At 51.6% G+C, this 142,867-nt stretch overlaps 1 protein-coding gene across 1 annotated transcript; it reads right to left on the reverse strand.

Moving 5' to 3' along the window:
* Nucleotides 1-35,969: 35,969 nt before the first annotated feature.
* On the reverse strand, nucleotides 35,970-103,747 carry Mgat5b (alpha-1,6-mannosylglycoprotein 6-beta-N-acetylglucosaminyltransferase B). Its single transcript, XM_020162495.2, has 18 exons — nucleotides 103,069-103,747; nucleotides 99,120-99,232; nucleotides 89,885-90,032; nucleotides 76,345-76,448; nucleotides 75,721-75,794; nucleotides 74,673-74,843; nucleotides 73,718-73,882; nucleotides 72,890-73,059; nucleotides 56,487-56,618; nucleotides 55,083-55,216; nucleotides 50,781-50,911; nucleotides 50,166-50,171; nucleotides 46,757-46,912; nucleotides 45,113-45,259; nucleotides 44,875-44,991; nucleotides 39,722-39,796; nucleotides 38,002-38,258; nucleotides 35,970-37,590 (listed from the first exon to the last, which is right to left on the reverse strand). Exons 1-18 carry the CDS (start codon nucleotides 103,134-103,136, stop codon nucleotides 37,392-37,394), a joined length of 2,367 nt encoding a protein of 788 aa, XP_020018084.1. The 5' UTR covers nucleotides 103,137-103,747; the 3' UTR covers nucleotides 35,970-37,391.
* Between the last annotated feature and the right edge of the window lie 39,120 nt (nucleotides 103,748-142,867).

Genomic DNA, 142,867 nt, shown 5'->3' on the forward strand with positions numbered 1-142,867 from the left:
AATTTACATGTGGAAGCCCTAACTCTCAAGGTGATGATATTTGGTGATGTAGACTTGGGGAAGGAATTTGGGTTAGATGAAGTCTGGAGGGGGGGCCCTTGTGATGGGATGAGTGCCCTGATAAGAAGAGACACCAGAGAGAACTCAGTCGTCCTCTCTCCACACCTGTGAGCACACAGTAAGAAGGGGGCTGGCTGTCTGCAGGGCAGGAAGAGAGCCCTCACCAGAGCTCAAGGGCTGACTCCCCCATCTTAGACTTGCAGCCTCAGCACTGTGTCTGGTGTTTCAGCTGGTCAATCTATGGTGTTTTGTTATGGCAACCCATGCTGTCTCATACACACACCCCCATCTGTGGTAAGCAGGTGTTGTGGGCTGAATTCTGTCATCCGGAACTCACATGGTGAAGTCCTAATTCCAGTACCTCAGGACTGTGACTATATCAGAGATAGGGTCTCAACAGAGGTGACCGAGTTAAACAGAGGTAGGTCATCATGGCGAGCTCTAGTCCAACATGACTGGTGTCCTTACAAGAGGAAGAAATGAGGACACAGACACATGCTGAGGGTGACCATATGAGGACGCAAGGGAGGAGGTAGCCATCTATAAGCCAATGACAGAGAGGCCTTGGAAAGAACCAGAACTGCACACAGCTTGACCTCAGACTGTGTTCCAGAACCGTCAGAAAATACAGCTTGATGTGTAAGCGGCCAGTCTGTGGACTTTGCTATGGCTGCCCCAGGAAGCTGGGCAGCAGGATGGCCTCCAGGACCCCTGCCCCGTCCCTGGATGGGAACATATGTCCCAGTGAGCTCCAGAGAAGCAGAAGTCACAGCATCTCTGGCTGTCAATATTATATTAACATAATTTTAAGTCTGGAATGTTCAGGGTGGTGGCTGATTGAGGAAGAATTCTTTCTCAGGGACACCTCTGCTTAATTCTTAAGGCATTTGCATTTTGTGTCAGGGGCTGCGAATGACATAACTGTTTTTTGTGCCTTCCACATTGGATGGCCATTTCCTGACTCCTGGACGGCAGGCTGCTGAGCACAGGGATTTTTTTTTACTTATGCCTGGGACCTCAAAAAGTGCTCTGTGTGACCAGGACTGACAAACAAGGTCCAGTGACCAGTGTTTGCAAGTAGGAGAGGCTGGGAATTAAGTGGGACCAGGCCTGGCCAGGTAGAGTACTTTGGGGTGGTGGCCTCCCTGATTTGAAGCCCAGGACAAATCACCTGCAGGCCCAGGTCAGCTCCTCACACAGTGGCGCGCACAGCACTAGTCTGGACACTGCACATCTTGAGCTGCTAGAGTGAGTGTCTGGTTCTGGAGGCCATCCCCAGTGGAGAACTAACAATGCTAGGTTGGCTGGCATTTGACTATCCTAAGCCCAGCACATAATCCCCATTACTCTGGAGGCAGGGATGGGGAGGATCACAGTTCAAGGCCACTGGGAGAGAGGAGGAGGCAGCAAGACTCCTGCCTCCTCCTGTCTCCCAGTGCAGGTTCAAGGCCTGCACCAAACAAGCCAAGTGTGGTGGCAACGTGGGTGACAACCCCGCTGTTTGGGAGACATAGATAGGAAAAGCATGGTGCAGGGGCAAAAAGTGAGACCCTCTTTCAAAAATAACCTAAATCAAAAAGGGCCGGAGGTATGACACATCAAGTCCCTGAGCTCAAACTCCTGTCCAAAAAAAAACCCTACATTAGTCTGTGGGGCTGGGCGTGTGACTCAGTGCTTCAGCGCTTGCCTAGCATGTGTTCGAGGCTGGGGTTCATCCCCAGCCCTACAGTCTAGGACAGGTTTTCACTCACCCAAATGAAACATTTCTTGGCACGGGCAGAGTGCTCGGCAGAAAAATATTTGGCAACAAACCAGGTTCATCCAATGAGGAGTGTGGCAAGCACCAGGGCCCATCCACATTAGAGGGCCCGGCTGGGTGAGGGGCCCACACCACGTGTCGCCCTCCTTCAGCTTTGTCCTTCCACCAGGCAGAACAGGCGAAAGGAAGGATCCGGTGCTCCCAGTGGCTCTACTGGGCCTTGGGTGCTAGGAGCCAAAAATCAGGCACACACAAAAATAAATTCTTGCCTTTGGTACTTTAATTTCATCCCTGCCTCCCAAGGCTGCAGACGGAGCAGCTGTTTACCAGGAAAGAGTAATTACAGAGACCGAGGGAGGGGAGTGGGCACTGCGTGTGTGACCTGATCCACCGTGATTCCAGGTTCTGCAAATTTCCTGTTCTGACATCTCCCTTGCGCCTGCACACACCAGACACTCCTTGTTTTGGAGAACTCTGTGATTTGCGCAGGTCACCTCGTTATGGTTCCTGCCTCCCTCATCACCTCCCCAGCTCACCACTCTTGGGGAAAGTTCTACTCCTGAGATGTGATCCCTGCCAACTACCTCCTTTACAGGGTTCGCAGCAGGGCCACCATCCACACTGCTCTCATCACCCCAGGGCCAGGTACCAGACAATTGAGGACAGACCCTGTGTTCCAGAGCAGAGGACATTGCTCAAGCTAGGCAATATATGCCTGCTCCCCTGCCTTGCCAGTTCCTTTGTGCCAGAATCTACCGAGCACCTACCTACAATTCCGTCCACTCAAAGGTGGAGTAGAGAAAGTTAGACAAATTTTACCTGTGGGACCAGGGACTTAGGGACTAGCATAGGAAAAAGAAAGAAAGGATGACTGTGATGTGCAGCTGTAATCCCAGCACTCAGGAGGCTGAGGCAGCAGGAGGAGGATCCACCCATGGCTGGCGGGGAGGGGGGAGGGGAGTTGACAGGGGTGTGGTGTTAGTGTCTTCTGTTCTGATGGCCCTTAACACCCATCCATTCTCACTCTCTCTGTCTCTCCCCGTCTCCTGAGCCATGTAACCCAGGCTGGCCTTGAACTCTCTCTCTCTCTTCTGTCTCTTCTGAGTTATGTAGCCCAAGCTGGCCTTGAACCTGCACTTCAGCCTCGAGTCTCCTAAATGCTGGGATTGCAGTCATGTCCCACCAAGCCCAGCCCCCTTTCTTTCTTTTGAGCATGAATATTTGGTGGTGGTGGTGGTGAATTTTCATCGGCTCATTTCTGTGCTTGAAGAGAGAAAAGCAAAGCCTGGGTTAATTAGCAGCTAAATAAGGCAGGCACCCTTAGGGGCCAAATCCTGTGTTAACACAGCTTTACAGTGTCCTTTCCTTTGGTGGCTGCCAAAACTTTTTGGGGAAAAGGAACTAAGCATGCCCAGAAGTGTTCCTGTCTGCCATTTTAACCTTTCAAATATGTGCTCCCTAATGAGCTAAGCAGGCCCAGGAAGGTCTCCACCATCTTTCCTTCTTGAGCTATGACCTTAAATTGCACATACTCAGGAATGTGCTCCCTTGCCAGCCACCAAAGTGCTTGCCTATATGACTCTGTACAATCCCCTTTATTTGAGGAAGGCACTGCTTTGGAAATTACTTTTGTGCTCTCTTTGCCTATTGTAGGTAATAAATCTTTCTTCACCCTTTTATTTCTTGACGGTGCTTGTTTGGGCTGTGCAGTCAAACAAACTGTGAACCCAGTTTGCTTTCAGGTTCCCTTAGTCTAACATCCTGCTGGAACTCTTCTCTCCTTCCATTCACCTGGCTTTCCTGTTTAACGAAAACACAGACAGGTTTCAAAGGGCCCATATCAGGAGCAGACCAAGAGTGAAGCATGACCTGCAGGGGAGGGGCAGGCTGCGTAGTGATGGATGGTCTTACCCTTGAGAGGTCAGGGGCAGTCTCTAGGGTGGATTTGGGCAGATCTGGTTTGGGGTGAGATGAGGCATATGGGGAGGTGTGGTTTGAGAGGCATCTCCAAACGCGGTGTCTGATACTTACCTATCTCCAACTGTAGCATGACCTCCTGGGACTGCAAACTGTGGGTGTCATAGGTCTGCACCAAGAGAGCCACCTGCCTCCTGCAGGGGTCCAGTCTGCAGACCTTCTGAACCCCCAGAGGCGATTCCCAAACCACAGCATTGAAGGTTAGGAACGGAAGGGGATGCAGGAGGCAGTAGCTTCACAGAAAACCCAAAGAAGGGCTGGGGGGAAGGCATCAGTCTCTCATAAAATGGCAACCTGCCCGCTTCCAAGCTCCAATCAACCAGAGGAGACGGAAGGGGCGGCTGTCACAGCTGCCACCGCTCTGGAATCACTGCTGAGTAATAGCTTAGTTCTTCAAGCCGGGGACTGGGGACTCTTCAAGCCGTATTTCATGTGAAAGATATGGAGCCCTCATCCCGAGGAAGAAATACGATTGTTAAACAGGCAGCTAATGGCACATCATTTATCTGAAAGCAAATCGGGAGGCTCATCACACTGGCCAGCCCAGCAGCCTCAGAAGAGAAATGCAGAGGTAGCCGAGGAGGGCAGAAGAAGGAAGGAAATGAAAGCGAGGCTGCTCGAGGTGCATCTGAAGCATCGAAGGGAAGGGACTGGAAGATCGCCTTCTTCCCTGCTCCTGTTAGGAATTTTGACTCCACGGGCATGTACTTTTGAAAGGGATCCCCAAGATGTACATCTGAACAGCCCCCAAAGACCAGTAACTTGTACCGTTCAACTCCCACGTTCAGCCATCAGAAAGCTGCAGTGACATCTGTCTAATCGAGTTGACCTCTGGGTAATCAGAAAATCAGGACCGGCCTCCCCAGAGCAGGGGAGAGCTAGGCAATCTCCCTGGGAAATCTCTGTGTAAATTCTGACAGATTTGCAGGCATCCCCTGGGCCTCCCTGTTGCTCTCCAGCCGCAGCGCCAAGATAAGGCAGGGCTGGCTCAGAACTGCAAGGATGAGGGGTTTCTGCTGGGTGGGGGACAGGGAGGGGGCCATGCTGCTCCCCAAAGTCATAAAATGTCAAATGGTCTTTGCTTTGTCCTAGAGAACCCCACCATATACCTCCCCTTTTAATTCTTCCCTTTTTTTTTTGTTTTTTTTTTGGTGGGACTAGAGTTTGAACTCAGGGCTTCACGCTTGCAAAGCAGGCACCCTTCAGCTAGAGCCACACCTCCAATCCATCTTGCTCTGGGTATTTTGGAGAGGAGGAGGGGAGTCTCACAAATTATTTGTATTTTCCTGGGCTGGCCTCAAACCATCATCCTCCTGATTTGAGCCTCCCGAGTAGCTGGGATTATAGACATGAGCCACTGGTGCTCATCTCCTTTTAATTCTTAAAAATTGTAATTGGCCCACTTGGGAAGAAATAAAAGGAGTCTGCTGGTAGGGGGCTCAAATTGTTTCAATCACTGCTTACTTGTGCTCCTCTGCCTCCTGTCACTGTCTTAAGTTGATCTGGTCACTGTCCACACCTGCCTTGTTCACTGTGAGGCAGACAGCAGCCACTCTTGGGTGTAACTTCATGTTTAACCCAGGAACAGGCTATACAGGATATGGAGCAGATGATCCCAAGTCCCTGTGACTCCATAATGAATATCCATCACCAGCAGTTACAGCCCTGTCCCCTGTGACCATGAAAGCAGAGATGAGAGGATGCTGCCATGAGCCAAAGGACACCAAGCGCTGATTTCAGCAACCATCAGAAAACAGAAGGGAAGGACGGATTCTTGCTGGGGGTGGGATGGGGCCTGGCCATGTCTTGATTTGTAGCGTCTGGCCTCCAGAAGCAGAAGAGTGTGCATTTCTGTTGTCTAAAGCCACCCAGTCAGTGGTCCCCTGTTGTGGAATTCCTGGGAAACTGATGCAGATTTTGTGTTCTTCCCTCTGGGACCCAGACAGATAGAACAAGCCTTGCCTTAGACCACCAGTGCTCTTCCCAGAAGGAGAAACAAAGCCCACCTGGCCTCTCCACCTGTCACTGGAAGGTCACACACCCACCCACACACTCACACACCACTCACCTTCCACTGGTCCCAGACGTTAAAAACTAGACACTCCAGTAAATAGTTTAGGCTTTGTGGAATCTGTGGCTCCCATCACAGCCACTCAGCGCTGCTGTTTTAGTGAGAACACAGCTATCGATTTACAAGCAAATGAAGTATTCCAATAAAACTTTATTCACAAAGCCCGACAGCAGGCACACTGCCACCCCTTGCTCTGTGCCCCGTGTGGTGGCGGGTGGACTGGCGCACACCGTCAGCGCTCCTCCCCTCCTCTCCCAGGACTGCATAGCAAATCACACCGGAGCTCAGTGGACTGAAACAACAGCCATAGTCAGCGCTGTGCCTCCTGGGGTTGACGAGGCTCTCAGCTAGGTGGCTTTTATGGGGTCTTTCACAAAGTTGCCATCTGACAGTGGCTGGGGCCGGAAGCATCTGGAGATGGCTGAGGGCCTGGCCCATAATCTTGTGTCTGGAACCTTGACTGACAACCACCAAACCAGAGAACTAGAAACTGCTGCTCTCTGGGCCCCCTGTCTTTATGTGGTTGCTCACATGGTGTCTGCAGCACAGGATCTGTTACTTGTTGGCTCATGGCCCCACAGGTGAATGGAAGGTGGCGGGGGTGGGGCGGTGAGCCAGAGCCATTGAAGGCCATAGCTGTCCCCCTTTGTCTATGGGGGACAAGTTCCAAGATGTTCTGCAGGAGTCTGAAACTCCATATGCACTATGTTTTTTCCTGGTACATACACATCTATGGTAAAGTTTAATTTATAATTAGTCATAGAAGAGACTAATAATGAAAGCTAATAATAAAATAGAATAATTATAGCTATAATGTAAGTAATTTTAAATTTATGAATTATTTATTTCCAGAATTTTCCATTTAATAATTCTGAACCACAGTTGACTACAGATAACTAAAACCATGGAAAGGGAAACCCCCAGATAAGGAAGGGATTACCATATTTCAGCTTTGTGAGAATTAACTTAAATTAAATTTAAAGTTCAGTTGCTTGATGGCACTAGCCACTTAGAGCACGAGATGGCTACATACTGTTAGTGGCTACCATATTGGAAAGAGAGAGAGGCAGAGACAGAGAGAGAGACAGACAGACAGCCAAGTGGAAACCTGGGTCATTTCTATATCATTCTGTTGGTCCAAACAGTCACAAACCTACCCAGGTTTAAGGGGAGGGAAAATAAAATCCACCTTCTAATGGGAGAGCCATGGTTCTGTAAGGGTGTGTAGGTTCAGAAATATCACTCTGATTATTTTTGGAAGCTGGTGACCCTCTGTCTGTGCATCTCGCCACCTTCCACACCCCTTGAACATGGTGACAGAGAAATTAGGAAACGTCTGGAAATAAATCAGAGTCAAGAACTAAGAAAGCACTAAAAGACTTAAATATTTCATCTACAAATAAACTGTCACACATAACCATGGCCACTCCTTTGGGAGTTGTCTTTGGCAGAGGGACTTTTGTGCCCCCTCCCTTTGTGGACTGGTAAGTATCTTTCTTTTAGAGCAGTAAAAGTTACATTAACCCTTTTAAGAAAGTACACCCCTTTCTTATGATGTCTAGGGATTTACAATTCCCTTAGAAGAATCCTGGTTCAGTAGTCCTCTGACCAGAAAGGAATCCTCAGGGTCACAAGACACAAACACCCTTTGATTGTAAAGCCACACTAGACCAACCCACTGTCTCCAGGTTTGGGTGGTAACATCAAAATAGGGACTTAGGAAAATGATTGGAGGTTGCCATGTGACCACTTTTCTAGGGAAAGTTTAAACTGATACCTAGCTTAAAATGTATAAACACTCTTGGGATGCAAATCGCCATTGAGCCCATAGTTCACCCTCTGCATGTCAGAGCATGTCACTCTTTCCTCTTTTGTTTCTCTTTGTTTTGTTCTACTAATAAATCTTTGCTAGCCCCTAACCCATAAGCCTCCTTTTGGAATCTCTGCAAAATTCTTTTTGTCACTGAATTCAACAGCCTAGAAACCAGAGGATAGTTGGGAAGCTGAACAGAGCCTCTCCTTTTCTTACTGGGGATACTTCCTCTCCCAAACCCTTCCCCGGTGACACTCTCCACATCCCTGTCCCAGGGTGAATTCTGGTGGCCGGAAATTTGCAGGTCACTGGCAAATGTGTGGAGTGCTGGACCCTGGGGCTGAGGACCATTTTAGTTATGGCTCCTAGGTAAACCAAACTTGAGCTTTTCTTTGCGAAGGCCAGTGTCACAGGTGAGGGGCCAGCCTCTTGTCCTGCACCTGACACTAGCCTCATATGAAGACTAGGGAGTTCCATCCTCCGGGGCTCTGACCATGAAAAGTGCTCTGCCTCTGCCTCCCAGCACACACACCCAGTGACAAGGTTCTAATTCACTGTCTCAAGTGCCCGACCTGTCTGTCGAGGGTCATGGGACCCATGCACAGCCCTGCTAGGTCAGCTTTGGGGATAGAACTGGAGATTCCTCAGCTTTGGGTCCTGGACAGAGATGCCCAAATTCAGCCTGGTCCTGGCTCCCCTGTGCTCCAGGGGCTCTGTGCAGAGTCAGCTGCTATGGAATTTGGCCCTTGGCTCTGCAGCCAGCTCCTGGTTCTCGCCTCCATGAGCCTCAGTTTCCTCATCTGTGAAGTGAACAGCAGCACTCACAGAGAGCACGTTGTGTCCAATCTCCCTACTTCAGCCTCCAGGGTGGCACTCCTGGTGCAGCCTGAGGAAGCCTCCTAACCTCCTCCTGCCAGACCAAACCCTCTGGGGACCTCCTCTTCACTCAAAAAGCCAAGTCCCTCAGTGGCTTTGAAGCGGCAGTGTCTGTCCAGCCCAATCTCATCTCACCTCAAGTGCTCTTTCTTCTCTGTCTCAATCCAGCTGCTCCAGGCTCTGTGCTGTGCTCTGAAATACAGACACCCTCCTTCCTCTGCACCTCTTTTCCCCTGCCTGGCACACTTTCCCCCCAAACAGCCACATGCATACCAACTCTAAGTCACAGCTTAGTGTCTGCCTGGACCATCCTGGTCCCCTTCCCCAGCACTCTCCATCCCCCAATCTGGCCTAATTTTTTTTATCCCTGGCACTTAAATCACCTTTTTACATATGATTTGTTCACTATGCTCATTGTAAATTTTCTTCACTTGAATGTCAGCTTCCAGCAGCAGAGATTTTTTTTTTTTTAAATCTGGTCACTGCTTTGTCCCCAGGGCTGAGAACAGGATCAGGCACATCGTAAGTACTGGATCCGTATTTGTTGAACAAAAGAATGACTCTGTAACAGCACCTGCCATCTTGGAGGTACTTCAGTGCAGTTGTGACGTTTTGGGCACCATGTTCTTCTTTGTTCTCTTACAAAGAGAGGAAGAGGACAAAGTCTAAGTCGCTTCTATACTGAAGTACAGATGGGGGGAGTGAGGAGACTGCTGGTCCAGGGGAATGGGCTCATGTGGGACTCTGGCGGTGGAGGGAACTCAGTGAGGAAAAGTCTCTTGGGTCATGTGGTCTGGCCCTCAGGAAGCACTGAGGTCCTGTGCTACTCACAGAGTAGGGTCAGCCTGAAGGCCAGAGGGTGAACCTGGTGTGGTATGGGAGTGGAAAGAGCACCATGCCATCTGCTCATGTCACCTCATAGGGCAGGAGCTGTCGAGCATTACTGTATACCTCTTCCCTACAAGGATCTAGCCCATCTCTGAACTGATGCTAATCTGTGGAAGTGCAGTGTGTGGACCAGCGGTCACCCCAGGAAGACCTGTAAGAGTCCTCACATTCCTCCGTGGAAAAGGCTCTGCTTGTAGCTCCAGAGCCCTCCAGATCCCCGCTCTCCCCCAGTTAGGTCTAGACTTGTAGGAAAGGGTACTTGTGATCACCGGCTGTGGATATAGGTGGAGGGCTGCTGTTTCTTTGTTTCTGTGGTGGAGGGCGGGGTGGGGGGGGGGATGGAACACAAGGCCTTGAGCCTGCCAGGCAAGCCCTCTACCACTATGCTTCATCCTTACCCCAGGCTTAACTTTTTTTTTTTTTTAATTACGGATTAGTTAAGCCTTTGTGCAGAATCTTTTCATCTGGCCTGGGGCAAGTCACTGAGCCTCCACTTCCCCACCTGTAAAGCAGAGATAATGAACTGTACGATCAGAGGACACGGTCCCTGCCAGACTGCCCTTGCTTTAGACTCCTGCTCCAAGTTTGAGGGTCCCCAGGGTCCCCCATATTTGAAGTACTCTTGCATTTGATAATTCTCTGGAATAACTCACAGAACTCAGGAAGGTCTGTACTTAGAACTTTATTATAGGAAAAGGACACAAATTAGAACAAGCCAAGCGACAAGGGGCTTAGAGTGAGGTCTGGGGGGCCCCCAAACATGGAGCTTCTGCTCATCCTCTCCCCAGGGAGTCCTGGATGCCTTTCCTCCTCCTCGCTGTGACATGCGGCAATACTCAGATGCACGTCCAGCCAGAGAAGCTCGCCTGGACCCTGGCAGCCAGAGTTTTTGCTGGCGCTTCATCACAAGCTGCCTGTGTGGTCAGCCTTAGTGTCCAGTCGCTCTGGGGGTTGGAGCTGATGTGGCATGTCCCAAAGCCACCACCATAAGTCACTTTGCTGAGTTGTTCAGGGCCCGAAGGCTCTTTCAGACAGGACATTGCACAGGGGCCTGGAGGTCACCTCCAGTAGCCAAGGACCAATGCCTGATATCTCTTAGGGTGAGATTCTTTCTTCTCTATACAGGTGCCTGGGACTTGCCATGGAGTTTTTTCCCAACAAACCCATCATAAGGTGAAAATACTGTGAGATGAAGATGCATTTAATCCCCTAACTTACTGAACTCAGCAACGCCACGCACTGTGGAGTGTCCGTCGCTTTCCACACGGCTGACCTGGGGCTGCGGGTCACTGCCACTGTACATAATCACGAGAGAGAATCAAACTGCACATCGTTAGCCCCAGAAAAGACTCACGTTCAAATTGTGAAGTACGTTTGCTGCTGAATGCTCATTTAAGCCTTCACATCATTGTAAAGTTGAAAAATTACACTGAGGCCATCTGAAGTTGGGCCACCTGGATGTCTCTCCTGGGATGGTGAGAAAAGTGCTCACTGCAGTGCCTGGCACACAGTGAGCACTCGGAGAACATGAGCCACCCTCAGTTCTCCATTTCACGTTCGGAAAGTGTGAGAAACAAAGTCAGCAGTGGTCTATTTTCAAAGCAAGGCATTTTAACCCTGGCCGCTTTCTTGCAAGTCAGCTTGCGGATGTTGGAGGGTCAGCTGATGCGGGAACTTAAACTGGGAGGGATAAATCACAATAGAATGAGGAAATGGGTAAAACCTGTGTATTGTCAGAAAGTACATGTCACAGGGAGACCTTCCCGCCACAAAGCGGGGGAGGTACCACTTAAAGCCCATTTCTAGAATTTGACCAGTCCCAAGACAGGCGTATTTTAAAATAACCCCATAGGAAATCTAGGTGACAGGGGAAGAAAAATGTGTACCCCATAGTCCTCAGCCAATGAGGAACCAGAGGAGGGACTTGCACACTAGAGAATATAATGCTTCTTGTAATCGCTTTGGGTGTGTCTGCTTCCCAGGTACCCAATCTTGCAAGATCACCATTAAAGTCTCACTTTCACTATACTTGGCTGTGAGAGAAATCTCCTGGGGTCATAGGAACCCCAGAGACCCTAAGGAACTGTGGAGGAACCCATGAAAGCCAGGACAGAAAAGTGACACCCATCCTTGCAGGTGCTTCTCCTCTTCCCTCTTGGCCATAGGTGGAGCAGGTCATCAACCTTCTCTTCCCTCTCCTCCCCACCCTCCTGCCAGCCTCTACACTGGGGCAGGAGAAGACCCACCCCAAAGGCCATTTAGACGATGTGCAGGTAGAAAAATAACTTCCTTTCCCTTCTACCCTAAGTTCTTAGGACGGACAGCCCCTGTCACAAAAGACAGATGAACAAGAAAAACAAAGTTTATCAACATGTGTATTTTGTATGTACATGGGAGACACCAGAACACAGTGCCAGAGGTGGCTTTGAATTCCAGCTGCAAGGCAGAACCAAGGAGCCTGGGAAGCCCCTTCCCCTGGGCATGGCGGGGGGTCAGTGTTTCCTTCACCAGGTGCCTACAGATTTGCTTTTTTGGGTTGGTAGAGATATATTTGTCTAAATGTACACTGTCTCCCAGGAGAGTGAGGAGCATCATGAAAACATATTTGGAAAGGAGCCCAAACAGGGCCCCCAGAGGTCCTGGGCAATTTCCTTATTCTGTGCTTACGCTGACCATGGATTCTGGAGACAATGGTCTCCAAGTGGAAATGCAAGAGACAACGGTCATTCCAACCTTAGGCTTCCTGCTGAGGGTTAGTGACATCCCTCATTGTTCCTGTACAAATTAATAGCCATGTCCCATCCCTGGTTGCTATGGCAGCCACCCCCCCACCCAGTGCTTTTGTGATTCTGGTAAGTAGAATTTATCAGAAGTGCTTCCCAGTGAACTCCTCCAACAAACCAAACCCTAATGAAGGAGGAAATTAGCAGAGGCCCCAGCACCTCCAAAGGGGCTCTGTTTCCAGAATCAGTCAGCTGGCCTGATGAGAGAGACCCAGAAGCCACTGCAGAAGGGATAAATGTTAATTAAGGAGTATTGTGGAAGTCGCCCTGGTCCAGCAGAGGAGCCGGCTCTGTGGATCCCACGCACAGCCCACTGACACTGTGAACAACCCAGAGTCTTTCAGAAATTGCAAACACCATGAGGTTCTGTTTTTCTTTGGCTTTTACCACTCTCTGGGGCTTCCCACTTCAAACTGCCTCTTCCTAAACTCCCTTCTCCGAGAGAAGCAGGGGAACAAATCCAGTTCAAAAGCAGAAAATCTAGGGGGTCCCACAAGAGGCTGCTTGAAGGACACATGGAGAGATGGCCCCTGAGCAGAAGGATGGGGCCCCTGAAAAGGAAAGCGCCCTATGTCACATGCATTCCTATTTCCAATCACAAAAGAGACTCAAATCTACAGTAGAAAAACTTTAAAAAAGAAAAACACAAGGAAAAAGATAAAGCCAATTATAATCCCATCCTCACACCAAATAACTACCACAACCATCCGGGTGCTGTGCTGGTCAGTTTTGTGTTACTGTAACAGTGTACCTGTGACAGGTTAAAAAAAAAAAAGTTTCGGAGACTGAAAGTTCAAACAGCATGGCACTGGCTCTGGTGAGGGCCCGGTGGCAGGTAGCCATGGCAGAGCACATAAGGGAGGGGGGACACCACCTCAGAAGAGTGATCTTAATCCCTTCCAGGACAGCATTCTCCACTAACCTGAAGGTCTCCCAGTAGGCCCCGCCTCTCAAAGACTCCACACCACCTCCCAACACAGCCACCCTGGGGACCAAGCTTCCCAAACAGGGAACTTTGGAGGACATGCTGAAACCACAGCTGAACTGCAGCAGGTGTGGGCCTCCTGGCCCTTCTTTTGCATGCGACTATTGACTCATGGCATCAAGAAAGAAAGCACCGCTGTACTTCAGTCTCCTCTGCCTTTGCTTATTTTTGTGGAACCCAGAGCCTGGCAAGTGCTGTACCACTACCTTCCCACCCCCCCCCACTGCCCCGCTCCCCCCTCCCCCTGCCTTTAATCTGTGGGAGGGAGGAGCCCTGGATGGAAGCACTAGCAAGTGCCATGTCTTCTTAGTGCCTGTTAGGCACGAGCTCCATGGCTGCTTCAGGTGTCAAACAGTCTTTATTTGGACCTCAGTTAGTCTGTGGGAGAGCAGAAATACGCCACCCCAAATATGAATCTTTTTGCATAAACGCTGCTGAGCTGAAGGCAAAAAAGAAGAAGGGGCAGGAATGTTCTGCCCTTGCTCTGGACGTAGATTCACAAAGACCAAAGGTCTCCTGCCCTGCCCTCTCCCAGGGAGAAGGAAGCTTAGCAAGGAAGGCGGCTTTGGATTTTACACAGCAGAACCACCGCAGGACACTCTGGACTCACCAGCCTGCGTCTGCCGGGCACCCCTCATCCAGCTGCTGCCCCAAGAGCCTCACAGCCCCTTTCCTTGTTTAAAAACTCCCTACAGAAGCTTTGCAGGGGTGTCGGGGAGGAGGGGACAACTGCAACTGCTGAAGTGTTTTCTCGTGGCTGGGGATGGAACCCCGGACCTCGTGCATGCTAGGTAAGCATTGTGCCACAGAGCACCCCCAGCCTTTAGCTGTTGACTTTGTATTGAACCAAAAATGGGCTCCTGTGGAAGGTTTCGTAGAAGAAGGACAACTTCCTCCAGCCCCACTGCTTTCCTCTGCTGCAAGAAAACATCAACAGTTGTCCCCCCACCTGCAAAGCTGGGGCTCAGAGAGGGGAGGAGGCAGTGGCAGGGTCACCTCCTAAACCTCAGTTCTGGCTTGTTCTCTCTTTTTTGTGGCTCTTTCCCAGACACAACAGAGCCATGCGCTGAATTAGCTCTCAATGCCAGAGAAACTGGTTTTAAGCTAGAAAAATAAAAACAGCCACTGATACCTGAGTGGCCACTCAACCTGGTACCCTACCAAGAACCATCCACTGTCTCTCTTAAGGTTCACAACAGTCCCCTGGGCCAAATGCTATTGTACCCATTTCCCAGGTCAGAAAACTGAGGCTTATGAAGGTGAATTATCTGCTCAAGTTACAAAGTGAAGAAGTGACCAAGCAAGGATTTAGACCTTTGTCTTTGATTTCAAATCTTGGTTTTCCAGTGTGTTATGTGTCTGCCGCTCCACAGCCCTGGGTCCCTTGTGTCCAGATGTCACGTTGTAGGCATGGAATCTGTTGGAGTGTCCGATTCTGAGATGCCACAGAAGGGAAAGTTCTGGTTTGAGAACTGGTTATCATTGATCTTGAACTTACAACTTAACCTTTCTGGGTTTCCTCATTTCTAAAATGGAGGTTGTCGGGTGGCGCTCTACTCAGATGGTCCCTTTAGCAGATTCGAAAGGCAGCCCCTGTAGATGACTGCAGCACCCAGGTAGTCTGGTGGATGGAGCCCAGACTAGATTTGACCACTGCTCATCATTTTGGTTTTCATTCTTGTGCAGCAAAAACCTGCACAACTGCACATGGCGACCTGGGTGCTGCCCAGGGCCTTGGATACAGTGGAGAACACAAACTTTGAGATCAAAGATGAGGGTCTGAATCCTTGGTGGGTCACGCGTGCATCAGCAGTGCACAGCCAATGGTGACAAGAAAGAGAGCCTATGGTCTTCACTGAAGCAGCTTTGCCACCAGAGTTTGGGTTCCACGTTTCCAGTCCTGTCAGGTGGACAGGGACAGGAGAAGACTTGGGGGCAGGTAGGGCTTCCCCAGGATGGGGATCCCTTCCCAGCCACCCCAGTGCCAAGCTGCTTACACTGACCTGTCATTCACAGCCAGCCCTGTTGGCCACCTCTGCCCACCTCTGGGATTCCGGGGCAGTACTGTGGTCACAGGGCCCAAAGGCCTTAAGCTCCCTTTTAGCCTCCCCGTGCCACGTCCTGGGGTCTGCCAGCCAGTGCACAGGACCGGCAAATCCTGAATCAAATTCACTCCAGATTGAGGAAAGGCCTCGGTGTCAGTCTCAGGGGGTGTGGGCAGAAAAATGGTTTCTAAGGATGCCCAAGTCCTAGTCCCTGGACACTGTGACTACCTTACCTTATGTGACAGAAAGTACTTTGGACAGGTGAGATCAGTAAAGACCTGGAGATGTGGAGTGCCCTGTGTTATCTGATCACATGGTTCCCAAGGTGGGGAAGAAGGAGGAAAGCAGGTGGTGTTCTGTGTGCAGCCACACACCCTGGTGCACATGGACACTTTAGCCTTGGCTCTTTAGCACTCTCCTGAAAGTCTGTGAGTTCTCCTAGGGAATGACAGAGCCTAAGGGGGTATTCCCATAGCCAAATGAGCAGAAGGGAAAGTGGTATGGGGACCCCTAATCTTGCAGTTGTCTTGTGTCTTCAGTCTATGGAGCCTAGGGCACACATCCCTCGGGTCTGGTCTAGGGTAGTCCTGAGTTTGAAGTGACGGCTGGATTTGGGGTGTCCACTCTGGGACAGGGCAAGGGAGGAACAGGTAGGAGCAAGTTGGTCCAGGTGGCAGAAAAGAGGCTGGACATGGATAGGGGACAGGAAGGACACAGAAGAGGGAACCCATCTCCCAGGGTGAGCTGGGGTCACCAGGCACAGGTCACTTTCATATAGCCAGCTGGTTCTTGTGACCTGAGGGCTCAGGTCTCAAAACCTTTTTGGCCTTTTCCCTGCAGAGTGCAAAGAGGACCCGACTCTCTGAGTCCTGTGGCCCTGGGAGCTATCCCATTAGTGACCAAGATGGAGGTTGCTCACTGGAGCCTTCCGTGATGTCCCTCCTGCCTGGATCATAAGTGACAGACAGGCATCCAGGACTTAAGCATGAGAATTAGTGAAAATCAGATTTACCAAAAAAGGAGAGTGAGAGAGAGAGAAAATTTGCATTACAATGATTTTTTTTTTGCAACGCCTGAAGTTTCCTTTTTAAATAGCAAACATTGGAAATAGAATTTATCTTTAAAAAAAACCATGAGCCCCTTCTCCTGCACCAAGTGAGGCCCCCTGAACTCCAAAGACAAGGGAAGCTGCTTGCATCTCACCCTTCAGGGCAGCCACCCCCAGGCAGAGTCCCCAGAATGACAGGCATCATTCTTCCCGGGTTTTCTAAAACCTTGCGACTCCAACTACCACATTGATGGACATATATTTTTGCAGGATTCTCTGTTTCTGCTTATGAGATTTTACTCTTTTCAATAAAGCAGAGTTGATGGATGGGAAAGAGAGCAGGACTTCATGCTCATGGCTGCTTGGGTGATGTCCCCAGAGGGGCGCACTGGTTAGCTAGAGTCATGGGGTGGTTACAGGGGGGACTGCACTCGTCATGCACAAAGGACTGGGTACCTCCAGGGTGGGTGGAGCTGGAATGAGGTAGGGCCCCATGGGACAGGCTTGGCTCTTGTCATCTCTTTTTTTTTCTTTTTTTACCTACATGTCTTCTCAGGTTGAAAGAGGGAGTCCAAGTCCATCATTTTGAATTCAGAAAATATGGGGATTTTTTTTGTTGTTGTTTAGGTTTATACTGGGGGGCAGGGAGTGGTTCCTTTGCCCTGCCTTCCCCAAGATGGACTTGTCTTGACATCTCTTTATAACTGACCCAGCAGGGACCAAATGGCTCCTTTACAACTCGGTACCCGATTTACTGTTGTCCCCCAGGATACTGCTGATGCTGGCACTAACCCTTCAGTTATCTGGTCACTGCAGGGTCCCCACTGTGCCTCCCACAGCAAGGCAGGCTATGGCCTCTGTCCCTGTCCCCCTAGGAAGATGCTGGCAGCCTTCACTACCCGACCTGGGCTGCTTTACCAAGAACTGTTGAAGAAAAACCCTTCTCTGACCCCTGTGTGGGGAGCATATGCCCAATTTCAGCATGGCCCAGTTGGGAATGTCTCTTGAGGAGGAGTCATGTGTCTCGGCTGTCCCTCAAGCCTCAGATGAAGGTAAGGACAAATGAGGTCATAAGGGTGGGCCCTGATCCCATAGGACTGTGGCTTTATAGGCAGAGGATGACGCCTCTCTCCTCTCTCCTCCCCTCCCCTCCCCTCTCCTATCTCTCTCTGTCTCTCTTTCTCTCTCCTCCCTCCCATTTCTCTCCCTCTCCCCTCTCCCCTCTCCCATCTTTCTTCTCTCTGTCTCTCTCTGTCTCTCTCCCTCTCTCCCCTTTCTGGTCTCTCTCCCATCTCTCTCCTCCCTCTCCAGTCTTCTTTCTCCCATCTCTCTCTCATCTTTCTTTTCCCCCCATCCCATGTCTCTCCCAGCTCCTTCCCTGACTCTCTGGCTGCCCTGCCCTATGAGGGAGTCCTCACCAGAATCTGACATGCATCTTCCCGACCTTGCATTTCCAGCCTCCAGAAGTGTGAGAAGACACATTTCCTTTGTTTAAGCCCCTGGTCACATCATTTTATCACGCACACGCACACAAGGACACAGCGAGAAACTGGACTATGATCACACTCTCTGCAGGGTCCCATCTTCCTCTCCCAGTGGCCTCCAGCTGCAGGACAGGCCAGCTAAATGCAGCCATTACCTCAGCAGGGTTCCCTAGCAGGAGCTAGCCCGAGGGTGGCACGATGTTTGCTTTGTGTTTCAGCCTTTATGAAGACGACATCCACTGTGGTGAAAATCGAAAGGTACAGAGAGCTTATAATGAAAAGTGGGTCTCCCGGGTGTCCTTCCCCACTCCCAGCTCACCCCCTACGGCACACCTTTAACCATGTCTGGTTTTTTATCTTCCTGGTGGTTATCTCGGAAACTGTAGGTAATGCTCTGTATTACCAGTTCTTGCTTTTTCAATTTTATCCAAAAGCTATTGGAGTCCCACTGGGAATCCTAAGCACTTAGCTGCCTTCCTCCTTCTTCCCCCTTGGAGCTCCAACATAGGAAAAACCTTTATTTCGTTGTTGCATCGGACTTCTGACAATGTAACAAGGATATAGCAAAATTGCCACTCCTTCTGACACCGTCAAGTTCTTGACACTTATAATCTTCCCCGAACTTCAACCAAGACTCTGCTTTCTCCTCCTAAAAGTTAAAAGGCATATGTGATATTCAGCTGGGTGCTGCACACCTGTAATCCCAGTTACTAGGGAGGGAAAGATAGAAGGATTGTGGCCCAGGGTCAGCCCAAGAAAAAGTATGAGACCCTTTGAAAATCAAAGTAAACCAAAAAGGGCTGGGGACATGACTCAAGTGGTAGAGCACTTGCCTAGCAAGGGTGAGGCTCTGAGTTCAAACCTCAGTACCACCAAAGAAAGAGGAATACACGATAGTTATTGCTATGACTGTGCAAAGCTTTTTGCAGAACACACAATGTCTAACAGCCCTCAGCCACGCATAGGAGACTGTTTCTAATATCAAGAACAAATATAGGGGGAGAAATGACCCAAACATTGCATGCACATATGAATAAAAGAAAAAAAAAAGAACAAATAGATTTCCTTTTCTTATACTGAATCAATAGCTTAAAGTCATACTACATCTCATTCTTTTTTGGTACTAGGGTTTTGAACTCAGGGCCTCACACTTGCTAGGCGGGCACTGTACCATTTGAGCTACTCAGCCAGTCCTTTTGTGTGGGTGGTATTTTTGAGATAGGGTTTCTCAAACTATTTGCCCCTGGGCTGTCTTCAAATCCCGATCCTCCTGATATATGTACCGCCTGAGTAGCTAGGATTACAGGCATGAGCCGTGGGCACCCGGCTCAATCAATCTCTTTAGAGTTGGGGGTCATAATTTTCTTACATAATTATATACTTTTCCTGGAGCTCCTAATTATCTTTTTTTCATTACATGCTTTAGCCAATCTCCTTTATACTATAAATTCTATAGGATACCTGTTCCTCAAGGAAGGCTCCCTCTTAGAATCCATACTCTACTTGTTCCAGTTCTGACCAGTTGGTCTATACACCCGGAGTGACCAACCAGCCCAGTTTGTCCAGGACTGAGGGATTCCCCCATGAAACAAGCTTTTCAGTCTTTCAGAAAATGAAACACCCAGGCCAACATCCCAGGCTGAGATGATCTACCTAGGCCTGAGACAAGTCACCTTGGAGCCTCCCTTGTCGCCTCTTCTGGGTTGGGTTGTTCCCTGGGTCTGTCTCTTACTTCATCCATTCCCTGATTTCTCTGGACAACACACTCAAGAAAGGGGGTGTTTGTGCACATACAGCCACTCATCACACCGCACACAATTTTTATTTGTCGATTATACCTCAGTAAAAATTTTTTTAAAGAGCGTGTTGAAGATTAACTGTGTTCTCATGTTAACGGCAACAGTGCAGTCTGTGATCAGATTTCCAAATTCTTTGTGTCCCACGTGGAAGAATCCATGGCAGGACTTTCCCCAATTTTAGCCTGCCTCACCATCACCTGCTCCCATTCAGGAGTGGCATTAACCCGTTCAGGAGGGCAGCCTAACTACGCCTTAAAGGTCCTACTTACCGACACTGTTACGCTGGTAATCCACTTCAGACATGCGTTGGTAGCACTCTGAGCACAGCCCTCAGAGGGAAGCTTCACCCCAATGGTAGTGAGCTTGGCAGGAAAGGGAGGCTCCCATAATAAAAATCAGACACTGATGCTTGTAACCTGGCAGGCTCTGTATCTCACCTGCCTTTTCTCATTTGTTTCTTAGTGCTATTCTCCTCCATTTTACCATTTAAAATGCAGATGTATAAAAATTAAGAAACTTGCTCCAAACCACATGGCTAGTGAAAAAAAAAATGGAAGCAGAATTCTAACACCACTCGTTATGAGGCAGGCTAGAGTTAGGGAAAGTTCAGGACTCATAGAAAAGTATTGTATTTCAGACTGACCATTCTCTGGCTCAGGGACACCCCCCTCCTTGCCTGGTGCCTGGCCCCCACCCATCAATTATTGGATGGAATCACCTTGTTCCTCCCTTCCCCTAAGTTAGTGTGAGTTTTAAAAGCACCTGGAGGAGAGAAGCACTCTGTCCGCAGATTCCACCTGTGCCCACTCTGCTCCCTTTTGTAATTCTCTTCCCTAACTTTTAATAAAGTCCATTTACTCCCAAGTGTCCTGCCATGGATTCTTTCCTGAGGTACACAAAGAATTTGGAAGTCTTCTGAGCACAGATTCCACCCCGCCAGCAATGATTAGTTAGAAGGCCTAGATGCAAACCATTCTGTGGTCTCCCCATGGCTCTATAGAACTGCCCTCCATGGGGCACTACAGCTGGCCCTAGCCTTCAGAAATCAGAAAAGTTACCAGGTGTATTTGGCTCATTCCTGTGGTCCTAGCTGTCAAGGAGGCAGAGATCAGAAGGACTATGGTTCAAAGTCAGCTTGGACAAAAAGTTAGTGAGACCCTGTTACTGGAGGGTGGTCTAACGATACCCTGGTAGAGAAGATGTTAGATCCTTCTGTCTCTCAAACAAAGAAATGGACAGAGACACAGATTGCAAAGCAGTAGTGAGGTAGGCTAAGTTAGAGAAAGTTCAGGACATGCAGGTTGCTCAGGGATGGCCCAGACCACCGCACCTGGCTGGAACTGCTCATGCCCCTCCCCACTCATTGATTATTGGATGGGAAGCTCTGTTCTCTCTTTCCCTTAGGTTATCGTAGGTTTTAAAGGCACCTGAAGAGCAGAAACATGCTGTCTTGGCTTCCAGCTTCTGCCTGGGCTCTGTCATGCTCCCCTTTATGTTTCCCTTCTCTAACTTTTAATAAATTCCATTTACAACCACATGTTCTGCCATGGGACACAGTGGGACACAGAGAATTTGGAAGTCTTCTGATCACAGACTCCACCAGCACCATTAACAGCAGAACTTTACTGCAAGGTCAAAGAAAGAGTGGTGGGCTCTGGTCAGGTTCACAGAAGACCAGGTCTTTGTTTAACGGGTAATTTACAGGTGGTAAGGGCAAATGGAGGGGGTCTCTGCGGAAGGGGCTAGGGTGATTGACAGGTTTGATTGACAAGGTCTGGTTACATAGCATGGGACGTTCCGTGCATGGCTTACACTGATTCCCAGGCCTTTAGTTGTATGTGTGAGATGTGACCAGTATTCACGAGGTCTTAAGTAGAGGGCTTCACCTGAGAGGTCAGATTGAGGACAGAGCCCCCTTTACTGGGCATGTGCCATTTTCCAGTCTGAACTGGCCAAGAGACTTCCTTGTCTTTTGGGGCATTTAGAACTGCAGAGGAATTTACAATTGAGGGGATGTCCAAGGGTGGTATTGGGTGGGAACAAGGAGGAATTCAGCAGGAAGTGACATTTTGCTGAGGAGGGCGAAGTCCCATGGGAGGTTTCTCCTTTCCCTGCTACTAGCCTGCCTCAACCTTATCTTAACCATAAGCTGGGTGTGGTGGTGACCACCAGTGGTCCCAGCTACTCAGGAGACATAACTAGGAAGATTTCAGTCCAGGCCCACCTGGGCAGAACTCAACACCCTATTAGAAATATAGCTAAAGGCAAAAAGGGCTGCGGGTGCCATTCAAGTGGTAGAGTCCCTGCCTAGCAAGCATGAGGCCTGAGTTCAAATTCCAGTACCACAAAAAAAAGGTCAGCCAAGTCCATGCTAGTTCTCCCTGCCGACACAGAGAGGCACAGCCCAGCCCCAAAGCCTGAGTGGGGTCTCAAGGGGCCTGTAGCCTGGGCATTCAAGGCCACTGGGTTATAACCCCTGGAAATTGTAGGGGGTGCGCTCTGGGCACTGCCAACACTCTGTCTGGGGAAAATGGCCACATAGCTGTAGGTGGAGCCTGGATTCTTCCTCCTCACCTTCCTGCCCCCACAGCGGGGGACCCCAGCCAGGACAGGACAGCTCCCTGCAGGGAGCTGGCTTCATGGCTCCATTCCCATTAGTAACACTGCCTCCAAAAGCAAATGCAGTCAGAGAAAGATGGAAAACCGCAGGGAGTCCAAGGAAGGGGAGGAGGGAGAGAAAAAGAATGTGGTCTCTGACTTTGGAGGGGATTATCACCGAAATGCAAAAGCATCCAGCTCAGGGTCTCCCCTACTTTCCCAGGGGAAGTCTGTGCCAGACAGATGGGGCCTTGGATTGGAGTGGCCGCAAGGAGGGGTGCCAGGATGCAGTTTTTTTGGAGGGTGGAAAGGTGGTGCACAGAGCTCCTGCACAGGGGGCTGGGGCAGAAAGGACCCCTGCTGCAGGCCAGGTGCCTGGCACACGGGTGTATTCAGTTCACAGGATGGGGGTCTCATAGGCTCTACTTTATAGCTGGGGAGGGGGTCCATTTTCAGCAGGAGGGGGAGTAGCTCAGTGGTAGGGTGCTGGCCCAGCATGCAGCAGGCCCGATCCAGCCCCAAAACTGCATAAAGAGAAAAAGAAATATGGTGGAAATACATTATAGACATAAATGTATGGCTGTAGCATCATGAAACCTACTAAAAACAGAGAAAAATGTCGGGGGAAAGGGACAGTGACAGTGGTTAAGAAGGTAATAGAGGGGGTGTAGCCCAATGAAACAAATCCCTTCGTACAATTTATGCTAATAAAAATAAAAAGAGGGAAGGAAAGAAAGAGAAAGAAGAGAGAGAGACAGAGAGCCAGGCACTGGTGGCTCACACCTATAATCCTAGCTACTCAGGAGGCAGAGATCAGGAGGATCGTGGTTCAAAACCAGCCAGAGCAAATAGTTCTTGCGACCCTATCTTGAAAAAAAAAAAAAACCCTCACAAAAAATGGCTGGTGGAGTGGCTCAAGGTGTAGGCCCTGAGTTCAAACCCCAATATCGAAAAAAAAAAATGCACACACACAAGGAAGGAAGGGAAATTTCCATTTCACCACCAAAAGGTGGCTTTGGGCTTTGGTGACAAGCCCTGTCCCTGTCCTCTGGGGACCCTCCCCGGACCGTGTCCACCTTCCCACCTGGGAGGAGGAGCAAGCAGGGTGGGGCAGAGCGGCTGGGGGACCCCAGGTGCAGCACCTCATGCATAAACCAGAGGACCTTTTCCTCTGCAGCTAATCAAAACCGCCAGCCCCACGAATGCAAATGAGGCCCCGCCAGCTCATTTCCCTTGCAAATGAGGCAGCGGCTCCTCTAATACCTCATCCGCACAGCAGTTGGCCGGGAGTCTGGCCGCCAGTCGGGCAGCCACTGGGCACATTTCAATTAGCTTGATGGGTCCCTGGGAAGCAGATGAGGCTGGCGGCAGGCACCTCACTTCCAAGCCCCGATTTCCTGGCCTTTTCTGAGGCCCAGAGGACAGAACTCCGCCCCCAACATAATTAGATTCTCCAGCCCCTGCACCAAAGCCCACCTGCTGGAGAGATCCATCCTGCAGAGCAGGCCACACCTGTCACTGTCAAAGTGACCGACCTTGGGATATGTGTGGGATCAGGGAGGCCCCCATAAGCCAGGAGATGAAGGACAACCCAGTCTCCCTATGTGTGACATGGGATAATAACAGCACCCTCCCCGAGGGCTGCCATAGGGAGTGACTGACATGATAAGGTATAAACTTTGCAACATTTTCTGGTACTTGTAAAGTGCCTGCTAAAACTCAGCTCTTCCTTTCCCCCAGTGACTTCAGGCCACCAGTGCTGGCTCAGGCTTCCTTAGCTGCCTGCCTGACTCCTGTCAGCAGCATCCAAGATGCTGTTGGTCCATCCAGAGCTCCCTCCCTGGTGCTGATCTGGGGTGTGAAGACCCCTTTCCCTGGGATCTGCCTGGTATCCAGGAGGAGACTCATAGGATTCCTCCTGAGAAGCAACTGCCAGGGTAGCTACTCTCTCTGTCTCTGAGCCCCCGAGCTGCCCCCACCCCACAGACTCCACCTTCTGGGCACAAAGCTCCCTGCTCTCTCCCCACCCCAGCTCTCTGGGATGAAGAGTCCATTTGATTCTTTTGGTGAGTTCAAACCCCACATTGACAAAGTAACTGATCCTGTTCTGTCCCTGCTGCCTCTGTCTCTCCCAAGGGAGTTTCCTGAGCCTCCCAGGAGGGAAGCCCTCCAATTCTGCCAAGAGTCATCCCCTGGGGCAGCCTTCCTTTTCCCACCTCTCAGCCCCTCCCCAGCTGACTATTCCCTCTGTCTTGTGTTGCCAGATCACCCTCTGTGGATGTCCATTCGGTGACCTCGAGCTCCCTGAGGGTAGGGCTGGGTCTCAACACCTCCCAGGCATCTGGTCTAATTCCTGGCACACACGGCAGGCACTCCCGTCTGTCACCCCCAAATGACTACATCAACCCGGGCCTTGGCTGGTGCAGGAGGGTCACTGCCCAGGGAAAGCTCCCAGAGTAGGGGGCCGGGGCTGGGCCATCAGGATCCTTCTCTGCCTACTCCACATGGCTGGTTAGAGTAGCTACTTGGAGATTTCCCTCCCATTTTCATTAACTTCTATTGAATAATTAAAACTAGGAAATTAATACTTTCATCCTAAACCTGAGTTGCAGTAAACATGGGAATTGTGGTCCCGCTGAGCATTCAACATTCAAACAAGGCCCCCTGGCGGGGGAGGGGCAGAGCCACATTCGGGCTTAGGAAATGTCTTCAAGGAATTGCTTTTTCACAGATGGGTGGATAGAAATAAGTACCTCAAAGGTCAAGTCAGCTATTTGGAAGGTTTTTTTGTTTGTTTGTTTGTTTGTTTTGTGGTACTGGGGCTTGATCTCAGGGCCTACACCTTGAGCCACTCCACCAGCCCTTTTTTGTGAAGGATTTTTCGAGATAGGGTCTCACACACTATTTGCCCAGGCTGGCTTTGAACTGTGATCCTCCTGATCTCTGCCTCCTGAGTAGCTAGGATTACAGGCATGAACCACGGTGGCTGGTTGGAAGTTTCCAAAATGAAGGGTTTGCTTTTCCTTTGTTTCCTACGCAGCTCTAGGCAACCTCACACCCACCTGTCCTCTGTCCTGCTTCCAGCCTTCTCCGAAAGCCATCAAAGTCACTGGAGCCCTGGACCCAGCTAACCAATGACGAGGGGAAGTAGAATGCTGTCTTTTGGGGGCAGTGTGAACACCCCCTTGTAGGCTGGACACCCATCCTCTGCACTTCTCCAGCTCATGGCAGGAATGGGGACCCCTGTCATCCTCGTGCAGCTTCATTTGCCTCATTCAGGCCCAGCTGACAAGTAGCAGTTAGGCGTGAGCGCTGAGCTATGGAGACTCTTGGTTTGAAGCCTGCGGGCTGGGCTTGTTCTCACGCCCTCGTGACCTATTTGCTTGCCTGTGTCAGTTAGACTTTTCTAGCCTGGGCTTTTGGTTGGCATCCTTGTAAAACACCTGGAAAGCATAGAAGGAATCCAGATATGACTGCCAGGGAAAAGGCCTGGTGTAAGCTGATAAGGACAAGGCCTGGGCAGTTCATCCTGGCCCTCGAATCTGTTCCAAAGGAAAAACAGATTCTTGTGATGTAATTCTTTCACAACTTTCACGTCAATCACTCCCTGGAGGGCGGATCCTACAGAGCCGCATGGCTGTGTCCAGGTTCGTCCTCTGCCTCCTGGAGCTGGGTCCTGTTCAGCCCATCCTTTCCCCTGGAGAAGGGGGAGGACCTCTTCTCTACCCAGAGCCCATGGTGACTCGGTGACTCGTAGCCTCCTGCAGGGGTTCCAAGGGGCCCGAAGTGATACAGCAGGAAGCAGGAGAGAGGGGAAGCTGAGGCAGCCCCCACTGCGCCTCCTAGGCCCATCTTGAGGATTCCAGGAGAAGTGACATATCACGTGCTTTCAAACTACTTTTGCTAAAAAGCACCGACTCCTCACTTAGACCCACGAGGGAACTAGAAGCAGGAGAACAGCCTGGCATCTCTGCCTCCATGTTGCATCTGTCTCCTTTGCTCTGAGTCTCCCTCCTGCACTCACCTGGGGTTCCAGGAAGGACAGGACTGATGATGACATCTGTATGACAAGGGACAGAAACTACCCCCCAAGGGAAAAGACAGAAATGCCTTCACAGGACACCTCCCCCTGACCAAATGAGGACAGTTACCTATAATGAGGCTGCAACCCAGACCAGGAGGAAGCATCCCCTGGGGACCAGAGTGCTCCCCTCACGTGGTGAGAACGTCCCCCGAACCCCCACAGAATCAGAACTAAGATAATGACCAAGCAGGCCACGCTTTGTCTGGTCTGGGACTGTTCAACTCATGACCAGCCCCTCCCACCACCCCACCCCACCTGCAGGGCTGCGATCAGAGCGAGGCTGGAGGAGCCCATGCCACACCGGGCAGCAGAGCCAGGCTTCCATGTCAAATCGGTTTCAAAGATGCCACTTCTCATCACGACTGAGTGCAGTGTGCCCTGAGGCCTTTTGTGGTAAATGACTCTCAAAGCACAGTTATTCATTAATTATTATTAATTATTTTCCTAAGCAGTGGAAAAGGGGAGGCAGGTCCTGTTCAGCCTACAGCTGTCATGTCGCTGTGAAACCCTCAGACAGACTCAGGTGATGCCATGTGGCTTTGACCAGGTTGGCCTGGGCCCAGCTGGGAGTAGGGGGCAGAGCAGGGACTTCCAGACCTGGGGAGGACACCTTCTTTCTGCAGGGTCTTGCACACACTAAGCATGAGTTCTACCAGTAAGCCACACCCCAGCCCCATTTTCATTTTAATGGTTATATAATAGTCCATTGTCTGGGCATGGCAGTACCTTCATTTTACCAATTCTTATGACTGGACATTTAGGCTGTGTCCTTTTCTTTTCCTTTTTTTTGTGTAGAGGCAGAACTGAGATTTGAACTCAGGGCCTTATGCTTGCTAGGCAGGTGCTCTACCACTTCAACCATTCTGCCAGCCCTTTTTCATGTTGAGTATTTTCAAGTTAGGGTCTCTCGTTCTAGTTGCCCAGGCTGGCTTCAAACCTTGATCCTCCTGATCTCTGCCTCCCGTGTAGCTAAGATTACAGGTGTGAGCACTGGCGCCTGGCCCTTTCTTTCCTTCATTATTATTATTATTTGGAGACAGAGATCATGATGGCCTGAAACTCACGACCTCCTGCCTCTGCCTCCAGAGAGCTGGGATTACAGATGTGTACCTCCATGCTTGGCCCCCAACTTTCATTACTCTGAAAAACTGTAATAAGAAGCCTTTCCCATGCATATTTGCTTGCTTCTCCATTCTCTAAAGGTGGGGTTACCTGATGGAAGGGCCTGGTTCACATTGCTTAACTCACCTTAGGAAAGGTAGTGGGAAATTACACCCCAGGGGTGGATATTTACTTATTCATTTATTTGGCAGTACTGGGGTTTGAACTCAAGGCCTTGTGCTTGCTAGGTAGGTGCTCTCCCACTTGAACTACATCCCCAGCCATTTTTAGCTTTATTTTTTCAGATAGGGCATTGCTTTTGTCAACAGCAGGCCTCAGACCATGACCCTCCTACCTCTACCTCACTCATAGCTGGAATTACAGGCGTGAGCCACCATGCCCAGCTGTAAGGGGTGGATCTTTGAAGGGACCGTGCTCAACTTTGTACACAGTATCTAGAACAGAGCAAAATGCAAACGAGGAATAAAAAGATCTGAGTTGTAGCAGTTTCCGTGGTGTAAATGTGCCCACTGGGGCCAGTTTGGAGAAAACTAACAATTTAACAACTGGATTGCAAACTTCCTGAAAATTTAAAAACCATTTCTGTGAGCCCCTGGGAACTGGCCCCCAGCACCTCAGTGTGTGTAATGGGGTTTCATAGTTCCTGGAAAGGTGTTGTGATGGGTAACTTTATGTCATCTTGGCATAAAGATATTTGGCCAGACACTATTTTAGGTGTGTCTGTAATGTGTTTCTGAATCAGACTGACATTTGACTCTGTAGGCTATGTAAAGCAGACCATGGACCACTGTTCCTAATGAGGGTGGGTCTTATCTAATCAGTTGAAAGCCTGACTAGAACAAAAGGGTGAACTCTCCTGTAGTAGAGGGGACTTCCTTCTGCCTGGCTGCCTGGAGCTGAGACATGGGTCTTTCCCAGCCTGAAGCTATGCCACCAACACTCTCGGTTCTAGAGCCTTTAGGCTTAGCATTAAAAGTCAGTATCTCTCTCTCTTTTTTTCCTCTCTCTCTCTCCCCCTCTCCCTCTCTCTCCTTCCTTGTACTTGCCAGGCAGGTGCTCTACCACTTAAGCCACATCTCAGCTTACAAATCTCTTTATATACCTACGAATACATCCTACTGATGCTGTGTCCCTAGAGAACCCTAAAACAGAGTTGGTTATTCCAGAACAACGGCCCCCAGACAGTATCCTAACCCCTGGGACTTGTGCCGATGCTATGTCACATGGAATGACAGTCAACTTAATGTGTCCACTTGGCTGGGCCGTGGTGCCCACATATGCCGTCAAACATTGGTCCGGATGTTCTGGTGAGGGTGTCTGGGCGAGATTAACCCTCACACAGGTGACCTTGAGCAAGCAGACAACCCTTCACAAGGTCAAAGAAAATTTGCCAGCAGGTGGCCTCTAGGCTTTGAAGGGCAGCACTGGCTTTTCTGGGGTTTCCAGACATGAACTTGCCAGACTCTGTGGTTGCATGAGCCAATTCCTCAAAACAAACCTTTCTCTGTACAAACGCACATCCTGTAAATACAGAGGTCTATATATACATATGTAGCTATAGAACTATATATGCACACATGTTGCTCTGGAGAAGCCTGATTAACAGGCACGGGAAGGGGGGGCGGATAAGGTTGCAGATGGAATGAGTTTGCTGATCAAACTGGTTTTTTTGGTGGGACTGGGATTGGAATTCAGGGCTTTACAATTGCAAAGCAGGTGCTCTTCTGATTTAGCCACACCTCCAGTCCATTTTGCTCTGGTTATTTCGTAGATGGGGTCTCATAAACCATATGACCAGGCTGGCCTTGAACCATGATCCACCTGATCTCAGCCTACCAAGTAGCCACCTGCACCAGGCTTAATCAACTGATCTGGAAATAAGGAGGTTATTCTGGATAATCCACATGGGTCCAGTGTAACCACATGGTCCTGCAGAGGCTTTGAGGACAGAGGACCAGGAGTCATGGAACGTGGTGGCCTCTAGAAGGTGAAAAAGGCCAGGAAGCGGACTTTCCCAAGGGGCTCCCAAGGGATCCCAGTTCTGCCAACAGCCCAGAGAGAACCATTTTGGATTTCTGAACCCCAGAGCTGTATGAAAATAAATTTGGGTTGATTTAGGCCACGAAGTTGTGGTCATTGTTAGGGAGTCCTCCTTTAACTAGGCAATGGGACACAGTAAGTGACAAGCCTCAAAAACAGTTTAACCCAGGTCTGTCCAATTTCATGGCCATTTCTTTGTCCCGTCCCAGTAGAGAAACTGCTTTTTAAATGCATGGCCCGGGGAGGCTGGTGATGGAGTCCTATTTCAGATGAGGTAACTGGAGAGCTTTTCTTTATGAAACTCCAGAAAGTGAGAGACACTGCCACAAACAACAGCGTCTGGCTGACTGCAGCCCTGGGCTCGCAGGCAGGAGGGAGCCCCAGGGGCCCAAAGAAAGTGGGAGGCAAGAACCAGATGGCAAGCCTGTGGGGCCCTGCCAGGCCTTGTGACTTGGAGGATCATTTTCTGACCCCTCCAGGGAGACAGGAAGTGTGGCTTTGGGGACGGAGGTGCAGGGCCTGTATAAAGCCAGGTCCGCCAGGACTGAGGTCACACTGAAAGGACCTGGAGTGTGGCAGGGCTAGCTCTGTGGGAGTGGCAAGACCCGGGCAGCTATTGGCCAAGTGGTGTGCTCATCAGGGTTCCCAGAGAGACAGAACCAACAGGAGAGAGAGATGTAGACAGTCAGATGAATTTGGGAATGGGCTGGTGTGCTTAAGGGGCTCACACGTCCTTAACTTTACAGGCCATCTACAAACTTTAGTGTGACTCAGCCTCTGACTGATGACCTCAGAATCAGGGATGCTGACGTGTGCCTCTCAGTCATGGGGACCAATGGGGCGAGTCCTGGAGTCCAAAGGCTGGAAAGCCTAGAGTTCTGATGTCCAAGGGCAAGAGAGGAGGCGCCCCAGCTCGTTGGATGGTGCCCACACACACCAGGATGGGTTTTCCCGACCCACCCTCCTGTCTCCTCTGCACAGCCTGCCCAGATGTACCAGCAGCCCTGCTCTGCTAGTGTCCTGGGCAGTCCCGAAGCCTGTCCAGCTATCATTCATCCTCGGATATGCTTCCAGAATTGTCGAAAGCCACACAGCATCAGATCCAGGAAGCCAGCGAGTCCCTGGCAGCCCCAGGTCCTGGTCACCAGTACGCAGGTCATGGTCACTAGGTAGGAGACTCTGCACTCACCAGCCCCCACATCACAAAGCACCTGTGCTGGAGAATGTTGAGTGAATGCATGATGGGGGAGAGAGAACAGATGGGACAGTGAGGATACCTGAAACCAGCTGAGGCGTCCACTCTTTACCTACTGTCCCCAATTTTCTGATGACTCCAGGGAGAGGTAGGGGCAGGAAGGGAAGCAAGGGGTCCAGAGCAGAGGGTAAGCATCTGGGGGCACCCAGCACAAACCAATCCCAGCACTCAGAGCCAAGTGCCCTGGCCCACTTTGCCCTGGGTCACCCCTCAGTACCATGTGCAAGGAAGACCCCCCCCCATATCACACAGGTCTTGGAGGAAGAGGTGGTTGGAGGCCACCTGGCAGCCAGGGCCATCTGTGGCAGCCAGAGTCACATGGGAGAATAGGTGCCTTTGCTTCACACCGAGTGTCCGGGCACCTGCTGCACCGAGTGCGTCCAGAGTCACGGGGCTCCTGAGTCCAGGTTCAAATAGATGCTGAAGCAGGCCTGGACTATTTGGCCGACTCAGAGGGGGGCCATGTGAGGGTCCTGAGGATTCGGGCGTTTGTGGGGGGTGGGGGGACTGGAGGGACCCATAGCCTGGAACTCTGGGGCTTTGGGGGCTTTTATTGACTCAGCAGCTTGCTTTTCTGAGAAAAGACAAACGGGACCTGGCCAGTGGACCCGGGGAAACTGGTTTCCTTGTTTTTTCTGTCTTCCCGTCATTGTCCTTGGTGTTGTTACTGTCCCTGTACTGTGTGCAATTAAGTATTTTCTAGCTTGTAATAATAACAATGGTAATATTGAGAATGGAAGAGTGAGCTGAGATGGAAAGCAAGAAGTTAAAGAAAAGGGGAAAACAAATATACAGACTAGAGGGAGAAAGCAGAACAAGGTATCAGACAAGAGAGTTTCAAAGGTATAAACAGGGAGTGTTAGTGTACTAATCGACAGTAAGCTGAACAGACAATAGAGAGACAGAGAGAGGATTGAAAATCAAAGATAAAAAAAATAAAAAATAAGTATATGAAAGTAATATCTATAAAAATGAATTAAAATAAAATGGAAAATAGAAAATTAAAAAAAAAAAACAAAAAACCAAAAACTTCCAAGTTTATATGCAATGCAGTTTCAGTCTTAATAATTTGGATGTCCGTCTCAATCTCCAGTCCTGGAGTTGGTGCCTCAGATGTTGTTCTGTAGTTGTCTCATCAAAGGGGATGCATAAAGTAGAACAAAACTACACTCACACACACACAGAAGAAAAAAAAAAAAAAAAACCCCACCAAGTGTCCCCAGTTCAAATGCAATACAGTTTCAGTAAGTTTTTCGGCTTGCAGGTGTAATTCGGTTGTTCTCTCATCAAAGGTAGGGAGAAAAAGAAAAAAAAGCGTCTGGAGGCAGTTCTGAGAGTGGTATCTGCAACTGTGGCTTGCCTGCCTGCTGCTCTCAGCCTGTAGCTGGCGGCGTTATTTATGCAGATCTCTGGGGTGAGCTTAGCACTCACCTGGTCCCACAGGCTTTGTTTGTTCAGAGTTCTCCTGTGCGGGGGCCTCTGCCACAGGCTTTCCCCTTTCCAAGCACTGGGAAAGGTGACACCGCCCCGCGTTGTCAGGCCTGGTCCGCGTCTTCCCAAGCCGTATGGGTGCCGGCCACTGGCGGCCCGGGGGCCTCCTCGGTTCTCCGTTTAACGTGAAGTGGAGATTCTCTGCGCCGGCTGGAGATGTGGAGTGGTCAAAGTTATGCCTTTTCTCAGTGATTATGCCTGCAAAGTGTGTCTCCAGCGTCTCTCCAAGATTTCACTATAGGGGGCTCGCTTTCTGCTTCCTCCCTCTAGCTGCCATCTTGGTAGTGTCCCTGGCCAGTGGACCCGGATGCTCAGCTCTGCCTCCTGGGCTGGTCATCCCCATTGTCTTTGAAGGCAGCGGAAACTTCACCCCTCTGCATTACCGTCCTGTCCCTTCTTGAGAAGTCACCACCACGTGCATGAAAACAACAGCTAGGGTTCTCTCTGGGGCTTGACATAGGAAGTCAAGATGTCAGCGGGCTACTCCCTCCCAAGGTCAAGATCAAGGACTGAGGTCAGGGCCTTTCCTGCCCCTCCCAGGCTGCTGGCTGACCCGGGATTTCGTGGTTTGCAGCTGCAACACTCCAAACTGTGTTGCCGCAGGATTTTTTCTGTGTGACTGCACTGGTGTCTCCTTTCTTCTCAGGACACCGGCCATTGGATTTAGGGTCATTCTAATCCAGTGGGAGTTCATCACAAATTCATGTTCTCTGCAAAGACCTGATTCCCACACAAGGTCACACTCACAGGCACAGGAGTCAGGGCTCCCATATAGTGTGGGGGACACAGCTCAACCCACAATATCTCATCTCTTCCCTATAGGTGGGGAGGTGAAATCGCGTCACAGGGGTGATGAGGCCACCCAGGCCTGTTCAGGGGTGGCCAGGGGCTAAAAAGGGACTGACCAGCTTTGATTTAGGCAGAAAGGGATAGGGGCCCACAGTTTCCCCAGGCACCAGCATCTGGTCCTGTGTCTGAGCAGCAAGTTCTTTGCAATGTTCAACTTCTTGCTCTTCTGCCACTGGTGAAGCCTGCAGCTTCACCCCCACCTGCCATTAACAGTGTCAGACAGGAGCCACAGGAACCTGCTAAACAGAGAACCCTAAGAACTCAACCATAAAACAAGCAGCCAGGCTGAGCACGGTGGCTCCTGTCTGTAATCCTACCCCCGTCAGGAGCCAGAGACTGGGAGGATCGTGGTTTGCAGCCAGTAAGGGTGAAATCCCAACTCAAGCAATGACTGAGCACAGTGGCTCACACCTGTCGTCCCAGCTACTCGGGGAAGCACAAATCCGAGGACCATGATCCAGGCTGGCCCCAGCCATAAAGTGAGACCCCATCTCAAAATTAACCAACACCAAAAGGGCTGGTAGAGTGTGGCTCAAGGGGTAGACCACCTGCCTAGCAAGCTCAAGGCCCAGAGTTCAACTTCAAATACTGCAAAAAACAAAACAAACAAAAAAAAAACCCAAACAAACGAAAAACCAAGCAGCCCAACTGCAAATGGAGAACAGACCTGTCCACCTCACTAAAGGTGATACGCAGATAGCAAATACAGGTGAGAAGTGATGCTCTCTGTCAGACATGGCATGTGAGGTCGTTATATCCATCCACAGGAAAGGGCAAAATCCGAGCACAGACCACACTGAGAGCTCACAGGGATGTGGCAGCAACAGAGATTCTCCTTCAATGCCAGTGGTGGTGGAAGCGGGGGCAGGGGACAGGATGGGATACAAAATGGTTCCACCACTTTGGACGACGACTCAGCAGCTTTGCACAAAACAAAACCCATGCTGACCATGGACTCCAACAACCGTGCTTCTGTGTACTCGAAAGTCTGCACACAGATGTTTCCAGCAGCTTTGGTCACCGTTGTCAAAACTTGGAAGCAACCGTGACACCCTTGAATAGGCAACTGGATAAACAAACTGTGTGACCCCTCCCCCAAACAATGGAATATTACTCAGCCCTAAAGAGGACTGAGCACTGAAGCTGCAAAAAGACAGGAGGAACCTCAAATGTGTGTTACTGAGTGAAAGAAGCCAGACTGGAAGGGTTTCCTGTGATGGTTCCAAATCTACAACATTCTAGGAAAGGCGGAACGGTAAAGAGACACAGGGAGGAGAGGAGGAGAAGGGTGAACACATGTCATTGAGCAGTTGTCTAACTCTTGGGGTTAGAATGCATAACCCTAAGAGTGAGCCCTAATGTAAACTAGACTTTGGGCCGTAACGATCGGTTGACTGTGGGTTCATAGACGGTAAGGAATGTGGTGGGGACTGTTGATGGGGGCACAGGGGTGTGTGAGAAATCTCTGTACCTTCCACTCAGTTTTACTGTGAACCTAAAATGTTCCAAAGAACAAAGCCTATTTTTAAAAACAGGTGCAGTTCCTAGAAGAAGGCGCTGGCCAGTTTCCAAGCCTCAGCCACTCCTGCTGGGTGTGACCTGCTTGGACCAATTCAGCTTTTCTCAGCTGCCATCTGGCAGCAGCCCAGCCCGGGGAGGAGGAGAGACAGACAGGAAGGGACCAAGGCCTGGCCTCCCTCCACCTGGGTCAGGCCCCCTGGGTCTTTGGGCCTCCTTACAGAGGGGCAGCTGGCTCTGGGGCCCATGGTTTAGATTGCTACAAGCAGATACGATTGTATGAATTCTCTCACCTGGCACTACTTGTACCAGAACGGAAACTTTACAATGCTAATAGTCCTGAGGCCTGGGAACTTCAAAGCAATTAAAAGCAGGTGGTGTCGTTATTTGCACTCTCCTCTTGGAAGTATCCTCTGGTGCCCACTTGATGTAGGCTGGGGGATTCCCTGGCCCCGCAGCGCAGCGCCGCTGCCCCTGGTAGCTTGTCAAAGACTCACGTTCCCCAGCTCCCATCCCAGACCCGCTAAATCAGATCCACTGGGCTTAGTAGGCTTAGACAGGAGACTCTGAGGCAGGCCCCAATTTGAGTACCTTGGCTCTGCAGGCATTTTGGACGGAACCATTTGGTGTAGTCGGGGCTGCTCAGTGCATAGTCAGACACTGACCAGCATCCCTGGTTGCCAGGGGCACACCGTCCCCCAACTTGTGACCAAAAACATGTCTGGACAGTACCAACCATTCTCTAGGGACCAAAAATGTAACCCCCCCCTCCTTGGTTAAGAACCCCTGGCTGGGAGGAAGCCCCCAATACAGGACCACGCAAAGCCACCAGCACGTGTTGTGCGTTGAGCCCCAAGTGGCTGTCACTCTCTTCTGTCATTTGCTTCTCAAGCAACTGAGAAATGGTCCCCATTTTATATCTTACAAGCTGTGTAACCTTGGGCAAGTCACTTCAGTAGTCTGTGCCTCTGCTTTCTCAACACTGGTGATAGGCTATTACCCACCTGATACGGCGTCTGAGCACATTCCCGTGTGTCAAATTCTCTACCCAGTGATCTAAGTGCAGTCAGCACTCAGCATGCATTAGCCAGGCTCTGGTCATTTGGCTTTGGCTCTGACCACAGTGGGTTTGTGCTCGCTGATGTCACATACAGCCCACTGGGTGCCAGCAGAGGATAGCTCCAGGGGAACAGGACAGGGCTTGTCAAGCAGAGAGTGCAATGACTAGGAAGAACCTGCACTCACAGTGCCAGGGCAGCCAGGAGGGACTCAGGAGTCTAGGCCTCCCCCCCACCCCCTCAGGGGCTTCCTCTGCACAGTCAGAAGCAGCAACACCCAGCTTGCTGAGCAAGCCCTGGGGCAGGGTGGGGGGGGAAGGGGGGGGTCCCAGGAAATGAAAAACAACATGGTTCCTCTTCTGCATCTCACATCCAATAAAATATTTATTATTTCAAGAAATAAATCTTTAAAAAAAGAGAGAGAAAAGAGTGTCTCTATTGCTTTCCCCCAAATAGGCCAAGTCCTTGGGAACTGTGAGTTTCTGTGGCTACAGGGCCCAGCCAGACTTTCCACCCCATAGCGGCCGGCCCAGACCTCTCCTTCAACTCTCAGGGCCCAGGGGCTGTCTCCCTGGAGAGGGAGACAGGTGCCTTGCAGGCCCAGCCTCTCCCAGGCAGGACGTGGGATCACAAAACAGGCAGGTGGCAGTGTTTCTGGAGGCTTGATTGGAATCAGATAGGCTCTGGGTGGGGAGCACCCTAGGGCTGGGGCGGGCATGCCACAGAGATGGGTGCTTGGGTCTAGATGAGGCTTGAGGCTGGGCTGAAGGAAGCTGGATGGAGCGGATGCAGCATGGATGGGACGGGAACTATTTGTCCTGGGAAACCAGAAACGGGGCTAGGTGTGCCATGGGCAAAATCTCCATCCCAAGCGCAGCCTGCAAATATGCTGAAGCGGGGGGTGGGGAAGCGTGGGGGGGGAAGGACTCGGTGCCTGCAGAGGTGTCTGGGCTCCAGAGCCCATTTTCAAAGGCTGGGGTGGAAACCTGCCACTGGAGCGGGTGGCGAGGCTCTGGGACAAGCCCACGTTTGGAATCACAGGTCATGCCAGGATGGGTTTTGGGAGAAGCCCAGATGAAGAGCTGGAACGAGCAGGAGAGGGAGAAAAGCCAGCCAGCCAGCCAAGATCTGCACGGTTTCTGCACCCCAAGTGGGGTCCCCCAGCACAGAGGAGAGGCGTATTTGAGAAACCAGGGGTGGTGAGGAAATTGGGAAGGTGGGGCTAAGAGGAGGTGTGGGCAGGGTCCCTCAGCCTCGCCTCCCTCAGTTCTGGGTCCTCTGTCCAGAACTCCCCCCAATATCCCTAGATGGATGCACTGGTCCTGTGCACATGGCTGCCCTCACCCACACCCCAGGTCCTCCTCAGAGCAAGTACGGCCAAGGCCTGCTCTCCACCCCCTGGCCCTTTCAGTGCACCAGGGGGCAGCATGTCCCTGCTCTGCATCTCTCAGATCAGGAGGCCCATCCTGGGCCCAATGGCCAGGGCCCTTGCTCCATCCAGACCAGATCTGGCCTTGCACAAAGCAACGGGCTTCCGACCTCCTGCCCCTGGGCCAATGGCCTCTGACTAACCCATCTGTTCCATCATGAGTCCCAGATGAGAACGAGGAGGCACCTAGGGTGGGTGCCAGAGGCTGGGCATTGCCTCAACCTATGCTGGGCTCTCCTCTGCCCACTACCTGGCCAAGGAAGGAAGCTCCAGCCCCAGGAGTCTTGGCTGGAGCTTGGAAGGTGCTGGTGCTTTTCCTGCCAGCCATGGGCGGGCACAGACAGAGTGGCCTTGGGGCCTCACAGGCAGCCCCGGCACAAGGCCACCTGGCCCTTGCGGAAGTCACGGCAGGGACAGAGCCTCTGGTACTTGGTGTTGGCACCTGCACAGCTGAAGAGCAGGGGCTCCTTCTGAAGGTAGCACTCCTGGCCAGGTTGGGCGAGGGCTGGGTACAAGTGGTGCATCTCCCACTCAGTGCTGTCACAGGGCACCTTCAGCCTGCATGGGTGCCACCAGAATGGTCATTAAGGGGCATGTAGGGGAGCACCGGCTGCCCATAGCCTGGCACTGCCCACCCCTTCCTGGCCTGCCCCACCCTGGATGGGGAGCTCAAAGAAGAGGGGACCTGTCTGGAGGGACTGGGGTCCTGGTGAGCCAGCGGGAGAGACACCTATGACAGCATTTGCAGTCTAGGCAAGGAACTTAACACATGGACTGGGCAGGAGGAGCAGGGGCAGAGGCGGGGTGGGAGGGATGTCCCTGGTGGTTTGGACTGTGTCAGGAGGATAGCAGTGTGACATGGATACCTATTTGGAAGACCAGGGGCCTTCCTGACTGACTGGTTGGGTGGAGGCTGGGAGGCACCTGGACGGGGTTGGGCTGGGGACCCGGCAGAGGGCTGGCACTCACTTGAGGAAGGCGTCCTGGCTGTTGAGGAAGGGGAAGAAGGAGGGCTCACAGATCAGCCCATGGTCCAAGCAGGCGTCCGTGCAGGCCCTCCCAGGGGCAGCCAGCCAGGCCCGAAGGGAATTGGTGGGGGGCCAGGCCCCTGGGACGGAGCTGGCATTCTGGGCCCACTCCAGGTGGGTGGCATTGGGAGCCAGGATGAAGGGGCTCTGCTTTGGATGGGTCCCTGGGGGGGCAGGGCTGGGGGCTGCACAGAAGTCCTGCCAGGAGGAGAGAGGTGTCAGGGAGGGAGAACCTGGCCTCAACGCTCCAGTAAGAGCCACTATTGGACACTTTACTGAATGTCAGGCAACTTCCTGCATTATTTCATTTATTCCTTGCCGTGGCCCATGGAGTGGGCTCTAGTTGGCTTCCAGATTATGTACGGAAGAGGAATGGAGGCTCAGAGGTCAAGTACCAGCCCATGGATCGTGGCTGGATAGCAGAGGCCTGATTTGAACTCACACCTGTCTGGGAGAAGTCTACCCTGCACTGCCTCACAGCCTGGGTCAGGCTCAGGGCTTCTACAGCGAGATCCACAAGCCCTGCCCACCATGGGGACAGGGTCCTAGGCTGGCCCACCAGAATCTTCCTGCAGGGCTCGGTCTCAGGGGCCACAGGTCCCAGCAAATACTTTTACTGTGAGCTTGGTGAAGGACATCCTCATAGGTGGCTAACATGGGAGCCCTGGGTTCTGGCCCTGCACCCCTCACTCTATGACTCCAAGGAGCTCTCCCTTCTGGGGCCTCCATATTCTCATTGTAAAGTGACAGGGCAGAACCAGACCCTCCCAGCCCTAGTAACTGTGAGGTCACAGCCAAGGTGCAAAGGGAACTCACCTGCAGCTCTGTAATCTCCAATGGCCAGAAGCAGCTTTCCCCAGGGATTCAAGGCCCTGCACCCCATAGGTCACTTCCAGGCTTTACCCCAGACCTGAAGCCTGACACAGCTGGCTCTCCAGGGCCACCTGGGCCCTGTGGCAGCTCAGACCCTGGAGAGTACTGGGCAGGGACAGGACTGGGATAGACCAGACAGGTCCCCTCATGTTCCCAGGCCCAGAGAACAATTGTCATATTCCAAGCGCTCTGACAGCCACAGGAAAGAAAGCAGTTTTGCACCTGCCACTTGTTCCTTGGGATTGGGGTGACATAACAACTGCCCTTTCCCCCCAGTTTCTCAGTGCAGAAACCTTATGCAATCTCACTAGCTTATCCTTATGGGGCAGGGGCCGAGGGAAGGGGGCCCCTGCTCAGTCTCCAAACATTTTTATTTTGGGACTGTCTGTCTATGTAGGCCAGGCTGGCCTGGGACTGGAGATCCTCCTGCCTTAACCTCTGAGTGCTGGGATTATGGTAGTGTGCCACCAAGCCGGGCTTGTTACCAAACTTCTAAACAACTTTTTAAAAGTTAAAAGTGCACATCTTTGTGTTTCTGGATCTGTGGGGTGGATCGGGAGCTCTGAAGGTGGGTCTGGTTCTGAGCCCTACCCCTGTCCACACCTGCCTGGTCCCAACCTGGCCATGGGGTGCAGAGCCAAATGGTTTGCGGGGTGCAGAGCCAAATGGTTTGCAGGGTGCAGCAGCCTGTGAAGACCCTGACACTGTCCAGGCCCCGACTCTGGTTTGATGAGGTTTTGGGGTGGGAGCCCCAAATCCCTGGGGCAAAAAAACAGAGGTCCACCTACCTGGTGCTGGATGTAAGCATGGATTCGCTCCAGCATCCCCTCACAGGTATACTCGTAGGGCAGGTAGGGGTCTACCTGTGAGAGAGACAGGCAGATATATTGGGTGGGAGGGACCTGGATTCTGGGGACCCTGCCACACTCAGCATTGGGGTGGAGTCCTGATCGGCTCTCAGCCCAAGGAGCCAGCCACCTCATCCACCTGGCCCTCCACTCAGCTGAGTACCTGTTCCTGGCTACACCTTCCAGTGGTGCTCAGGGACCCAGGCTCAGGACCAGGAAGTCCTGCCCTCAGACCCCACCTGTCTCCCACCCTCACCACCCCAGCCTCCCAGCTCCCCGTGCCAGCTGCATAGAGCTTCTCACTTCCCTGTGAAGCCCAGTACACTGTCCCTTCCTGGGCTGAGATGCCCTCTTCAGCATCACCAACAGTTCAGATCCAACCTCCTGGGACAGGGTCACGTTCCTGGGTGGGTGCCAGCACCTCAGCATCCTCCCGTGGCACAGATTGGTCCCTGTGCCATCCCTTCCCATTCACTCCTCGTGTCTCTTGTGAGCTTGTGGGCCTCGTGAGGGTGGGGACCATGGCTTGTGCACCATGGAGTCCCTGGTGCCTGGCACGCAGTAGGCTCTCAGGAAAGGATCATGGAATGACAACACCCCTAGAATCCTTCTCAAGACACTGGGGAGCTTACAAGATGCCTCTTGTAACTCGTGCTGCCCAGGCCAGGCATGTGGGCACATAGAGAGCACCCCCAAAAAGAGGCTACATGCCAGATATCTGAATGTCTCATAGTTACAAAGCAGCCTCCACTGGAGGCAGATGAATTAAGTTACTGCACACAAGAAGCCAAGAAAATAGAGAGGTGACAGGAGTTAAGTGGGTACCCCCCCCACACTTCCTTAACTGGCCAGCTCCTTCCTGCTACATCAGCCACTGTGAAGGTGACTGCTGGACCAGAAGGTCAGTCAGGCAGCAGAAGCAGCAGTGTTAGGGCACGGGGCTGACCGAGTCTGGACTTAGCAGAAGAGTGCTGGAGACTTGGTCTCCCATGTCCACACACTGTTAGCCCCACACCCAGCCTGGCTCCCAGCAATGCCATTTCCTGCTGGCGACTCAGAAATTGTTGATCTTCAGCCTCAGTGGTAAAATTGAACAGCTCTGACCAAGCCTGCTACCCCTCCTTCTTCTCACCAGGATGGGTGATGGCAGGGTGTCTAGTGGGGCTGTGCTGGAGACCCCACTTCCTAGGGCTATGTTCTCTGGCCAGGGAACATCCCCGACACTTGAAGGTCCCAGGGAGATAGTAGCCGCTGCTCCCTTTGACACTGGTCCTGGCCACCTTCTGACTCTTGGGACAAGATGCTGCAGCCTTCCCTCGTCCCAGGACTGGCTTACAGGCACTGTGAGTAGGCACTCTTCATCCAGGGGCAGTTCCAGAGTGCCAGGGAACCCCCAGGGCCTGCATCTGCCACCTTGCACATCAGTCCATCAACACAGCCATCTGACTGAGCCCTACTCTCTGCATAGCCTTATCCCAACCTGATCTCATTCCCAAGCCAACGGCCCAGGAAGACCCTGCTACCAACTGCTGCCTCAGCTGGCACCCTGACACTCAGGCAGAGGCCAGAGAGCTGCTGAATACTGCCCCCAGACATGACTGGGAACCCCATAGGGGCAAGGCTTCAAACCCAGGTTATAGATGACAAGCCCCAGGGAAGGGATTTTCCTCTTCAAACACCTCAGCAGCAAGTTGTCCCCTCCTCACTCAAAGCCCTTGTCACAAGGTCCCTATGTGAGAGACCCTCCCAGCCAACCACCCTGCCTGCCATGACTCTCCTGCCAAGGTAGCAGCTGCAGAAAATTACCCCCGCTAGGTCTAATTGTAGGTGTGTGCAGCCGTCAGTCACAACAGTGACAGGTGCTGGTCCTGCAGGAGTTGCTGGCCCGTCATGCTGATAGCGGAAGGGACATGTGGAGGTGGTATTCCCTTCTGTCCTCTCACCTTAAATGGCCTCCATCTGGACAGAGAGATGCCACAGGCAAGTACAGGAAAGGCACCTACCCCTGACTTCCCTCTGCTGGGCAGCTCAGACCTCCTCTGCTCACCTCTGCCCTGCTCCAGGCCTCTGCCACTCCCTCCTGTCTGAAAGGCCAAGTGACATGCAGAACAACCACTCCCTGATGGTACCTCTCCTTTGCTCTTTCAGACAGGCCAGCTGTTCCTAAATCAATTTTCTAAAATAGGACTGTCAGAATCACTCAGGGTGTGGCCAGGCATGGTGCGCATGCCTGTAATCCCAGCTACTTGGGAGACGGAGGCAGGAGAATCTCAAGTTTGAGGCCAGTCCCAGCAAAGTTAACAAGACCCTATCTCAAAACAAAATATAAACAAAAGGGTGGGAGGTGTGGCTCAAGTGATAGAGCACTTTAACTTGCAGGAGGTCCTGGGTTCAAGCTCCAGCACTGAAAAAAAAAATCACTCAGGGGGCTTATCTGAAAGGCAGATTCCGAGATTCCAAGGTCACACCTGGTCCCACAAATGAGGAGGCCTGGGGGATGGGCAGGGATACACCGTTAAGTCCCTCCCAGGTGATTCTAGGCATTTGGGTGATTGAGTATCTGGTGCCCAGGTGGCACTGTCAGAACAGGGCTGGGAAGGGGGGCTGGTTCAGACCCCTGCAAGTGTCATAGGTGTTGTCATAGGTGCAATACCTTGGTTTCTTGATCTTTTGCTATTGCTATTTTCTAACTAACAAAACTAAACAGACTTCAGTAAAAAGAAATTAAAGAGGAAAACAATGAGAAGGAAGCTTTCTCCCTTCTCCCCTGGCCCCCACCAGGGGTGTCACCCTGGTGACACATTACGCATTTCACTTCTTGTGTGCAAAAGGCGAGGGCACGCACAGCCCTGCCCCTGCACCCAGCTCTCAGGTCTGCAGAGGGGATCCAGAAGCCAGTCACCCACAGATACCCCTTTAGCTCGGAGTACCAGAGTATCATCGTGGAGCTCAGGTTGGCCCGAGCCCTGGGGATGGGGCAAAGCCCTTGCAGGTGGCCCCCTGCAAGGGAAGGAGGTGCAGACAGGATGGGTGTGGGGGGCAGAAGGGTGTGGCTGGTTGGTTTCCAGTGAAGGTGAGCCAGAAGTGACCCTGCTCTCCTTCCTTAGCCGGGGAAGAAGGACTAAGTCGAGCCTCAGTCTGGCACTGGGACTTCCAGTCCCGTTTAGACCTGCAAGCCAGTAACAAATACCCAGCCCTCTGCCCAGTGCAGTGCAAGGCTGTGAAGAACTTAAGCCCCACCAGGCCCCCAGAGCAGGGGCGACACCAGGCTGCGAGTGCTCTGTCTCCATTCAAACCCCATTGGAACAGACACCTTGCTAGGGTCCAGCTCCCAGTGCAGCTGTGGTCAGCACCTCCTTATGGCTCCTTGGGCTACCGTTGCTTCTGACTTTTCCCTTGCCTGGGCTGAGCAGGCCAGAGACAACCCTGAGGCGGAATCCCCAGGCATAACCCTCAGCCACAGGTGGGTGGGAGCTGGAGGACACAAAGCCCCCTGTTCCTGCACCAGCAGGACCAGGCTGAGATGTGACCACCCACCCTTTCAGATGCCTGACAGCACATCTGCTCCAGGAATGCACCTGCTGATAACATTCCACCTGCCTCCCTTCCTGGGATCAGCTCCCGAATAAACTGCTTGTGCTGAAATTCCTGTCCAGGGTCCCCCCACCCCAGGAGCCCAATCTCAGGCAGCCTGTGACCAGAAGGGACTTCGGTAGAGGAAGAGGTCACCTGAAGCAGACTCCTAAGAGGGGAGCAAGGTTTTCCCCACCACCATGGCTGTTCAGCGGTCCAGCCACTTTGCAGGTCCCATGGCTTTGCCTATTAAGCTACAGTCAGAGGGGCGCCATGCCCCATCAACTTTCTGCTCCCATGTACCCTACACAAACACACACAGCCCCAACAGAAGGATGGGAATGTTCCATCGGGAATGGAAGAAGGGCGGGCAGGGGGATTCCAGGGTATCAAGGGACTTTCTAAGGCATTTGTTGGGGCACGGGCTAAGACTTGGGGTCCTGCGTGGCTATGGCTGACACAAGAATGCTGGGGCTGTTTTAATGCAACCTGTCCCAGGATGAGAACCCCACGGAGGGACCTGTCCTGCAGCCTCTGCCCTTGAGCCAGCAGCAGTCTCGCTGGTGTGGCTCCACCTGCAGAAGAGACAGGCCACCACATTCCCCTCTTTGCAGGTGGCACTCTGCTGCAATGGCCTGCCTTGGACCCACAGGCTCCCAGGAAGAGTGCATTTGATGATGGGATTGTTGGGCAGGGAGGGGACACCACAGGTGGGGATTTCCGCTCAGCCTGGTGTCCGAGCTATAGAAGAGGAGGCTGGGAATAGTCACAGTGAGAGGAGACCGGTGCCCATCCCCGGGGCTGAGCCCTTCCCAGATGGAGGATTTGCTGAGCACAAGGTGTGAATGTAAGCCACCAAAGTGTCATCGAGGAGTGGGAGCCCAGCCCTAGCCCACCCCCGCCTGTGTGCACACACACCCCTAGGCTCCCACATTCACTGAGTGAGGCCCACTGTTCTCTCCTCTTGCGCTGAATGTGGGTCAGCACCGAGGGCACTTAGAAATACTGGGCTGAGCTCCACCCAGACCTGCTGACTCCGAGCTGCATTTGAACAGGCTCCCAGAAGAGCTGAGTGTGTGTTATAGTCTGAGGTGAGCCACTGAAAGGGAAGAGACCCCCCCTACAGCAGGCTCAAAGACCCTCCATGCATCCATCCTGAAAACATTTACCTAGCACCCAACTTGTGTTAGGAGTTCTCACCCATCCTGGCCCTCTAAGAGGCTCAATAAATGATTCCACCAGACCCATGGCTCCTATGTAAGGTTGTGCGGGTTGCTCACTGTGCAAAGGCCTTCTCTCTCCAATCCTCACGCCACATTTGGAAGTAGGGACCCATGCTCCAGTCTCCAACCCACGTGCCCTGACTCTGGGCTGTGTTTGACCAGTTCTGGGCTGGACTCCTCTGACATGCCAGACTTTCAAGTGTGGAGTTCCCCCAGAGGGGAACCTTTTTCAAAGTATAGTAAAGACCCAGGGGACAGGCCGTGGTGATCCTGGTCCTGACTGGGTCTGAGGCTCACCTGGGTTTTCATGATGGTCTTGATGGCTGCTTCAAACTCCTCCGAGTTGTTGTAGTCCACAGTCCACACGTGAGGCTTGCCAATAAAATTCTCCGCGTAGGGGTGCTGGGAGAACACCTGGCCAGGCAGACAGGTGGCTCCTCTCTGTCCCATAGCTGGGCTGGGCTAAGGGAAAGTGCCCCCACCCATGTGTCCCTTCTCCCCCTGCCCCCTGCCTCAGTCTCCCCCCTGCACTCACCTCCCTGGAGGTGGGCTTGCCTCGGAAGAACTCATGGTTGAGGGAGCTGTGTGGCGGGCTGAAGCGGGACTGCAGGAAGACACAGCCATTGGCAATGGCCTCCAGGGGGGCTGGGCCCTCGTAGGGGAAGCCGAACCCTATGAAGAGCTGAAGCAGCCAGGTGGCACAATGGTCAGGTGAGACTGAGCCACCAAGGCCCAGGAGTCCTGGGAAGCAGCAGGCAAGGCTAGATATGGGGCGTTCACAAGAGGCACAGGGCAGGGGCAGTAAAGATCATCCCAGGCATGGACAACCCCTCCCTGACTGGGCCTCAGTTTCCCTGTTGTGAAATGAAGGGGTGTGATTAGGAATTATCAGTGGCCTTTTCTTGCTCTATCAGACTGTGGTGTTGGAGGGGAAAGGGAAGAGCAAGACTTCTAAGCCCAGACCACAGACCCACACCTCAAAAGACCTCCACTCACTCATTCTAAAACATTTTTTTCAGTTCATGTCTGTGCTAGGAGGTCACTCACTCCTAGAAGGTACTTAATAAATGATTCATCTGGGGTGGCTGAGTGAAGCTGTTCAGGATGTACATTGCACAAGGCTACCTTCCCTTTTCCCTTCCTGCTTTCCTGCTCCCAACACACACACACACACACACACACACACACACACACACATCCAAGAGATCTGAGGAACGACGTCATGGTGAGACAAGGAGAGGGCCTGAACACTAGCTAGAGACTCTCCATCCTCAGCTGATACCCACAGCCTGCACCAGGGCTATGTCTGTTGTACCAGCTGCTGTCCCAGGGGTCCAGCTCAGGGGCTTGCGGAAGCAGCCAGTCAGGATGATGGCCCCAAAGGACTCTGGCTGGAACTCATTCAGCTGGTCCTACCACCCCTCTGAAAGCTTGGCCTGGCCTGAGAGCCTGTTGGGCAAGGCTGGTATGGAGAGGAACAGCCAGGCAGGCAGCTCCTCCTCCCCTCACTGAGCCAGGGCTCTGCTGGCCCTGTCTAGATCCCTTTCACTGTAGGGCCTCCTTGCCTAATGGGCACTCCATGTCTGCCCTGGGCTCTGGCTTTGGATGGCAAAGCATGCTGGAGTGTATCCACCCACCCACCTACCCGCCCGCCCATCCATCTGCCCATCCACCCACCCACCCATCCATCCACCCATCCATTTACCCATCCACCCATCCATCCATCCACCCATCCATCCATCCATCCATCCACCCACCCATCCACCCACCCATCTACCCACCCATCCATCCATCCATCCATCCACCCATCCATCCACCCATCCATCCATCCATCCATCCACCCATCCACCCACCCATCCATCCATCCATCCACCCATCCATCCACCCATCCATCCACCCATCCATCCATCCATCCATCCACCCATCCATCCACCCATCCATCCATCCATCCATCCACCCATCCATCCATCCATCCATCCATCCATCCATCCATCCACCCACCCATCTACCCACCCATCCATCCATCCATCCATCCACCCACCCATCCATCCATCCATCCATCCATCCATCCATCCACCCACCCATCCATCCATCCACCCATCCATCCACCATATGGAGGTGGCAGCTGGGCAGCCATGTGTGTGGCCCGTGAGATGGACGCAGTGTGGCAGAGGCTCACTTTGGCCTTGCGCAGCAGCTGCTGGAACTCTGGCTGCGGCAGGAGGCCATGGTTCTTCACGAAGGCAGGGACCTCAGGAGGCCGCTGGCTCTCGTAGTACACTGTGCCATGGATGTCCATGTACTTGTTGAGGATGCCCAGAAATTTCTCCTTCCCCTGGGGGGAAGAGGAAGAAGAGGAGATGGAGCCTTGGAAGTCAGAGCCAGCAGAGCAGATGCCCCTGATCTGGGGTCGGAAGACAGGGAGCTGGGCCATTAGCCCATTGTACAGCCCCTGGATGGGGCCTCTCTCCTCTTGTCCTTGAGTTTTTCATCTGCAAGTTGCAGAGCTTGGATTGAGACTAGAGGCTTCAAGATTATTTTTAAACATAATGGATACACACACAGCTGCATGGCCTCCCCTGAACCTGTAATGACCCAAAGTACCTCTGAGGAGCCACTGGGCTTTCAGGAGCCCAGATCACTGTGTTCCCTCCCTCATCTTTCTATCCATCCATCCAACCATCCACCCACCCACCCATCCATCCATCCATCCACCCACCCATCCATCCATCCACCCACCCACCCACCCAAGTCATCCAGCCAGCCAGCCAGCCTCCTATCTAACCATCCGTCTGTCCTCCTATCCACCCATACATGTTTCCACCCATGCATATATCCATCTGTCCATCCATCCATCCACCAATTATCTGTCTTTCCATCCAAGGAGGAGAACCCTAACGGAAATTCCATACTTTGCATGGAAATCTACAGAATTACCAGAAAGGGTGAATTACTGGAGCGCCCTTGTAGAGGCTGCATCTGTTAGAGTCGGTTCGGTTGCTATCAATGTTAAAGGTGACCTGGGGCTGTGAGAGCCCCAGCTACAAGCCAAGAGTGAGAGCAAATCCTTTTTGGAAGCAAACGCCATCATTTCTGATTGCAAATTATTTCTACAATTTCCATATTCATTTTCCAGAACCCTTTCAAAAGTAACTAGCAAGATGGCAGACTAGTAAAATGGTTAAAAAAAAAAAAAGCAAGATGGCAGACTACTAAAATGGTAAAACCAAATATACAGCCATCCCGCCAAATGTAAAAGCACTACTTACAAAACTGGATTATGTTCAGAGTAAAGAAAAAACATTAAACCAAGGAGTAAGGTTCGAGGAACATGTCACAGGAAGCTCTACTCATTCCTGACCCGTCCCCAGTGGCAGCACCTGTTCAGTTTCTTGTACCTTCTCCAGATCTCCTTATGTGTCATAGGCACATATATGTTTTATTTAAAATACCCACACCCTCACACACAAGTGGGCTTGTGTTATACACAGTTGTCCCTTGGCGTCCATTGGGGTCTAGTTCCAGGGCACGGAATAGACATGAAAATCCCCAGAAACTCGAGTTCCTTATACAGAACGGTGTAGTATGTGCATAGAACCTATACCCTCATACGTTCAGTCATCTCTAGGCTACTTAGATGCCAGTCCAACATGATAAATACTAGGTACACAGTTCTTATACTGTATGGTTGAGGGAATGGTAAGAAGACAATCTGTACATGTTCAGTACAGATGCAATTTTTTTTCAAATATTTCCAACCTGTGGTGGAAGTCACAGAGATGAAAGGCTGACTGTACCCTGCTCAACACCCCTGTCCTCATGGGAGCTGTTTCACAAACAACCTCTATCCTTAACACATCCGCAATCCTCTGACCATGCAGCTTGCCTTGGCTCACAGGCAACTCTGTGACCGTCTGCGGGCTCTGGAGAGGTTGGGTTGCACCGGCTGGCTGCCTCTCCCCTGCAGCCTCTGTCTCCTGGCCCCACTCCTGCTCCCGGATCTGCTAGCTAATAAAACAGCACCTAAGCTCTAGCCTCAGGCTCCATTTCCTGGGGAATCCAGAGAAGACAGGCCTGCTTGGCACAAAAAAAAAATCACAAACTCCTGACCTTGGATGCCTGCTCCTATCCCAGGAAGATGAACCACTTCTTAACCTCCCTCCTTTCCTCTCCTCTCCTTCTGGTCCCCAGACTTCTGGACGACATTTGTCCCAGCTTTCCTTTTTCTCTTCATCCAGCCACCTCTGACTCCTTCGGGAACAGACACAGGGCAAAGATTTCTTGTTTGGGAAGGTGGTTGTCTTGCTGAATATGACTGCTCAGGGCTATTACAGAAGCTACTGAGATGGAGATGGGACCTTTGTCTGTCCAGATGTTGGACACCTCTCTCTTTCTCTCTCTCTGTCTCTCTCTCTTTTTCTCTCCATAGTTCCTGGTTTCCCTGACAGCCTTGGTGATCAGCAAGGATCACTTGTCAGGTCTCTCCCCTTACCCCATGGTGGTCCAGGTACCTCAGTAGGGGCCTTGGCCCTTCACTGCTGCCTTCGAAGCTTCTCCCTGACACTCTCTGAGGCTCAGGGTGCTACACAGAGCCAGGGTTCAGCATCTGGGCTCTGGGCTTGGGTACAGGTAGGTTGCAATGCCACTTACTAGCTATGGGCTCACCCTCTAGCCTGCTGAGCCTCCATCACCTCATCTGTAAAATGGGCACAATAACACATCCTCCCTACCACATGGAGTGAAGTCAGTTGAGAAGACACAAGGGAGCACTCAGCACAGAGCCTGGCTCACAGTAGCACCATGGGTCACAGTCTCTCTGCAAGAACTCTCCAGCATCTCTCCTCTCCTCCTTCCTCAGTCAGAGCCCAGAATGCAGCATGTAGCTGCCTGGAATATGCCACATCTCAGAGTTCGCTGAGCTTGGCTATGACCTCGTGATAGAGATCTAGCTATCTGGCCAAATGGGAAGAAACTATCCCTGAGCAGTGCACTTTTCTCTGCCCCATCCTCCTTCTTGCTGGATGGAATGTGATGTAAAGACTCAAATGTTTGTGGCCGTCCTGAACCAGGGGTGAAGACTGAACATGAAGACTAACAAGAGACAATGAGCACAAGTCCCTTCCTGCCAGCCCCGGGCTGACACCTCCCAAATTCCTGAGCAGGAAAGACAAGAGAGTTTGATGTTGTTGAAATCACTACGAATGACTGAGGTTTCCCTGTGACAGCTGGGCCTATCCCTGACCAGTACCATAGAGGGGAATAGTAACTAAGATGATTGATCAGGTAACAGGCTTGACACAGGACACAGGTGCTGCTCAGTGTCACCCACCATCAGGACCTTTACAATTAACCTTTGCCTACGCCACCTGCCTTATCCCAACAATGCATCCTTCTCTGATCCTCCAATCCTCTAGCAGCTGTCCTGTGACCATGCAGGCAGACCTTGGCCAGCCTCTCCCCTCAAAGAGGGACCCAGGAAAGATTGCTCCTCGGACCTGTGTGACCCCCTCACCCTCCTCCCCACCTTGGTCCATTCACAGGAGCTACTGCTAGAGAGATCAAGGACATGCAACAAATAATTTTCATACCTGGAGCTGCCTCATTGCCATGGGAGCACAAGGAACAGAGGAGAGAGCAGGTTAGTGATGGGTTAGCAGGTGTCACACCACCCAGGCTTCTCCAGAGACCCCAGCCTAAACATGGGGATCTATCTCTAAGCTCTTCCTACATCTCATCCCACAGAATCCCTACCCTGACCTTGCCCCCTTTGCAGGGTTTCTATCATTTATCGTGGAGGTGGAGGATGACTTAGTCACAGTCCATAACGTAATCATTCGAATTTCCTGTGGACAGCCCAGGGACAGAGAGCAACAAGTCGTCAGCCTCCAGGCTTGGTGTCTTTAAAGGACAGTGGGAGACATTCCCCACCATCCAGAGCTGGGTGTGGAGGATGGGAGCTGCATTCTGGCAGGAGTTGGGCACAGGGAGAGAGACTGCAGTGGTGTGGGCGTGGCCAGCCCTGGCAGAGGCAGGGCCAGGACGGTGATGGGTGTGGCCTGCACCCATGTGGGTGTGGCCATTTGCAGTGGGTGTGGCCTACTGGCAAGGACGTGACTGGCACTTCCATTAATGGCCGCAGTGGTGTGGGCGTGGCCATCCATAGTGGGAGTGGCTAACACTGTGGCAGGTGTGGCCCTGCTCACCTTCCAGATACTCGCCTCCTTGCCGTACACCACGGCCATGTTGCTGGCCTTGCCGCCTTTGATGAGCTGCTTCTCAGTCTCGTTGAGCTCCTCGGACACGAAGCCCATGAAGGAGTTGTCCGGGGTGTGAGCTGCAGCCCGACCACATGGAAGGAAAAGGGGTTACCAAACAGCCAAGGGAACACCAGAGTCCCCCTGAACCCACCCTGTTCCTGCTGTCTCTGCTGGTCAGGGTGGAGAGGGGACGGGCACTAGGGACCTATGCTTTCCTCCTATCCAGAGACTGTCACAGAGCTCAGGGTAGGAGACAGATGAGGCCATCTAGGTCCCCCCTTGTTTTCAGATGAGGAAACTGAGGCCCAGGGCCCACGTGACCAGCCAGGACTCTGCTATACACTCAGTCCCTCTGCCCCAGGTGGAATTTCCTCCATCACCTCCATCCCTGCCACCCCAGTCCAGGCCACCTCCTCTCTTGCCTGAACATGGACAGCTACCTGCCGGTGTCTGCCGTTCTCTTGGCATAGTGGTTTCTCCAGAGTCATCCTTTCAGTGCTGGGTCCTGCCAGGTCCCTCCTGTGCCCAGCACCCAAGAGACCAAAGTCCCCCCACAATCTCCAGGCTCTGCCCATCCCCCTGCCCTCCCACACCTGTGGAAGCTGCTGTGCCACAGGGCTGTGCTCCAGTGGCCTTGCTGAGGGGTCCCTTCTGACCCTAGCTGCTCACTGTCCCCCTACCTTGCTTTATTTTTCATCACAACACTACTGACACAGACATTAAATTACACATTTATTATTGTCAGAAGAAAGCCCAAGATGGCAACAACTGTGTGCTTGCTTCTGTGTTCCCAGCCCCTGGCACCAGGCCTAGGCTGGATGAATGACAGCAATGACCCTGCTGGACCCCCTTCTCGCTTTTCTTGGGCAATAAAATCCTACTTGCCCTCAGGGCCTTACTCAGCCATCACCTTCCAAAAGCCTCTCTAGGATCCAGAAACCCTCTCTTGGGGGCCTCTGCTAAAACACAAACCACACAGGGCCCTCCTCATCCACCCCCAAAAACCCACACCCCAGGGACTCCCTGTGTCTTCTCTCCTGTTCTCCCACCCCTCCGGCCATGCCAGATCAGTCTGTCTGTCACAGCAGGGACAGATGAGGGCCAGCAGGTACAAAGCACGAGGTCCTTCCCCTCTGCACACCAGGACCTTGCATAAAGCGCTCACTGACTCCAACTGACTCTGATCGTATCTAACCGCCCTTCGCATGTGGCAGAGGGTGGGGTGGCTGGGGTGCGTGAGGGTGGGAGCAGAGGCATGTTCTCGCTTTCCCAAGATGGCCTGATTCCAGACACCCTGTTTCCCCATTGCAGGTGCACACCCTCCACATTCCACAGTGCTCACACTGGGCTTAGTGTGGGTCCCCCCATCAAGGCCCACGGAAAGTCCTAATTGGCACTGTAGAACAGGGCATGGATTCCTTTGAAGTGCCCCAGTCCCTCACCCCCCAGAGCTCACGATTCTTGGGTCTGAAAGTCCGACCAGTGTAGGAATGGCCTTTGCTGGTTGCAGAACAAACTACCTGTCCTCTAGAGCTTCAGGAAGGAAGGCTCTGTCCCCAAGGCCTGCAGCTGTCTGTGGATGGTCAAGCCAAAGATTGCTCTGCTGTCCCCAGAGGCTCTGCCCTACCTGGGAGAGGCCCCAGGAGGGCAGCCAGACCCTGTCTGCCCATTTGCAGGTATGCACCCTTGCTCTCCCCACTCTGGTCCCAGTTAGGGCTGCCTCCTGGGGCTCTCTGTCTCTTGCTGGAAGAATCCATCATGAAACCACCCTTCCTTCCAGCAACTCCACCAGAAGGGACAGATTTAGAACAGGATTAGCTAAACTAGTGGGAGTGGGACAGGGAAGGACTGTGACCAATTAAAATGACAGGGACCATTAAGCAATGAGCTGTTGGGGAAAGGTGAGGGCAAGGCCAGGAGAGGGAGAGGCAACCGGCCTCTCAGTTAGCTCACTGGGGAAATCAACCGGCGAGAGAGAACAGGTGTGCTTGCAAATTCCTTCCTGGGCTCTGAATCAGTTACGCTGGCAAGCCTCTCTCTTGTTTTTTGCCCCCCTTTCTTTAACGTATTCAATCAATTAACATTCTCTGAGGACCTATACACACTCCAGAGAGATGAAGATAAAGTGGTCCCCTTTTTAAGTGGTTCATAATTGCTTCATAGGAAATAAATACATAAGCAAATACACTTCAATATATGTCTTCTCAGAGTTCAGTTTAGGAATTATAAGAATAAAGGTAAAGAGGCAAAACATTCTTTCTGCAGTAGGAGTTGAAGGGACGAGTGTAAGTGATAATGAAAAGAAGACATATTTGACTCGGGGTTTTGAGGAATGAATATGAGTTTGCCAGGTCTGGAACTCTACATCCTGTGGACTCCACTCTGGAACAGGTCTTCATTTTCTTCATGCAGGTTCTTGCCTGAGCCTCTTAACCCACCTTCTGCTTTCTGCCCATCTACCATCACCCATTTTGCCATCTGTAGTTGGCCAAATATACTCCCATAAAATTATTTTCTGAAGTCAGGCATGGCAGCACACACCTGTAATCCCAGCACCTGGGAAGCTGAGGCAGCAGGATTGAAAGTTTGAGGCCAGCCTGGGCTCCAGAGTGAGACCCTGTCTCAAAATAATTTTTTCCGTTATGACATTCTCTAGCTTAAGAACCTACTGTGGATTCCAAGTGCAAATTCAGGAGCTTTTCCTAAAAGACCCCACTCCTCTGCTTCCCAACCTCCCAAGCTCACCAGCCTCACAGCTGAGCCTTTCCAAGTGGACTCATTACTCAAGACTTGTTTTCTTCCCCCTCCGTAAGCATCCCCTCCCCTCCCCTCCCCTAATATCCTCTCCTGCCTGAAGTCTGTTCCCTGTGGGCCACCCCACACAAATCATCCTTCCGCTCAGGACACTTTGAAATGAGCCCTGGGGAGGGAGTCTGGTGCCCACTGAGCTGTGTGACCTCAGGCAGCTCGCTCTGCCTCTCTGGGCCTCAGTGGTCTCATTTGGATTCCATGGGCTCAGTGAACCTTCTGACCTTTGCCACTCTGCTGAGGATCTAATCAAACCATTGCTCATTTATTTAGAAATCACATTTCCCCAGTGCAGCCTAGAACCCGGAGAAGAAGGAAAACAGTACTCTAGGCACTCCCAAAGAGAGGCAGTGAGTTGGACAGGACAAATAAAGATAATGTGCTTTCCTTCCCAGAGAGTCCCTGGGGACTTCGCTCAGCCTCCACTTTGCTCTTAATTTAGATATAGTCCTAACAAGAGTGCTTATCTAGCTTTCTGGCCCAGAGCCTTCAAAGAGCTGCAAATTAGACATATAAGATGCTGCCGGAGCAGATGAGCTGACAACCATTAAAAGTGACAGCTGCTAGACTCCCAGCGACGGCCACGCTAAACAACAGACTGGAGAAGGCGACGCAGCGCCGCACACCTCGGCCACACGCCAGAGAGAGAGCTGACCCGCGTTGCCAAGAAAAAGTTAAATTATTTTCAGTGTGCTGCACATAAGAGAGTTGGACAGGGCTGGGTACAGTGGCTTGTGCCTGTAATCCCAGCTACTTGGGAGGTAGAGATGAGGAAAATCATGGTTCGAGGCCAGCTTGGGCAAAAAGGTAGTGAGACCCCATCTCAACAAAAAAACTGGCCTTGGTGGTGTGTGTCTGTCATCCCAGCTATGGTGGAGGTATAAAGAGGAAGATTGTAGTCTGAGGCTGATCCTGGGTAAAAAGCAAGAGACCCTATCTGAAAATAATTAAAGTAAAAAGGGCTGGGGGGGGCATGACTCCAGTGGCAGAGCACCTGCCTAGCAAGCACAAGGCCCTGAGTTCAAATCCCAGTACTACCACAAAAAAAAAAAAAGCAGCAGTGATGTTAGTGTGCGTGTGTGTTTCAAAGTCATTAAAATCATCAAAACTGAGCTCTCAGCAACTTGCCGTGATGCCTGGGTCTGTGCCTTTCTGCTCAGGGCTCCGGCCCTCCTGCCATGGGTCTGACCTCTCCTTATTGAGCTCTTGCATTTCCGCAGCCTTCCAGCTGCTTCCGCGTGCATCGTTACCCGCTCTGTTCCTCCCTCCCCACCCAACGTGTTCTTGGCCCCGCTGCAGCCTCTCCAGGGGGCACTCGGCCCACCAGGTCACCCGGACTGACCTCACTCTCATGTGGAAGGGGGAAGGACGGGGCCTTCTCCCTGCACCAGCCTGGGAGGAAGGAGGAGGTCCCCGCCCCCCCACGGCCCTCGCACTCACGGAACATGGTCATGAACTGCTTGGGGTTCAGGTTCCAGTAGCCCCAGTTGGTCCGGTAACCGTGCAGCGTGGCGTACTCCTCGTGGTTGTATGCAGGTTCTGTCCCAAAGGTGTCGATGACTCGAATTCGGCACCTGTCCCCGGGGATTAGGAACTGGGTCACATCTATGTGTGTCCCTGAGCTGGGAGGGGTGAGGGCCCAGCCATGGGTGCCGTGACTAGCTGGTGGCCTGGTCAGAGTGGTGCAGGGCATGGCTAGAGCCAGAGCTGGGACTCATCCCCACTGTGTGACCACAGCAAGGGACTTAACCTCTCTGCGTCAGCATCCCGCAGGTGCCAGCCTCTCCGGGTGGTTTGGATGCCCAGGCCCTGGCCCCTGCCTGGTGCTCAAAAACTCTCAGCCGCCACCCAGGAAGGGAGGCGCTGCTTTAGGGAGGTCACTTCTGCTGCCCCTGAGGTCGCTGTAGGATTCCCGATTTTCTGGGCGGTAGGTGGCCATCCCTGGGGTGGGGGTGGGGGTCCTGGGAAGGTGGAGCCAAGTCAGGGGAGGCACTGCTCAAGTCTTCTCAGCTAGGTCACTACTGCTTAGGTGGACAGAGGCTCTGCTGGATGCCCAGCAGGGCTTCAAGTTCAAAGCCAAGAGGAACCCTGTCCTTTGCAGGGTCAGCCACCCCAGAGCCAGGTCAGCTTTGAGGCCACGGCCCCAGAACCTCTGTTTGTGTCCATCCCACCCCAGTGTGGCCCCTGCTGACCTCGAATGCCCCCACACAAAGCCACCTAGCACAGCGTCCTTCCTGATGACCCAGAATTGCCACTGCCGAGTGAGTGTTGAGGTCGGCGTGACTCCCCCAGAGGAGGCATGGTGTGGGGGACGGGGCGGGGGGAGAGTTCCGATTGCACAAAGAAGGTACATTAATAATAAAAGCAATAACACTGCCTGTCACTTTTTTCCCCAATAAAATCACGTGGGATCATAGATGGGGCTGAAGCAAATTCACAGCAGGGCTCTGCACTAAATTAAACCCCAATCCTGCTGTCTGCAGAGCGACAGGAAGTCATGACATTGGCCTTCCCCCCCCCCCACCGCAAGAGGGAATGCGCACAACAGAAGTCACCTCCTGAGGGTGCTGTCCCCTCCCTGTCCACCCCGCCCTGCCCCCACAAGTCCTCGGCCCCCTCCTCCCAGGCTGACTCTGACCCCGTCCCCAGCCTCACTGAGATGAAAGTGGTGGTGGTGGGGGGAAACAGAAGAAAAGCAGAGCAGGGCAAACAGGGACGACCCGACCCAGTTCTTCATCCTAGGGCCAGCTGGCAGGAGGACAGGTGCAAAGAATGGCTTCCTGCCAGCCCTGCAGGTCCAGGCCCCTATCTCCCCACATTGTCCTCCTGGGTCCTCCATCTCACCGGTACTTCTTGAAGGACAGTCCCATGTGCAGCTTCATCTGCTGTAGGCCGTGGTAGTCCGTGTAGATGAGGTCGAAAGGCAGCGATATGGTGAGTGGGCAGTTTCCCCGGCCTGGCGGCACCCCTAAGTTACTGAGAGAAGAGCCCATCAGAGTCTGAGCCCTAAGAAACGCACCTTCCCAACCAGCCCTGCACCTGGTAGGAGAGAGGGGCCCAAGCTCACCCCAGTTTCACCAGCTCAGGATGAAAAGGGAGGGCAAATATAAAAGGGCAGAGAAGTTAGTGAAGATCCAGGTTAAAAAAAGCACAATAGGGTGGCTGTGTACAGCTACACAGGTTTTTCACTGCACAAGGGAGTCTAACCATGGGCAAGAAGGGCTGAGAGGCAGCCCGGGCTAGCTTGCCAAGCCATACACCTGGCCTGGGCTACCTGCCAGGGGAAGGGGGGCTTTTGTAATTGTCAAAAATATACTCCTCTTTCAGGGATGTGATGCCAGGAGTGAGCAAGTGTAAACCTTTAACTTGCACAGAGCGAGCGAGCGCCATGAACGCAGGCCTTGGCCCTCAGGGCCCCTTCAGTGTTTGTTTGGAGCCCAGGATCCCAAACTTCGTGCTTCAGAAGAGTGAGGTCCTGCTCTGCTGACCTGGCTGCTGACACTCCAGGGCCAGTTTGTGGCAGTGAGTTCCTATAAGTCTCTGGGGACTTGCTCCCTGCACAGGCTCCAAGTCCTCCAAGGCCCTGCCTGTCCCCAACTGCCTCTTCATGTACACACAGGTTTTCATCTGGATGGGGGTGCCCCTCTGCTGCCTGGCAGGCGCCTGGGAGTCATGTCATCTCATTTCATGGGAGCCTGAAGGCTTCCCTTTAAGTCACCATCTGCTCAGTGGACCCCCTGGAGAAGGGCTCCAAGTGCCCTGTCACAACCATAGCTCCCAATTTAAGCTTTTGTCCCAACCCCCAACCCCATCCATAAAGCCAGCACCTCCCTGGCTGCGCTCAACTCCACAGCCCTGCCCTCTCCCCACCTCAGAAGAGGGGGAGGCACTGGGAGCCCCTGTGTGAGCTCCACCTTCTTCTTCCACCACTCACACACAGAAGCCCAGGGGCTCAAAACTGCTGAGGACTCAGCCCTGCACCTACTCCCAAGACCTATCCTGCCCACCCTCTCCCGTTCCTTCCCTTTCACAAGCATTTGTGGGGTGCAGGTGGGGTATCAGGCCCTGTGCCCCATGGAGAGTGAGCTCCTGCCTAGAGCACAAGACCCACAGGAGAGAGGAAGCCTGGGGAGCAGGCAGGGGATGAGCAGATTCACTGGGAACCTGGAGTGGGCACCCTCTATAGCAGCAAGGTGCTGATCCAGACAGAGAGGGAGAAGGAAGGGCATCCAAGGGGAGGGAGCTTTGTAGCGCCCACCCTTGTCTTCCCCTCTCAACAGTTCCTGGGGGGCAACAGACATCCCCTTATGGGGCTGGATGCCCACGTCCTCTGCCTCTGACCACGCCATCAGAGGCATTTGACTGCCTCCAAGCAATGCCCACCTCCCGTGGACTCTGCTTCAGGTGCTGGAGCAGGAGGAGGCTCAGGAGGCCTCCCTAGGAGCCTCTTCAGAAACTACACAATGAGCAAACTCAGGCCAAGGTGATGGTCTTTGACAAAGACACCGATTCATGAATGGCCAAGAGCCACAACTGATCATTTCCCTGGGCCATGGCTCCAGATCCCTGAAACAATTCAAGACAGGTGGAAAAGTACCAGCCTGTAAGGCTGCTTGCTCATGCCCCAAACAATGTTGGCAGAACCGGGGGAGGGGGCCGTGTACATTGTCCTCTGAGCACACTGTCCAGAGTGGGCCTTTCAATGGTGTGTATGGCCACCCACCCACGGGGCTAAGATGGAAAGACATGGGGTGGGGTGGGGTGGCAGAGGCTGCAGGTGATGGGATCACAGGGGTTGGCCTGTCCCTGCAGAGGGACAAGAAGGGCAGGGCCTTCTCTGTCCTGACCCACCTGCTAACACACCTGCCTCACCGAGCTGCAACCCACCTTTGCTGCTAAGTGTGGAGCAAGGAATGCAGAAACCCACTAACCTCTTTTCTTATCTGTAAACTTTAAAGTGGCCACGCTCCCACTGACCCACCCTCCTGTGTGTCCCCCTTACCACTGACCCCACTCAGGAGTCTCAGAACCAGGGCTGCTAAGCTGTGTCTTTGCAAACCCAGAAGACGAAGGAGAATGAATAGGGACCTGGGAGGCGAGGGGGCTGGAGCTGCAGCAGGAAGCAGCTCCCATAGTCTGGAGACTTCATGAAATATTTGGTGGTGTTTTAAGTGCCCAGCAAGTTCAGGTTCTGTATTTGGCTCTGCAACCTTTCACCCTCAAAACTTCTCCAGCAAAGCACATGCCCCAGGAAGAAGACTCACAGTTGCCTGGGCCTCAGAGGTGCCCGGAAAAGAGCAGGTCCCAGGCTCCCCATTGCTTCCTGGACCTTAGGATCCTTCCTCATTCCACCCCTGCCAGAGCTCCAGCCCCATACCCCACACTTTGTGTCCCCAGAGTTTTTGGTGGCCTCTCCTGGTGGCACAGAACCCTGGTAAGTGTGCATGGAGTGAGAAGGAAGGGAGGTAGGGGACAGGAGGACTGCATTCATTACCCAGTCCCATTCCTGTGCAGGGCCCACATGGGCAGGGAGGCCCCATCCCAGTGGGGCACCAATGGGGTGGGATGGGGGGGTTCTGCCAAGCAACGGCCTCCCACGTGCCTGTGCCTGCTTACAGTGAAGTCACAGTCTTGAAAAAAAGAGTATTAATGAATATTAACAGGGGAGAAGGAAGCTATGGAAAAAAAGCAAGTAGAACCAGCGTGCCTGTCACAACATCCAGCTAAAATAGTACAACAGACACTTCCTGTCCTATTACTCATGAGACCAGGTACAGCAGAAATTTCAAAGTCATGGTCACTAAACCTCCCTGTGATCCAACCAGTTTCCATGAAGTGGTGCCCTGTCTTGCGGGAACTGTTTGCTTACCTAGAAGGTTCTTCTCACCTGCCAGGCTTTACCTCACACACCGCCTCCTTTTCCAGGAAGCCTTCTGGGACTCCAGCATCCCTCCCCCTGTGTTCCTTCTCCTCCCTCCTCCCTTTGTCCATACCTGGGACACACCTAGTGACTGTCCTGAGTCACCTCCTCTCAACTAGGGGCTCCTTGAAAGCAGGGCCAGATCACCTTTGACATTTCAGGGCTGAGGACAGGCCTGATAAGTATCTGCTGTGCTCAAGGAGGAATAAATAACTCATGAGCAGGAGATCACTTGGAAGAAGTAGTTAAATGTACGAGGCCAAGGCCGAGGGCGGGGGAAATCAGCAGAGCCAGCCTGGAGGGCTGGGCTGGCTCTGAGGGCCAGAGACTGGGCTCCAGGGCTTCCTGGGGCCAGGGAGTGGGGGCGGGGGGGGGGGGAACCAGGGCCCTGCATGTGGCTGGAGACAACGCCACAGCAGGAACTCCTCTTCCCAGGAGGAGTTAATGAGCAGCCCAAGTCTCCTGGCTCTGGAGGACAAGGGTTTTCAATTTAAGGTGACTTCTCTGAGTTAGAGTCTGCAGAGTCTCATTGCTCTTGTCTCAAGGAACCTGAGTTTCACCCGTGGAGAGAAGAGAGGTCAGCTACCAGAGGGGGCTGGAGGTTTATCACCTGTAATTCAAGTTCACTTTTATAGGCAATTTTGTGCTAAGTGGTTGGCAGCAGCAGTGGTGTGAACTGAAAAGAAAGCCAGCCTGACAGCCAGCAGCCAAACGTGGCTGGGGAGGCCTGTGTGCTGGTCCCACCCTGTTGGACTCCTCCAGATCTTCCTTGTTTCCAGTACCAGCTCTCATTCCTGAGGAACTTTACTCAGGCCTGGGACAAAGGGAGGATCTCAGAGCACCCCAAGGACTGGTGAGTGAAGGAGAAGGTTGTCATTCCTCCCTGGCCCACTGGATGGAAGGGACATTCTGACAAGAATTGCCAAATCAGACCAGGCATGGTGGTGGATTACACCTGTAATCCCAGCCACAAAGGATGCAGAGGGTTGTGGTCTGAGGTTGGTCTGGGCAAAATGTAGGAGCCTATCTGAAAAATCACTAAAGCAAAAAGGGCCTGGGGGCGTGTTTCAAGTGGTAGAGTGCCTGCCTAGGGAATACAAGGAATAGCCAAATTGCATGGTCAGGATAGGGTATATTTCTAAATTTCCCCATGTCATGTGAGCAGGAGTCTAAACACCCAGATGTAGGGAGTGGGTGAGGAGTGACCCAAAGAAATGGAATGTTTCTACAGGCCACCAGGATCCATCTGGCCCCTGTGCCCAAGACAAATCAACCCACCCATAAAAGCCATGCCACGCAGGAAGGGAGGAGCACAGACCCCGTGTGTCTGATGGAGGCAGAGTCTGGGTCTTGCAGGAAGAGTTCTAGAGGTGGATGGTGGCAACGGCTGAGAGATGTAGTGAACATAGTGAAGCCACTTGGCTAAGATGGTAAATTTTGGGATGGGGGTGTGGCTTAAGTGGTAGAAAATACTTGCCTAGCATGCACAAAAGCCCTGGGTTCAATCTCTAGTACCAGAAAAAAGGAAAAGATGGCAAAGTTTATGTGATGTGCATTTTACCATAATTAAAGAGAAAAGGCACCACGTGCACACTGCTGGCCCCCGTGCCCAGCAGTGTCTCCCAGAGGCACCATGGTCCCCTCCTGCCTGGGACTCCCAGCTAGCCATGGACAATACAGGGACTCCACAAATACCCTGGCAGGGATTGTCTCTGTCACTTTCTGCTAAGAGATCAGAGTAGGATGGGGAAATAGGCTGCAGGAGGAGGGAGAAGCCTACGCCCTGTGGAAACACGCCTTCTGCTAGGAATCAACACACTGAATTCGGGTGCAATGCAAAATATTCCTGGGTAGGAGCACTGTGCGCAGCTGCCAGGTGGCCTTGCACAGACACTGGTGTCCGCCTCTACTTCTGTGACATGTTGCTCAAACGACTCTCCACCGTCTCTTCCAAGCTAAAAATTCCCTGGTTTTATTTCTCTCTGTGCCTTTGGTCTGTGGCTAGAAATAGTCTCTCCAGGTAGTGTTCAAATTCTGGAACAAACTATTCTCTCTCTCTCTTTCTCTGTTGCTCTCTCCCTCCCTGCCTCTTTGTGTGGGAAGAACCTACTTAAAACGAATTCCTACACTGAGCCAAAGATATTTGACTCTGGTGCTAACATGCACACAGGTATCTAGACCTGCCTCTCTCTCTCTCTCTCTCTGTCTCTCTCTCTCTCTCTGTCTGTCTCTCGCTGCATCTCGTCACTGGGAACACATGGCCGGGGCAGCCTCAGATGGTTCTATCTCCCCAGGGCGCTGCCATCCTTGACCCCATCCTGAGCATTCTGGACATTGCAGCCTCCCTCTCCCATGGTCCACCATCATGGACAAGCCACTGTCTCCTTCCCAGAGCACCAGGGGGCATAAAGAAGACACTCGGATATTTAACCAGGCATCTAACAAGCACTGCAGAAGCGCTGCGGTCAGGATGTAATGAGGATGAAATTCTACCCTCCTGCAGGGTTTACTTCTCCTGCTCAGGTGCCCCCGCCCCCCCATGCCCAACAGAAGCCTTAGGGTGCCACCATCAGCTCCCGACTCCTGGAAAGATGTTCTTGAACATCCCCAACACATACCATGGTGTCCCCGGTGGGTCCCGGACCACGGCTAAGGAGACCAGTCAGGTCCCCCAAGGAGTGAGTGGCTCAGAGGAAAGGTGGTGCAAAGGCATCCACCCTACTCTGCCCAGCTACGATGGCCATGGGCCTAGGTCTGCAAGGGAGACGGAGGGAGCACCACCTCTCCACACCAGGTGGCCGTGCGCCATTCGAGGCTGTGGCTCTCTTCCCATGTTCTTTACTAGCAAACAACTCAGGGCTAAGAATAGGCCTGTGCTCCCCAGAGAGCTCAGGAAGCACAGACTCATCCCTCTGCCTCCCGGAGCTGCTGCTGTGGGAAGGATGAACGACACTTTACATAACCCATGGCTGTTGATGCTGGGCACGACCAAGCCTCCTCAGCTCTCCCCACGCCATGCCTGGGGAGATTTCTCATCTCAGAGGCCCAGGTGCCTCTCTACTCTAGGAGGCAGTTTCCTCTTAGTTCCTCAGCTGAGGATCTGGTTCCACAAGCCTTTGTTCAAACCAGCCATGCAGAGGCCGTGGAAGACACAAAGGAGGATAGGACTTAGGACCCTGCTTTTGAACGCCTCAGAACACACCTCATGGGAGATTTGGGTTGAGAGAAAAGACACAGCCTCTGGTGTCCCCAAAGGGTCAGCGAGGGGCTCTGGGTGCCTTCCAATAGCCAAGGAAAGGGAACGCCCCTCCCCCCTCCTTGAGATGAGGGAAGTCACAAGGCATGCTAAGGGTTGTCACACTGTCTGATCTCTGCTTTTGCAGCTTCACTGGAGATAGAAAGGCCACAGGGAGCCCTATCCCTGTTCTAAGCCTAAGCAGCAGACTTGCACCCTAACTGTGGGTGACACTTTCCAGTCTCCCTGACTGTCTGTGTCAGTCCCCATCACCCAGCCACCATTTGACAATACCATCTCTTGCCTTGTTCTTTTTGGGGGAACATGGGACCCCACCTCCTTTTCTAGGAACTCACGGCCCCTGAGACCTCCTCCCCAGGAAGGTATCCCACCTTCCTCAAAAGCCCTTGTCCTCACATCTGTCTGACTGCTCTGTGGTCTCCCCCTCCACAGACACTTCACGACAGCCAGACTTGTTTAAATGTCTCTTCCTTCGTAGCTCTCCTGCCCCTGAGGACCAGGTCAGAGCTCAGGACGCCACGGTCATGTTCATGTTCACGGGCCGAGCCAAACACTTGGTCAAGGGTCTTGATGGAAAGCAACAGACTCCCCGTGGCTCCTGAGCAGTGGAAATAGTGAGGGAAGCTGCCCTCACGTGGAAGTGTCTCTCCTGTACCGCAAGGAAGGATGAGAGGCTGCGAGCAGGCAGCAGTCCTGGGGAAAGGCTCCAACCACCCAGCCAGCTGGGGTCCGGCGTCCTGTCAGATGTCCCAGCTGGTGCAGGTGACACATGCATATGGTCTCCCACAGCCAGACTTCCCTAGCAGGGAGAGTGGGGACAGGGCTATTCAGAGGCCCTACAACTCCATGGCCTCAGGTGCCTGTAACCAGAGGTCCAGGTGGGACAGGAGATTCAAATGACACCTTGGAACTAAAGGCAGGAGAGAGCAAAAGGAGGGGGGAGAGGGTCCGGAGGTTTTGTGTGCAATCGCTCACCTGCTGAGCCTCCTCTTGGAAGCAGAAGACTGTTTACAGGAGTCTGAGTGTCTGTTCATCCCCTCCCCTTTTCTGCTCTATGTACTTATCTATCAGAGAACATTCCAAGCACCCAGAAAACAATATGACAAGCAAATGAATACTGTGCTCCCACTTCTCAGCCTTGCTAGGTCTTCACACCTGCCATGTTTGGTTCACATTTTTTATTGTTATTTTAAAAGATAATGTATTATAAGTCTGGGTGTTTGATGTACCAGTCTTGTCTACCCTCCTCACATCGATCCCCTCCACCTCACTTCGGGCAAATGCTCTTCCCTTCCACGTCTAAATACATAGAAACTATGAGAGGTGAAGTCCAATCCCTGGCTCCCAGCCCAGCACCCATCTCTCTTCCCCATCTCTCCTGCCATGCATGGCAGAGGGCTGGGGCTCCCCTAGGCCACCGTCAACCACTGCTGTCTCCCTGCTCAGTCTGCAAGGTCTCCCCTGTCCTGGCTCCCTCACACCAGCATGCAAACGTGCTTAAAATTCTCCCACCTTGCAAAATAAACCTCATGCCTTGACTGTGACTAATTCTGCATGGGTGAGCCTAGTCAAGGTCAAAGTATGCTCCCAGACTCAGTGCTTGCCCCCTAAGCCCCCATCTTCATCAATTTTATGCTGCTATAACGTAATGCCACAGACTGGTATTCACAAAGAACAGAGGTTTATTTAGCTCAAGTTCTGGAGGCTGGAAATCCAAGAGCATAGCCACAGCACCTGACCTTTCTGCCACCCCATAACATGGTGGAGGGCATCACATGGCTACACAGCAAGCTGCTAGTCACTGATGTCATGAAGGTGACACCCTCACGACCTTGCCTAATCCTAATTACCTTCCAAAGCCCTCACCTCCAAACTCCGTTCTTATGACCTTGGAGACTAAGTAAGTCTTCTATACATGGATTCCAGAGACCCACTCAACTACAGCACCCCTCCAGGGATGGAAGCGCCTTCCCCCAGAGGCTGCTTTGAGCTGCCCACTTCAGTCTAGTTCTGGTCCGTTCCACCTTGTTTCAAGCACCTAAGCCCACACTGCATGGGCTCAGAACAGTCTGTACAGATCCAAACCCTGAAACCTGCCTCAACCAGGGCTACAGTTTGAATAGGAAATGTCCCCCAGAGGCTCCTGTATTGAAGGCTTGGTCTCCAGCTAGTGATGCTATTTTGGGAGGGAGGGCTTGGCTGGAGGAAGTGGGTCACTGGGGGTGTGCCTTGAGGAGTATCTTGTCCCATGGCCCTTTCCTGTCTTGCCCTCTGCTTCCTGGCACCATGAGGTGAGCAGCCTCTGCCACGCCCTCCTGCTGCCATGATGCTCTGCCTTGCTTCAAGCCCAAAGCAATGGATCCAGCCAACCTTGGAATGAAACCCTCTGGATCCATGAGCCAAAATTAATCTTTCCTCCTTTTAAATCATTTCTCTCAAGTATTTGTCACAGTAATGGACCAGAAGAGTGGTCCCTGTCTGTGTCATTCCCAGGGAACTCTCCTTTGAATGAACGCCCCCAGGTTGGAGACAGTTTCCCAGCCTGGCTGCACATTTGACAGCCAAGAGTTTTTCCTCCTCGTCCTCCTTATTTAAACATTCTCCTCTAAGCTTTCATCATTTGCCAGTTAAGTCAACTAATTTTCTACTAAACCCAATTTCACTCATGGATGGAGGGAGAACTCAGTCATTTTTCCTCATGCCATGTACTATTAATGATGCTTGAAATTATGCAAATAAAATTGATGAGCACAGCTGATTCTCAGCCAGAAGAAGGGAAAGGCTTCACTTTCAAATACCCATGGTGGATCCAGGCATTCAGGACGCAAAGGAGGGAGGACCGAGGGCTCTGGTTTTGCATCTCCTTCCCCACAGGCCGGCAGGGTGAGGGAGGAGATGTCTGACATAGTCTTATCACAAGGCATTGTTCCCAAATACCACCTGTCTGACCCAGAACATCTTACAGCAGCCAAGCCAGATGTGGATTCTGCACATCGCCCCAAACAGTCCTCCAGTGAGTTGGTTAATTAAAACAGCAAAACACGAGGAAAAAAAAGCCAGCTCAGCCATCCAGCTCTGTTGTTAGTCAGTGGCCATGACACCTGCCATGAACATCTGTGAGTGAACTACAACAAATGTACAAGCCTCATCTTTGTCCCACCGTCCTCATTCTGGTCCTGTCACAACCAAGAGAGACACTGTGTCACAGGAGTTGAGATGGAACTCAGATGCCCTTCAACCTCCCACAGACCTATTTCCAGCCTGCTGCTCCCAGGCTGAGAGGGGAGCCCTACGTTCCTGCCCCTTCCTGTAGGCACCACATGTACTCTGCAGCCTCACTCTGCCCAGTATTCCTGTCCAGGCCAAAATGGTCATCAATCTTGTTACAGGTTGCATTGTGTACCCTTGCAAATCCACACGTTGAATCCTAACACCCTTTCCTCAGCACAGGGCCTTATTTGGTTGGAGACAGGGTCTCTACAGAGGTGATGAAGTTAAGGTGAGTCATTAAGAGTGGGACCTGGCCCTTTGGCTGGTGTCCTAAACAGCTGACATGCACACAGTGAGAAGACAGGCAGAGAGAGACAAAGGTCAAAAGTCAAAGAGCAGCAAAGGATGTTAGGAGAGGCTGGGACAGTCCCTCCCTCACAACCTCCAGAGGAACCAGTTCAGTCCACACCTAGATTTCTGACCTCTGGCCTCCAGACCTTGAGAGGATAAATCTCTATTATTTTTTGGAGTCCTTTGTTACTGCAGCCCCCAAAAGCCCTTCACACCTCCTGTTGTGTTCAAATCTCCCCTTCCAGAAAAGACTTGTGTTTATGCAGTCAGGGTGGCCCCTGCAGAGAAGGTACTGAGAATTTGCAGCTCAGCCCCACCTGGCTTCACATCTGTCACCCTCTCCTCCAACTCTGGGGACTGATAACTCCATGTTACACGGAAGAAGGAAGAAAAATACTATAACCCAAGAAAGGGCAAGGTGCCTAGTACATTCTGGGCTGCAGGTCCCCTCCTGATGCCCTGGGCAGAACACTTGAGAAGCCTCCCCACATGGGCCACATCCAAAGTGTGCCTCCTGGTCCCATACCCTACACTGGGACTCATCTGTAATACTTGGCTAACTTCTGCAACCAAGGCCATCCTAGGGGCTGCCAGAAGTGCATAAGCCTCAAAAGCAATCCCCTCTCTTCTTCTAGTATTCTAGGGCTGAGCCCCCACTCCAGGTCCTAGCTCCATCCCTCAGGCCCTGCACAGTTCTTTTGCATAAGCCACACATGTCACATTCCACCAATTCCCAACCTCACAGACACCTAGACTGTGTATGGGGGAGCTTGCTGAGAAAGGCCGTGGCCTCAAGCTTTTCCACTTTTTACCCTTGGTGCTCATTCGTAAAAAGCTGATCCCTGGGCTCCCACTCCAGACCTATTAGATCACAGCTGTCCAAGACTTGGGGGAAGCAGGGCTCTGCTGCTGCCAGGGCTGAAGCCCCCACTCTTAGCATGCTCCCCCCTGCTGATGCTGTTAACTTTATAGACCTAACGGGCATACCCTGGGGGCCATGGTTTTGTTTTTATTTTCTCTTTCTGTTGTGTTTCAATTGTACCTGGTAACAGACTTAGAAAGCACCTTCCTGGCCATATCCCCAGAGGGGCTGAGCTGTTTACACTGTTCTGTCCTGTTCTGAGCACGATGAGCTCACACTTACACCCCGCAGGGGACCAAGGGCCAGAGATTCCGGAGCCCTGGGCCTGCCCACTTACCAGCTGCCAAATCAGACAGGGAGTGACTTCTCCCTGAAGTCCCTGCTGGGAATTTAGATCTGCAGGAACTTGACAGGACACGAAGCCTTGGGGGAAAGACGCTGATTCTCTGTGAGGTGTGTGGAAGGGGTGTGTACTCGCACATGTGAGTACATGGGGTGTGCATGTGTACATAGGTGCATTGCTCATGCAACTGTAGGCGCCTGCTTTTGCAGGAACATGTGTGTATGTATGTATGGCCAAGAGTGGGTGTGAGTATGCATGTATGTACCCTGTGTGTGTGCATGCAGACTGAATGAGCATGTGTGCACGTGCGTGTGAGTGGGGTGCAGTTTGTGTGTGCATGTGGGTTTGTGAATGTGCACGTGTGTGACTGAAGGCAATGGCAGCATCCCACCAGGAGATGGTAACTCCCTCTTGGTACTTTGCATCAGGGCCTCCCAAGAGCAGCAACCCCCATGGTCACTACTATGTCTTGAAGGGCAATGGCGGCCATGCTGACCCCAGGCTCAGCACAGGGCCTGGGGAGCAGCCACAGGAGTTGGCAGAGCTTGAGGGTAAGGACACAGGAGAGAGAGAGAGAGAGAAGCCGAGACACAGGCTGAGCAGCAGAACAACTGAGTCAAGTTCCCGCCTGTCAAAGAGACCCATCAGCTCCCTGCTCTCTGGAAGGATATCCTCTAAGTGAGTGGGTAGGGGCTGGAGGAGTGGCTCAAGCAATAGAGTACCCACCTTCCAAGCACAAAGCCCTGAGTTCAAACCCCAGTACCACCAAAACCAAACACGATTGCAACTAAGTGAGTGGGTAGGACTCATGGAAGGACATTCCTTGTCACCTCTCTTGCCCAGATCCTGCTGGTCAGAGGGGAGGAACTGGCTGAGTACACTGATAAAAGGGACTTCATCTGACCTGGAAGTGGATGTGGTGTGGGTGATTCTGACAGAGGGTACTCCCGACTCACAAGGGTCTCTGTGTGGCACAGCCTGGTCCCTAGACACTCTCAGGATTTGTTCCCCTGAACCTGGCATCTCTAGTGACCCACCAGACTGTCACTTGCAGCTCTGCCTGAGACAGGTCTAGCTTGAGGTCAGGCACAAGTCCCTGGTCTTATTCCTCCTCCTCCTCTTCCCCAGCCATGACTTTCCTGCAGGAACCCTCAGGCCAGAAAAAGACTGCCCTTTTACTATCTGTAAATCCTGACTGCTGCTGCAGACTGGGCTCACACCACCCCATCTCCTGAGCTCTGTTCAAAGGAGCCGGTCAGGAACAGCACAAGGCACAACAGTGGATGCTGGCAGGTGGCAAGGGGCACACCTCCGCTCTGAGGTGGCCTGCAAAACATGGACAGCTGGCTCTGCCAACAGGTGCCACTAGGGTGACAGAGTGAGGGACATGCTGTTTGCCTCTCCCAGATGTGGGAGCTTGTTGTGGTTTAGCACCAGCACTGGGGGACAGCGCCCACTCCGTTCTTTTCCGCTCTGGTGACTGACCAGCAGAGGCAGGCAGAGGGCCTATTTCTCCACACTGGGCTTTCCAACATTGCCGCAGCTGTGCCATCTGTCACTAGTCCCACCACCTTCCTGTCCCTGTCCCACACATGCTACTCCTCTCTGGAAATACCTCTTCACCCGGTCTAGCGGATCAACTGTGTTACCAACAAAGAATGATTCCAGTGGTGTGAATTTCAGGGGTCACTACTTCATTGAATAGTGTAACCCTGATGATGTAACCCAGACTTGTAGCAGGTATTTAGAAAGTGCTTTTGCTGAAAAGCGTTGACTCCTCACCTGGGCCCACGAATTAAATGAAAGCAGAAGAAAAGCTTGACATCCCTGCCTCCATGTTGTATCTGTCTTTGCTCTGAGCCATTTGCCTTGCAGTCATCTTGGAATCCAGGAAGAACAAGACTGATCCAATATCATGCTTGTGAGGAGAGATGGAGGAAACTGCTCCCAAGGACAGGACCAGCAGAGCCTCCACCAAACAGACCAGGCAACGATGACTTCCTTATCCTGACCAGATTGCTCCCCTCAAGTGATGACATCATAACAACCTCCCCAGAACCCCTCCAGATGACCAACGAGGCCACACTTTGACCAGGACTGGCTGTTTAATAATTACGTCTTCTTTCCCTCTCTGCCCCAAGTTCTTTGTCTGTTTAAGCCAAAAGCTCACGTCTATACCCCAAAGATGGCTGAAGATGGGCTGACGTGCTTACTCTGCCTCTTTCCATGGCTGCGTGCCCTGCTGTGGAATAAACCCCTTTCTCTGCCCTTTACCAGGTCACTTTATTTGCATACAGTGATGCATGGCCGAACACGACATGTGGAACCCCAGGAGTTTGGGCCAGGGGCCTAAAACTCCAGTTTCAGACCCAGCCTCCTCCTCTCCCTGCTCAACCCACTGGTCCATGGACACTCCGTCTGGTAGAGTCCAAGTGGCAGTAAGAAATATATCCGCCCAGGACTGGAACTCCCAGGCCCTCTCGACCGGGGATTGCCTGTGGCTCTGTCCCAATCACCACTCTCCTCTGGGCTGCAAAGTGCCAGGATGCAAGGCCTTTCAAAAAGAGAGAGACACTTAGAAAGGGCACACCACCAAGAGAGCAGCCAGGCTCCTGAGGAGAACCGAGTTTCCTCAGAAAACTACCTGAGAATAAGTTAATGGGTTGATGGGGAAAAGTGGATTACATGCACACAAGTTGGGGGGCCTTCCCCAGCTATGCCCCAGAAAAAGTTAGAGCAAGCCTGTCAAAAAGTCAGCAAAAAGGAAAACTAGAATTCCACTGAGCACAGAACCCTTATCCATAAAGAAAAAGATGGATAACTTTGACTAAGTTAAAATTAAGAGTTTCTATTCTTGGGGGTAAAAAACATTTAAAAAAATTGTAAAACCAAGCTGCAAATTATGCAATTTTTCACACAGAAGACTAACACAGGATTTATACCATAATATATAAAGAACCCCTACAGCTCAATAAGGAAAAGGTAACCTGGCAGAAAGGGGACGAAAAATATCAATAAGGAGTTCATCAGTAAGAAACTAGGCAAATAAACACGTGACCGGCTGGTGGGCCTGAAATGTAGTTGTCAGGAAATGCAAGTTAAGTCGGACGAGAGGCACCTTCAGAGGAAGTTGGGTGATGGGGGCGGGGACACACGTGGCCAGCGGGAGCTCACACACTGGTGGGACTGCAAATTGGTGCGATCCTGTTAGGAAACAATTTGTCATTGCCTTGGAAAGCTGAATGTTCACACACCCTAAACGCCAGCAATTACACACATAATTCTATACCCAAGAGAAACTGGATCAATTGAACCATTTGTCTCTGATGTATTCAATTGAAGAATGTATCCCTGGGCAGTTGGACTAAAACATACTGTGAGCTTAGCACCAGCTCTCTGAGATAGTTCCCAGCCCGGGGACCGTCTACCGCAGAATTCGGTCAGGTGCCGGTGGCTCACTCCTATAATCCTAGCTACTCAGAAGACAGAGATCAGAAGGATCGGGGTCAAAGTTAGCCCAGGCAAACAGTTTGAGAGACCCTATCTCAAAAATACCCAACGCCAAAACAGGGCTGGTGGAGTGGCTCAAGTGGTAGACCCTGAGTTCAAACCCCAGTACCATAAATTTTTAAAGCAGGAAAAACGTCCACAGATAGGAGACATTAATAAATAACTGCAGTACATTCAAATAATGGAATATTTTTTTCTGGTACTGGAAATTTAACTCAAGGTTAGGCAGGCTAGAACTCAGTGCTCTACCACTTGAGCCACTCCGCCAACACTGTTATGAGTTGAATATTTTTGAGATAGGGTCTCGTGAACTCTTTGCCCGAGCTGGCTTCAAAGCATGATCCTCCTAAGAGGCTAGGATTGCAGGTGTGGGCCACTGGCACCTGGCACAATGGAGTATTATACAGTAGTGAAATGAATGAAAAATATGACATGATGAATTTTTGAAACATAATGAGTGAAAAAAAAGCAAGTCTCAGAGATGTATACAGTAGGTACTTTTTTTCAGCAGTAGTGAGGTTTGAACTCAGGGCCTCAGGTTTGCTAGAGAGGTGCTCTATGCTTTGAGCCACACATCCAGCCCTGTTGCTTTTGGTTTGTTTTATGGATTGGGCTTTATGCTAACTTTGGGCTGATTTTGGACCACGATCCTCCTACCTCTGCCTTCCCCAGTAGCTGGGATTACAGGCGTGCGCCATGACTGAACTCAGTAGACGCCATTTGTACAGAGTTCCAAACCAAACTACAATGACACACAACTAAGCGATATGTTGTTTATGGGATACAAGTTTGGGAAAAACTAATAAAAAGCAAAAAATAAATACAAAGTTTACGTTGGAAGTTTCCTCTAGGGGGGTGTAAGTAGAGAAATGGGTGAGGGGAGGTCCTGGAAGGCACAGGGTCTTGGTAACACTCTCGGTCTTGAAGGGGGACAGTCATATCTTGGGAGATAATTCTAGTCAGGCAGTCTACTGCTTGAGCCATGCCTCCAACCCCAGGAGATCATTCCATATGCATACCGCATCATATCTTGTGCATCAACATATATTTCATATACTTTCATATGTGTCAAATATTCCATAATAAATATAAAAAGAAAGGAAGAAAGAGCTTCAGTATTACTACATCCCACAGATAAGAGCGGTTAAAATAAACCCAGTTTCTCACATTTACACACATAATCCTGCTTTCTCCATATCCTCCACACCCACAGCCTTTTGGTTGTACCCTCCCCCCAAGTGTCAGGTACAGTCTCCAGCTCTGACAGCATCAAAGGGACCCTGGACAGCCTAGCACTGAGGACAGCTGGCGTCCTCTGCCCGCCAAGCACTTCCAGCTCTTACTGGTCTCTGGTCCCCAGAATGGGTCTGTGAACCAGTCCACTTCCAGAACAGAAAACCCAGAGGCCACACCCAGCCCCCCAGGAGAGCAGGCAGAGGGACCCCTTCATCAGGAAGCAGCTCAATTCCTCAAGTCAGTGTTAGTCAAGGTCTGAGCCTAAACACACCCCCAAGTATCAGCCCAGAAATGGGGACCAGGAACCTGTTGGAACCACACTGTGCAAATAAGCTCCTTGGTGCATCTTAAATGCGTCTTGCAAGGCATTGGGAGGCAGACGGAGCCAGTGAGGAGGGAACCAGGGAGCCAACACCTGACAGAATAGCAGGAAGCCTCCAAGGGTCTGTGGGCTGTGCGATCTGCAGGTGGAGCGGCCACTCCTGGGATAGACTCTTCTTCATCTCCTTTCCCCCCACACCCCCGGCACCCCCAGCCCCAGCATGGCCCTGGCACTCACCTCTGCAGCTCCTTCAGGGACACTGTGACCCTCAGGCTGTGACCCAGGACATAGAGAGTAGCCAGAATGTCCGCCCACTGCACCATCTCCCCCAGCGGCCCGCCCTTCAGCACCCGTGGGCTGAACACATCCCCGGACTCCTCTGTCAAGAAGCCGATGTGGACGAGGATCTGGGTTGGTAGGACACAGGGGGTCAGCACGGAAGGACAAAGCCTGTCAGACCTGCCCCCAACCCTGGGGCCCTTCCAAGAGTACCAGCCTGGAGACCAACCACAGCAGACAGGGTCTCCAGGAGGAGCCTGGGTGACCATGCTGGGCCCTGGGGACACAGGTGTATAAGGCAGTTATGTGCCTGCCTCATGGATCTTACGTTCCAGATGGAAGAGGTGGAGAATAGTAAACACAGACAAGAGAGTTTCATGAAATGATAAGGGTTCTGAAAGAAATAAACATGTAATTTTCTATTACATGGATGGATGAATGGATGGATGGATGGATAGAAAGATGGCTAGGCCAATAAGCTAACCCTGATAGCTACATTATCCCAGACTTCCAGACAAAAATCATAAGTTCTCTGCCTGAGCAAACAGGATGTCCAAAGAGCACAGGACTCCTTGGGGGCTTGTCATTCTGCCCCCAACCTCAGAGAGAGCCAGGGCCCCACCTACATCCATCCTGACCCTGCCATCCCCACCCCGCCCCCAAATCAAATTTTAAAACGTTCAGTGCCACTTGTATGAGGGCCTTCTCCATGCCCACATGGAAGCTGTGTGCTCCAAGCACATTGCCTAAGCCCTGAGGGCTGCACTGTCCGAGAGGGTGCCGTACCTGCTTCTGGTCCCTCTGGACACCCCCCAGCTTCTGCTCCAGGCGTCGGGCAGCTGTGGTCCACTGGGCCATAAGCTGCTTGGTCCGCTTCTTCATGAAGATCAGAGACTCCTTCCCGCTGCCCATCATCTCCAAGAGGTGGGACAGATTGGTCCGGAAGACTGCCTGGGGGACATCCAGACCTCAGCATTCAGTGCCCACACTCCCACTATGCCACCACCATTTCCCGCCCCTGCTCCAGGGACAGGAGGCTGGGGCCAGCTCCAGCTTCTCTCACCATCCTAAGCCTCCCCCCCCAAGCCAAGGAGCTCTGCTCTCACTCTGCCACTCACCCCCAGTCAAGGTCAGGTGTTCTAGCCCAGCTCTGAGGAACCACCAGCCCAAGCCCTTCCAGGAAGGTGCTCAGTTTGAACAGTGCCCATGGGGGTCCCAGCTGCTGCAAGAGGCATCATGGACAGTGCTCAGAGCTAGCGACGGGCTGACCTTCAGCAATGACGCAATCCCTGCAGGCCTCCAGCCTGTTCACTCTCCCAGCCTCTGACCCATTATCTGTTAAATACGATCCCACAAGAAAAGCAAGCGATGCAATCACAAATAAAGTGCCTGGCACACACAGCCCTTAGTTCCCAACAGCTGTTACTACTGTAATCTAGTCCATGAAGGGGGCCCCTTTAGGGCTCCACCCTATCCTCAAGCAGGGCTCACTGTGCAGCACACCATGAAAGATGCAAGGGGCACTCTTGGGGTGGCCGCCTGCCTGTCATTCTGCCCCCAGCCTTTAAAAGAGCCAGGGGCCCCGCCTGCATCCATCCTGACCCTGACATCCTCACTTACCGCCAGATCAAAAGGGGCTGGCACCCCCATTCCACCTGGGAAGAGCCAAGGTCTCCTTCCTCTGTCCCTGAGCATGTCTGGCATGGGGAGGCCAGCTGGTCCTCCAACCTCCAAAGCCTACCTGGACTTTTGGAAGGGGCTTGGCGGCCATTCGGGCAGCTGTCTGGTTCCTCCAGGGCAGGGGTGGGCAGAACCACTCGACCTCACTGAGGTAGATGAGGAAGGAACACTCGGTACCATCCACCCCGAAGAAGGCATAGCAGGGGTCAGAGGTCCAGCGGGCACGCATCCACTGTGGAGAGGACCAGGCCTGGGCATGGAGCCAGCACCACCTCCCAGGTTCCCCCTGCATGCAATCCCTGGGGACCTGGAGGTTCCCAGAGCATCCCTCAATGTCATGCCCTGCCCTAAACACCCAGCAAGGAAGGGCAAAGAAGAGAAACTGAACCAGGAAGCCAGCCCCAGGACCCTCTGCCCTGGCCTCTAAGGGCCCCAGAGAAGGCGGGGGTAGGCCTACCAAGAGGATGAGGAAGACCTGGGAGGTCAAACCAGGTCAGGACACCCAAGGGCCAAGTTCTAGGGCGAAGAGCCTGGAGGAGCAGCGGGGCCAGGCTGCCTCCCTTGTCTTTTGTTCTTCATCTCCTTTTCACTGAGGTTCTGGGGCAGCCTCCCAGTTGGCCAGGGCTGGAGGCAGGGAAGCCCACTCCACAGTTGTCTCCATGTGATCCCCAAGAAAGGATCACACCCACTCCCTCCCCATAGCCATGGGGAGCTGGCCTCATGGATATGGACTGACTCCCCACATGTACAGACCTGGCCCTTGGATACAAGAGAGACCCTAAGTTCAGCTGTGGGCTAGACCAAGAGGGAACAGAGACGGAGTGCAGTGACCAAGGTCTTACTCAGGCTGCTGGTGGCAGCACACATAGAATTTAACAGCTCATTTGCTGTAAGAAAGGCTGAAGCCCCCAAAGATGACTCACCCCAGCACAGTGACCAGGGTGGGTAGCCAGGGAGACAAGCTTCTTAAGGCCTTAGTCAATAGTACCAGGACTGTCCAGGCTGAACAGAGAGGCCCTGACCAGTGGACAGCCCAGCCAGGATGGAAATCCAGAGCTGGCCTGGACACAGTCCCCAAGGAGAGGCCACCTCCCACCACCAAACCTCACCTCCACCTTTCCCGAGCAGTCAGGGAACTTGGGGTCACTGGGTGCCTCACACTGGTCCCTCCGGCCTTCAGACACTGTAGGGAGAGGTCAGCTTGCTCCAATCTGGGTCCAGGGAGGGGCCCGGGAGAGAGGGTGAGGGCAGAACGGCATAGGGCGATGGCAGCCTCCCAGCCCCCACCAAGTTTTCTCACCTGAAAGGCCACCAGCCGAACAGCCCACCCCAGGGGGCCCAGAGAGCTGCCTCTCTCTTCACCCCCAGCTTCTTCTGGGCTCAGAACCAGCAGAGCTGATGGAAGCAGTTACAGGAATGGCTCCCTGGTTGGGCAGACTTCGAACACCTACCAGAGAGCATCCCTACTTTTTCTGAGGAGGGCAGATATAGGCCTGTAGCCTCAAGCTGCTCCCCACATCAAGGGGAGTAGAAGGGGCCCTAGGACCCTTCCCCAGGTGGCCTTGCTCTTGGAACTGTTGACCCCGATGACCCAGTCTTCAGAGACAAAGCCAGGTGAGCTGCTGTCACGGGGAGTCTGGCCCCCTAAGGTGTTCTGCCCGCCCAAGGCTCCACCCTACCAAGCGCAAGGGCCTGCATGGGACTGGGGGGCAGGGGGCAGTGGTCATACGCACTCTTTAAGCTGTGATGCAGGATCTGATCCACCTTCACGGCAATGTCAGAGACATTCTGGGCAATGGCCTGGATCCGCTCAATGAGGCCCGCCCCAGGGGGCAGCCTGGAGGGAGAAGTCAGAGGTAAGCCAGGATCCCCCACGGGTGACCTTCCTGGAGCCTTGGCCAGTTAGGTCAGCAAAGGCACCAGGATCATCAGTTGTGACCCCAGGTCATGAGAGAGAAAGCCAGGCAAAGATGGAGATTGAGCCTTCCCATCCAGTGTACGTGATGCCCACACAGGGGAGAGCCCACAATTGCACAGCTCAGGCCTCTCTGTACGCGTGTCCCTTCTGCATGAGTGGGTGTGTTTGCAGGTGTGTCCACAGTTGCACGAGCCAGGTATGTCTGCACGTATGCCCGTGTATGTCAAAGGGCAGCGCCTGGAACTCCCACTCAGAACCATGTGACGGAGCCCTTTTCCCCAGGCACTGTCTCTCTCCAGCGTCACACCGGCCGGGACTTGCCAACTATTAAAACTCCAGTGAGTTCCCACTGGCTTCCTAAGAATGAATTCTTCCCAGGATCCTGAAGGTATTCACCTCCACCTCGCCATTAGCTCTGCTGCTGCCTTTCTGTGTGGAGAATGTGTTTCCTTATGCTGTTCAGTGTGTATTATTTTATTAGGTGACATGTGTGGTATTTACCCACTGAAGCCCCGCTACTGAGACAGCACCCGGCTGCTGGTGTGTCTTCCTGTGCAGGACAGCCCTGGGGCCATTCCCCAGGAAGCCACTGGCTTTCGACACAGTCATCCCACTTCCTCTGATTCTTACCTCACCCTCTGCCTTTCCAAGTTTGCACCCTCTGGTTTAAGCTCTGTGTTTCCCTGTCCAAGGGATTGGGTCTTTGGGGTCACACTTAACAGGAAGTATATGACCTGGGCTCTGCTCAGGTCTGTAAACCCCACCTCTTCTAGGTTGAGTGACTCACCCAGCCTAGAAGACACAGCGAGAAGGCATAGTGGCGACCCTCGGTGGCTAATTGTCTTGTTGGGCCACCTTCCCTTCTCCCCCCTCCACCTTCTGTAAGGAGAAACCCTGCAATGGCTCCATTCATAAAGAACAACAGCAGGGGGGAACAGGCCGGGGCAAGGCAGACAGGAAGGCAGGGGAAGGGGAAAGGCAGATGACAGGAAGAGGGAGAGAGGAGCCCCACAGACACGTGCACACATGCATGCACACACACACATACATACATAGAACAGGCCACCTTCTCACACTTCAGTTTAGTTTCTCAGTGCCAATTTTGGCAAAAGCAAACAAAAAACTCCTGAATGTAAAATACCACAGCTTTTGCAACAAAGTATCACAAAACTGAGTGGCTTAAAACAACCCTGCCACACACAGCCCTGGGATGCAAGTCAGAAGTGCAGCACTGAACCTGCCTGGTTCCTCCCGGAACCCCAGGAAGAACCCTTCCTCAGCTCTCTTCCAGCTTCTCAGGGCTCCTGGCAATCCTGGATGGTTCTTAGCTTGTGGCTACACCACCCCATCTCTGCTCAAATTTCCTCTTTTTACAAGGACACCAGTGATTGAACCAGGAGTCATCCTAATCCAGTATGATCTCGTCTTCTTAGCTTGATCACATCTGCAAAGCCCCAATCCCTATTTCCACATAAAGTCACAGTCGCCAGCCCCGTAGGCTAGGACCCCAGCTTATCTATTTTTTGGAGAACACAATTCAACTGCCAATCTATGAGATTATAAATAAGAATGAGCCAGGCACCGGTGGCTCACGCCTGTAATCCCAACTACTCAGGAAGCAGAGATCAAGAGGATTGCAGTTTGAAGCCAGCCCAGGTAAATAGTTCTCGAGACCCTATTTCCACAAAAAATAGGTGGGGGGGTTCGTGGAGTGACTCAAGGTGTGGACCTTGAGTTCAAACCCCAGTACCACCGGGAGGGAAAAAAAAGTAAGCATGAAAAGAGGTTTGAAAGACAGGTGCTTCCTATGTTTAAAAAGTCCTGGTTGCGGGGAGGCAGGTGTGGTGCGACACGCCTGTTATCCCAGGTACTCTGGAGACAGAGGTAGAAGAATCAAGAGTTTGAGTCAAGCAAAAGACACAAACTCTACTTAAAGGCAAACTAAAGCAAGACGAGCTGGTGGAGTGGCTCAAGTGGTAGAGTGCCTGCCTAGCAAGTGTGAGGCCCTGAGTTCAAACCCCAGTATGCAATAAATAAATAAAATAAAAATCCTTAGGCAAGAGGAAGCAGGAATATTTCTCTCTGGTCTCCAAACTGTCAAGGAATACTTGTTCACAATAAAACAAGAGAAATGGGATGAAGCTGTCTCTTGCCAGCTGTGTGATGCTGGGCAAGTCGCTTAACTTCTCTGCACTCTACATTCTCCTTGTTTAAGATGGAGCTATTAATGGTGATGGTGGCTACATCACAGAGTCCTTCGTGAGGACTGAATGAGGAAATCCAAGTGAAGTGCGTAGAAGAGCAGTGCCCTCGGGAATCAGCACCGAGGAATTAGTGATGTCACTGCTACTGTCACACTTGCCAAGCAGGCGCTCTACCACTTGAGCCACATCTCCAGCCCCCAACAAGCATTTTTGCATAAAGAACATCCTAGCACAGTCTTTAAATAGTAAAGGAGCATAGCAAAGATGCAGCAAAAGAGACCTGGGTTGGGTGGGGTGTCAGCCCTTTCTCGTTATACTTTCCTTAAGGAGGTAATTCTAGACATTTCCCCCAATTTCTTCCCAGTGCCATGCATGTGCATGCACCTTTTCACACACCCGGCCCTGACAGATGAGGGCCACAGTCCACTCGGGCAGCTAGGGTTGTCCCACCTCTGACCAATCCTCATCCTCAGGAGAGATGCACTCCTGCTGAGGGCACAAGTGACAGGAAGTCTCATGCCCAGTGGGGGGCTGAAAGCAGTTCCAGATGCAGCCTGGGGGATGCTTTCCAGCTGACCAAGGGACAAGACAGTGATCCTCTGATGGAACCAGTGTGGAGAGGACAGAAGGAGGCGGCCGTGCAGAAAGCCGAGAAGCCTCCACACCTGCTGGGTCAGGTCTCTGACCAGCAGGGACAGCCAAGCCAGGCTCAGGACCCCCGTCAGGACAGGAAGTGCTCAGTGTGGAGACAGACCAGGTACCTGTCCTAAATTCTAATCAGAGATCCCAGGACACAAACAGCCCATGCAGATGCCAGCCAGGGGGACAGACTGGAGATGTGAAACAGACCCCACCCCATTCATCAGGGCCTATGGTCCTTAAGCCACCTCTCCCCCAAGGTGCCACTTCATCCACCCTGCAAGAGCCTGATCCCTTCTCACACTACAGGATATGGATGTGAGTGGTGGCCTGAGACGCCGAACACAGTCCTGAGTCCTCAGGGACGTGGCCTGACTTTCACGCAGAGAGCGAGCCTGCACTGCCCAATATGGGCCACTGTAGGCCGAACAGTGTCCCCCCCACGTGGAACTTCAGAAAGTGACCTTATTTAAAAGAGTCTTTACAGATGTAATTTGTTAAGATGACGTCAGAGTGGAGTAGGGTGGCAAAATCAACGACTGAGGTCCTTAAAAGGAGGCCATGTAGCTGGACGTCGGTGGCTCATGCCTGTAATCCTAGCTGTTCAGGAGGCAGTGATCAGGAGGATCACAGGTCAAAGCCAGCCCAGACAAAATAGTTCACGAAACCCTATCTCAAAAAATCCTTCACAAGAAAGGGCTAGTGGAGTGGCTCAAGGTGTGGGCCCTGAGTTCAAATCCCAGTACTGAAAAAAAAAAAAGGAGGCGGGAAACCGCACTGATGGCAGCTACAAGCCAGGAAATGCCATGGTTGCTGGTGACCATTGGGGCCCTGTGGGTCCAGGCAGGAACGGCTCCAGAATCTTTGGGAGGAGCACAGCCCTGTGGCACCTTGGTTTCTGACTTCTGGTCTCCAGATGGTGAGAGAGTAAGCGCAGGTTGTTTTAAGAACCCTGTGGTCATCTTTTTCGACGATCTGCAGAAGTGAGAGGAAACGCTCTCCAGAGTCGGCTTCTGGTGCCGACTCCAACTACGCTTCTCTTGCTGAAGCCCAAGCCTCCTGCTGCTGCTGCTGCTCTAATGGGGGAGAGGGAGGAGAAAACGGGGGGGAGGGGGGAGGGTATGACAAGAAAATCAGGGGCTGTCCTTGACTTTCAAACCTGGACAGTTTCAGAGATTCAGTGGAAAGCATAAGGACCTGCAGATCAGAGGCCCCGGATTCAAGGCCATGCCACAGGTGTGTGACCTTGGGCAAGTCACCTAACCTCTCAGAACTCAGCTTTTAGCTCCTAGAAAGTCCGAAAAGCAAGAGTTACTTCAAGACTCAGGTATGAGGCTGAATGTCAAAAACCTCATTTACAGCAGGTGCTCAATAAATGTTTGCTGTGCATTTGCCCCCCACTTACAAAGGTCTTCTCATCCCCAAGAGGAAATATCATAGGCCCAACCACAGAGCAAAGCACTTAACTTTGGGGGGGGAGATTTGGCAATTTTCCTACAATCACCATTTTTGCATAAAGCATACCCGTCACACTGGCTTTAAATAGTGCAACAGCATCTGTCTGATTTAACAAGTTCTACTTGTTCAAAACAGAATTATTATTACTATGCTGGACGTAGCATTTGCACAGCAGTTTCTATTTTCAAACAGTATATGATTAAGGCCTCTCACCCTGAGAAGCCTTTCTACAAATGACAATAAAAGTAGATGTCTTGATGTCTCAGGCAGGGCATGGTGGTACACACCTGTAATCCCGGCTACTAGGGAGGCAAGGTAGGAGGATGCGGCCAGGGAACAACTGGGGCAAAAGTTTTCAAGAGACCCTATCTGAAAAACAAAAGCAAAAGTGTGGCGTGGCTCAAGCAGAGGAGCACCTGCTGAGCAAGCCTGAGGCCCTGAGTTCAAATCCCATACTGAAAAAAAAAAAAGGTAGATATCTCCAGGCCTCCAAGCCCAGCAGATCTCTGACCTGGGAGACGCATAGGTAGAAAAGAAAAAGGGGATGACCAGGAAGAGGGCACAGCTGCCTGCAGCTGATGGAGACGGAGGCTTGATGTCACCATCAGGGGTGGCCCCAAGGTTGACTTCTCCAGGAGCCCGTGCCAGGAATCACAAAGCTTTTAACAGCTCATGGAAATGTGTGAGTTCCTTTTGAAATCAGGAGATGAAACTTGCAGATCAAAGGATGTTTTAATATATAATATGAATATTCTGGCCTTCAAATGAATGTTGTCATAAAACACATTTTTTTTTTGACAGTCCTGGGGTTTGAACTCTGGGCCTTGAGCTTGCTAGGCAGCTGCTCTGCCACTTAACCCCGGACCCCCAGCTCACAAAATATTTGCTATGGGTCGGATTGTGTCTGCCCCCAACTCACAGGTTTCTGTCCTCACTCCCAGTAGGTCAGCATGTGAGTATTTGAAAACAGGCTCATTGCAGATGAAGTCATTCTGGAATAGAGGAGGTCCCTAATCCCATGTGAGTGGTGTCCTGATAAAAAGGGAGAACTGGGCCCCAGGGAGGCCACCATGTGAAGCTTGGGCTCCTGTTGGCACAAACCGAGCACTACAACAACACTAGGCACGGGGCCTGGGGCAGAGCCCTCCCTGACCTCGGACTTCTGGCCCAAGGACTCAGACTGTGAACTCCTGCTGTTTAAGCTGCCCTCTCTGTGGCACTTTGTGATGGCAGCCCTAGGAAACCAATGCTATTCTAAACATTATTCGTGGAGGAGGCCCTGGAAGCCCTGGGATAGCTCTCGGAGGCAGGGGTTTTCCTTGGCTGTTGGGGACATGAGAAGAACGGTCCACTGATGACAATGATGACAAAACAGCTGACAGGTGTGCAGCTCTTTACGCACACGGAGCTTACGAGGGTATCATGATTCCTGCATAGATGAGCCCCCCCCACACACACACCCCAGCCTCTTGCACTGAGAAAATCAGGTTCCAAAGCCAGGTTCTGCAACCAGGAAGCTGCAGAAATGGGCCACAGTGACTGCAGATCGGCTGCCTCCTGCAGGGGACGACAGGGAGCCTGGCCTCCCTGACGAATGCCTGGACTCATCATGGGGGGGTGGGCCCTCCAGTCCTTTGTCCTCAGGAAGGGAAGTGCCTGGAGCCCCGAGTGGAACAATGGGTTCGATAAGCCAGCATCTCACAGCTGGGTTGCATGAAGAAAATCCATTTCCATCCCTCACACCCCGGGCAGATGGTGCCAAGAAATGGCCTTTGAGACAGACAGGAATGCACCATGTCACCCAGAAGGATCCACGTGTGGGCAGTGGGCGGTGGGGAGAATGGGGCAGGACATCAGGACCAAAGCCCCTGTGGCAGATGGCAAAACCCAAACCTGGTTTGGCAGAAGGCATTTCCTTGGCAACGAAGCCTTGTGGCCCAGAAGCCTTTGATCCTTCAACTCACGATATTTTGTTCATTTCTTTCCCTTCTTGTCTTCTGCTGGGAGCAGAAAGGAAGTTGCTGACCCAGGCGAACCTAGGCTTGTGGGCTTCAGGCAGGGCAGTGTGAACAGTGAGGCCCCTGCCCACGGCCCAGAGAGGTGGGGACGGGGTGGGGACCTCAGAAGACCCATTCCTAGAAGATTCCTATCACCTGAATGCCTTCCTCACAGGTTACTGGAGCCTGCTCAGCCCGGCAGAGACACCACTCCAAATCAAGCACCTTCTTCACACCTCACACCTGTCCCCAACAAACATGGCAGGACCATGGCTGCCCTAGCTCTTGGTACCATAGGGCTGTGTGAGCAATACAGGACTGGCACAGTCACCCCAGCTCTGTGACCAGGGACAGTGTTTTCCTTGTTAGAGCCCAGGTTCCTGGGACAGGATCTTCCTCTTGGGCTGTTGGTGAGGATGGAAGTTCCCCAAAGTTCATAGGGGTCACTATTGCGACTATTGGTTATTACTTTAGTCAGCTCCATAGCAAAGTCCACCAGAACCCAGACCTGGCACTGGCTGGAACAGGCCCCTGACTCACCCAGACTCATCTGTGCCATTGGGGGTGCCTGGAGAGAAAGGAACTGGGGATCCACAACTTCCCAGGCTAACTGGCACCCTCCCTGGGAGCCCTTACCTGCCCTGCCTGGTGGAGCCGCCCCTCAGTGCACCCAAAATGTCACAGAGCCATGAGCACCAAGACCTCAAGAACCTGCCTGGGCCCAAGGTCCCAGAGCAGGACCTCCAAGACCTCCCAGTTGATCACTTACTTGGAACTGAGAACTAGCCTGGAGCAGATAAAGGGACTTTCCAAGGTCACACAGCAAGCCAGGGATGGGATAAGGACTCACACAGTGGTAGCCTGGGCCAGCCCTTGCTGCCCATTGCATTGCCATCTGCATTGGCAAAACAGCCAAATGCACTTGGCATGGGAGACCTGGACCTCCGTGCACACTGCAGACAGCTAAGCCCCAGGTACCTCGCCAAAACACTCAGTTCAGTCAGGAGGTAAAAGAGGCCAAGTCAGGTCTCTAGGCACCACCCACCCCACTCCCCAAGGCTGACCCTGGGCACTGCCCAGGGCATAGGAGGCAACAGGCAATACCCCAGGCCACCTGCTGGCCAGGGATGCTCTGGGGAAACTTGGCCTAGGATATTCTGCTCCTTCTAGACCCAGGGCCAAAGGCAGGGACACAGCCCAGCAGAGAGCTCTGTGCCCACAAGTGGTGACGATGCCCAGTACTGGCCATCAGGCCACCAGCTTGTCCTCAACTCCCTTCAGATCAGTCCCCTAGACCCTCCTCCCAGCCTCCAGTCATCATGGATTCTAGGCCAGCCCCCGGCCACAGTGAGCGCTCCAGGACACTGCGGGAAGGAGGTGTAATTTTGGTTCGTCCCATGATTTATTGGGTTGCATTCAATTAATGGGGGGATCGATTTTCCCACAGTTGGCCAGCGCGCTTGCCGGCAGCTATTTTATTATGAAATGGATCACTTTCCTTTCAAAACAGAGACCAGCATACACAGCAGCCCACAGACACACAGTGAGACACCAGTGAGATACATGGCAAACCCACAGAGAAAGACACACACAAGAGACACAGGGGCACACACAGAAATTCACAGACACACAGCAAGAGTCATATCCAGAAACACATGCAGAGAGATACACGTAGAGACACACACACTGTCTGCCATAGCAGGGAGATATGTTCTGTGTCTCACACACCACACAGGACCTGAGACACTCCAGCCCATTGTCAGCCTGCCTGGCTTTGTCCCTGCTGTGCTCTCTATCTCTGTCCTCTTTCACCCCATCTAGAGTTCCTATTGATATCGGGGCAGATGGGGGACTCTGAAGAGATGACCAAGGACCAGCCAGCCTTTCCCCATCTCCTTCCTACTGCACTAAAAATTAATACATCAACACACACACACACACACACACACACCCCAGAGCTGGAGTTGGGCTGTGTGTGGTGTCATTACTTGACGGCAAGAGGAGCAGAGCAGAGTGTCCTTACTCCACCCCAGCCCAACCTTCCCCTGCCTGGAAGTAGGGGATTCACTGTCTACCCAGCCCCCACTCAGCCCCAGGAGCTGGGTAATGACAACACACCCACGGCCTGTATTTCCTGGGTGTCTCTCAGCCCTGCCCGGTTCACCCACACCACAGTCTTACGAGCAGGGCAAAAGCCTAGTTAGAACCCCAAGACCCAACAGTGGAGATCCAGGAGCCAGGACTCCAGAGCTGACCCTGCCTTCATCACCTGCACCCCCCACCCTGCCCCACCACCTTGGCCATGGCCCTGCCCCTCTGGGTCCTTTCCTGGCCTCTCCCCAGTCCTGGCACAAGACACGCTCAGGGCTGCTCACCAGGAAGCATTCCTGACAGTGTGCAACACAGCCAAGAGCTGCACCCTGCCCAGGGTTCAAGGGAAACTTTAAAACTTGAGCCCCAAGCAGTCCTAATAGGGAAGGTGGCCCCTGCCCCTGTCCTCACACACAGACCCCTGCAAGGCTGATCTCTCAGCCCTACAGTCCCGTCCACCCGGGGGTCCGCACATGGCTGCTAATACAGAGACAGTCAGGAATTTGAGTTTTTAAACAACGCACTTTTTTTTTTTTTAATTTGGGGAAAACTCCTCACTTCCCAGAGATGAGAATTTTGCTGCATCTCCTTTCTGCCACCCTTTCTGCACTGACATTTTATTTGCACTGTATTTTACCCATTTGAACTCTAGCTCTATTTATAATCACAGAACCTGCTTTTAACACACTTTCACTTAACATTGAAACTCCAATGCTCCCTCTCCACATACTGTAAACCCCACTGAGCCAGCCGCTGTCTGCCTAACATTCTCCTCCTGACAGATACCTCTACTGCTCAAGCTTTGGACCCTATAAACAAGGCACAAAACAGTTTCTCCCTGACATGGGTTCCCAGAGTGACACTGCTGGCCCCGACATGTTTGCAATTGTCCACATGGCTGGGGCGCCAATGCTCAACTGAGCTCAGCAGTCACTCCCTTCCCAACCAGCCTACCCAACCTTCCCAGAGTGCAGAACGGGAAACGGAGGCCCAATTTGTCCGGGTGGAGCTGGTCAGAAACTCATATTATGTCCACCTCCCCTATTTCATTTGCAACCTCTCAGACTTGCACTGAACACGACATTCAAAGGACCAGTCCTTTCCTCCCTCCCTCCCTTCAGCAAGCAATTTCTGAGAACAGTGTTCTTGGGACCAGGAATACAAAAGGAACATAACCCTTACCTTCACACACTCCAGTAAGAGAGCCAGATAGTAAGTGAAAACACTGAGATGGTGATAAGGGGAGAGGAATAGGGTCCATTTAAATAGAACATAGTCAGGGAAGGCCTCATGGGTACCATTTGAGCAAAACCTGGAAGAAGGGGAGGGAGAAAACTGGTTCTTTCACCCAGCCAGATCCAGGGAAAGAGCATTCCAGACAGAGAGAATACCAGTGCAAAGGCCCCGTGGCCAACAAAAGACCATCCTGCCCCAGGAATAGCAAGGAAGCCAGAAACAAACAGGAAGAGACAGAGAGACATGAGGACAGGTCTATTGGGGCCACCAGGACACTGGCTCTTTCTCAAGTGAGAGAGGGAGCTTTGGGTGGGGGCAGCAGAGGAAGGACTTGACCTAACAGATGCTATAAAAGGATCCCACCAGTTGCTGAGATGGGAAGAGCCAAGAAGGGGAAAGGAAAGGTGGCATTCTTTGCATATTCTTATTGGGAAGAGTTGCTGATGGAGTGTGCAGATGGCTGAGAGAGAAGGGTCAAGGAGGACAGCAAGGTGAGGGTGTAAGCCATGGGAAAAATGGAGCTGACATGGGCTGAGGTGGCGAGGGAGGGGAGCAGGTCTTTGTGCATCCGGAAATTCCATGTCTGAGGCCTTCCAGGACCTCCAGGTGAGCCTTCAAGACAGGAGCCCAGGGCAGTGGCCCTGCCTTAAGACATGAATTGGGGAGACCAAAGCCTGAGAAAGGGTTAGTGACAGAGTGTTCGCCCTCCAGCCACAGAACACGATTTGAGGAGGCCCAACTTCCACTGTCCTCCCTCAGACTCAGCCACACCTGGCCTGCAGATAACATCTGTTCTTCTCCGCTCCCCACTCCCCCCACCTCGACCCCCACCCCCCGCCCCCATGCAAGGCTGCTCAAACTCTGTGCTCCTTCAGGGCTCATCCCAGACTCTCGCTTCTTGTGGGGACTTTGTGGTTCTAACCTCCCCTGCCTGCACCCTCAGGATCTCGGGAAGAGAGTAAGCACCAAGCAGGTGGTCCTCTCCCCCGCCATGTCACCTGTAACCTGCAACCTGAGGAGCCTGAGGCACAGCAGCCTGCTCAGACTCAGATGTGCCCCTCCCAGCAGCCCACAGGTCAGGCCGGGCACAAGTGGGCAGCAGCTTTGCAATTATTCTCTAGCCTGGACCCCGAGAGGCTGGTAACCTCCTTGAGGCCAGAACTCCCGTTCCGTCTCCTTGGGTCCCCTCCACCTGCTCCTGAGTCTCCAGCCCGGACTCTGCATGTAGTAGGCACTCAACAGACAGATGAACTTGAACTCGGCCAGCCTCCAACGTTGGCGGCTTTGCCACCACAGAGCAGCCTTAAGGAAAATTCAAAGATCATTACTATTTGGCTTTAGGATACATGACACGATGCTGTTTGCAGCAAATCGCCTCCCTAATTACGTTTTCTTAGGCTAAAATAGCAAATTTGCCTTCCCTGAGGACACACCAGCCCTGGTGGAAGGTGGCAGCCCAGAAGCTTCCAGAAGGGCAGAAGGAGGACAGGCAGAAGGAAGAGGTTTTTCTTCCCATGCCACTGATAATGAACTCCAGGATGGAGGTGGAAGGGCAGGTAGCAAAGGGCACTGGAAGCTGAGCGTGGCACTGGCTCCAGGCTGCTCATCTGGGGTACGCCTGGGGCAGCTGAGGGTGGGGAGAGGCTGGAGTCTGTGCACAGGAGTGTGAGCCCCACTGGCCCCGGGCACACCCGCCTGCATCCTGAAGCCACAGTGTCCCTGGAATTTATGGCTCTGGCTGTGGGGTTTGACGAGCTCCACTGGTCATGATGGATGGCTGCACCCACCAAGCTCCCTCCTTCCCCTGCAGGAGACAAGGGCAGGGCAGGGGAGGGAGAGTGAAGCCAGGACAGGGAGAAGCCAGAGACAGTGAGTGTACTGGCCCCAAGCAGCCCACAGTGGGACACTCAGAGGGGCTGCAGAGAGCTCTGCCCCACCCAGAGCACTCCTGGGCCTTAAGCTGTATTAGTGGCCCAGCTGGAGGCTGGCAGGAAGGGAAGGAGAGGTGTTCTAGGGCTGGATCAGAGGGAAGAGGAAGGAGCTGCAGGCAAGGCAGGCAGGGCAGGGGCTGGTTCTGAGGAGACACAATGGGCATCAGAGAAGATGGAGCTGTGCATTGTAAAGAGATGACGGTGTCATGCTGGGAGCCCAGGGAACCCCAGCACCTCTGCCTCCTCTCACCATCTCCCACTGGCCACTGTACTTCTCTTGAATAGTACAGTTTTCACATAGTAATCAGAGTGACAATTTTAAAAAATAAATCCAGTAGTTTCTCACAGATCTCAGAAAAGTGTTCTTCAGCCAACAAAATCCTACATGATTTGACCCAGTTGGCCTCTCCCATCCCTCACCATGCTCTGCCACAATGGCCTACCCATTACTTCTTTCCTCCAACATACCAAGCATGCTCCTACCCCAGGCCATTTGCACTTGCTGTTCTCTCTACCTCATACTCCCTGTCATGTGGTTGGCCTTTCCCCATCATTCACAGTCAAGCTCAAGTTTCATAGACCACCGTTTGACATCCCCTCTCCTACTCACCCCACTTGCCTGCTGTTTTGCTCAATGATTGTCTGTCTCTGTCACTGGATCTGGCCTGGCTGTTGGTGGTCCCCAAGGCACAGTTCATGCACAGGGCTTTCTCGTTTATTCTGTTAGATGCTAAGTCTTGGGAAGGTGAAATAGTCTCTAAGTAGGGACCCAGCACACAGCTGGGCAGTATCAAAGGGGCCTTTTTTGTTTTACAAACAAAAAAGACAGAAAAGGGTAAAGAAGGAAGAAGGAAAGGAGGGAAAGAGGGAAGGTGGAAGGTGCAAGGAAGGAAGGAAGGATGGAAGAAAGGCAAGCCAGAGAACCAAGACTAACAAAGGATTTGTGAATTCATTGATATAAAAACTCTCACAAAGGGATAAAATCAAAACCACACAGTGAATGAATGGCCAAGCAGAGCACAGAGGCTAGAAAGCTGGGCTGTGGAGCCAGGCCAGGCCCTTGTAGCTGTGCAACTTTGACTGAGTTTCTGAACTTCTGTGTGCCTCAGTTTCCCTTTCTATAGAGCTCAAAGCACCCCATAAGATGGTTGTGGGATTCTCGCGATCACCGGGGTAACTCAGTAAGCGCTGAGTGCGCTTTCAGAAAATGTCACCTATTAGGAGGCTGACAATGTCCACCTGGGTGTCAATCGGCCAGGTTGGTTTGGAGTTGGCCCATGGCCAGCATCCCAGAACAGACAGATCAAGTGGCAATGGCCCCCACACCAGTCCAAAGGGGTACACTGTGTCCTGGCCTGACTAAGGAGGGGTCTCTCCAGCACACAAGCCAGGAAGTTCTGCTTGGCAAAAATGGCCCCAGGGTTCATGAACACTGCACACATTCAACCTGGACAGAGCTCAGAACTGAACCCATGCACAGAAAAGGTGCTGAAACCACACACAATGAGAAGTTTTTAAAGGGCCCTTAGTTCTCTCATGGGTAATATTTTATTTAAAAAGGAAAAAAAAAAAAAAAAGAAAGAAAGACTGTGCACAAATGTGACAAAATGGTAGGAGTTGTGTCAAACATGGGTGGCAGGGGCCTGCGCTCTGGGTTGTATTATTTGCCTTCTTAAAGTTTTCTCCAGGTTAATAAGAAAGAAGATGCTGAGTGTGCATTTGAGGCTGTGACAGCCCCCTCAGCACACCCCAGGCACCACCACCCTGGCTCTGTGCCCCCTCCCTCCACGTCCCCTCACCTGTCTGCAGCAAAGTGCGCATCGCCAGAGGTGCGGTGCAGCTCGCTGCTGTTCTCCAGCCTGGCCAGGGCATCCACACGCTTCACCATCAGCTCCAGCAGGTCACTCATCTTGCGGAGGACACCACGGGACTCGGGGCCACCCAGCACTGTGGGAAGAGTGTGGGCACAGTCAGGCATGGCCCAGCAGTCCAGAGGCCATCTGGCTACCACTCTGTGCAGCTTGGCCCCCAGCCCCACTCCTGTCTTCCTTGGCCACCACAGGGGAGGGGTCAGAAGAGTGATCCTTCCCCACCCTCCCACCTGCAGGGTCAGAGCCCCTCCCCACTTTGCTGCATTGCCTGGAGGGGAGACACTGAGCCAACCCTATTCCCTGACAGCTGTGTGACCTTGGTAACTCTGGTCACCTCTCTGGGCCTCGGTTTTGTCTACTGTGGGCATATCTCTGAGGGGTCCTGGGCCTCAGAAGCCTCAGCATGAGAGGGCAGGAAGGCCCCCAGGGGGGCAGGACTTCTGGACCAGGGTTTCTAAAAGTGTGGCCCATTGTCCCCTGTTCTCTGAACCTCCCAACAAGGACAAGTTGCTAAAATTCAGGATTTCAGCCTAGATTTGATCTAGTGTGGAGCCCTAGAATCTGAACTGCTGTCTGCAGGATTCTGACACACAGGGATATTCTAGGCGTCATGTTGGTTCCCACTTCTCCTCCAGCTTCTGGACCCTGACCCCCACTCCTGCTTCCCCAGACCCCTCTATAGAAAAACACAATGTGCTTGTCCTGAATCTCACACTGGTCCAACTGACAAGGGCCAAGGCAGCTGCCTCTTTCTGCCCCCAGCCAGGGCAAGGGTGACCTTAGGGTGCACAAAATCCTATGAGAATGAGGCACTTCAACCAAGATCCCCAACCAGCTTGGCATCCTTTGCGATTTCCTTTGTAATCCTCCTCACCGTGGGCACTATACAGGCCAATGTGAAGCTGTCGTGGCCTTCCTTTATAATTCTGTCTTCTAGAAGGTTCTAGATATGCAGACCCTCTGTGCACTCTATATAAGGTGTTCAGCTCCAGTGTGGCAGTCCTGGGCTTATAAAGAAGAATGAAACCACGTGGTTTGAAGGTAAATGGATGCAATTGGAGGTCATCATGCTAAATGAAGTAAGCCAGGCTCAGAAAGACAAAGGCCGCATGTTTTCTCTCATCCGTGGAAGACAGATCCAAAGATAAACATGTACACAAAAACAAGCATCATATACAAACTCAGATGTGGAAGATGTCTGTAATAGTAGACTGACTCTATGGGACTCAAGGGAGGAGAGAAAGGAAAAGGGAATGACAGTCGACAATGTGGTGAAATGTAACATCTGTGCAGGTAGAGGACGTAACAATATGTACTGAAGACTGCTGAAAAACAGGGTGGAGGGGAAAGGGAAGGGGTAAGAGAGAGCAATGGAAGGGGCTGGACTGATCACAGTAACCCACAGTGGGGACCCATCAAGAAACCCCTTTGAACCTGACTTTGGAATTAATCATGAAAGACAGGACTGTAAGTAGGTACCACGGTGGAGGGTACTTGTGGGAAGGGGAGGGTGGATAGAGGAGATGAAGGTGAGGGAATATGGTTGATGGGCTTCATATATTTATACAAAATGAGACAATGAAACCTCTTGCAATTGCCTTAAGTGGGGTGGGGAGGGGGCTGGGGGGAGATGGTAGGGATCATCTAACTAATGTATGATATAAGGCTATTTGGAATTGTCACAATGAATCCCCCCGTACAACAAATATATTCTAATAAAACGGGGGGGGGGAAGAAAAGTAAAAATAAAGTCCCAGGCTTAACTCCCTCCACCTTTCGGGTGGGGCCCAAATCACTTAACGAATGAGCGAAGAGACAAATCTCTGGGGCTCCAGCTGCCAGGCCAAGGGTGGCTGGGGAGTCACGGGTTAGATGCCCTAAAAGCAGACCCTGAGACAAGGGGTAGGGGAGTAGTTTATTTGGGAAATGAAGGAACCCCCGCCCCATAGGGCAGTGAGGACGAGACGTGAGGAAGGAGAGGCAGTGTGGAAGGTCCATCACAGAACCTGTTGACACCGAGAGCAACCGCAGCGCTGCCCTCCTGGGGAACCCAAAGCTGCCCTAGAGCAGGCCTCAGAATGGCCTCATCTCATACACCATCTCCTTCCACTGACTCGGGGAGGGCTGCCCCAGGGACAGTCATGTTCTAGCATTTTCTGCCTGCCATTGGACAGCAAAGTAACACAAGTGCTGGAAGTGGGAGCCTGGACCTCGGGCAGCACAGTGAGAGTCAAGGCACAGCCTCTGCCAATCGGGAAAGAAGGAGCCCGAACACCTTAGCAGGCTCCGAGGGACAGGCAGGGCTGCGGTTGAGGACCCATGGGCTCTCACCTGCCTCTGCCGCCAGAGTCCACACGGGACTGTGGGGAATTCCTCATACTACCTTCGCCTCAGTGTCCCCAACTCAAGACAAGAATACCAGGCCCCATCAGCAACACAACATCCCAGCACCTGGCAGGTGGCAGGAGAGAGCGGGTGGTGGGTCACTAAGAAGAGGCAGGGGAAAGAGAGAAGAAATGGGGCAGGAAGCCACCAGTCCACTGAGAAGGCAGTTGCCAAGAGAGGTCCTCTGCATCACCAGGGCTGCTGGTGACTCTGCCCCACCCCGCTCCATTCCTCCAGGTCCAGCCTGTGCCAGCTTCTCTCACTGATATAAGACACTGCCTGGTCAGGCTGCCTGAGGTCAGAGGGAGGCTACAGGTGCCTTGCAAATGCCAGCTGGACATTTGACCAGAGCAGCTCGCCTTAAAGAGACAGGGTCCCTGGTGCTGCAGGAGAACTGGCATGAATGGGGGAGGCAAAGGAAGAAGAGAAGAGAGATGGAATTACCCAAGAAGTCCCACAAGACACAGGGTAGAGTCAGGTGTTGGAGAAAATGAGCATACAGGGAGAGGTGTATATCTGTAGTGCATATCTGTAATCCCAGCTACTGTAGAGGCAGAGGCAGGAGGATCACAGCCCAAGGCTAGTCCAGTAAAAAGCACAAGACCCTATCTAAAAGCAAAGTAAAGCAAAAAGGGCTGGGGGCATGGCTCAAGTAGTAGAGCACCTGCCCAGCAAGTGTGAGGCCCTTAGTTCAAACCCCAGAACTGCCAACAGAAAAAGAAAAGAAAGAAAGAAAGAAATGAAAAGACGGAAGGAAAAACTGTTTCCACAGCTCTACCCCCATAGTGCAAAAAGGCAATTGCCTTCTTACCCTTTCCACTCAGAAAACTGAGCAGATTTTTTTTAAAAAAATCAGTTGGGGCCAGGAAATGCCACTATTGTGAAATTTGCCTTAAATAAAGCAAACTTGGGTCTCTCCTACCACTCTGTCCCTCCCCACTCACTCAAGGGCAGTCAGTGAATCAATCATGTAATTGATCACACGAGACAGAAATGGCTCCCTCTCCTTCTCATCCATTCTGCTCTCTGAGCTTAAGTCAACCCTCCAAACTCAACACTGGCCTCCACTTGGAGAATGGAGGGGGACAAAGAGGTGACTGACCATCATTGTAGCTTGAAACTTAGGACATCAGAGGCTCTGACCTGGTCACTGACCTACAGGACCCTGGGGGCGCCACTTGTACTGTGGCTGCCTGATGGGCATTTCAGAGTTGTGCAGTGTACAGCTTACCTGACCAATTTGGGCAGCTTTAGAGGGCTGTGGCTTACAGCTTGGGCTGCAGGGGGTGGTTCCTTTCCCAAAGGAGCAGGACACAAAGAGGAAATCAAGACTACTGCTGGACAACCCTGGCCAGAGCACTCAGGCCTGATGGGACCACAGAGCCTGGTCAGTAGCTCACACCTATAGGCACAGCACCTAGGCTCTCTTGGCGTCTTGGTGGTACTGTGCTCGGTGGAAGGTGCAAGTGGCCTGGCCCCCAAGCCTGCCACTCTCTGGCCTCTCTCCCAGCCCAGCCCAAGCTTCCTATGTCACAGGTCTTGGGACCTCACCATCACAGGCTCTCCCAAAGCTTCCAGACCCAGCATGCAGGCTACAAATAACTGAGGCACGCACAGCTATAAGGTCTAGAGCTTCAGGGGCCCCAAGAGCGGTACAGCAGGGGCCAGTGTAGCAGCCTGGCGGGAGACAAGAGTAGGAGTCAGAAACCAGGACTCCAGACTCGCTCTGCTGCTGGTAGGAGCGGGTTGCTCTCCTTCTGTTGGCCTTAGTTTCCCCCTCATGTTAACTAGGGAGGGCTGGAGTCACTAAGCTTTGAGGTTCTATCGCCCCAGCCCCCAATCTGTGTCGCCCCCTAACTGCCTCCAGACAGCAGAGTAATGGAAAAGGAAAGAATGGGTCCCCTAAAAGCTGGCAGCAAGCTCTTCCTTGGGAAGGCTGGGTTGTTTTGCTCACCCCCTCGGTGGGCCAAAGCAGGGCTACACACCCAGCACAGACAGACAGACAGAGCTAAATGACTCTGACTATTCACGCAGAAGGACAAGCACAGCCCTAAGACTGAAGAGAGGAGTATGCACAGGAACAGGGCAGAAAGGTCAAGAAGACACAGGGAAACTCCCACCACAGGGAGGTGAGGGAAAGGGGATGCCTTCTGGCAGGCTGCAGAGGGAGCTTGAGTCTGCTTACTGTTCCAAGCTGTAATCTGAAGCCCCTGCCCCACGGCACCCACCCCACTGCAGGAGGCATCACAGCCCTTTTGGGCAGGGGGCTTCAAGGGGAACGGAGTGCCCACCCACTAGGTCAGTTTGGTAGACAGGAGGTGGGAGAGGAGATGCTGAGTCAGTGACTTGGCAGAAGCAAGAAATGATCAGGGAAATATAGGTCACCTCCCCCCCAACCAAGAATCTTTGGAGATATTTGGAGGTTGAGGATTGCCCTTCATAGAAGGGATTAAGCCAATTCTTTAAAAATGCCAACAAAAGGAAGGACCCAAAAAGACTAGAGGGGAGGCCTTATGAATATGCCAGAGGCCTCGGCCCAGGTTTTACTAACAAAGGGTTAAGATCCCTCATCATTCTGGACCAAGACAGCCAGGCCACTCCCCAGCCTGGGGCTCAGGTGCAGCTCCATCATGATGTTGAACAATTCTGGAGGCTCCTGAGACCTAGGGAGACAGCCCTACCCTTCCCCAGGAGCTCAGGGACAGATTTTCTACTCAGAAGACACCAAAGGACAAAGCCAGGGATGAGTACCCAAGAAGGAAGCAGGCCAGCCAGACAGGCCCTTCCCAAACGACTCATTCTAGATGCTACCCTAGTCCCCAAGACTGTCAGCAAAGCAAGCTGACATGCTTCCCCTGAGTCACTTCCCCACTCTTGGCATGGGCTGAATTGAAATGTATTTACCGTGAGGCCTCAGCAACACTCACACATGTTCCCTCCATATTTCCATATAAATAAGGAAGGCTGGGGCGCCAGCCATACAAATGGATCCTCACGTTCAGAGACAGGGGTATTTTTATTACCCACTGGGGCCCATATCCTCCCAAGATGCTCTCTGTTGCTGTCTCTCCCATCCTCCCCTGTCCCTTTTCTTATCCCCATCCTTACCCTTAACAGCTGGTTCCAGAAACTGAACAGCCCCCCCACCTGTCCGAGAACAGAGACTTCCCTGGCCCTACAGAGGGAGTTGATGTTTGCACAGCTGAGTACGTTTGGCTCTGTGCACAGGGCAGCCACTGCAGACCCAGCTGAGGCTGTGGAATTTTGGCTCTGGGCAGCGGAGGAGACAGGGCAGGCCCCAGGGAGGCTAGATGAGGCTCTGACTCCCCCCAATCCATGGCTATCTCTGATAGAACAGCCCCAGAGCCATCCACAGAGCCTGAAGCAGCCAGCATAGGTTCAATTCCTGATGGGGGTCTGGGAGTTCCAGCAGGGTCAGGCCAGGGGAGACCTCAGGGCAGACACAGACAGCTCAACCAAGGACCTCCAGCCAGAGAAGGAGCTCTCCCAGAGAAGTTCCCAAGGGCTACTTCTTCAAGAAAAGATAGAGAGCAGGGCACAGAGAAGGGCAGACTCCCACCAGCCTGCTCAGATGCAACTGCAGAAGCAAGGGCCTTGGGTGAGGGGGGGAATGAAGTCAGACTCCTCCCAGTGACTCCCACTCAGGCCCTTCTCTCCCGAATCTCTAAGATGAGGGTGCAGAATTCAGAATGAGATGTCTGTCACACTCATACCCCCAAACTAGCGCAATTTATCAGGAAGCATAAACTGGCCCAGGGTAGAAGGCGGGGTCTCTGCAGGGAGACCCCGCCCATACCAGGCTGGGTTAGGCCCTCCTCTGCCCCAGGACAGCCCTTCTCCCATCTGCCCCTTTCCAGAACCATCACCTGCGGGCTTGACAGGTGAAGACACATATTTTTCCTGTTTGTGCTCAGACTGTTTTGTTAACCAATGCTTGGATTTCTTTTCCCCCTAATGCAGGGCCTTGGTGGATTTCCTTCTCCTGGTTCTGCTCTGGAGCTGCTTAGAACCAACAGAATGAGTGTTATCCAACTCCCCAACCCTGATGCAGCTGTCAGCCTTCCCCTCCCTGCCACGCTGCTCCCCTCAGGTGGCTCACAGTGGACACACTGCCACCTGCTAGGGTTTCTCAGAGGCTGCTTGAGACACATTGCAGGATGGAGTTGGCAGGGGGGCAGGGAGGTGGGGAGGATTCTCTTCAGGACCAGGGTTTTAATCCCATAGTGCCCACCACTTTCCAGGCATGCGTCCCTGCCCTAAGTCCCTCTAAGCAAATCGGCTGAATGCAAAGGCATGAAAGAAATTGGGAGCCATTGAGAATGGAGACATAAACAGAATTCAGGTCCTTTCTCCTGGCTTCTCTGAGGTCTCCCTCCTTGTCTCCTCCCAACTCTAGTTCTGTATTTCAGGTACTCAGTTTCCAGGCGGGGGGGAGGGGGGGGGGGGGCGGGGCTTGCAAATGCAGGAAGGCTTTGATCTGGATGAACTACCTGAGAACTGCTATTACAACAATGGAGACCCAGCAGCTCCACCCCCAGGAAAACCCTGCAGAAACGACTGCTTGCGTGCACCAAAAGTCATGTCCTAGACTGTTCATAAAAGTACTCTAACCAAAAGCCCAATATTGGGTGTCCAGTGAGGTTGATGGCTGAGCATGCAGCGTGAGTCACACCATGGAAGGCACCTTGCAATGAAAACAAAAGACAAAGGACTCCAGCCATATACATGGTGGGTGAGTCTCACATACACAATGTCGAGAGAAAGAAGCCACACACAGAAGAACACACCCTCTGTCACACCAATCTCATAAGACCCAAAACCAGGCAAAGTTCTTCTGTCCTATTAGAAGTCAAAGTCATGACTGTCCTTGGAAAAGCAGCAACCAGAAGGTGGCATAAGGACACTTCTGGGGGCTGACCATGCCATTTCTGGATCTGGCTGCATGGATTGTGTATACACCTCAATCAAAAGTTTAGCCAGGCATGGTGATATACACCTGGAATCCCAGTCACTCGGGAGGCTAAGGCAGAAGACTGTCAAGATTAAGGGCAGCCAGGCAAAGGTAGCAAGACTGTCTCTCCCCTCTATGCAACAAGATCTGGGGCTTGGGCTAGACACCTTCCTTGCTCCAAGGTAACACTGCTCAGCACAGGGCACCAGAAAGACCCACAAGTCCCCTGCATGCTGCACCACTGGGCCCAACCTTGCCAGGATGGAGCAGGGGCCATGGGGTAGGAGACCTGCCTTGGCCCCCCAACTGCTTCAGGAAGATGGGCAGAAGAGCCAGAACCTAGCCCCTCTTCCCCAGTCCCTTCGTTCCACCTCTCAGACCCCTGACCTTTCTGAAGTCCAGGACCTGCAGGTAGTAGCCAGGCATACCCCCTTCCAGGGGTGTCTCCAGGGAGCCGGGGTGTCTTGCTCTATACCCTGCCTCCTCACCATCCATCCCTCAAAAACCCTGCCTTCACAGCTGCCCTCCCCTCTTCCAGCCTCAACTTTAAGCATCTCCTGTGTAGAGTTCCCTGCACCTCCTTGGTCTGCTTCTCCAAGCGCCCTTTTCCCCAGCACTACCCTGTCAGGTTCATCATGGCCTCTGAATGAGCATGGAGCCCTCACTCTGACAGACACTGCTGGGGTCCCTCATACCTTAACACCTGCTTCCCGCAACCCTGGGGAAGTGGGGCTACCATCCCCACTTATCAGAGGAGGACTCAGAGGCTCAGAGACTGAGCAATCTCTGGGAGTCAGAGATAGGATCAATTAACTTCCACTTGGCTTGAATGACTAATAAGTGTGAGATCCCTTCTGGGAGCTTCTGCAAGTTTAAAGAAGTGTGTGCTAAACCGAAAAATGAATTGGATGATGACTACCAGATGGCATGATAAGTGCCCCTCAGAGCGCCCACTCTAGCCGGCAGCCTGAGCTTCTTGGGACATCTACGGTACTCATCGCTGGTAACAGGAGAGCCAGGCAAGTCTGAATCCTGCAAGTTTGAGAAGGGGGACTTGAGAGTTTTCCCCAGAGGTACAGGGGACATCTCACAAAGCCAAACATCTCAAGAAACCTAGTTTGGCTTGGTCTCCCCTCCTTTTCACCATTGATCAAAAGAAGCCCCAGAAGCACAGCAGGCAGGACTCTGTGCCATTCACCACCAGCAGTTCCATGATTAGGTAAGAGGGGTAGGGCCAAGCTTCAGGACTCAGGACAAGGGCCTCCCAGTTTGTCACACTCATGCCATGTGATAATAACCATACCAGGTAATTTCCATGTGTGAGAACATTCAAGACAGCCTCTGAAAAGGTCTTTAGATTTTCTTCTCTGTTTACCAACAGAGGACTTAAAGGACTTGGCCAGTGGTACACAGCTAGTATGTGATGAATGGTGATGAATGGAGATATAAACCCCAGCCTGGCTGGCCCCAGAATCCATGCTCTGAACCTCCACACCTTGCCTTACAAGCATCATGTGGACAAGAAGCAGGAACGGACCAGGAGGGATCTGTGTCCCCAGAACTGGGCCAAAGACACAGAATATGCCTGTCTCAAAGAGACAGTCCTGCACTGGCAGGACAAAATCCAAAGCAGTGTGCAGGGTCACACAGCCCACGCTGAGACCCCTCTGCTCTACACTTACAACGTGGCCAGGATGCCTGGGACAGAGCCCCCAGAAAGGCCCCCACAGGGTTGAGCTCACAGCCACCTCCCTCTCAACTTGTGAACACCTGTGCTTACAGTTAACACCCCGGCCCTCAGGATACCTTCTGTGCGGATGGTGAAGGGTGAGTCTCCCAGGCGCCTGGCTGAGAACTGGCCTCCCAGAGATGTCATCAGGAAGCAGAGAGTGAAGAAGCCGATGCCCAGGACAAAAAGCCTGCAGGGAGGAACAAGGCAGGTCAGCAGGGCAGGCCAGCGATAGTGCCTCCAGCCTCCACCTAGGAAGGGCCCATAAATGCTTTAGGAATGCAGAAATGACGGACTTCATATACCTATATGAAACAGAACTAAGAAACCTCTTGCAATTGCTTTAAGTGGGGTGGGGAGGGGGCTGAGGGGGAGACACGATGGGGGCAATGTAGCTAATGTACAATATAAATCTCATTGGAATTGTCACTATGAATTCCCCCCTTGTATAATGACTAAGACCCTAACAGAAATAATAATAATAAAAAGAATGCAGAAATGAGGGTTGGAAGCAAGGGATGAGTGCAAGAATGAGAGAGCAGGGGCTGAGCTCCAGGGCCCAGGGATCTCCCACCACCATAGGACAAAGAGTCAGAGACTAGAATCTAGCTACACTCCACATGAAAACCCACGAGGGAGAAATCTGGACAAGGTTCAGCTTCAAGACAGAGCCTGGCTCATTCACAGTAGCAGGTCCTCAAATCATGGTCCCCAGACCAGCAGCAACAGCACTTCTGAAAATCATTAGAACTGCACGTTCCTGGACCCTACACCCAGACCTACTGAATCAGACACTGGGATGGGGAGGCATGTTTGAACAAGCCCTCCCGATGATTCTGGCACATGTTGAACTATGTGAATCACTGCTGTCACTAGACAGCAGGGCCCGATGCCAGCCAGAGGGCAAGTAATTGGTCCAGCCGAGACCCTCCTGGATGTCCTCAATCAGCTGGGCCACCCTCGGCACTATGTACACAGGCCTTGTTGCTGCCATCACTCAGGAGCTCACTGACACCTCCTTATCTGTGTTCTTGGGGGTATTTGTGTCTCCATCACTGCCAGAGGGTAAGATCTCAAGGCAGATCCACATGGCTCCCGCTGTGCCCACACTCTCCCCAACACACTTCTCTACCAGGAAGGCACACGCTGGTTTGTCAGCCTGCATCCCCTCTAGATCAGGGTGTGCTGACACCTGGGTATAGAGTGTTATACAGGTGTGCATAGAGTTGGGAGAGTTGAGAGAGTTGGCCATAACTTCAACAAATAGCTATTGATTATCTCCCAGGTGCCAGGGACTGGGGGAGCCCAGAAACCTCCCTCCCATCCAGCCCAGCCCCAGGCTCCTACAGCCTCCATGCTCAATTCTGGGCCCCAAACACACCTGAACCGATAGCACAGCCCTAGGCAGTTAGAGGTGGCAGGGGTAAGGGACCCTACCCACCCTGGGTATGGAGCCAGGCTGGCCAAGGATAGCCTCATAAGTCATGCCAGACACTTTCAGCTGCCCCACCTCCATTCCCTGTCCCCATCCCCAGTGCTTGTTTGTATCTTTATGCAAGACTTGCTTTGTGCATTTTAATCTTCATTATTTGAAACTGGCAGAGCAGTATTTAATTAAAATTTGGTCCATTAAAGAAAACACATAATTGAAGAAGAAAATAAAAAGCACCACAAAATTCCCAGCCCAAATTTAAAGGAAACTGTTAGAGATTAAGTCAGAGAGGGCAGGAGCCACACACAGAGGGGACCTGGGAGCTCCCCCTGGGAAGGACCTGAAAGGCCATACATATCCCTGACAGAGAGGAGGGGAATGAGGTACAGTGGTAAGACAGCATGAGGGGCACTTCCCCGCTCTGAATTCCTCCAAGCCTGGAGGTGGGGCTCCTACCTGGGGTCCCCCAGATGAAATCGGGCTAGTCTCAAGAGCAACTGCCAGAGCGACAGCACAGGAGGGGGCTGTCACATACCCAGGGAGATCCCAGGACTTCCCCAGCCCTAGCCTCTTATCATCCATGCCCCCACCGGTCTCACAGCCCTGGAGTTGTATTTAGGGCTGGAGATGTGGCCTGTCTGCCAAGGTGCAGACTGCCATGAGAAAGGTGTCTCAATTTTTAGCCCAGACTCCAAAACCCAACACCCTTCATCTGCATTTCTCTGCCAGTCCCCAGGCCTGGGGTCCAGACACCACCCACCCCAAGCAGATGGGGATTCAAGTTAAAATGGTTTAACCCATCCATCCACCAGGAGCACTAGAAAAACCAAGAGGAACAGCAGCCCACCAGGATGAACAAGTTGGGGTGACGTCATCGAGGCCTGGCCCCATCTGAAGGGAAGATGAAGACTGCAGAGGTGGCTGTGGGTCCCCAACAACTAGAGAAACCCTGAGATGAAGTTACACAACAGGGGGTGCAGGCAACACACCCCAGTCCTGCCTTCAGATAAGCCTGAAAGGAGAGGGAAGTCAGGCTGGGGACTGAGCGCTGTCCGTGGTGCTTAGGGGCTGCACCGCCTCCAATCTGCCAGCAAAGGTGCAGCCCAAGGCAGGCTTCCAGCTGCCTGCAGAGTGCAAGGATTTGGGGTGGGAGACAGACGAGAAGCCTCTCTACGTGAAGCAGACCAGGATTTCCCTGGACGACCAGGATCCTTTCCAGAGACACCGGCTCCCCGCCCTGCTTCCCATGGGCAAATAGGCCTGACAGCCCAATAACCCGCCTGAAAGCCCTTAGAGGCTGCCGACTCTCCCTCCAGTCGTCCACATCCTCCTGGCCAGCCCGACCCCGGCTGTCCTAGGAGGCTACCTTCTTAGCCCCGCCCAACCAGTCGGCATGCTGGGAAGTGGGAGCCAGGTGGGCACGGTGTCCCCACCCCCAGCCGGTCTAGACCAGGGAGAGACACCGGAAAAGGTATAGGAAGGTGGGGAGGGGAAGAGGGCTGGGGCCAGAGACCTGGAGGGGAAGGACCCAAACCCTGCCCTCCCGCAACCCAAGCCTCAGATGTCTCCACCAGCCAGCGCTTGCCCCTGCGGACTCCGTCCTGCGCCCGGACCCCACCTGTGGCCGGGTCCGGAGTCGTCTCCGCCCCCCACGCCCCCGCACCTGTGCCAGCCCTCCCTCGGAGTCATCTGTGACCCAGCTACAGAGCGGGGCGACACTCCAGTCCCGTTGGAAACCCAATGCCCTGCGATCCCCTCCCCAGTCTGGACAGCAGGCCCAGCTCCTCCGACACCTGGGAGCAGAGGGAGCTGCCCCGGCACCCGCGAGCTCTGAGGGCCGCTGGGGTGGAACCAGCAGACCCCAGTGTGTCCCTCATAGCCCGAGTCCCGCCTGGTCGGGGCAGCCCAAGGTATTTGTATGGCGGGGCGGGGGTGGGGGTGGGGGGTGGGCGTGAGGATAGTCTTCCCTCCTCCCTCCACGCTCCAAGCAGCGTCTTCCCCGCCTCTTCAAGCCCAGAGGTCGGGAGCGAATCCCTGGCTTAGGGGTTCACGGCCCCAATCTCGGAGACCCTCGCATAAGAGACAGGCCAGCACCCTGCACGGAGAGTGCCGCTGAGGGCGGGGAAGGGGATGGACTAGGCAGAGGGGAGGGCGGGCCGACCTAGGGGCCGACTGGCGGGACAAAAAGGGCCCCGCCCCGGCACCCCGCACTAACTTTGCTACCCGGATGGGACTGACCAGGAGGTGGGAGAGACCCCGAGGGGTAGGAAGGGACGCTATGATTGGGGCCACTTCCCGGGTCAGGTCCCCAACCTTGGTGGCTTTCTGACTCCATTCTCACCTCCGTATCCCGAGTCCGTCCCAACCTAGACCAACTCCGGGCAGGTCCAGAATTACCCACCCCTCCCCACTCGCGCCCCCAACCCCGACTCCACCCGTTTCCCCAGTCCCCCTGGCCATGGCCAAGGGTTGAAGCGCGAACCTCCTCTACCACTGGCACTAGCGTCCTCGCAGAGGACGGCCTCGGCCACCTCCACCAGGCGCCCCCCGCGGGGAAAAGACCTCCTCCCACGCCAACCAGGAGCGAACTTTACCGAAAGGGTCTCAGGGTGACCAGGCATCTTCTGACCATTATCTTCCCATCGGGGTTGACTGTGATCATTGTTCAAACTTGTCTGGGCGAGACGCCCGGTTCCTGCCGCGTCCGGGCCGCGAACCCGCCGTGGACCGAAGCCGGGACCGAGAGAGGAGAAGGCGCTGGGCTCGGTGGCCTCGCTGCTCCGGCCGCCTGGCGCGGCCTCGGCGCGCAGGGAAGGGGAGCGGCGCAGCTGCCGGAGGGCGACGAGGGCGCCCGGCCGGGCGGTCTCTGCGTCTCCGCCCTCCCCGCTTCACATTTTGGGGGCCGGGAGGCGGCGCGCCCCCAGACCGCCGGCCGCGCGTCTGTCTGCTTGGGTTTACTCGCTGGGCGGGACGACGCGGCGGCGCGCAGAAGGGCTCCCCGCGGCGGGAGCCCTCATCCCCAGGCCCGCGCCCTCGGTGCTGGTGTCGGTACCGGTGCTGGTGCAGGTGCCGGCTAGAGGTGGCTCCGGGCCCGCGCCCCGGCCCCTCCAGCCTCTGGGCCGCGCCGATCTCCGGGCCGGCGCCGCGCCGCGCCCATGGCTCCCGCAGAGGACGCCCCGCGCCCGCCTGGCCCGCCGCTGACTCGCTCGCTCGCTCTGCTGCCCGCGCTCCGGTGTCCGGCGTCCGGCCCAGCGCAGCGCTACGCCCGGAGGCGCCGCATTGTTTCCTTGGAGGAGGCGGCCGAGCGGCTGGGGCGGCCCGGGAGCGGCCGAGCGCTTTCTCGGCGCGCAGCCGCCACCTCGTGGCTACCGCGCGGCTGCAGCTCCTTCCCCTGGCCGTGCGGGGAGGGGGCGCGCGGGGCGGGCATGCCGCTGAACCCGCGGGCTGGGGCCCCGCACCTCTCTCTCCCTGGGCCATGCAACTTCCTAGGACGCCACCAGCCCCGACAGCCGAAGGTGCTTCAGCCCCTGCAAAGAGTGGAGGAGGTGGGCGCCGGGAGGAGACCTCTTCCCTTCCACCAGGCGGCAGGGCCCTGCCTCGGGCTGTTGTCTCAGCCACCCCAGGAGCTTCTGCACCTGCCTCCTCACCCGCTCTGACTTCTCTTACAATACTCATGCATTTTCTGTCCTTCTCTGTCAGAAACTCCCTCGGCATTCTTTGCTTGCTGGTCTGAGAATAATAAGCTGGGTCTGTGGCACTCAGTCCGGAAGCCAGAGCAGGTCGCCCCAGGTGGGCTCTCGTTCTAGCCTCCCTGTCTCCTCTAACCAGTGGGTAATGTGATGGAGTGTGCAAATCAGAGCAGTTTCCACTGTACAATGAGCTAGGGCTCCCCGCAACTCCAAAACATAAAGACCTGAGGGAGGTTTTGGGGGGTTTGTTTTGTTTAGCATCTTTTGAGCCCTGCTCACCCCCTCCCCACATTCCTTGACTTTGGAGACCTGTTTGCAGTTGCAGATCAGAGGCTCCTAGGAGCACGAGGGTCTGAAGATAGTGCTCAGGCTGGAACAACAGCACTTCCCAAGACCAGGCTTCTGCAAGATGCAGAAAGGACACCCCACACGCAGAAAGGACAACCCATACCCACTGAGAAGCACCTCAATCCTTGGGTGCTATGTACAGTAACATGATACCTCTGAGGTCTCTCCCAGTGCAGACAGTAACTCCAGGCAAAGTGTAAAGAGGAGAAAACCCTTACTGTCCTCCAGCCAGCCCTGGTCGGGCCTCCCTCCGCCCTTTCCCCACCCCCCAGCTCTGTACCCTGGGCCCCTTTACTGCCTGCTGGGCCCCTGAGCCATTTCTCACCAGCAGTGACTCATGCTCTCTGCCTTTCCTGCTCCTTCTTCATCAAAATTCACCTGCCCCATGTTGCATTATCTCATTGCCTTGCTTCCTGCCAATGTGAAAACGGGTGATAAATTGGTGTTGGCGGATTAATGTGTTACTCCAGCTAGGTAGCAAATTTGCATTGAACAAGGACAGGCTGACCGTGCCTTGGTACAGAAGAGTGACGGATGGTGGCGGGAAATTTGGGCATCACGGCAGGCTTGCTAGGGAAATGTTTGAGGGCAGGGGTCTCTGCTGGGCCTCTAAATCACACCTCGTGCTTGGGTGCTTCCATCTGCCACAAACTCGGGTAATAATTTAATCCCTGGCTGTAAAGGCCAAAGCCACATCTACACTAAGGAATAAAATGGTCCTCTGTCATGCAAGTTCAGAAGGTTGCATTTACACCTGGTTGACACTGGACTGAAGAGGAGGTCTCTCCTAACGGCAGGAGGCAGAAACGGCCACAGATGCAGTGGGTCATCTGGGGAGGTAGCTTAACCTCAGGCAGAAGCCAGAATTAAGAAGGTAGAAGAGGATGCTCCTCACTCCCTCTGCACCTTGCTCTCTTGGACCTGGATGCTGAGGTAGGAGGAGGACCGCCCCCTCTGCCATTTTATCAGCAGGCTTGGGGCCAGCAGGGAGGCATAAGGAGAACAGTGAGTTTTGTTGGCCAGATTGTCCAGCAGTCTGCTCATTTCCAAGTCTGTTCCCTTTTGTCAGCCTCTTGTGTGCAATCAAGTAAACGGTCCACCTTGCTGTCACGGTGCTGTACACATTAGGAGAAAAAAATGTGACTCCTCACATCATTCAACCTTGGACGCAGCCTCTGTGCCTCAGTTTCCACAACTATAAATCAGACTACTTATAGCACCAGCATCAAAGGGCTATGGTGAGACTTGAACCTGTGAATGTATGTGAATAGCCTGTCACCTGGCTCCCACTGAGCACAAGGGAGGCTATGATTATCGCTGGTACTGTCTACTTGTAGCAGATACTGTTCGTGCTCTGTCCATATTCCCTCTCCACTCACCTCCAAGTCTAACCAGATTACTGAGAGCACCTTCAGCTCTCTGCCCAAAGGCTCTTGTCTGATGGCTGCAGGAATACACTATAGCACTCAGGGACAAGATAGAAGGACCAGACAGCCGGTGTCCCAGGAGCAGCCCTCCAGCGATAGATGGGTGGCCACTCCAACCACCTCTCCCCCCAGGTGCTGTGTGCTGTGCCATATTCGCCACTGGTCCCCAACACTCCCAGCGAGACTGTTGCCCATGGTGGTCACCTGCTCTGAGATATGCCTGTACTGGCTACCTTTTCTGCCTCACTCATCACTCCCCAATCAATGCACCTGGGGGCCCCTCCCAAACAAACTATTGCACTGGAATCCCTGCCTCAGTTGGGGAACCTCAACCAGTACCCTGTTCTACAGACTGAGATCCTCAGCCCCACCCACAGCATATTCACCTGCAGAGCTTAGCAAAAGAGAAGCCTTATCCTGACTTGCTCTCTGAGGTGGTGCCTGAGCACATTTGTTTGGGGGGGTGGGTATTTTTTATGTTTCTTTGTCTGAGACTGGGTCCCGCTATGTACCCCAAGATGACCTCCAACTCTTGATCCCTCCTGTCTCAGCCTTCAAGTGCTGAGATGACAGGCGTGAGCTATGGTGCCCAGCTCACATTTGGTTTCTTAATGCCAAGTCCTGCCAATGTAACTGGCTAGGCAAACACTCACTCATCTTTTGATGAGGACAGAGAGTCTCTCCGGGCAAGCCGAAGTAGAGTCTGGGAGCAGAAATGGGGGCAACCCTTTTGGAGTACACATCCAAGGATGGCTGTCAGGCTGGAACAGTCCCCTGACCTGTCCCCTTTCCATTCCTTCTCTCTTCTGAGGCTACATGCAGCACCTCCATCCCTCCCACTGTCCTCGGATCCTGCCGAACTGGCTAGAGGGATCAGGGGAAGCCTAGAACCCACAGAAGGCCCTGGGAGTGGTACAGGATTCCTGGAAGGGATGCAGGCTGCAGGGGCAATGTGGGAGGCGCCCTGAGGGGTCTCAGACTCAAAGTACCTAGGATCCGGCCAGGGCCAACCAGAGAAGCTGGCTGGAGTTGTTTCCTAGGCTACCACAACGAGGGGGTGGCTTAAAGCCACAGAAATTAATTTTCTCAGGGTTCTGGATGCCAGAAGCATGAAATCAAGGTGACCCACCACAGGGCTGCCTCTGAGGGAAAATCTTTCCAGACTTCTCTGCCGGATCCCAGCAGCAGCCACAATTCTTATATGCCTCCATGTGACTTTCTCTATATGTATCCCTGTGTCCACAGTTAGCTCTTCGTATAAGGACCCCTGTCATTTAGGGTCCAGTCATCCAATATGATCTCATTTTAGTTAATGAGATCTGTAAAGATCCTATTTCCAAATAAGGGTGCGTTTTGAAGTTCAGAGAGGACATGGTGTTTAAGGGGACACTGCTCAACTCACCACAAGGACATCATGGAAGGGACTGGAATGGTTCAAGACTGCTGGAAACTTGCAGGTCCCAAGGACCAGACAGGCCACCAAAGCTTTGTATGACTGTGGGCCCAGTTACTTCAAGAGAAGCCAGAAGTCTGGTCTGCTTGTGCGTGTGAAGCTGCATAATTTTAAAATGTAGGCTCAATATTTTTAGAACATTGTGCAAGCCCAGTAAAATCCACTTGATGGCCTGCCATCTGGGCTCTCTGTGGATGTCAAAGGGAGCCTGGCAACCCTGGCCCACCCAGAAAAGCCCTCCTAACCTGAAGTTCTCCAGACACCTCCCTGCCCCAGAGAGGAAGATGAACACTTGGGGTTCCATGGCTGCTTCCTGGGGCATCCTGGCCCCCTTGAGACACCCCCTCCCGGGCCCCAGGGCCTCTGTGGCTATTAGAGTCTGGACTCTGCTCCCACCTTCTGAGAGCTTCAAGGTTGCTTCTGGAGACAGGGCCTGGGGTGGGAAGAAGGAAACAAGCAGTTTACCGTGTTTGAAATCCCCATTTAATGTGCTCGGGCTGCAGCAGCAGACAGCGCATTACGAGGCAATAGGCCACTGTCCTTTGCTGGAGTATGAAGCATTAATAATGTCAGAACAGCATTTACCGACACCGCGCACAAATCATCAACAGCCGTGCGGGGCAGGAACAGCCAGCCCCACACCAACGGGCCTCCAGCCGCGTGGGGAGGCCGCGCAGTGGGGAGGGAGGGCGGTTTCACCGATGCGTATTTCATGCTTTCTGTTTCACAACATTTTAGGCTAATCCTCCGATTGAAAAGCGCTGTCTGGGGTTTATTTTTGTTTATGCCAGAAGGCCGTTCTGCACAGCTTGTGGGAGCTGGGAGCAGAGCTATTGTACCTTGGCGGTTCTGCAGGAAGGTAGTAGCTGTGTGCATGCATGAGTGTGTGTGTGTGTGTGTGTGTGACCATGGGGTCAGGGGACCAGACAGGCAGCCCTCCCCGGTGAAGCCCGCTCAATGCTGGAAACAGGCAAATGCTGCATGCCAGGCATTTCCCACGAACTCTAAGCATGTTACCATGTTTATGTTACTACTTTTGTTGAATTTGCATCAGCAAGGCAACTTTAAATGGCCCTCCATTCTTTTTGTAATTTTTTTTTTGGGGGGTGGCGAAACTGGGGTTTGAACTCATGCTTGCTGGGCAGGTCCTCTACCACTTCAGCCACTCCACCAGTGACCTTTCTTTCTAGATAGTGACACAGTTACACCCCAGAAGAGATCCAGGTTCTCATCCCCAGAAACTGTGGAGCACACGTGGCAAGAGTAGATCAGAGTCACACATGGGATTTTGGTTGCAAACTAACTGCATTTAAAATATGGAGAGGATTCCCGATGATCCAGGTCAGTCTAATAGAACCACAGGGTCTTTCAGCTTAGAAGCGGGAGGCAGGAGAAGGGTGTGAGGCAGGATGGTGCAGAGGGAGAAAGAATACCTGCCACAATGCTGGATTTGAAGATAGAGGGAGGGGCCCCAAGCCAAGGAGTGCAGGCAGCTTCCAAAATCTGGAAAAGCCAGATCTTCTGGAGCCTCCAGAAGGATGCAGCTCCGCCAGTACCTTAATGGTAGACCCCCTGAGACTGCTGTGGACTCCAAAACTGCCAGGCAATGCATTTGTGTTGCTGTAAGCCACTAAGTGTGTGTTTCTTTGCTTTCAGCAGCCACAGGAAATGAGCACATCATCTTTTGGGGGCAAGCATTGTCAAGCACTGTGCATGTATGGGGCTCACGTGCCACTTCACAGATGAAGAAACTGAGGCTCAGAGAGGTGCAAGGGCTCGCTGCAGATCCAAATTCCAAATCCAGCCCCAGGAGACCTCAGAGTCCACCTGCTTACCCTCTAGGCTCAAACTCGAGGAACAGACATGGGCAGGCAGGGATGCCCCAGGGAGCCCCCAGAATTAGGGCTCCTTCCCTTCCAGAGCTGCCAGAGAAGTTGACATGACAGGCCACCAAGGCTGGAGGCAATAGGAGAATAGATAAACACAATGTGGTATGTCCCTACCATGGATTATTCAGCCTTAGAAAGAACTTTCTTCCATGCATGGTGGTGCATATCTGTAATCCAAACACTTAGGGAGGGTGAGGCAGGAGGATGGTGAGTTCAAAGTTGACCTGGGCTGCACAGTAAGACCTTGCCAATAAAAAAGGAATTTCTGACACATATTCATGAATGAACCTTGGAAACATGTTAACCAAAAGAAGCCAGGCACAAAAAGACAAATATTGAATGATTCTATTTATATGAAAAGTCCAGGGCTAGGGATGTAACTCAGTCTTAGAGTGCCCTGGGTTCAATCCCCAGCACTGCAAAAAAGGAAAACAAAGGGAAAAGAAAAAGACATACCCAGAAAATGCAAATCCACAGAGCTGGAAAGGAGACTGATTGGTGGTTGCCAAGGCCTGGGGAGGGAGACAGAGATAGGGCTTAATGGGCGTGGGGTTTCTTTTAGAAATGTTCTAAAACTGGATAGTCATGTGTGCCCAATCACAAATACACTGAAAACTTAGGAAAAGCCACGGAATAGGACATCCAAGCGGTGAATTAGAAGATCTCATTTGTAGATCACGCAATGAAAAGGAGGAGACCTGGGGTCCCCAGCTCCCTGGCTCTTTCCTATGAGCTCACAGAGAGCCCGAGGACCTGGTGATAAATGAAAGCCGCTTCTCTGAGAGTGCTTACAGGAGAGAAAACGCCAAGGATCAGAGAACTGACACCACCCCGCTTAAGGGTCCCTTTGTGAAGAGAGCCCTCCTCCCCATCCATATCATCCAAATCTGTCTGAGCACCCCCCCCACACCACACACACACACACACCCCATCCCCGGCATGTCGTTTGAGGCACTAACTTTCCTCCTAGAAGATGGGTCAGAAGCCCTTCTTCTCCCCATCTTTCTGTCTCCAACTGATGACAAAGAGCCTTAATTAAGTACCCTGGGCTGCTGGCTTAACTTGATAAATATAAAATTGAAGTATGCTAATAAAGCCATCCATCATCCTGTATCTTAGCAGTTCTCTAAGCGGATGGCTCCACTTATTTTTTCTAAATCAGTTTTTAGGAAAATAACTAATTGTCTAGTTGAGGAATAGCAGAGAAAACATCAGCTCTGAGAGATGACACTGGAAGGAGGGAGGGGACCAGAAAAAAGAGACACCTCCAGGGACATGCTATCCAAACTCTTACAGAACCCCCAGGGCACCCTTCCCAGCCTCCCCTCCCCATGACCCCTGCTCTACCCCACCCATAGGCCCACCTGTGTGCCAGTCCTGTCCCCTGTCCTGCTCCTGGGGTATACTCAGCCCCATCAGGCTCTGACTTGCAGCTGTGGCTGGTCCGGCCCTAGCCTTGCCCTGGGCAGCATTTGAGGGCCTTGGATGATAGAATTTTCTAACTTCGTCCTTGGCAGCTCTTGACCTGAAGGAAGAGTTAATCAGCATAGATAGGGACCACTCATACACATGGGAGTCGTCTCCCAAACTTCCCTTCCCTTCTGCTGCTGCCCCAAGTCTCCACTCTGCCCCATGGACACTTAGCTTTCTGGATTCCAGAGAACATGGCAGGGGGCAGTCATCAAGTGTACACACTGCCATACAAATTAAACATGGTGGATCACTGCGTGCACACCTATCAGCAACCAACCAAAACAGCACTTGGGGCAGACTCCAAACAATGCCTGACAAGTAACTGCATTTCACAAGGCACTGGAAAGGAGGACGTTTGATATTAACCTGGGACCGTGGCATCTCCAGGCTGTGTGGTTTGCAGGCAGCTTGTGCTACGGAAGTGTGGGTGTCTCCCCCCTACACCACCCCGGGGTTGGGGAGCCAACGGCAAGCCTGTCTGCTGTGGGTCGTTTCCCCTCCCATCTGCTTCCCCTTCCTGAGAGATGAGAAGAATGTTTGCATCTCCTCCGTTAGGCCTGGGACCACCTTGGATCCACTGATAAACCAAGCAGAGTAGAAGGGGAAACTTGCACCATATGGGCAGGGAGAAGGGTTCTGGTGTTGGGGTTTTGCTCTAGCTGTGACAGGGAACAGGGCTGCAGAGCCTTGGCACACGTGTGCTGGCCTCCTGCTGAGCATCCTGCTGGCATCATCTCGCCCCCTCCTCCCATGACTGAGGGGCAAGTGTCCCTATGACTTGGTTTTTATGGTAGAGGAGACCAAGGCTCAGGTAGGAGGGAGATGTGCTCTGGTCTATATAACAACCCAGGACTGTTCAACCCAAAGCCTGTGCTTTTACACCAGATTCTGTGTTGGGGACAGAACGTTTGTACCCCTACCCCAATTCGTATGTGGAAATCCTAACACATCCCTCCCCTTCCATGGTGGTGTTTAGAGATGAGGCCATGGAGAAGTAATTAGGTCACGAGAACGGAGCCCTTGTGGTGGGATTAGTGTTCTTAGAAGGCGTTTGCTTCCTCCCTCTCTGCTCTCCACTATATGAGGACACAATGAGAAGAGGCCACCTGCAGACCAAGAAGAGGCCCTCATCAGACTTCCGATGTGCTGGCACCTTGACCTTGCTTGGCCTTCAGCCTCCAGAACCATGAGAAGTGTCTGCTGTGGAAGCCAAGCAGCCTGTTGTGGGCTGCCGAGAACCCCAGCTGATGTACACTGTGAATGAGGAGGCCATGACCCTTTTCTCAGCTGAGTGGCAATGAGAGTTCTGTGTATTTCCAGTGTCACTGCTGAGTTGTCAGGAAGCCCTGGAGGGCCTTTTGGAAGAGAACAAATCTGAGCCATCCGGGGCCTCTGGCCAGCAGCAGCCCGAGGCAGAAGCAAGTTTGAATCCACGGTATTTATGGATAGAGTTCTTCCTGCTGAGTGGGACCTCCTGACATATACTCTTTTTGTTTCCTTTATTTTTTAAATAAAGGCAAAATTTATATAACATAAAATTAACCCTTTTAAAGTGAGTTAGAAAAGCCACTTTATCATACAACTACCTCTTATGTTTGCAAAACATTTTCACAACCCCAGAAGAAAATCCTCGTCTCCTCCCCAGCCCCTAAGAACCACTAATCTGTGGTCTGCGTGTGGATTTGCTCATTCTGAACATCACGTACAAATGGACCCATACAACATTTGTCCTTAGATGGAGGGCTTTTCACTTAGTGTGGTGTTCTCAAGGCCCATCTGTTAGGAAAACACTGCTTGCAAAAGAAATCTCCTGAGAGACTCTCACGTCCAGCAGGCAAAGTTTAACGACAGGCTGCCCATGAGAACAGCACAGCACTGGACTCGGAGTTGGGGTTGTTTTTATGTCTGCCTTGGGTAAGAGAACGAGGAAGTGGTCGCTGTGAAAATTTACTGATATCCTTGGGGCAGAAAGTACTCAGTTGGGCAAGGGGGCCTCTGGGGTGTGCCTTCTGGGAACAGGCGGGTTGTTTCTTTGAGGCCCGTTCTCCTGGAATGGGAGGGTGGTAGTTGGTTTTATCATTTACCAGGGAGCACAATAGAGATCAGAATGGACACCCAGCCAGGCCCAAAATGGAGGCACTTTTGCCTGAATATTTCTATTACCATCCACACTGTAACATGTGCCAGTACTTCATCCCTTTCATGGCTGAGTAATATTCCTTTGTATGGGTACCCATTTGGTCTATCCATTCAACAGGTGATGAATACCTGGGTATTCATTAGGTATTCACCTGGATTTCCATTTTGGCTTTTTTTTTTTTTTTTTGCAGTGCTGTTGCAGTACTGGGTTTGAACTTAGGGCTACATTTTGAGCCACTCCACCAGCCCTTTCTACATAGGGTCTCATGAACTATTTTCCTGGACTGGCTTCAAATCATGATCCTCCTGATCTCTGCCTCTTGAGTAGCTAAGATGACAGGTATGAGCTGCCAGCACCCAGCACTTTGGCTATTTTGGAAGACTTCTCTTCCTCACCCTCCTTCTCCTTCCTCTAAGACCTTCTTTTCCTTTACTTTCTCCTTCTTCTTCTTATTTCTCCCCTCTTCCTCTCCTTGTTCTTCTTCCTTCTCCTGCTTCCTTATTTTAGTTAACATTTTGTTGAAAAAAGTAACACTTGCACACAGTACAAAATTATAAGAGATCCCATAGGTTAATAGTGGCTTGTCTTCTTGCCCCTTACCTTTCCCCCAGCCTTCTAGTTCCCCTCCATGAGACAGCCCATGGCACCAGTTCCTGGCCTCTCCTTCCATCCTTGGCACCACAATAGTTGGCTCACAGATAGGCCTGTCACTCAAGTGCCTATGGAAGGCACCTGGAAGAGGAATGCAGTTAGAAGGAGGTTACACTCTCTGTGGTCAGCACTGCCCTCAAGAAGAACTGCACACCCCAAAGGTGGAACCCCATGGTGGAGGTGTGGCGGGAGGGATATGAACCAGACTGCAGGTTAGGAGGAGACGATGCAGGTGGGAAGGATAAACCACACAGGGGGTCTCCTCAAAGCAGGTGCTGAGGCCCCTGCTTAACAGCAGCACTAAGTGTGCAGGGAGGTCCCACAGCACAGAGGGAGCGGCCAGGGAAGCCAGCATGCTTGATGCTGCGCTTAGAGTGCTTATTTCTAGGGAAAGGAGACTGGGGTGGGGAGATGGTCACCTGAGTGAGCCTGGCCAGGACAGCTGAGAAAAGACCTCCTAGCACCTGAGGCCGGGGCCCACAATCCCTGAACACTGTGAGGGCCAGCTGGGAGCTGGCTTCTGGGAACCGGGTGGGACCAGGCTTTGCTCCCCAGCCGGTAGTGTGCTCACTGTGCCCACTGGGCTGCAGTGTGACTCAGAAGCAACATCTGTCTCTCTTGGGGAGTTTTGGCAGTCACTTAGCAGGGAACGGTCCACGTGACCAGCCCTCGGTTAAACCCTGGGGTGCGGTCTCTGATGGGTATCCCCGGGCTCTCTCTCACAGAGGAGAGATACTGAAGTCACACAGACCTCCCCATACTCCATCCAGTCCTGTCAAATCACCAAGACATGGGCTACTTTGGACCCCTGAAAGCCAGAGGCATGGAAGAGAAAGGTGAAGACAGTGTGACAATCCAACAAAAACTGTCTCAAGCCTCAGGAACCAGTGTGTGCTCTCTTTATGGGTTGCCTTGGGACAAATCATCCAAAAATTTAGTTTTGAAAGGAGCAAGGTGTGGTGGCTCCTGTAATCTCAGCTACTCAGGAGGCACAATTGGGAGGATCACAGTTGGGTTCAAGGCCAACCAAAACTGTTAGCAAGATCCCCATGTCAACCAACGAGTCTGGTAGCATACATCTGCAATCCCAGGCTTGATGTGGGGAGGGTTGCCATGGGAGAGCATTTGTGGGGGGAGGGCACTGCAGGAGGTCACACCCTCAGCAATCTACTCAACACCCCAGGTTATGAGTCTGTCTGCTGGTCTGGAATCGCCCAAACACACCCTACCCTTAGGCCAGGAGCACCCCCAGGACAGGCGTCCTGGAGGTCTGACCACTCTCTCACTCTCCAGGCCTCCCTGCTCAGGTCAGGACCTGATTTCAGGACCTATACATCCCAACCTGGCCTTTGGAAGTCCTCCATGTCTGTCCCCCACTCTCTCCATACAACATATTTGGTCCCCATGGTCGCACCAGGGGTGACCTCCCTGGGCTGAACATTGTCTACAGGGAGACCCCTTTGCCCCTTGTCTTGGCCTATATGCATTTAGGATATCAGGATTTGATAGTGACCTTTGGAAGACCTCCCACAAAAAGAGTGCCACAGGCATGACTGGGATCTTGAAGAGGTGGCAACAGGATGGTTTAGAGTCCTAGAGGGGCCCACTGGGGGCTGGGAGTCATCGTCAGCTCCACACAAGCTCTGCTCCTGTTTGTCCCAACATAGAACAGATTGTCTGGGACGGTCACACAAGCTCTGACCTGACACCAAGTGATTTTCTGATATTCTTGCAGAAGTGGTGCATTGGCAGGTGCTCTGTGGGATGGAGGAGGGTGTCTGAGCTTAACTGCTAAACTTCTCAGTTTCTCCTGTTTGCACACAAAGACACACAAATGAACACACATACTTTCGTGCACACCTTGCATCTGCCATGTGGACCATCCAAGATGCACACATGGATCCCGTGCCACCAGATGTTCCCACACTTGCTCCAGGGCCAGGCCAGCAGAGAAGCCCAGCTCTGTGTGACAGACCTACGTCAGCTGGCCATGGAACTGGGTCTCCTGGGTGTCTTCCACAGAGGACAGGACAGCTGTCCCACTCAGCCACAGGCTGTTCCCACGAGGGTGGTATCTTAGTTTACTAGGGACACACCAGGTGCCTAGAAGGATGGGGATTTACTTGATTATAATTCCCAAGGCTGAAGTTGGAGGAGGAGCCATGGGCAGCCATGGCTCCTCGGAGGTCTCCCACATTGGCTCTTAAGAACTTCCTGTGGTGGTCTCTGGCTGTCTGGGTCCTTGGTGCTTCCTATAAGGACACCAGTCACACCGGATCAGGGCTAAGGACCTCAGGTTAACTGAGCCACCTCTTTACAGACCCTGTCTCCAAAAATGGTCGTTCTGAAGTACTGGGGGTTAGGGCTTTAGCATATGAGTTTGAGGGGTGGGTATAATTCAATCTACAACAGGATGGGCTCTCCGAGTGGCTCAAGTGATAGCACGCCTGCCTAGCAAGTGGAAGGCCCTGAGTTCAAACCCCAGTGTTGCCCAAAAAAAGACCCTGTCTCAAAAACACAACGGGTGCTGACTCAGAAACCTGCCACCCCCCCTGCAACAAAAGGGTTAAAATCAGAAGCAGTGTGGGGGAGGGGAGATGTCTTCATTAATCCAATTATGAGGAAGGCTGCCCTGAGCTCAGCTGTAATCAGAGAAATTACAGTCAAAGCTGAAAAGAGCAGGCGCTCCCCTGCCTTATAATTAGGGTGGGATGGCACCGAGGCTCACTCAGGGGAATCTGGGTTCCTGGCTCTGCGACCTGTAGCAAGGGGGGCAGTGGAAGTGCCAGCTGCCAGGCACCGGTGCTCAGTGTTGGCTTCAGAACAGACCTGAGAATGTACTTCATGTACGAAGACCCCTCTCGCTACTGCTTGAAGTGGGGTGGGAAGGGTCGGTAGAGGAAAAATGGTGGGGGTGATCTAACCAATGTAGAATATAAGCCTATTTGGAATTGTCACAGTAAATCCCCCTTCCTACAACAGATATATCCTACTTAAAAAAAAAGAACAGACCTGGGTAGAAGCCAGCGGTGCTGGGTGCTGCAGGTGGGGTGAGGTCAGGTAAGTAAGGGAGAGTGTGGGAGCCTGGCTTGGCCACAGCAGGGGCAGCCAGTCAGCTTGGGGAGACAAGAATGACATAATATCATCTTCTCTTGCTTGTGAATTCCAGCTTTCGCCTTTTGCCTTCCTCTACACTTTTCTCTCCTCGAACCAGGGGAGGAAAAGAAAGCAATGGGGACAGAGATAAGATGAAGATGACACACTTCAGGGACAAGCAGGGGAGGGGGGAACAGAAAGGGAAAGAAACAAAGGGAGGGAGGGGAAGGATGGAAAGGGGGATCCCAACTCAAGGCCACCAACAAGTAGTTTTACAGAGAACAGGAGGGCAAGAAAGCCAGAGCTGTGGCCTATAGGGGCTGATGTCCCCCATGGGGAGTGGGATCCATGCCACCACACGGACTATACAATAGTCACTGCTCTGTTGGGCAGTGCCAACAGAAGAGAAGAAGAGAGCCAAGGATGGAGCCCCAGGTCTTCCTCAGAGCCCATCCACGCACACACTTGTTCCCTGGATGCAAGAAGACATGCTTCAGGCCGGTGCAGTGGCTCAAGTGGTAGAGCGCCTGCCTAAGGCTCTGAGTTCAAACCCCAGTACCACAAAAAAAAAAAAAAAAAAAAAAAGAAGGCATGCTTCAATCTTCTTAGGCTGCCAAGGTATCTGCAGGACTGGTTTCTTCTGAGGCCTCCCTCCCTGGTTTGCAGGTGGCCTCCTTCTCTCTGTGGCCTCACTGCACATCTTCCCTGGTGTCTCTTAATCTGTCCAAATGTCCTCTGGTGAGCTGGGCATGGTGGTTCACAGCTGTAATCCCAGCTCTTCAGGAGGTGAGGCAGGATAATCTCAAGTTTGAGGCCTGCCTTGGCAACTTAGTGAGACCTTGTCTCAAAATAAAATGAAAAGATTGGGGAAGGGGGAGGGCTGGGAAGAGTCCAGGCTCAGAATACAGCTCAGTGATAGAGTGCTTGCCGAGAATGTGAGAAGGGCTGGATTCAAATCCCCAGTACTGAAGGAATAAAAAAACAACAATGAACCACTAACATAAAATCAGTTTTTATGAAAAAAAACCCAAAAAACAAAAAACAACTTTGTTTTCCAAAACAACACAAGGTTAGTGAGAAGAAAGGCACTGTTTTACATTGGGGGAAATCTCTTTAAGGTCTGGCTTAATAGAAGACAGCTGGATTCTTGTTCTCTACCTTCTGTCTGTTGCTATATGTTGTTTTGACTGAAGTATATAAATAAAAACTCCTTGAGCCAGGTGTCAGTGGCTCACACCTATAATCCTAGCTGCTCATGAGGCAAAGATCAGGAGGATCGCAGTTCAAAGCCAGCCCAGGCAAATAGTTCTCAGGACCCTATCTTGGAGTGGCTCAGTGGTAGAGGCCCTGCCTAGCAAGCATGAGGCCCTGAGTTCAAACTCTAGTACCACCAAAACAACAACAACAACAACAACAAAACCACCTTGAGTCTCAGAGGACCCCACTTTGAGAACCTCTGACTTACAAGAAGCCCCCAGCTCCTTGTCTCTGGCATAGACAGGAGCTGGATAAATTTGTACTCCCCTCCAGTTTCCTGTGAAAAGGGCTGACCCAGGTGCTCCAGGGTGCTCTGAGCCGGGTTCTCCGGGGACATTCAGGGCTGTACTGATCCTGATGCTACAGGGCTAAGCCCAGAGACAATGCCAGGGGACAAGAACAGAGGGACAGATGGGAGGTGGTGATGAGAGAAGATAGAATTGACCCACAAAAGCAAACTTTGATTTGCCAAAAATATCCACAAGTTAGAGAAGACTCCCCTTGATCAGCCCCTCCCAACTCAAATCAATGAAAAGCCAGATCCAGGCGCCAGGCCGGGATTGAGATCAGGCAATTACATCATTTAAGGCGAGCTTTCAAAGCACTCAGCTGACGTTTCAACCATACAAAGAGAATGTGCGCTTTGTGGATACAATGCCAGCAGATCGTTATCCCTTTTTTTTTTTTTTTGTCCCTCTTCTCCTCCCCTGCTTAACGACAGGCAATCAAGGCAAACAAGTGTAATTCAGCACAGACAAGACAAAAATAAGTTTAACAAACAGGGAAGACTGGGGCTGATGCAGCCCTGTGGGGGTGGGAGCAACGTGCCCAGGATGCAGCCTGCTGGGGTCTGCCTGGACCTAGGTCCATGGAGTTCTAGGATCATAGGGGCTTGGTGTGCACCAGCCCTGATCCTGGGTGCAGAGGGGGACCCCAAAGGCATCCTACTGGGGTCAGAGACACAGCACTCCAGGGTCTTTGTCAGAGCTGCAGAGAACAGGGACAAGAATGGCCTCCCAGGCTAGGGAGGACCGTCATCCGTCAGTAATGGGATGTCAGGGCTGTCCTCCCTGACAGACTCCACAGAGAGGCTGTCTCCATCTTTATAGGCACAGAATCTGCAATCAGTCATTGGATGAATAGACTCTAATCTCTGCCAGAGACACAGTCCTGCCCTGGCTCAGAAGCTACCCATGGGCCTTTCCCTAACATTATAAAATATTGGAGGCTGCCACCCAATCTGTTACTATCCCTGGCCACCCCTTCCTCTGCTGAGCAATAAGCAACCTCTTCCTAAGAAGGGTGCAGCCCCTTCCATCCCTTGGTTCAGGGTCCTGGCTTCTAACAAAAAGAGATATCCTGTAATGATTCCACCATGGGGAAGGCAGAAGCCTCCAGAGGCCAGAACCCTCAGGAGGCCGGCTGGAAACCAGTCTGTATGAGTCTGCTCCAGCTGCTGTAACAAAATGCTACAGACTGGGGGCTTGAACAACAGACTCATTTTTTCACTGTCATGGAAGCTGAGAAGTTCAAGACCAAGGTTCTTTTTTTGGGGGTGGGGGCATGGGGGCATACAGGAGTTTGAACTCAGGCCCTCTACTGCTTAAGCCACTCCACCAGCCCTACTTTTATGCTGGGTTTTATCGAGACAGGGTCTTAAGAACTGTTTGCCTGGGGCTAACTTCAAGCCATGTGATCTTCCTGATCTTGGCCTCTTGAGTAGCTAGAATTATAGGTCACTGGCGCCTGATTAAGATCAAGGGTCTTGGTGGGATTTCTCTTTCTGGCTTGCAGATAGCCCTCTAGCTGTGTCCTCACGTGGCAGAGAGAGAGGCAGCAAGTTCTCTGGTGTCTCTTCCTACAAGAGCACCAATCCCACCACGAGGGTTCCAACCTCATGACCCCATCCATCCCTACCTTTGTCCCCAAAAGCTCATCTCCAAATGCTATCACATTGGGAGTTAGGTTTCCACATATAAATTTGGAATTTGGATGGGACACATTCAGCCTATGGTGTACGTACACACACGTACACACACACACACACACACACACACACACACACACACGGAAGCACAGCTGCTGGGCCACAAAGCTCCCTGCAGAGGGATGGATCAATGAGGCAACCTGGCCCTCAGGAGGCTCTGGCAGTCAATAGCATTTTCATTGTCACTTGCAGAGAGCTACCAGAGTGAGATGCTAAGCCAAACAATGCCTGTCCTTCCCTTGAGCTCCTTTTGTGCTTTCCTCACTTCCCACTCAGAAAGGAAGACCCGCTCCACAAGAGAACCTGAGTGGAAAGTCTGCCTTCATGAGATGAAAAGTCTGGTTTGGGGATGGGTTGGGGGTGGGGAAAAGGGAGGAGAGATCTGGCGTGTCAGGTGACGGTTGACATGTCTGTAATTCTGCCAGGCTTTTTGTATGAGTTGGTTGGTTTTTTTTTTCTCCAATTCATTTTACAGAGGGGAAAACTAAAGGCTCACCACTGGGATGCATTGAGGCCAGGATCCTAAAGGATCATCCAGTCCCAGAGCCACATGCTTTTGCCCACATCACACTTGCTGAAGATCTGCGGATTCTCCCCAGGTTGCATGGGGCTCCCCTAAAGGTTGGAAGATTACAGGGGGAGGAAAGGGGCAAAGAAGCAGAAGTAACGTCTGGCCGATGGTCCTAACCAACAGTGGCCATTTGGGTGTGTTCTCTTTAGTTAGATGTAATGGGACCCCCCCCCTGCCCCCCGATCATGCCCTGGAGATCCCTGGGTTCTGAGTTAGTTGCCTTGCTCAGGAAAGGACAGTGACCTGCCCTGGCACTCTGCACCATGGCCATGGTGCTGGCCAGCCTGCTCTGTGGTGGGGGGTCACTCTAGCCGGAGTTGAGGCTTGCAAGGTCATTTTCACCGGCAGTGGACGTGAGTGCCCATTCTCTAGGGACTTGAGGGCCCCAGGCAAGCGGGACTAGGCAGCTCCATTAATGTAGGTTTGGCCTGGCTGCTTAGAGAACAAAGCCTCCCCCGCCTTTCAGGCAGAGCCCTATCTGCAAACCCACACCCGTCGGCAAAAACATCTTCTCATGCTGACATTTTATAGCCAGCGTTTTCATATATGGGCTGCTGCCTGCTGTTCCACGTATCCGTAATTTGTGGATTTCGACAGGATGCTCCACCAGAGGCAGAAGCAAGTTGTTTGCAAAATGTACAAGTCAAATAAATTAATGGGCCATTAAAAGGAGCTCTTCCTTCCACTTAGCCAGAAAGAGAGCATCCTGATCTATCAATCCACAGTTCACAGCTCCAGCAAAATCAAAACTGCATACCTCCCAACACACATCCAGGGACATGGACAGAGAAGTCCATATCAGGCAGCCTCCATGCTGACCGGTCCATGGGCCGGCCTCCTGGCGTCCACGCCCTTGTTAAATCTCCTTAACGTGGGTGGGCTGGACCTACAGACTGGCTTCTAACAAGGAGTAAAACACAGGTCATTGCCAGGTTTAGGTTACAAAAAAAAAAAAAAAAAAGGCCAGGCACCAGTGGCTCACGCCTGTAATCCCAGCTACTCAGGAGACAGAGATCAGGAGGATGGAGGTTTGAAGCCAGTCCAGGCAAAGAGTTCTCAAGACACTATCTCGAAAATACCCATTACTAAAAGGGCTGGAGGGCTGGTGGAGTGGCTCAAGGTGAAGGCCCTGAGTTCAAACCCCAGTACCACAAAAAAAAAAAAAAAAAAAACCCTGTGACTTCAGTTCTGCCTGCTCCCCTGTTATCTCTCTTACTCACTCAGAGAGAATCTGGCTACCATGTTCTGAGCTGTCCTCTGAAGAGGCCCACATGGAGAAAACTGTTTCAGGCCTCTAAATTTTGGAGTGATTTTGTTACACTGCAGAGCTAACAATGCACAGACACATGGATGACTGCCAAGCCTCACACCCATGCTTATACATGCACTTGCCAATAAGATATACCTCCAAAGAATATGAGCACAGATTTCACCCTTTGGGGTTGGTGGTTGTATTACTGTCATTTTAATTTGCAAACCTTCCAGTGTTTCATTAAACTCAGATCCAAGCCCCATTACCCAGCATGCCACCTGCCTCCCCTTGCTGGGGGCAGAGGTGTCAATGCAGGCAGGGGGACCTGAATTTGTTTGCTCTTCTCTGGACTCAAAGTGATTCCCTGTATCAGCCCCACTGGCCTTAAGGACCAACTCCAGGGCTGGAGGCGTGGCTCAAGTGGCATAGCACTTGCCTAGCAAGCTCTGAGTTTAAAACTCCAATACCAGAAAAAAAAAGGAGGGGGACCAATTTCACACCTCTTATGTGACCTACCAATGTGTCCTCTCTCTGCATGATAAGAGTATTTATCATTTAAATCATTTAAAAAGAGAGGAATACCATGACCACAGTCTGCCTTAAAAAGCACACCACCCTAGGGAGGCCTGGGTGGGGACTCCAGTCATCCTGGCTGAGCTGGAAGCTCAGAGGTCACTTGGAAGTTGACCTGGCAGTGTGGGACAGTAAGAAGTAGGCGTGATGCAGGCAGATAAGCCACCTTGGACTGTGTGCCTAGAAACAAGACTAGGCACAGAAACAAGACTAGGTCTGTGAGCTTGGAGAGGCCAAACCCAGCAAGCTTTGTCCAAGTCAAGCAGGCACTAGAGAGAAGCCCATGAAGGGACTGATCGAGAGCCACCTATGTGGAGAGGGGCAGCCAAAGCCACCTGGAGAGCCAGCCTGAAGGCTGAAGGTCATCCTGAAGAATTAGACAAGAGCCTTTGGCCTTTCCCTGTACACTGGACTGATGGTGGGTGGGATGGTGAGAGAGAAGCTTGTCCAGTCCCTTCATGGTGGTGGCTCCCTCATACTCAGCACAGAGAGACACCCACAAACACAACCTTGGACTTGTGCTCACCCCTGACCTGCCATAGCCAAGCACCGACAGTCCACGAACCAGAGCAGGGCTGGAATAGAAACTGAGTCTCCCGGAACCTCCCTGGAAATGCAGGCCAACTCTCTAGGGAAAAAAAAAAAAGACAAAAACCTGAAAGGAAAACGAGGCTCTGGCTTCTCTGTGGGAGGAACTTTCTAAAGCGTTCTCCTGCTGACCTCCTCCATGAAGGGCATTTCCAACTGCTGTGGCTTCCTGAAATGAAGTGAGTGAAATCCTCATTCCTGGGGGACCCAACCAGCTCCCTTCCCCATCCCTGCCCTTGGTGCCTGCCTACAATTCTATCAAAGAGAAGTACAGTGCATTGGTAACCAGACACTGCAATGATTATTTGGTCTCCTGGAAGCCGGTAAATAATTCAGGAGAAATGCTTTCCCCCCTTTTAATTAATCCACACAGAATTTCAGCAGCAGAAATGTACAGTCCCTCCAGCCAGGCCACAGCAGGTCCAGGCGCCTCATTACCCAGCTTCTGCCCGCCAGGCCCTAACTCTGCTGCTAATAGAGATTTCACAGGAAGAAACTCCAGCCACACAGAAAGGGTGAGGCCACGCCGAGTGAGAAGCCCTGGCGCCGAGCAAGATGTTCAAACGTCATGCCATCTCACCCTCAAAGCAGAGGGTGTCAAGAAGGAAAGTCTCACTCATTTGCACTTGGGGGGCAGCCCACCCCCGCACATGGACGAGCCCCACATACTCGTAGGCACCTGGGTAGTGGGCCAAGAGAGCCAGAAATGCCAGCCTCCACCCAGCAACTGCTCTGTGGCTCAAGAGTGCTTGCTGATGCTCCATCCAGGTCAACCTTACCCCAGTCCCATGATGCCCTTGTGCAGCTAAGCAAGCCAAGACCCAGAGAAGTGGGGCCTGCCTTACAGCCCAGGTGTACCTGAGACTCTCCCACTGGGCTGGTCTTGTGCACTGGCCTAAAGGCACAAACACAAAACAGAAGGGAGGGACTGAGGATACCAGACAGCAAAGGGTCCACCTGGCACCCGAGGGCTAGGACTGTCCTTAGGATGGTAGGCTCAGTCCTCTGTGGCAGAGAAAAAGGGGAGTCCCAAGGCAGTGAATTCAGAAGTGAGGCTTGCTTTTCTGGACAGTGTGGGAGGTAAGGAAAAGCCTTCAGTCTAAGAGCCTGCTTGGCAAGAATTCAAACCCCCGTCCCACCAAAATAAAAGTCTCAGTCTCCTTAGGGGTTTATAAGGAAAGGGAAAAGTGTGGAAGGGGGAGACTACAGGGGTGAGGGAGGGAGGAGACCAAGTGAAGTTGGTCAGCTCACATTTCAGACAGTGCAGGGTGGGAGGGCAGCTCAGAAACACAGCTAAGCACACCCCACTGTACTTACCTTTGCTCTCCCCTGCAGTAAGTTGAATGGTGGCCCCTAAACCTGTATCTGTTGCAGAACCTATGAATGAGACCTTATTTGGGAGATGATCCTTTGCACATGTGATTAAATTAAGGGTCTTAAGATCAAATCACACTAGATTACCCAGCTGGGCTTAAATCTGATACATGTGTCTTTACAGAAAGGGGGAGATTTGGGAGGGAGACGGAGATGGGAGCGTTGTGGCCACAAGGCAAGGAGCCTGTAGAGCAAGCATTCAGACACCTCCATGTGGGGCATCTGCCTTCCAGAACAGGAGAGAATGCATGTAGGTTGTGTTGGAAATGAAAGAACAGCGTGGAATGGATAGGCAGGGATAGCACAGGGTTTATTGTGGAGAAGTGGTCCTGCAGAAGGGGCCCCCAGCAAGAGAGCTGGAGCGCACAGCTGCTTACAGACTGGGGGTAGATATGGGAGGTGGGTGGAGAAGCCTCAGGAAGGTCACTGCACAGGATAAACCTTAATGACTCTGTGACACTCCCAAGATAATGGCTTATGGGTGGCTCATTCTTTCTGGGCCAGGTGAGGAGTTTCTAGTAAATGGCTTAAGGTGGGTGTCTATTTTTCTTTAGGGCCACAGAGAGTTTTTAAAAAGTCACCTTCAAGGGGCAGGGAGACCCCTTCCAACATGGCTTCCTTTTGTTCACCCTAACAGGTTGTTTGAGCCAGCAGTTTGTGGTCACTTACAGCAGCTTCTGGAGATTAATATGCCTTCCACACTCAGATTCCTGAGAGGCCAGGATTTGGCCAGCAGATGGACGCAAAATGGCAGGAATAAGGGGCCTTGAGCAGACACAGGGGTGGAGGAAGAACAAGCAGGGTGGCTGCCAGCTAGTGAAAGCTAGAGGCAGGGTCAGCATGAGAAGGGCAGATCTGTGTGGGATACCAGAGGATGCAAGGAGTGTGAGCAGCACAGTGGGAAGCAGTCAGGTGCAGACCCAGCCTGGGAGAGCACTGAGTGGATCAGAAACACAACGGGCAAGCAAGTCCCTTCCACTCCAAGACTTGCCTCGGTGGCACTTGCATTTCACTGGTACTTAGTACATTCACAGTATTATATAATCTTTTGACTTTTTAGAGAAAAAATTGAAAATTGAGTGGTTTTTTTCACATATATAAAAGTAAATCAGGCACAGTTGCTCACACCTGTAATCCCAGAGATGAGGAGGATTGTGACCTGCCTGGGCAAAAATCAAGACCCTATCTAAAAAACAACCCCAAAGCAAAAAGTGCTGGAGGTGTGGCTCAAGTTGTAGAGTGACTGCCTAGCAAATGCACAGCCCTGAGTTCAAACCCTAGTACTACCAAAAAATGGCAATATATGCTAAAAGTAAAATCACAACATATTCAACCAGTACCAAGGACATAGAGTACTTGACCCCTGGGATATTGTCAGACAAGCAGCCCCCAGAGCCCCTCAGAGAAGCCTGTCCCCCTGCCAGTCTAGGCAGCCCCAGCCCCAGCCCCACCCATAGGACCCTCCCACTTCCTCTCACAAGCAAACTCTCTTCTCCCGGCCCTGGGTAAAAATGACACTGCATAAAAACAGTGGGGAGGTCATCAAGCCAGAGTTGAAATCTAAGTGTCCTGGGAAGCCCTGGAAGCAAGCTGCTGAGGGTGGAAATTCTAGTTTTCCTGAAAAGTCACTTCTGACTTTTACCCAGTCCTGATCCCGGGGGAGGGAGCCCAAGGGGAGGGAGATCTGGATGCTACCCTCTCCTCCTCACACTCACCTCCCTGGGGGACCCAGCCTCAGTTGTGTCTGCAGCCCTGGAAGTACAACACCTGTACTTCCAGCAGTGGGAGAGGCAAGGTGAACTAGATTCCAAAGCATCACGTCGCACGCTGAGGAAATGCCTTGAGCTCTGAGAGCGCTAAATGATGCTGAGTGCGGGACCGTGGTCCCCACGACCACAAAATAGCCTCTTGCTAGCAGAGGAACAGCGCCCCTGCAGTTTACCTGCTGGATGCAGAGGACCCAAGGGCAAAGTCCCCTGCTGAAGAGACAGCACTTGAAGGTGACATGCCAGCTCACTGAGTGTGGGGAGGGTCTTCTCTGTGCTGAGCGCTTTGCCACCACACTTATGATCCATGGAAGGAATTGAGCACCTTCTCCATGTGGCCACCAGAACCCTGTCACAGAGCCATGTCTCCTGTGCTGAAGGTGAAAATGAGGCCCAGGAGAGTTAAATTTTCATCCAGGATGTCATCTCAGAAGTGGCATGTTGTAAGTTAAACCCCAGTGTGTCTGTCCCCAAGCCCGTGGAGGCCCAGGTTGAGGATGGTCATGCCTGCACACTGAGCACATCTGTGCAGCTTCCCACCTTGCTCATGGACAAGGGGCCAGTATACCTGCCCCCCACGCAGCACAGGCCCTGGGAATGGCCAGCGTCTGGGCAGGGCGCCGAGGGTTCAGGGCTTTCTGTTCACCACACCACCCTGGGCATGCCATTTCCTCAGTCGCCGCTCCCTGTGCTCACTTTCCTCCTGTGTGGCCCCAGTGTCACACGTGTCAAGAACCTGTCCTCTCTACTGTATAAACCAGATGCCAGTCCCAGGCAGTTAGGAGGGAGGGAGGAAGAGAGAGAGAGAGAGAGAGAGAGGAAAGGGGGGTAGCCTTACATTTTGGATAAGAAGAATTGGAAACTAGAAAGTTAATCCCCTCGTGCCCCACCGCCACCCCTTGCAACCTAAGACCAGGCACTTCCCTTGCCAAGGGAGTGAGTGGATCAAGGTAGCCACCTCTCGAGGCAGGCCAGAAGCTGCCAGGCACCCTTGCCTTACCACGCTGTGCTCCAAGGGGAGATGGCAGGAAGCTGCTCATCTGCAGAGCTCCCCCAGAGGCCTCCTGCTCTTAGCAACACAGCACCCACCTGCCCAGGCTAGAGGGCCTTCATATCCCTTTTCTTGCAAGCCTATCATTTTCTGCACCCAAGAGGCAGCTGTGAGCAGAAAGGACCCTGTGCACTCGGGGCATGACCCCAGGTCAGGGAAGAGAGAACTGAGGTCTTTCAGAGTGGGTCTCATGAAGCCAGAGGATGCCATCCGCCCCCCTCAACCCCCACATTTTCCATCTCCTGCAGGAGGAATCTGAGCAGCCCCAGGGGCCTGGCCTCTCTATCTATCTAACAGCTTGGGACCAAGCAATTATGACAAGCTGAGAAATTATTAAAAGGTAAAGTCTGTCTTCAGGAAACCAACAGCAAGCTGAGACAAGGTAGGAGAAAACAGCATTTGCCCTGTGGGATCCCTTCCAACTTCTGATACGTGCTATTGGACCTCAAGGCAAAAGCAGCTCACCCCAGGGAGGGAAAAAAAAGCAAGTCCTTTGTCCCACAAGCGGGCAAGCAAAGCCTGTCACCAGGGAAAGTCTGGGAGGAGGAGAATCGGTGCACAGGAAGCCTGCCATTTCCCATGGGGCAGGAGCTCAGAAGAAGTGATAGTAAAAAATGGAAATCCCAGAACATAAATAATTTAAAAACATAGGAATACATAACTGAAAGTCAAAAATAAGGGACAGCTATCACACACTCTTGCCAATATTTTAGAAACTTGGAAAGAGGTTGTCTTGATTTTCCAGGGCTACCCCCAAAGAATTACTACAAGTTGTGTGGCTTAGAACAACAGAGACTGGAGGCCAGAAGTCTGAAATCAAGGTGTCAACAGGGTCAATTCCTTCTGAGAGTCCGAGGGAGGATCCGTCTTGGTCCCAGCTTCTGGTGGCGGCCAGCAATCCTTGGTTTGTAGACACACCACTCCCACTTCTGCCTCTGTCTTCCCATCACCTGCTGATGCTGTGTGTCTGTTTCTCTACCTCCCTCTCATCCTCCTTTTAACACATCTGTCCTTGGGTTTAGCACTTGCCATAATCCAGGAGCGTCCTCGCTCAGTTACATCTGCATAGACTCTGAATAAGGGCTCATGATGATCACAGACACCTTGGATGCCTCTTTCCATGGGGAGCACTACTCGATCCACTACAGAAGGTAACCGACTCACCCCGCAAAGAGAACGGGAAACATCACAGTCCCAGGGAAGGCAGCAGCTGCCTTCTGACAGCAAGTGGTGAGGGCACTCAGGGGCCAGTGGAGTCCCCTGAGCCAGCCTAAGCATCCCCATGTGACATTTGTGTAGAAAAGCAAAGGGAATGGCAAGGATCATGGAGGACTGTAGGGAAATGTCACAAATTACTCCTGAAACAACTCCTCAGTGGGAAGGACCACCACAAATGCACTGGTGACGACAGATTAAAGTCCTGTCTCTGTGCCCAACATTCAATTCTCCAGCCCCTTGTTAGGAAGCAGCAGTTGTATTAAATGGCTTTGAAGGTAGGGCTGGCATAAAACACACATAACAACAGATCGCAACCTGGCGTGGTGGTGCACATCTGTAATCTCAGCAGGAGGGTTGCTGAGGCAGGAGGCCAACCTGGGCTACGCAATGAGATCCTGTCTCAAAAACAAAAGCTTGAAAGGGCAGGTCGCCCTCTGCAGGTCATGCAAGGACATGCACCTGGGCTTAGCATCCAGAGAATTCTTTTTGTGCCAGGCTCCAAACACAGCAAAGTGATATATAGAGATATATATAGATATATAGATTTATATATATATATATATATATATATATATATATATATATATATACACACACACACATTTTTTTGCAGTACTGGAGTTTGAACTCATGGCCTACACCTTGAACAACTCCACCAGCCCTATTTTTGTGAAGGGTTTTTCAAGATACAGTCTCACAAACTATTTGCCTGGGCTGGTTTTGAACCTCAGTCCTCCTGGTCTCTGACTCCTGAGTAGCTAGGATTACAGGTGTGAGCCACCAGCACCCGGCTGCACAATGATTTCTACATACTTCTGGCTGGAAAGATACCAGTTCCACGTGGGATTTGTTATTTTACAATATAGGATTTGCGAGTTGGAGGGCCAGGGTTGAAATTTGTGCACAGGTGTTTGGAATTAATCTGAAGCCACCAGCTAAGGGTGGATGATGTCTGCTTGGCCAGGAACATGAAACAGACAGTGGTGGGTGGGGTCCAGAAGGTTTTCCAGATGGGTAAGAATTGGAGTATTTCCTAGCTAGAAATTTAGAATCCATTGTGTCCAAACTCTTATTTTCACGGAGACTCGGATCTTAGGGAGTGTCTGGCCTGCCTGCCAGGACCAGCTGATTCCTCTGTTGTGAGCCTTCCTCCTACTCCCATGAGGGTAGGTAGCAACAGCAGGGGGAAAGGAGAAGCCTGTAGGGCCTGAGCTGTGCCTTGCCATGTCTGATATAGGACTTTGCTCAGACCTTCAAGCCCTCTCTGTCCTCCCCTGAACCAGTCCCATTGCACTATCCAGGCAAACACTGGCAAGTTCCAGACCACATCTGTGTCCCTCATTGGCTAAGGCCCCCAAGTGCTGTGTTAGATGGGAAGTCGTGGGAGGGCAGAGCCCCGTGGCTTTAGCTTCCTGTGGCAGCCTTTCCCCTAACGTACAACAGGGGCTTGGTTTTTGCAGAATTTGCCTCAATAAGTGAGCTTGACTTACAATTTTTTTCATATGGTTGGGATGATTTTACATAGACCTGGCTGCCCTTCCCCCGCCACACGCACACATACGCCTCTGAATAACAAGCAATATATACTTCCTGGATAACTGGCCAAAGTCATGGGGGCTGAGAGGAGCCATAGGGGAATTAGAGCCCCCAAACTGACATGCAGGGTATGTAAGGCAGGGTCTGCCTCTGCTTCCTATCCACCATGGGGTGAGAGCCTCCTCCTCCACACACTCCTGTCCCATGATGCTCTGCCCAAGTGCATGGAGCCAAGAAGTCATGGACTGAACCCTCTGAAACCAAGAAGCAAGATAAGTCCTTCCTCCTCAAAGAAAAAAATGAAATTTGAGTGAGGTTACGCTGTGTAATATTGCAATGGTGGATACACTCACACATGTCTGTCAAAACCTACAGGATATACAGCACCAAGGGTGAACCCTAAGTTAAGCTGTGGACTGTGGGTGCCAGTGCCAACTGGTTATAACAAATCCATTGATTATGACAAATGGACCATCTGGTGGGGGATGTAGATAGTGGAGGTGGGATGGAAGTGGGGTGGGATGGAAGTCCAAAATGGGGCTGGGGATGCAGCTCAGTGGTTAGAGTGCTCGCTTAGTATGCACAAAGCCCTGGGTTCCATTCCCAGCATTGCAAAAAAACCCAAAATGTCAAAAATGGGTCTCATTGGTCTAAAAGCAAAGTAACTGCAAGCTTTGTTACTTCTGGAGGCCTAGGAGGGTCTGTTGCCTTGCTTTTTTCAGCTTGGAAAGGACACCAGCATTTCTTAGCTTGTGGCATCTTCCCTGTAGCTTCAAAACCAAAGGTAACATCTTTCAACCCCCTGTGTCAGTCCCATGTCTATCTCTGTCTCCATTTCTGCCTCACTCTGACATCTGCTTTGGACATCACATCTCCTCTGACTCTGTCCCTTTCCCCTCTTATAAAGACCTGGGGTTCCACTGGCCTCACGATAATCAGCCAGGTCCTCACCCATCTCAAGATACTTGGTCACAGTTGCAGAATACAGGAGCTGGGAATTAAGACATGGACCTCTTTGGGTACCCATTATCTGTCTGCCACATCCGCCAACCACTTTGAGTATAAGCAAGTGGAGACACTTGTATTCAAAGAGATACACAGGACCTTCTAAACTATCACAGCCCCTTTCTGATGCCAGAGTCCCTCAGAAGTCTTCAGATTCAGTTAGTCCTCACCTCCTTCTAGAACAATGTCCTCAGGGTTGGGGGATGATTGAGTCCCCAGAAGACACAGGGAGACATTTTGGTTGTGATAACTGGGGTGGGGGTCCTCCTGGTGTCTGGTAGATAGAGGCCAGGGGTCCCACTCAACATCTTGCAGTGCCTCTCGCCCAACCTCAAAGAATGATCCAGGTCCAAGTGTCAAAGGGGCCAGGCTGAAAAACCTGTGCTAGAATTCTAGATTGGGACATGTCAAAGAGCCAGGCTCTGGGCCACAGAAGAGGGAAACAGGAAGTCCCTGCTGCTCTCACAGAACAAAAGGCCTTCTGAAAAATTTTGCCCCATCTTGGTGGCTTCAAGTGACAATGGCACTCGCATCCCCCTCACTGTACATACACCCTGCTCCATTTTATCACTTTCTCCCCCAACTCCTATGACCGCTGGTTTATCAACCCAGTGCAAACACTTGAAGGTTCTTTATTGCCTTGATTTTTTTTCTTTTTTTTTCTTTTTGTGGTACTGGGGCTTGAACTCAGGGCTTTCACCTTGAGCCACTCCACCAGCCCTAGTTTTGTGATTTTCGAGATAGGGTCTTGAGAACTATTTGCCCAGGCTGGCCTCAAACCGTGATCCTCCAGAGTAACTAGGATTATAGGTATGAGCCACTGGAGCCCAGCTGCCTTGAAATATTTTTAATCTCATTTTTCTTTCCATGAAATGAAATTCACTCTGCAGCACCCCCGGGGTCATTTTTCATCTCTTCACTCCTGGCGACATGGGTAAAGTGCAATGAGACCTCTCTGTGACAAGTTCTGCCATTTTTCTCATCTTTGGCAGAAGTGTTAATGCTTGCAGCCTCGACTGGGTTTAAATTGGCTTTGCTGTGGATTCCTTCCAGTTTCCAACAACAAAGAGAGACAAGCGGTGAGAAAACAGCACAGAGGAGCAGAATTTTGGGGGCAGGGACAGATGGGCGAGGCCCTCAGCCAAGGCCATAACCTGCAGTCTCAGTTTACTACTTAGCGTCTCAGCCCCTGGCTTGCATTTCAGGTGCCCCTGAAACAGTTGAACCCCTCAGCCATGCTTCCTGGGTCAGCCTAACCCACTGTTCTCATGGGATAATGCTAGCCCCAAATTCTACTGGAACTTCAAAAAATAAAACCACACCCCGAAACGGTCCGGTGAGTGAGGCTTTGGCAAACACCTCCGTGTGTTTCAGTAGTTCAATTGTCTTAAACTGGATCAAGGAAAATAAGATATTATTGGCTGAAATAAGATATTATTGAACTCCAAAAACTCTAGCTAAAAAAAAATACACTAATATAAAAGTTATAAAAAAGGGTTGGAGGCATGGCTCAAGTGGTGGAGTGCCTGACTAGCAAGTGCAAGGCCCTGAGTTTAAACCTCAGTATTACCAAAAAATAAAAAAAGAAAAATAGAATAGCTAGGCGCCAGTGGCTCACACCTGTAATCCTAGCTACTCAGGAGGCAGAGATCAGGAGGATTTCAGTTAAAAGCCAGCCCTGGCAAATAGTTCGCAAGACTCTATCTCAAAAAACTCATCACAAAAAAGAGCTGGTGGAGTGGCTCAAGGTGTAGGCCCTGAGTTCAAACCCCAGTATTGAGGAAAAAAAAAGAGGGCTGGAGGATAGGATCAAGTGGTAAGAGCGCCTGCCTAGCAAGCCTGAGGCCCCGAGTTCAAACCCCAGTACCACAAAAGAAGAAAAGATAGACGCAAAGGCTGGAGTAGCCCAGAGGGGGAAGTCACGTCACACTTGCATTCATGGAGATCCTGAGCTCCATCCATGCAGGGGTGGTGACAATTCACCCCCCACCTGCCATGCTAGGGTGGGGATAGCTCTTCTCTTTCCCACAGTCATTCTAAAAAAAAGGGCAGATGAGCACTTAGCTAGCACAATCTGCCAGCAGCAGCCTTGAAAGTGTCTATCAGCTTCTGCTTAAAAACTGACACGCCATTCGCTCATCGCAAGTGATAATGTAGTGACTTCTTCGTAAACTTACAGAGTGGGGGCGACTATCACCACATCCATTTTTAGATCATTCTTAGCATCTGAAAAAGTTCTCTTCTACCCTTGTGAGTTAATCCCTGCTTCCACTCCAGGGGATACCTAATGTTTTCTGCCTCATTAAATTCACCTTTTCTGGATGTTTCACCTCTATGGAATCATAAGAGTATAGTCTTTTGCGTTTGGCTTCCTTTATATTTCAAGGTTCATCCATGTTGTAGCATGTATCAGCTAATTCCTTTTTATTGCTTGCTAGTGTTCCATTGTGGAGGTTTCCCACGATTTGTTTATCCATTTGCCTGTCGAAGGCGTGTTCATTGCCTTTAGCTTTGGGCTATTATAACATTGTTATAGGGCAGTGTGGACTGTGGTAGGTAGCACACACCTGTAATGCCAGCACTAAGGAGGCTGAGGTAGGAGCACGCGCAACTAACAATGTTGAGGCCAAACTGGGCTCCACAGCAAAACCCTGTCTCAAAAAACTAAAGTGGCGGAGTGGGTGGTAAGGGAGGGGGTGGGGGCAGGGGGGAGAAATGAACCAAGCCTTGTATGCACATATGAATAATAAAAGAAAATTGAAAAAAAAAAACAAAAAAAAAAAACCTAAAGTAACAGTAACAATACTAATGATGATGCTGTTTTAATGTGGCCATGAGCATTCAAATGCATACCTTTGTGTGGATAAACTCCTGGAATTGCTGAGTTTCACAGTGAGTTTATGCTTATCATTTTGAGAAACTGTCACACTGTTTTCCACAGTACATATGTTGCTGAAGTCTCAGGCCATAGGACGCCTGACTTCAGGGAGTCCCAACAAATTAAGCCTGGCCACTCAGCTGAAATCAAATGGAAAAAGTAATGGCAAAAGGAAGAAAGGAATTTAGTCATTAATAGCTACCCTGGGAAACTCTGACCCTGTCTTCGGGTACTGACTTGAGCTCTAAGATTGCAGAGGAAAGGGGGCCAGAAAAATGCAGTCAAGCAGTCTTGGTCCACTGAGGTCTGGCTGCTCGTTGGCTCAGTTCTTAGCTGGGTGGGGGCAGCCTCCATTTGCTTCTCAGGATTTTTTTCTGTCAGATCTATGATCCTGGAAGGGGGTAACTTGGTCTCCATGAGATGACTGCTCCTGCAGGGGACGGGGGTCTCATGATGGGGGTTCTGCCTGCAAGGCTCTGCTATTCCTGGAGGGTGCCAGGCAAGGACTGGAGACTTTTAGGCACCTCTGCAGGGGTGTGGGGTTGACAGTCTGCTGAAAATACCCTAGTTACTCTTATCCCCATGAGGGGGCAGGATCAGCAGCTGCAGACAACACTCTTTAGATGGTTGACATGTCTATGTGCTGAGTTGAGCAGGAGTCTGACAGAGGCATCTGCAGGCCCAGTGAAGTCAGTGCTTTTAGCAAAAGCAGCCTCAGGGTCGTGCAATTGTGAGAGTCAAATAAATTGGGTCTCTTCTGTCAAAGGGTTAGCTCGGTCGGTAGAGAGTGAGACTGTTAATCTCAGGGTCGTGGGGAAGGTTTCTGCCTTTAACAGAAAATTTTCATCAGATGTCCTAAAACGCAAATTGCTAGTTTTAAGATAATCATTGTCCAAACGTATCTCTTCTCCAAGGTCCCCTTGGCCCATGGATTAATTATGTACTTGGTGCTGCCATTCCGGATCAATCATTTCAGGCCTCAGTTTCCCCAGAATCATAGAATTCTCACCTCATGGGTCACCCCTTTGTCTTTGAGTACACCAACCAAATTAAGTTTTGTGTGCATGCTCTCAATCCTGTCTGCTCTTCCCTGATGCCCTCCCCTAAACCTCAACTTCAGTCATTCGAAAAGACTGTGAACCCGAGCTCCCTCTGTTAGAGTGAAGGGCAGCCCTGCATTAGGGATAAAAACAGGCGGTCCTTCCACCCTGGTGTGCTGGCTTGCCTGCCTCTGGTTGGAGGCACACACTTCTGCAGAAGTAAATTTTGCCCATCAACTTTCAAGCATGCATCTGATTTGTGATTGTGGCAGTGCCTCGATGTTTCTAACACCACTTACAGTCCCACCCACAATATGTGAACCGTATGCAAAGGTTCTAGCTTCTCCAAATTTTCACTGATAACTCAGGATTGTCTGCCTCCCTTCTTTCTTTTTTTCCTGGAGCTGAGGATTAAATCTTTCACAAATTAGGCACATGTTCTACCACTAAGCTACACCCACCTCCCCAGTCCCTTTTTTTTTTTTTTCTTGCTAGGTTATCAAGATTTTTCTCAGGCCAGCTGCAAACCATGATCTGGGATTACAGGTGTGCACCATCACACTTGCCTCCATTGTCTCTTTTTTTATTTTAGTGATCCTAGTGGGTGGTTTTAATTTCCATTTCCCTACTAACAATGTTGAGGGTTTTTTTTTTTTCATGTATCTATTAGTCATTCATCTATTTTCTTTGGTGAAATCAAATTTTTGCCTATTTTAAAATTAGGGTTTCTTATTAGTAATGAGTGGCTGGAGTTCTCTACATATTCTGGATTCAAGCTTTTTAAAGAAATTATTATGAAGTGTATGATTTGTAAATGTTTTCTTCCAGTCTGTGACTGTCTTTTGATTTTCTGAATGCTGTCTCTCTTGAGCATGTCACATTGTCCCAGCACCATCTGTTGGAAAGACTGGCCTTTCCCCCACTGAAGTGTCTGAGCACCCTCATCAGAAATCAACTGACCATGAACATAAGGATTCTGGACTCTCAGTCCTTTTTATTGATCTGTCCTCGTGCCGGTACTGTTCTGTATTAATTACTGTGCCTCCATAGTAAGCTTGGAATTAAAAAGTGACAAGGAAATTTTGTTCTTTTAAAAAAAAAAGACTATTCTAGATCTTTTGTATTTCCCTATAATATAAAGGTCAACATATCAATTTCTTTTAAAAAATCCTGCTGGGATTTTGATAGGGCTTGCATTGACTTTGTAAATCAATGTCCGGTTGGCAGAGTGGCTCAAGTGGTAGAGTGCCTGCCTATAGTAAGCACAGGGCCCTGAATTCAACTCCCAGTATTACCAAAAAAATCTAGTGTGTAAATCAATGTAGTAAAAATTGCCAACTTAACAATACTGGGTGTCTCAGTGCATCAACATGGAACCTCTCCCTGTTTATTTAGATCTTTTTATTCCTGTCAGCAATATTTCAGAGTTTCCAGCAAACAGAAATTGCACTTGTTGCTAAAATATTTTGTTTTGATGCTGTTGTGAATGCAATTGTATTATTTTCATTTTCTGATTGCTCAGTGGTAGCGGAAGACAAACATAGTTGGTTTCAACCTTGGATCCTCCAACCTCGCTAAAGGCATTAAGTTTTCTTGGTGGATCCTTGGGTTGTGTGTATGTAAGATAACGGTATCTGTGATTAACCACCTCATTTCTTTTGCAATCTGGACGCTGCCTTTCTGGTCTTGAGGCAGAAGTGGTGGACGCTCACCCCTGTTAGAATAGCCATCATCAGCAACACCACCAACAACAGGTGTTGGCGAGAATGTGGGGAAAAAGGAACCCTCTTACACTGTTGGTGGGAATGTAGACTAGTACAACCACTCTGGAAAAAAATTTGGAGGCTACTTAAAAAGCTGGACATCGATCTACCATTTGATCCAGCAATACCACTCTTGGGGATATACCCAAAAGACTGTTACTCCAGAGGCACCTGCACATCCATGTTTATTGCGGCACTATTCACAATAGCCAAGTTATGGAAACAGCCAAGATGCCCCAGCACTGACGAATGGATTAAGAAAATGTGGTATCTATACACAATGGAATTTTATGCAGCCATGAAGAAGAACGAAATGTTATCATTCACTGGTAAATGGATGGAATTGGAGAACATCATTCTGAGTGAGGTTAGCCTGGCTCAAAAAACCAAAAATCGTATGTTCTCCCTCATATGTGGACATTAGATCAAGGGCAAACACAACAAGGGGATTGGACTATGAGCACATGATAAAAGCGAGAGCACACAAGGGAGGGGTGAGGATAGGTAAGACACCTAAAAAACTAGCTAGCATTTGTTGCCCTTAACACAGAGAAACTAAAGCAGATACCTTAAAGCAACTGAGGCCAATAGGAAAAGGGGAACAGGTACTAGAGAAAAGGTTAGATCAAAAAGAATTAACCTAGAAGGTAACACCCACGCACAGGAAATCAATGTGAGTCAATGCCCTGTATAGCTATCCTTATCTCAACCAGCAAAACCCCTTGTTCCTTCCTATTATTGCTTATACTCTCTCTACAACAAAATTAGAAATAAGGGCAAAATAGTTTCTGCAGGGTAGCAAGGGGGAAGGGGAGAAGAGGGAGGGGGTGGGAGTAAGGGAGGGGGTGGGGGAGGGGGGAGAAATGAACCAAGCCTTGTATGCACATATGAATAATAAAAGAAAAATGAAAAAAAAAAAAAAAGAAGTGGTGGATGTGCATATTTTGTCTCAATCCTGATCCCAGGGAAGAAGCACTCAATCTGCCTCCTTCGAGCACGATATTAGCTATGGGCTTTTCCATGATTGCCTTGTGAGGTTGAGGAAGTTCCTGTTCAGACCTCATTGACAGGTGTTAGCTTTTCATGGAGAATGGGTGGTAGGTTTTGCCAAGTACCTTTTCTACGTCTAGTGAGAAGACCCAGTGGTTCCTGCCCTTTATTTTACTGATATCGTATACTGCTGTGACATAATAAGAAATACGTACTTGGTCCTTGTTCAAATTCCTAATACAAACTTCCTAAAACCTGAGGAGTTTCCTGAGTGGTAGGAGCGTCTTTTATTTTTATTCATGTTATGAACATAGGAATGTCATGAGCCTATCATCATTCATTATGAATGGCCATTTCTGAGGACAGAAGATCCTGTTTTAGGATGTTCAATTCAGGATTTTGCAACTTTACATTGGTGCAAAAGCAACCAACTTAACAATACTGCCAACTTAACAATACTGGGTGTCTCAGTGCATCAACATGGAACCTCTCCCTGTTTATTTAGATATCAAATTTTGAATTTTGCTCTTTTCCTACGCTAGCAATATCCTCTCTTAGGACCCGGGCAGGAGCCATGACTGCCTCTCAGCCACACGGTCAAGGGTGAATGGCTGGTACTCGGCAGTGGACTGTGCTGCCCGGGGCTGGGCAGGTTAGGGAGGTTGAATGCACTTTGACTTAAGAGATGGAGGTTGGGACAGAGTTCAATCACCAGTGGCTTATGATTCAATTAACTATTGAATCATAGCTCAATAATTATTAATAAAACCTTAATAAAAGCTCGTGAACAATGAGGTCCAGGGAGAGTCCTAGTTGTCAAACACACCTGTATACTGGGACGGTAGTGTGCCTGGAGAGGCAGGGAAACTCTGTGTCCCCACCCTCCACCTCACCTTCCCCAGCCATGGTTCCATTCTGGCTGTTCCTGTGTTGTATCCTTTATAACAAAATGGTGACAGTAAGTGTAGAGCTTCCCCGAGCTCTGGGAGTGGAAGCAAATTCCCAAGCACCAGCTTTGTGACTAGAATCTGGTGGGCTGAGCCTTTAACTTGGGGTTTGTGCTGATGCTGGGCTGTGAGGGTCAGAATTGAATCGAATTGTACTGATGGAGAATTATCAGTGTTGGAAATGACTCAATTCTATCAATTTTTTTTTTTTAGATTTTTAACCAATCTTGGCTTTTCTTTTTATATGCATCTGGATTGTTTGGTAATATTTTTGCCGCTAGGTTCATGAGATACTTGTTTGTAGTTTTCTTTGCTTGTGACAGCTTTGGCTTCAGTATCAGTCATACTGTCCTCAAGGAAGGAGTTGGCAAGTGGTCTCCTCCTCTATTTTCTGAAAAGCCATATGAAGCGTTTTATTCTTTCTTTGAGTATTGGACAAAATTCACCAGGGAAGCCATCTATGTCTGGAATTCTCTTTGTGGGAATCTCTTTAATTACTATTTAAAGGTTTTTACTTGTCACAGAGTTTGTCTGTTCAGACTTCTGTTATCTTCTTGGGTCACTTCTACTTGGGTGGAATCTGTACACTCCACCCAGGCTGTCTAACTTTCTTTCTCCTTGTGGAAGCTAGCTTTCCTTAGTATTGAATATATTTCATGTTAGAAGTTGCAGAATTTACTGTCCACCTAAAATAACAACTGAGAGGCTCTCCAAAGAAGTGACTTTATTTAAGAGTGAGTGACAGGCAATTGCAATCTGGGAATATTTGCCATGATGAGCCATAGGGGGCCATAGATGTGCAAAGGAGGCATGTGGTTTTCAAGGTGAAGTAAGGAAAGTCACATACATCATTCTGATAGTTATCTTTGGCTACAGGGATCGATAACAAGGGTGACGTCAGTCCAAGGTTAAACCTGAGGCTCCTGAGGGTCTGAGCAGCCACCCTCACAGAAGTGCTCTTTGTGCAGGGTTGTGGTTTTCCAGAGGTCCTTGTAATAGTTTCCATCATAGCACATGTGTAGGAGGGGCCCTTTATGGCCTTCTGACTCCATTCTATTAGGGCTTGGCATGAATGATTCCATTTTTATTCTGCCAATGTTCCCATCATTTTTTATTTTATTTTATTGCAGTGCTGGGGTTTGAACTCAGGGCCTCACACTTGCTAGGCAGGCACTCTACCACTTGAGCCACTCTACCAGCTGTTTATTTATTCTTGCTCATCCCTCACTTTAAACCCAAAACTCTCACTGGTCTTTGCAGAGCAATTACCCTATTAAATTTGAGATGGGTATGGTTTTGGTTTTATTTGTTTTGGGGGCAGGGTGGGTGCTGGGGATTGAATTCAGGGCCTTATGCATGCTCAGCACAAACTGTGACTAAGAGCTATACCCCCAGCAGGGTCCGGTATTTTATAGAGGGTTAAATATGGGAAATCCTCTGTACACTTTCTGCAGTGAAACATGGAAACATCTCAGGGTAGAAGCAGCCATCCACTATACTTATTGCTCTGCAGCCAGAAAACAAATAATTATATGCCACCAAGGGGCTTTTCCAAACAGGTTATTAGAGGTGCCATTTTCTTCTTTAAAAAGACTAATAGCCGCAACAACCCATTCCCAGTTGGCTATCAGCCACAGATGAACAGCCCAGCCAATACGGAGGCCATGCACCAAACAGACTGTTCAGTTGGGGGAAATCTTGTAGGTGGCCATTACCAAGGCAATTCTTCCCTCTCTGTGCTAAAGTGAACGTTTTCTCTCTGGACTCTTAAGCCATCTTTCGGATTTTCTGTATCCTAGCCTTTAAGGATGCCACTTCAGGGCTGGAGAAATAGCTCAAGTGGTAGAGCACCTGCCTAGCAAGTGTGAGGCCCTGAGTTCAAACCCCAGTGCTGCAAAAAAGAAAAGAAAAAAAAAAAAAAAAAAAAAAGGATACCACTTCAGGACTGTAGCTCCAAGCAAACCATTTAAAGCTAGATATTTAGTAAAAAGAGAAAACACAAAACCTCAGGCTACTGGGGGGCAGGAACAGCAAGAAGGCAGGGAGAAGAAATGATGGTGAGGAGGGCTTTTCAATGGTGAATCTAATAAGAAAGTGATACACAGAAGATTTTGGCGACTTCAAAGCTCTGTGCAGAGTTGAGGTTGGAAGGGTTGGAAGGTGGGAGGAGGTAAATACTTCAGACCAAGGTTTGGGAGACAATGTGTAGCCCTGTGCTATGAAGACTTTTATATACTGAAAGCATTTCATAAGAATATCCTAAGAATGTCCTGCTGATCTGAATCTAAGGTTTTCAAAATGGTACCAATCACTCATTGGTTCCTACCTATGTACTGAGATTCACCTTAGACCTATAGTTCAGGCCACTAGCTGTGACACAAGAAGAAATAGATATGGTCTTTGTCCCCAGTGGCACAGAGCTCCATCCACTGAACCCCCTGGGAGGGGATGGAAGGAGGCTGGACATTATGCTGAATAAAAATTCTTGGATAGAAAGATTTGATGAGTTTCCAGCTTGGTGAACATGTAGTAGTGTTAGGAAGGTGGTATGCCTGGAGAGGGCTTGGGGGCTCCATGCCCCACCCTTTATCTTCCCCTATCCATCTCTTCCATTTGTCTGGTCCTGGGTTGTGTCCTGTATAATAATAAACTGGTAATGGTGAATAGGTTGGTTCCCTGAGTTCTGTGAGTCATTCTAGCAAATAATCAAACACGAGCTGGGGGTTTGTGGAACTTCTTCCCCCATCTTTACAGCTGGTGGGTCAGAAGTATGGATGCCCTGGACTTAACAATTGGAGTCTTGTGGGAGGAAGCCTTTATTTAAGGTATGGGGTCTGTGCTAACTTGAGAAGTTGCTGCCAGAACTGAATTGCATTACTGGACATCTAGCTGGTATTGGAGAACTGGCATGGGAATTAAACACACACACACACACACACATTTGTTGCTGGAAGCCGAAGATAAAAGACCATCAGACTAGTCAATATAGAGGGGATGTATAAAATGATGGTCCTTTCCCCAGGTTAATCTAGTTGTGAGAACAAGAAACATATAAGGAAAAAGAAAGCCATACATGCCATAGGAATTTCATTCAAGTCAGAGACCTGCTGTGGCCGGGGAAGGCCTCACAGAGAGGTGGGACTGAAAGATACATGGATTTGGGTAGAAGGAAGGAAAAAGACAGGTCATTCCACAGAGAACAACATGAGCAGAGTAAGAATATATTCACAAAGCAAAAATAAAGTAACTTATCTACGGAAAAGGGTGTATTTGGGAGGCTAGCATGGTTGTGAAGTCTGGTAAGGGAGGATCAGGTCTTAGAAGCTATCGAATGTCAAGATAGGTAAGAAGTTTGGACTTGATCTGGTAGGAAATTAAGAATAATCAATTCTTTCTAGACAGAAGCTGAATGAAAAGCACAACATCCCTCCTCTTCATCTATCGTTAATCATCATGAAGAAAGTACAGAGCTCATTTTAGTTTTCTGTTGCTGCACTAACAAATTACCACGTTAGTCATTTAAAACAACATAATTTTATTATCTTACACTTCTAGAATCAGAAATCTTTTGGGTCTGATGAGGCTAAAATTAAGGTGTCAGCAGGGCTGTGTCCTTCTGGAGACTTTCAGGGAGAACCCATTTCCTGCTTCTTGAAGCCACCATATTCCTTGGCTCTTGGCCCTTTCTTCCATCTCCAAAGTTGGCAAAAGCACATCAGATCTTTTTCACATGGTGTTCGAAAACAATTCCAACTTGGCCCCAATGTATAAGGCTCTGTCCCAAGGTGCTATGAGGCCAAAGAAAGAGAGGCAGACAGATCTAGGATTGCAGAGTGCAATTTACTGGGGGACTTACTGATGGAAGTATGGACCCAGGTGGCTGCAAGACCAAGTGGGTCTCCACAATTTGGATCAGAAGGAGTATACACACTGGTTAGGACAAAAGTAACTTTGTCCCCACTGGAATGTGCCTGCTTTATTTTAAGCTAATATCAGAATCAGACACACCCCTGACAGCTGGGTCCAGTGGTAAAGCCTCGCCTACCACTCTAATGGCTCTATTTATAGTTCACTGAAAAACTAGGCAGAAAAAAAAAATTAGGGTTATTCTGGGTAATCATGGTGGCTACAACTCAAGACAACTGCAGCCATGTCAAGTGAAATCAAACCCATATTACATGGCATCACTCTGACTCTGACTTTGACCCTGACTTTCCTGCCTTCCCCTTTCAATTATAAGAATCCTTTGATGGCATCAGGTCCATCCAGCTAATCCAGGTTCACCTCCCATCTCAAAACCACGTGGTGAGCAACCTTCATTCCACTAGAGCCTGAATTTCCTCTCACCACATAACCAACATAGTCACAGGTTCTGTTGATGAGGACATGGACACATTTGAGGGGAATCCTTTTTTTGTCATGCTCCCACTA

This window comes from Castor canadensis, chromosome 11 (genome assembly GCF_047511655.1).
Source record: "Castor canadensis chromosome 11, mCasCan1.hap1v2, whole genome shotgun sequence".
NCBI lineage: Eukaryota > Metazoa > Chordata > Mammalia > Rodentia > Castoridae > Castor > Castor canadensis.

Bases quoted from the DNA above. Each gene is read 5' to 3' on its own strand.
- Mgat5b (XM_020162495.2), bottom strand. From the start codon at position 103,136: ATGATCACAGTCAACCCCGATGGGAAGATAATGGTCAGAAGATGCCTG. The intron at 75,795-76,344 runs GTGCGTATGACC...CTCTCCCTACAG, and splicing joins CCTGCATCACAGCTTAAAGA to TGTCTGAAGGCCGGAGGGAC. The intron at 73,060-73,717 runs GTACGGCACCCT...CTACCAACCCAG, and splicing joins TCCAGAGGGACCAGAAGCAG to ATCCTCGTCCACATCGGCTT.